The 140,932-nt window shown below is 49.3% G+C and overlaps 5 protein-coding genes, 1 long non-coding RNA gene and 1 pseudogene across 11 annotated transcripts; 5 read left to right on the forward strand and 2 right to left on the reverse strand.

The window, feature by feature from the left end:
- Nucleotides 1-7,671: 7,671 nt before the first annotated feature.
- Nucleotides 7,672-19,534, forward strand: LOC308551531 (long-wave-sensitive opsin 1; the record flags this gene model as incomplete). Its single annotated transcript, XM_081126076.1, has 6 exons — nt 7,672-7,783; nt 11,017-11,313; nt 14,165-14,333; nt 14,961-15,126; nt 16,806-17,045; nt 19,424-19,534. The coding sequence occupies 6 exons, from the start codon at nt 7,672-7,674 to the stop codon at nt 19,532-19,534; spliced, it is 1,095 nt and encodes a 364-aa protein (XP_080982202.1).
- Nucleotides 19,535-19,981: 447 nt separating this feature from the next.
- Nucleotides 19,982-29,925, reverse strand: TEX28 (testis expressed 28; the record flags this gene model as incomplete). Its single annotated transcript, XM_081126490.1, has 3 exons — nt 19,982-20,338; nt 21,048-21,183; nt 29,210-29,925. The coding sequence occupies 3 exons, from the start codon at nt 29,923-29,925 to the stop codon at nt 19,982-19,984; spliced, it is 1,209 nt and encodes a 402-aa protein (XP_080982616.1).
- Nucleotides 29,926-49,026: 19,101 nt separating this feature from the next.
- On the forward strand, nt 49,027-73,800 carry TKTL1 (transketolase like 1; the record flags this gene model as incomplete). Its single annotated transcript, XM_081125917.1, is given in 14 exon segments — nt 49,027-49,125; nt 50,424-50,475; nt 50,478-50,536; nt 54,014-54,111; nt 55,306-55,497; nt 55,578-55,705; nt 56,946-57,139; nt 63,260-63,424; nt 65,851-66,007; nt 67,715-67,845; nt 69,577-69,660; nt 71,979-72,075; nt 72,205-72,324; nt 73,628-73,800. Coding segments are annotated over 14 exon segments (1,734 nt in total). The 5' UTR covers nt 49,027-49,041.
- A 3,332-nt stretch (nt 73,801-77,132) lies between these two features.
- LOC308550843 lies at nt 77,133-81,837 on the forward strand. The gene is made up of 4 exons (XR_013997975.1): nt 77,133-77,307; nt 77,935-78,015; nt 78,610-78,714; nt 81,516-81,837. It is a non-coding gene; the product is annotated as an uncharacterized lncRNA (long non-coding RNA).
- A 10,963-nt stretch (nt 81,838-92,800) lies between these two features.
- Nucleotides 92,801-93,260, forward strand: LOC308551427 (large ribosomal subunit protein eL32 pseudogene; annotated as a pseudogene). The gene has a single exon. The product of its transcript is annotated as a large ribosomal subunit protein eL32 pseudogene (transcript).
- Nucleotides 93,261-93,766: 506 nt separating this feature from the next.
- On the reverse strand, nt 93,767-96,460 carry EMD (emerin). Of its 2 annotated transcripts, XM_081125935.1 has the most exons (6): nt 95,918-96,460; nt 95,649-95,756; nt 95,410-95,487; nt 95,054-95,187; nt 94,550-94,587; nt 93,767-94,467 (listed from the first exon to the last, which is right to left on the reverse strand). In XM_081125935.1, the coding sequence occupies exons 1-6, from the start codon at nt 95,997-95,999 to the stop codon at nt 94,146-94,148; spliced, it is 762 nt and encodes a 253-aa protein (XP_080982061.1). In that variant the 5' UTR covers nt 96,000-96,460; the 3' UTR covers nt 93,767-94,145. The 2 variants fall into 2 exon arrangements, with proteins under 2 accessions (XP_080982061.1, XP_080982062.1); XM_081125936.1 differs by lacking the exon at nt 94,550-94,587 and having other exon boundaries at nt 94,081-94,467; nt 95,918-96,213.
- A 7,473-nt stretch (nt 96,461-103,933) lies between these two features.
- Nucleotides 103,934-127,365, forward strand: FLNA (filamin A). 4 transcript variants are annotated; one of them, XM_081125161.1, is made up of 47 exons: nt 103,934-104,402; nt 107,420-107,668; nt 107,779-107,876; nt 107,998-108,145; nt 108,622-108,740; nt 108,830-108,907; nt 108,999-109,161; nt 109,266-109,466; nt 110,014-110,151; nt 110,237-110,360; nt 110,483-110,619; nt 110,726-110,919; nt 111,100-111,213; nt 111,331-111,474; nt 112,454-112,577; nt 112,660-112,820; nt 112,906-112,996; nt 113,083-113,252; nt 113,517-113,634; nt 113,733-113,995; nt 114,215-114,812; nt 114,898-115,071; nt 115,153-115,315; nt 115,391-115,551; nt 115,644-115,814; nt 116,217-116,340; nt 116,431-116,587; nt 117,251-117,440; nt 117,596-117,619; nt 120,215-120,462; nt 120,568-120,663; nt 120,844-120,946; nt 121,033-121,173; nt 121,279-121,407; nt 121,599-121,772; nt 121,866-122,027; nt 122,118-122,321; nt 122,398-122,550; nt 122,657-122,779; nt 122,881-123,147; nt 123,277-123,414; nt 123,607-123,722; nt 124,248-124,380; nt 125,174-125,350; nt 125,526-125,744; nt 125,830-126,033; nt 126,860-127,365. In XM_081125161.1, the coding sequence occupies exons 1-47, from the start codon at nt 104,030-104,032 to the stop codon at nt 127,045-127,047; spliced, it is 7,944 nt and encodes a 2,647-aa protein (XP_080981287.1). In that variant the 5' UTR covers nt 103,934-104,029; the 3' UTR covers nt 127,048-127,365. The 4 variants fall into 4 exon arrangements, with proteins under 4 accessions (XP_080981287.1, XP_080981289.1, XP_080981288.1 ...); XM_081125163.1 differs by lacking the exon at nt 120,568-120,663; XM_081125162.1 differs by lacking the exon at nt 117,596-117,619.
- Nucleotides 127,366-140,932: the final 13,567 nt, after the last annotated feature.

Raw genomic sequence — 140,932 nt, forward strand, 5'->3', positions numbered from 1 at the left:
AATCACGCTACTTGATATGAAACTTGACTATTAAGGCCATTGTAATCAAATTAGCATGGTACTGGGATAAAGACAGATATATAGATCAATAGAACAGAATAGAGAGCCCAGAAATAAATCCATGCCTACATGCTCACTTAATATTTGACAAAGTATTCAAGAACATACAACGGTAAAGAGAGTCTATTTAATAAATGGTGTTGGGAAACTTGAACAAATCCATGCAAAAAAAAAAGTTAGACCACCTTCTCACACCATATACAAGAATAAACTCAAACTGGATTAAAGACTTAAATGTAAGACTTGAAACCATAAAACTACTAGAAGGAAACATAGGCAATAAAATTTCTGATATTTATCTTAGCAATATTTTTTATGGCATATCTCCTTGGGTAAGGGAAACAAAAGAAAAAATAAACAAATGGGACTACATCAAATTAAAAAATGTTTTCACAGCAAAGGAAACCATCAACAAAATGAAAAACATCCTACTGAATGAGAAGATATTCACCAATGATACATCTGATAACGGGTTAATATCAAAAATTTATAAAGAACTCATGCAACTCAACACCAAAAAAACCAAACAATCCAATTAAAAAATGGACAAAGGACCTGAATAAACACTTCTCCAAAGAGGACATGCAGATGGCCAATAGGCAAATGAAAAGACGTTCAACATCAGTAATCATCAGAGAAATGCAAATTAAAACCACAATGAGATAACACTTCACACCTCTCAGAATGGCTACCATCAATAAATCAGATAACAACTAATGAAATTGAAGCAGTAATTTAAAAACTCCCAGCAAACAAAAGTCCCGGAGCACATGGATTTACAGGTGAGTTTTACCAAACATTCAAAGAAGAATTAACACTTATTCTCCTCAAACTAGTCCAGAAAATTCAAGAGGAGAGAAAACTCCCAAGCTCTTTATATGAGGCCACCATCATCCTAATCCCAAATCCAGATAAAGACACTACAAAGAAAGAAAATCACAGGCCAATATCCCTGATGAACATAGATGCTAAAATTCTCAACAAAATAGTAGCAAACTGGATCCAGCAATATGTTAAAAAGATCATACAACACGACCAAGTCAGATTTATTCCGGGGATGTAAAGCTGGTATAATATTCACAAATCAATAAACACATAAACAAAATGAAGGACAAAAATCATATCATATCAATAGATGCAGAAAAAACATTCGACAAAATCCAGTACCCATTTTTGATAAAAACTCTCAGCAAAGTCGGAATACAGGGAATACACCTCAACATAATAAAGGCCATATATGACAAACCTACAGCCAACATCATCCTCAATGGTCAAAAACTAAAACCATTTCCCTTAAAAACAAGAACAAGACAGGGATGTCCACTTTCATCACTCTTACTCAACACAGTACTGGAAGTCCTTGCCACAGCCATCAGACAGGAAGAAAACATAAAAGGTATCCAAATTGGAAAGAGGAAGTAAAACTGTCATTATTTGCAGGTAATATGATATTGTACGTAGAAAACCCTAAAGACTCCACCGAGTACTACTACATTTGATTAATGAATTCAACAAGGTAGCTGGTTACAAAATTAACACTGACAGCATTTTCATACACTGAAAATGAACTCAGAAAGAGAAATTAAGAAACAATACCTTTTAGTTTGCAAACTGAAAAAGTAAGATACCTTGGAAAAACCTAACCAAGGATGTAAAAAACCTGTACTTAAAAAACTACAAGTCACTGAAAAAAGAAATAAAGGAAGATACAAAAAAATGGAAGAATATACCATGTTTGTGGATTAGAAGAATTAATATTAAAAAGTCCATACTACCCAAAGCAATCTATAGATTCAATGCAATCCCTATTAAAATACCAACAACATATTTCACAGATAGAGAACATTTGTTTTGTTCCAAAAATTTATATAGAACCAAAAAAGCCCTGAATAGCTGTAGCCATCTTGAGAAAGAACAGAGTTGGAGGGATCACTATACCAAATATCAAACTGTATTACAAAACCATTATAATCAAAACAGCCTGGTATTGGTACAACAGACATATAGATCAATGAAACAGAACAGAGACCCCAGAAATAGACCCACGCCATTATGGTCAGTTAATATTTGACAAGGGAGGCTAGAGCATACGATGGAGTAAAGACATTCTCTTTAATAAATGGTGCTGGGAAAATTGGACAGGTACATGCAAAAAATGAAACTAGATCACCAACTTACTCCATACACAAGAATAAATTCAAAATGGATAAAAGACTTAAATGTAAGCCCAGAAAGCATAAAAATCGTGGAAGAAAACATAGACAGTAAAGTCACAGACATCTGAGGTAGTGGGATTTTCACCAATACATCTCCTAGGGCAAGAGAAACAAAAGAAAAAATAAACATATGGGACTACATCAAACTAAAATGCCTCTGCACAGCAAAAGAAAACTGCCTCAAAATACAAAGGAACCCCACGGTATGGGAGAAGATATTTGCCAGCAATGCATCTGATAAGGAGCTAATTTCCAAAGTGTACAAAGAACTCATACAACTCAACAAGAGGAAGACAAACAATCCAATTAAAAAATGGTCAAAGGACCTAAATAGACACTTCTCCAAAGAGGACATACAGATGGCCAAGACATATGAAAAAATGCTCAAGATCACTAATCATCAGAGACATGCAAATTAAAACCACAATGAGCCCGACTGGGCGTGGCTCAGCGGTTGAGCGTCAACCTAGGATTTAGGCGATCGGGGTTCGATTCCTGGTCAGGGCACATGCCCAGGTTGCGTGCTGCAGCCGATCAATGACTCTCTCATAATTGATGTTTCTATATCTCTCTCTCCATCTCCTTTCCTCTCTCTGAAATCAATAAAGATATATTTAAAAAAAAACAAAAAAAAAACCCACAACGAGGTATCACTTCACACCTGTCAACAAATCAACGAATGACACGTGCTGGCGAAGATGTGGAGAAAGGGGAACCCTGGCACACTGCTGGTGGGAATGCAGACTAGTGCAGCCACTATGGAAAACAGTATGGAGGTTCCTCAAAAAATTAAAAACAAAACTGCCATTTGACTCAGTGATCCCAGTTCTAAGAATATATTCTAAGAATCCCAAAACACCAACCAGAAAGAACACATTCACCCCTATGTTCATAGCAGTACTATTTACAGTAGCTAAGACCTGGAAACAGCCCAAGTGCCCATCAGTAGATGAGTGGATAAAAAAGTTGTGGGACATTTACACCATGGAAACCGTGGAATACTATGCAGCTGTAAAGAAGAAGGATCCCTTACCCTTTGGGACAGTATGGATGGACCTGGAGAGTATTATGCTAAGTGAAATAAGCCAGGCAGACAAAGACAAACATTACATGATCTCGCTTATATGTGGAATCTAAAGAACTTAATAAACCGATGAACAAAATAGATTCAGTGACATGGAAGCAAGGATCAGACTGAAGAATCTCAGAGGGACAGTGGGGGTGGGTGGAGGGGGAGAGAGTAACCAAAGAATTTATATGCATATGTGCATAATCCATGGACACAGACAATAGTGTGGTGAAGGCCTGGGGAGGGGAGTGGGTGGGGAGTGGAAGGGGTCAATGGGGAGAAAAGGGGACATCTGTAATATTTTGAACAATAATAAATAAATAAATCAACAAACAACAGGTGTGGGTGAGGGGTGGAGAAAGGGGAACCCTGGTGCACTGCTGGTGGGAATGCAGACTGGTGCAGCAGCCACTATGGAAAACAGTGTGGAGGTTCCTCAAATCAATTCCACTTCCGAAGAAACCCAAAACACTAATTCGAAAGAATATATGCACCGCTATGTTCATGGCAGTGTTATTTACAATAGCAGAGATATGGAAGCAGCCCAAGTGCCATGAATAGTGGATATCTATTTCCAGTGGTTAAAGAAGCTGTGGTACATATGGACAATGCAGTATTACTTGGCCATAAAACAGAATGAAATCTTACTGTTTGTGGCAGCATGTATGGACTCAGAGGGTATTATGTTATGTGAAATAAGTCAGTCAGAGAAAGACAAATACCATGTCATTTCACTTGTATGTGAAACCTGAAAAACAATATAAATGAACAAACAAAACAGAAACAGACTCATAGATACAGAGAACAAAGTGATGGTTCCCAGAGGTGAGGGGGATTGGGGAGTGGGTGAAAAGAGGTGAAGAGATTAAGAAGAACAAATGGCTAGTTAAAAAACAGTCACAGGGATGTAAAGAACAGCATAGGGAATATAGCCAAGAATACCAGGTGGGTACTAGAATTATCAAGGGGAACAATTTGTAAAGTATATGATTGTCTAAAGATTATGCTGTATACCTGAAACAAATATAAAATGATATTGAATGCAAACTTTAATTGAAAAGTAAAATTTAAAAATGGCTCAGATGGTAAATTTGATGTTATGTATATTTTATTACAATAAAAAAAGTCAAAGACAAATTGGCAAGTGTTTCCTTGCTTTGTAGTTGTAGCAGCCGCTGACTGCTGGCCAGAACCAAAGCTGGACCAAGGTGACAGTCAGCTCCCAGGGCTCCTAATCATGGCCCCTCCCAGTCACTTAGGAGTAGTCGGATTAGACAAATTGGCCATCTTATCTTCCAGCCTGGCCAGGCAGCCCCAGCTGGCAACAAAGGAGGGAGATGGGGGCACAGTGGAGGGCCTCTCCTGTTTCTCCTGCTGCTCTTCACCCATGTTTTCCCCATCCTTGTCCTTCATCTCCTTCTAGAGTGCCCTTCCTCTTTCATCCACCCTTTGCCATAGTGCAGGACCTCAATGAGATTTCACTGGGCCTCAGGGAACACACGTGTGCGCCCAGGTGCTGGGTGACTTTCCAGGGCAGTAATCTGCTTTCTGCTAAAATAGGACTTGATCTTTTGTTAGCCCTAATCATCAATTAGCACCCTACTCTGCAGAGACAGTGATGGTCCAGGACTCACTGCCATCCCCACCTCCTCTCGCCTCTGCGATTTCCCCTCCCCTTCCCTAGGGTCTTGGGGCCAGCCCAGGACTGAGCTCAGTAATCAATGTAAGGCTGGACAAGAGCAGGCCTAGCAAGTGGTGGGCCACCTCCAGGGCTCAAGCTAGAAGCTTCCACCAGATGTCCCGATCCTCCTGTGCCAGACCCCCACTGAGATGGCACTTCACATTGTCCTTAAAGGGCTTCCAAAGACATGGCAGCTCTATGTGGGGGGGACTGGGGTCAGGTGGGATTAGTCATCTCCCTTTAGACAGAAGATGAACCTGGCCCAAAATGGCAGGGTCGCCCCATCCAAGCCACCCAGCCAGTCCGTGGTGGTGCTGGGAAGAGGTGGTCCTGTGTTCAGTGCTCAGAAGGGACCAGGTGGGGCAGGCTATCTTAGAGGAGGCCCATTTCCAGCTCTCGCATTCTCAGATGCTCTGATTTTTTGACACTGGTGAAGACAGAGAGACAGAGCTCCCTGGGACCCAGGAAGAGGGAAAAGTGTGGATTTGGAAGTCACAATGACCTGGGGCTGACTTCTAGGGATCTGACATTGTGGCATTAAACTACACTGCGAGCCACTTGAACATGCTAAGTTCCCTCTATGAGCCCCTGCTTTCACTTCTTTTGGGTGTATACCCAGAAGTGAAATTGCTGGATCATGTAGTAATTCTATTTTTAATTTTTTGAGGAATTGCCAAACTGTTTTCCACAGTGGCTGCACTGTCACAATCTAATTTTAGAATATTTCCATCACCTCTGGAGGAATCCCTGTCCCCATTAGCAGTCGTTCCCCATTGCCCCACCTCCCCAGGCCCTGGCAACCACTAATCTCCTTTCTCTCTCTGTGGATTTGCCTATTCTGGACATTTCATATGAATGGAATCATACATTAGATGTCTTTCTGTGACTGGCTCCTTTAGCTCAGCATCATGTCTTTGAGGTTCATCCGTGTTGTACCGTGGGTCAGGGCCATTTCTTGTTGCGGCTGAACTCCACTGCATCGATAATCCACGTTTTGTTTATTCCACCTGTTGATTCACTTTTGGACAGTTTCTACCTTTTGGCCTCTTGCAAATAGTGTTGCTATGAGCATTCTTGTACAAGTGTTTTGTGTAGACATGTTTTCAATCCTTCAGGGTAGATACTCAGGAGTGGAAATGCTGGGTGCACTTTCTCTTGCCATTAGGAAAACACAGACTTCCAGGTGTCCTTGGGCAGTGATCTCAGCTTTCCAAGCTGCCAATGGGCCTTGGCAAGATTGTGGCCAGGACTCTTTCCTTCCATTTCATGCAGAGCCTCTAGCCCAGCGCCTGGCACGTGGCAGGCACTGGCCACTGCTAAGAGCCATTCTTTCTATGGGAGGCTCAGCTGGGGCTGCACACAGCTCTGGCCCTCAGCTTGGTAGTGAATGCTTCCCCTCCACCTGTAGGAGTGGCCATATCACCAAGAACTTTAGCATGGAGCGCTGAAGAGTCATGGCACTGAGAACGGGAAAGTGAGGCCATGAGCCCATGTCTTGGCTTTACTGAACTTAGGGCCAACCCAAAGGAGGTGGCTGAAGGCAGCTGAATTTCAGGACTGAGTAGAGAGGAACTGGCAGAAGCACTTCAGAAAGCCTACAGCAGATGAAGTGAGATTATGGGACCCAACTGAGAATGTAGAGACTTATACTGAGGAGGGAACAGCATAGTTTGAAGGAGGCTGTGGAGGAAGGCAGGGGTCCTCAGTTAGAAACAGATAAGGCTGCAGAATTGGGCAATTAGCAGACAATTGGTGCCCCTGTCAAGTGCAGAGCCAGGAGTAGCCAGACTGCAGTGGCTGAAAAGGGACAGCGGATGTAGCTCATCTGGAACACTCTGTAGAAGGGTTTACTTTTAAAGCAAGTCTAGAGGGAGGCTGTAGTCAGGGGCAGTCCAAGGAAAGGTTGTGAACTCAGGGGAAGGAGGCTTGGCCAGGTGGGGTCTGAGTGTCTGTGGGCACCTTCAGGTGCTGCGGTAGGGTTGCCTAGATGAGGACCCTGGTGACTGAAGGAACTGCAGTTCATGGGGGATAAGGGGACCAGGAAGCAGAAATCAAGATGCACAGTGGAGTCTCTTCACCTCCCAGGTCTGCCCCTCCCCTCTTGGGGGAGGAGCCCCCACCACTGCAACTTGCATCCCTGTGGGCACAGTGAGAAGGCTTGTCTCTCAAAGAGGCTCCATTTCCAGGCTTCAGCCTTGCAGAAGCCTCCTGGAACTCCCCCACCTCCCAGAGCTGGGGGGCAAACCAAATGGGAAATGTAGATTTGGGTTTTGGGCTGCTCCCCAAATCTGAAAATCCTGACCCTTGGGCCCCCTCACCCAAGAGCCGGTGCTGGATAATAGAAGGGAACAGAGGACACATAAACAGGAAAAGGGTCCTTGGGAGTTCCTGCAGCCACCTCAGAAAGCCAGGGGCTCTGAGTTTGGTTCCAAGCAAATCCTTCTGAGCTGCCCTCATGGGCTCACCTAAGGAGCCTGGAGGCAAGGGGCCGGGAGGATGAGGTCTAAGTCCAGGGCCCAATTAAGAGATCAGACTGTGAAGGGTTTGGGAGCTTTTAAGGTGAGGAGGCCCAGGCTGATCCTGCAGGCTTGTATAAAGCACTGTAAACCCCCTGGCGGGCACCAGAGACTGGGCTTTCTGGAACCATGGCCCAGCGATGGGGCCCCCAAAGGCTAGCAGGCAGGCAGCTGCAGGCCGGATTTGAGGACAGCACCCAGGCGAGCATCTTCACCTACACCAACAGCAACGCCACCAGAGGTGAGAGGACAGGTACCATGGAGGCTGGGTTACGATGGCTGAAGCAGCCGCTCTGGGACACCAGGCCCAAGTGGCGACACGGGGGGCCGTCTGCCACCCACCCCACCCAAAAGGCTCTTCTGCACATCGTCACCAGCCAAAAGGATCTTCTCCCTTTACTTTTATGATGACATGAATGGGAGGTTCCTTTCAGAATAGAAAAGGACATCAGAATATCAAATATGCATTTTCAACCCTCGTAGGCTTCCCAGACCCTTTGAGAATCCATGTCCCATGACAGTTCATTACTCTTTCCTTGTGGCCCCATACTGCTAGTGATCAGTCATTACATTCAAGTCTGGGGAAGGACCCGGGTCTGACCCATCTTTACTTGTTCTGAAGCCAAAAGGAAACAAACTCCAGGAACAGGAGACCTGGGGGAGGGGATGAGTGACTCCTAGAACCTTAGGGGCATAGGAGACTGTATTGGTCATCTTGTCCAACTCTGTCCTGGGGCCCGCAGCCTCACTTGGCACATTCTGGGGGAAGGAGCTTGCTCCACTCCCAGGGCTGCCCTTCCTCTTAGAGCTGGCCCACGGCAAGAGAGGGCTTAAGCCCCAAAGAAACTGAAAACTCTGTTGAGGCAGCTGAGTTCTGCCCTGAGAGTGGCCTCATCAAAAAGCTTTGCATGTAAGCCCTTCAAAGAGCTGAGGACACTAGTGATCCCCAGCCCTGGACCCTTCCTAAGTCCCTCCTCTAAACCAAAGACCATTGGTTCCTTCAAGAATGTCTCACATGCCTTGGTTTCTTCATGGTCAGGGCAGTGATCAGCAACAGGATTCCCGGGCCAAACTGGTTGAGACCTTGAAGTTTGCGTTGGCCTGATTGATTGAGCCCCAGAATAGCCTTGATGAGATGGAGCAGCGCTCTCCGTGGGGGCTCCCTAGGGCTTCAACAATGCCCAAGATTCCTTTCTATAATTTCCCCCCCACAAAAATTCAAGTATCTGCCAAAGTAGAGAGAAAAGTGTAGTGAACCCCTGGATAGCGATCATTTGTCTTATTTCATCTGTAACCCTCTCTACTAACTCCTCCTTCTGCTTTCTGGAAGCAGATCCAAGACATCACACCATTTCCTCTATAAATCTTCAGTATGCACCTCTAAGAGGAAAGGACTCTAGAAAACATAACCACCAAAAAAAAAAAAAAGGAAAGAAAGAAAAGAAAACATAACCACAATGCCATTATCAAGCCTGAAAGGTAACACTGCCTTGATATCATCAAATCCCAGTCAACTTTAAACATTTTTTCCGTTTGCTTGAACCAGGGTTCAAATAAGGCCCACATGTTCCTATTGATCAATGTCTTTTCATCCTTTTCGAATTTAGAAGTTCCCCCTTGACCTCTTTGCAATTTATTTGTCAAAGAAAACGAGTCCTGGACTCACCCACTTCAGACTTTGCTGATGGCTTCCCATGTGTGGCTTCCCATGCCCCTCCCACCTCCTTCATCAAGATGTTTCTGTAAACTGGCAGTTGATCTGAAGGTCTGCTGAGAGGCCAGCTGGATTTGTCAGGTGTTTTGGCAAGACCACTCCATTAGGAGGGTGTCCTGTTTTCCAGAGTGTTGGTAGCTGCTGAAGCCCAATGCCCAGACCCATTAAACCACTGGGGATTGCAAAAATTGCATTCTGACTGTCTTCATCTGTTAACTGGACTACTTCGATAAAGAGAAACATGCCCTCATCGACTGTTGTGTTTCCCCCGGGGAGAAAGGCAGGCAAAATGCTTGATTCTTCCCGTTTACCTCTCCCATTTGAAAATAACAACTTGGTTCCCCAGTCGAGCCAATTGAGTTTGACCTCTTTGTTTCCTTTCTCTCCCACCAAAAATCATGTTCTCAAGGGCTTTGGGTAGAATCAGAATTAGAATATCATTTAATCACTTGCTTTAGCCCACACACAGTCACAATGCTCTCAGAATATGACGTCAACACAACTGCCAACAGCATGATTACCAAAAACGTAACATTTGGACAGGTCTTTTCATCTTTGGGGTGTATGTCCCTAGGTTCACGTAGTCAAACTAGTATCTTTTCAAGTCTCTTAGAACAGTCCCTCTCTATTTGATTATACCACTGAGTGGCTAAACATTTAGGTCCATTTGTTTCACTTCTTATTTTCAGGGATTGTTTAAAATTTAATGTTGTTTTATAATTATGTAATAAAATATTTATAAGGTTCCAAATTAAAATCTAGAAAACAAGGTATATTTGAAGACATCTTGCTTCTCTGCCTGCCCCCACACCTGATTCTTTCCCTTCTTGTATTTTTTTTAGAATACTTTCTCATGTTCATTTCTTATGAAATGAGTCCCAGAGCTTTCAGGAGGGAGGAGCAGGCAGGAGCACCTGCACAGTTTGCACTGCTAGAGGCTGCTCCTCTCTGGTCTCCCACATTCAGAGTGCCCCTGTCCCCACCCCCACCACTCACTGTCCTTGTTCCTGTCCTGTCCCTCTTGCCCCTGCCATGCCCAATCTGGACTCCATGGGTTGTTTGGAAAGACACTCAGGCTGCCTCATTTTGAAACTATTCCAGCCCCTTGCATTTGCCTGCAAGCTGGAGTGTTCCAAACACTTCGCAGTTCCAGTTGCTATTATCACACTCAACCTCTGTACTTTCTGGGTAACTCTAATACATACTAGAGCATCATAGTGTTGTATCATGGTAGTCCCAAGGGACTGAGTTGATTCTGAGCTGGGGAACCTGGAAAGGCTCCCGGAAGCCAAGGGCATCTGAACTGGGCTCTATGGTATGGAAGGGAAGCAGACCCAGGTGCAGGGAGAGTGTGAGTGAAGAGCCAACAACAGAAAGACATGAAGTGCCCAAGGAAACAGTGCATGGGGTGCAGGGGGTTCAGGGGAGCAGAAGCCTGCTAATGGCATTACAGGGGGTTGGCCTAGCATACTGGGGCAGAGGAGGGAGAGATACCCAGCAGAGATGATGAGTTCTGCTTTCTTCAGTTCAAAGATGCCCATGTAGCTGTCCAGAAAGCCATGTCCTCTGGTCTGAGAGACAGAATGGAAGGCAGGTTGTTTGTGGATGGACAAAACTAGAGAGAAAGAGCCAGTTGCAAAGGTGGCGGGCAGGAGAGTGGGAGGGTTGAGGGAAGCCTCCAGCAGGGTGGGTAGGGGAGGGATCAGTGTAACTCTGCATGGGGTTGACACTGCTACCTACTCTGTACCTCCTGCCTCCAGGCCCCTTTGAAGGCCCCAATTACCACATTGCTCCCAGATGGGTGTATCACCTCACCAGTGCCTGGATGGTCTTCGTGGTCATTGCATCTGTCTTCACTAATGGGCTCGTGCTGGTGGCCACCCTAAGGTTCAAGAAGCTGCGCCACCCTCTGAACTGGATCCTGGTGAACTTGGCAGTCGCTGACCTGGCAGAGACCGTCATCGCCAGCACCATCAGCATTGTGAACCAGATCTATGGCTACTTTGTGTTGGGCCACCCTCTGTGCATTGTGGAGGGCTACACTGTCTCCCTGTGTGGTAAGCCAGCTGAAGGCCCAGGCTCAGGAAAGACCAAGCCTGCTGTGTGTAAAAAAAACCCACTCACATGGCAAACCCCCAGGTGTGCCTGCAATGCACATGTTTGAAGGGAGACAGACCTGCAGGGGAAATTGCTCCGGGGTCATCATTTAGGTGGAGGGGCTTGTGCAGTCCAGCACACCCTGAGTGCCTACTCTGAGATAAGTTATGCCTTTGGACAGCCAATTTGGGGCTATGCAGCTGGCATGTGAGGAGACAGATAGAGCCAGATGACCCCAGAACAATGTGGGAGGGGAGGGCTCTAGACCCCTAACAGAACTCGCACCCAAATCAGGGACGTGTTCCCTTTCAGCTCACCTGTGTTGGTTTTTTCCAGGGAAAGAAACAATTCCCAGATCTCTTTCCCCATTCCCATCACTAATATCTCTGTGGGCCGTGGCTCCGTTCAGGTCAACATTGGCTGAGAAGTACCCATGTGCTGGGCATTGTGCTGGGCACCGGGCATATAGGATGCTGCACACAGGATCTCAGCCCCGAGATGTTCCCAAGTCCTGAGAAGAGAGGGCCCTATCTTAGATAGTGACCACACAGTGCCATCAATCCTCTCAGAGGACCATGTGCTGGAGGAGCTGAATCTTAAGTCAGCAGAAGGAGAAGGGGGCTGGGGCGAGGTGGCAGAGGAAAAAGCCAGGCTCGGTCAGTAGTCAGGAGGGCAGACAACTGATAAGCAATTGCTGAGCAGACAACAGAGGCAGGCAAGCCTGGGACTACACACAGAGGAGTGGGGACTTTATTTTGGGAGGAGGGAAATGGAGGGGGAGACCCTGGAAGAGGCTAGAAGGAGGAAGGGAGTCTGAGAGAGGGGGCCAAAGCCACATCAACAGGAGTGTTGAGGCTAGAGAAGAAGTTGGGGACCTGGTGAAGTGAGGTGGTTGCTGTGAGGCCAGGTTTCTTTCTCAGAGGCCCTCGAGGGAGAGAATAGGCAGGCTTGATGAGGCCAAGGTCCCCTTCAGCGGCCTGTGTGCCATGCCTTCAAGAGAGAACAGAGGGCTGCAGGTTTATAGTCTTGGTGTCCACTCAAGATGACAGGAGCCCAAAGGCCAGAGCACTCAGCACATGCAGCTTGTCTCCAGGCCCCTCAATGTCAAACCAGCTGAAGCTTGCAGATGCTGTCCCATTTTAAAACTTTTCCAGGGCCACCTGGCCACCAGGCCTAGATCTTTAATTCCCACATCTAACTTGTGTTTATCTCATTGCTGCCTAAACTGATCTCCAACTCAGATTCTGAGGAAGCGAACAACAGCAAGAGAAAGAGACACTAAGATAGGAGGGGCCTGAGGAGGGGGGAGTCTGGCCCCAGATTTGAATTACTAGTGGTGTGAACTTCACTAAATTACTTTACTGCTCTGCTCTTCCTCCATTTTTCCATCTATAAAATGGAGGCAGAACTTGGGGGAAGATTTAAACGAACACGTTGAACCCTCCTACAACCCTATGAGGTAAGTGCTAACATGATACCAGCATCTAGAAACCAGTTTTGGTGTCACGGACGTCCCCTGGCCCTCAGGGAAAACATATGGACCCCTTCTCAGAAGAATGTTTGCAAACGCACACAAGATCCATAGGATTACAAAGGATTACAATGATATTGAAATAGTTATCAAAGTATTAAACAGTAATTAGCAACATAGTTTTTCATTTAAAGTACTAGTATTAAAATTATACTAAATTTAATTATATTTTAATGAAATAAATAGTATTAGAAATATTACTATTTTTTAGAAGTATTAGTGACACTATTCTTTATTAAAGTATCAAATAACTGGATCTGTCCTGACAGCCATTGAAATTTCAACTTGGTAATGAACATAATGATATTGGGAAATGTCTGCCACCTCTGTAAAGTGACCAGGTCACTGGCACTGCTAATGCTGCCACACTTTTATATATATATATATATATATATATATATATATATATATATATATATATATATATGTCTTTATTGATTTCAGAGAGAGGAAGGGAGACGAAGAGAGAGAAACATCAATGATGAGAGTCATTGATCGGCTGCCTCGAGAGAGAGAAACATCAATGATGAGAGTCATTGATCAGCTGCCTCCTGCACAGCCCCAACTGGGGACCGAGCCTGCAACCCGGGCACGTGCCCCGACTGGGAATCAAACTGCGATCTCCTGGATCATAGGTCGATGCTCAACCCCTGAGCCATGGCGGCCGGGCATTGCTGCCACACTCTTAATGGAAGGAAATGCCAGTGTCCATTAGAGGTTGGTGGAAACAAAAATGTCAGTTTTCCCAACCCAGTTCACAGGTCCCTGAATTCTGTGCACGGACCTCTGGGGTCTAAGCAGGACAGAAGACATTGTCTCCACCTGCCAAATGGAGGAAGGTGGTGGGATATTGGAGAGAGGGTTCCAAGCACCTAAAGGAACAAGTGCATACTGGCAGAAGGGGCACAGCTCTTGGCTGTGATCATAGCACATCAGTGTGTCATGCTAGTGTGTACATGGCCATCAGGGTTTACCTCAGTGGCATCAGAGGAAAGGCTGGTGGCCAAGTAAAAGAAAGTGGGGAGGGAAGCAAGGTGGATCAAGAGGCTGAATTAGAGGAGACAATGAAAGGCCCAATGGGAAAAAATGGGAAAACAGGTGTTAGAAAAAGAAATTGACCAAGAGATCCAGTGCTGCCTGGACCTGAAAACATTCTTTAGAGAATGAGGTTTTGCAGGTAGCTGAGGAGTGTCTCTTCAACTGGAAAACTGTCGGCTGGTCTGGATGGAAGAAGTGATGTAGGAGGCTCAAAGCTGTCATCTGTCTGTCCTCTCCTGCAGGGATCACGGGTCTCTGGTCCCTGGCCATCATTTCCTGGGAGAGGTGGATGGTGGTCTGCAAGCCTTTTGGCAACGTGAGATTTGATGCCAAGCTGGCCATCGCAGGCATCACCTTCTCCTGGGTCTGGGCAGCTGTATGGACGGCCCCGCCCATCTTCGGTTGGAGCAGGTAAGGATGCCACGGTGCTTGGAAGGTGGCTTGTTAGGACAGAGAGGAGAAGGTCAGACTCGTGATTCCCTTTGTGACCTTGGGACAAATAGCTTTCTGTCTCTGGGCCTCCATGACCCCACGAATAAAGTGAGGATGGGCCGGATTCTCCCTGAGGAGCCTTCGAGTGTGCAGTGTCTATGAATGTATAAATCTGGCTGGCTGCAACATGGAAATGGGCCCTGTGGTCTTCAAGCCTCTGGGAAGGTCTGTTTCTCCCATACATGAGCTGCTCACAGTAACACATGGAGAAATGCCTACAACTTCAGGCCATGGGCTAATCTAGTTGAACCCAGAAAAATGATTCGGGTATTTACAGGTTCTTAGAAAGCAAGAGGGTGTTTCACCCTTCTTTTGTAAAAAGGGGATGTGATCAAGGTGATGAAAATGTTCTAAAACTGATAGTGGCAATGGATGTGCTAAACGCCACTGAACTGTTCACTTCAAAAACCGTCTATTCATGCAATGTGAATTTCACCTCAATAAAAAACAAAATAATCAACAACCCTACCCAAGTGGCATGCCTGGGCTAGGGGGTCCAAGGTTGTTTTGCTTGCATCAGGACAGGCTACTGGCCCTTCTATCCAGGTACTGGCCCCATGGCCTGAAGACTTCATGCGGCCCGGACGTGTTCAGCGGTAGCTCGTATCCTGGGGTACAGTCATACATGATTGTCCTCATGACCACATGCTGCATCATCCCGCTCAGCGTCATCATGCTCTGCTACCTCCAAGTGTGGATGGCCATCCGAGCTGTAAGCCCCCGTGCCCTCCTAGCTTCATCCCTGGCTAGTAGGACCATGAAGGCCAGGGATGTCTGGGCAGGGACAGAGGGTCACTCAGTCTGCTCTCCTGCCCCCAAACCAGACATGAATCTGGCAATTTCTTTGGGACTGCGGTTACAGCCTTGCCCTTGTCCGTGTCCTTATAGAATGGGAAGGGATTACCCCAGTAATGGAGCAGAGCTGCATTCCTCCTGATCCAGGACAGTTCCAGGGACAGCCAGATCTGCAAGTGAAACTTGCAAATCAAGGGGTGTTTTTATTTGTCTGTTTGTTTGTTTGTTGTTTGTTTTAGTCTTCACTGAGGATATTTTTTCCATTGCTTTTCACAAAGAGAGAAGCGGGGGGGGGGGGGAGATATCAATTGGTTGCCTCCTACACGTGCCCTGACCTGGGAGGGAGATCAAGCCTGCAACCAAGGTACGTGTCCTTGGCTGGCGCTCTAACCACTGAGCAAAACTGGCTAAGGCTCAAGGAGTGTTTTCAAAAGGCTGCCACTGGAGGGCCCTTTTCCCTTTCACTGGCCTGTTGGAGCAGGCTAAAGAGTGAATTCACATGTGCCATGTGCCCCCAGGCCCCTCTCCACCACCCTCCTCCCTGGGAAGCTGATCCTGTCCACAGTCACGTCTCTCCTTCCCTGTACAAGGTTGGCTACCGTTGGGGAGCCTTGCAGAAAATCAGAGCAAGACAGGAGAGTGAGATTGGGTCCTGGGGTGCTAAGAGCTCTGTGCTCCCCTTGTGGTGTCCTAAACACCATAAGTTGTTCTTTTATCAATTAGCTAAGCTACAATTAGCTTGATCTGGATATGCCATCTGTTCCTGTTGTAATTCTGCTTGGCACAGGCTGTAGAAGGCCCTTTGTGGTGGTGCCTTTCCCTATGAAGCTGCTTGTGCCCACAATCTGATCAGCATGTGTTTATAAGCTCTCTCTAGAGTGGAGGCCATGGGTTTGAGATAAGCTCCCCTCATCTCACTACCTTTTGCCAGTAATATCCCCCCTCCTCCTTCCCCCATCCTGTTGGTGGGCAGGGATCAGAACCAACTTAACTGACTCCCACAGGTGTCCAACTATGTCTTGGGCCATGTTAGGTCTGAGTTGTGGAGCCCAGGCTCCAGAATGAGTTGCCTACCCTCACAGTTTCCCCTCATGCCTACTCAGCTGTCTTCCATCTGTCCCTGCCCATAGCAGGCAGTGACCAGCCCCTGTGTCTTCTCCTGCCCAACCCCTCAGACCTAAGCACAGGAGGAGTCATGCTATTAAGGGACCAGGTGACGCTAAGAACAGCCTCCTTAGTTCCTGCTCAAACTCCTAACAGGAGCCAAGCTAAGCCAAGAGCTTGGAAGGCCCCAGCTCAGAGCCATTTCAGCCAGGTTCACCTGCGTGCTACCTCAAAGCCTGCACAGCTCTGGCAAGGCCACCCTGGGCCAGGCGTGCACTCACTCAGATGGGAGCTGACTGCTGGCTGGACAGGGTGCTGTAGTGGGTGGGCCCATCTCCTTCTCCTCACAACTCCCCATCTCTGGGCCGCCCATCACTCACAGCTTCCCCAACTTGCTGCCCAAGCAAGAGGAACACGGAGTCCCTTCAGATTCAGAGCCTTGAGGGACTCTCCCACTCACTGTCCCTTGGCACTACCCTCTGTCTCCCCCAGGTGGCAAAACAGCAGAAAGAATCCGAGTCCACCCAGAAGGCAGAGAAGGAGGTGACACGCATGGTGGTGGTGATGATCCTGGCATACTGCCTCTGTTGGGGGCCCTACACTTTCTTTGCATGCTTTGCTGCTGCCCACCCTGGCTATGCCTTCCACCCCCTGGTGGCCGCCCTGCCAGCCTACTTTGCCAAAAGCGCCACTATCTACAACCCCATTATCTATGTCTTTATGAACCGGCAGGTAAGTCACACCATCCGCAGAGCAAACTAGAAATAGGCCCTGGAAGAACGCCATGATCGCTCCCACTAGTAATCGTGTCTGGCCTCCAGGACAATGACTTCAGAAGGCTCATCATGTGACCCAATCCTAGGCAGCTCTCCTTCTGGATCTTTTTATGGTCTCTGCCTGAGAGTGGGTATTTCCTGCAGTGCCTGTGTACTGCATGCTCTTCCCATCTGTTGGCCTCAGGGCTAGTCTAGAGCTTGAACACCAGAGGACTGCCTGAACATGGCCAAATTACCCTAGGTATGCACTTCTTGCCGTTATTGGCACAACTTTTCTCTCAACCTTCATCTTTCCCTCTTCAAACCCTAACTCTGACCAAGACATAAAAGAGGCCCTTCTTGGCTGCACTGACCTGTGTCTTTCATGGTTTTATAGGCTGTGGCCCTGCCCAAAGTCTTGCCAGATGGCAGCCAGCATGGGCTGGCATATTGGGCCCCCACAGCAAACTACCCATAACCCCCAGACTTCTTGGTAGATTACAGGTGACCATTGAGGATCATCATCTTCCAAGAGCAATTTTCATTATTCTTCCTTGAATCCATCATGTCTACTTCATTAAAGTGCATCTGTGATGTGACTTGGTGACCAGAAAGGTCTGTGGGTCAGAAATACTGCCCCCTCAGGGACCTCCTATTTTACCAGATCCAGCCTACTCCAACTGGCTCTTCTCTGTTCCTCCACTTTATGGTTGTTCCATGGCTCCGCCCCCTCCAACCGGGCCCTGACTCTTGGTTGAGTTCCTTAAGCATGCATTCTTTTGATAATGTTTAAATATTCAGTAGGACCAGTAACAACAATTGACTCTTCAGGGTTCCATTCCTGGCACTTCTATACCCAGAGTATAGTTCTATCCCTGATCCCTGTTTCCTGTTTTTCACAAGGGTCTCTTTTTAGGTGTGGCTTTTGTTTGTGGAATCCTTGGCTAGCTTGCCAAGTACTGTCTTTGCTTGAGTATTTCCATTCTCCCCCTCCTAGACAGGTATCTGCACTTCTTAACCTCTCCAGGCTTTCCAACTTTTCTTTCACCCTTTTCACATTGTTACTCCTTCCTATTGCATTCTGAGAGAACTTTCTAGAATGGAACTCCATGAGGACATCCCTGTTGATGCCCTTAGGACACAGTCTGGCACACAATGGGTGCTCAGTAAGTAGACATTAAGTAAATGTGTCGAATGAATTCTTCACCCTCATCTGCCAGCTCTTCAGCTGAGTTGATTCTGTTGTTCAGCTCATTTCTTATGTTATCAATTTCAACAATTATGTTTTTTATTTTGGGGACTTTTTATGTTGGAGGGAGCTGGATGTTGTCAAGAATAGGCTTGGAATATATAGGAAAAGCATCTGGTCTGTGTTCTCGAAGCATTTTGGTTAGCTCAGTGATGATCCGAGATATAATCTCAGAAACGAATATGGCCCAGATGTCTTTAGGGGTCAATCAGCAAAGAGCAGAGCCCTCCTGGTACCAGAAGACTCTCTTGGCTAGAGAGATAAGGTGGTGGCTAGATAAGGTGTTGTCTACCTAGTCTTCAGCTGGCCTGAAAATTGATGGAATAGAAACAAGATGACAATCATGTTCCCTTTTACTAAAATGCCCCTTACCAAACATTCTAGAGACAGGTCAGCATGAGCCCCTTAGCTGGCATCATCTTTGGTCACTGTATGAGTTCCCTGGAGTGCTATAACAAACAACTACAAACTGGGTAGCTTTAAGCAACAAAAATACATTGTCTCCCAGTTCTGGAGGCCAGAAGTTTGAGATCAAGGTGTGAGCAGCATTAGCTTCTTCTAAAGGCTCTGGAGGAGAATCAGTTCCATATCCCTCTCCTAGCCTCTGGTAGGTACTTGCTGTTCCTTGGTTTGCAGATGAGTCACCCTGATCCCTGCCTTCACCTTCATATGGCCTTCTCTCTGTGCCTGTGTGCTGTGTCCAAATTCCCTTCCACTTACAAGGACACCAGTCATTGGATTAGGGCCCACCCTACTCCAGCATGACCTCATGGTAATGTACATCTTAATCACATCTTCAAAGACTATCTCCAAATAAGGTCACATCACAGAGCTTTTTGGGGAGACACGATGTGACCCACAATTGTCACCATCAGCTGCTAAATTAGATGACTTAGATGACTGGATAGTTAGGAATAGACCATTTCCATGTGCAAGGGACAACCTGAGTCTGCCTCCATTCACTTTGTAGGATTCTGAATTGTAGGAGAGAAGGTGTTAAGTCATCCAGGTGACAATGAATACCTTCCTCCATGCCATAAGTATTCCCTTTAGCATAGCACACTGACCCTTTCTGCTCTGCTGAATAACACTTTCTGTCCTGCCAGTTTCGAAACTGCATCTTGCAGCTTTTGGGGAAGAAAGTGGATGATAGCTCTGAACACTCCAGCACGTCCAAAACAGAGGCCTCATCTGTCTCTTCGGTGTCACCTGCATGAGTCTCTCCCAGCCCCAACAATGAAAAGATCTGCCTCCTACCAGAAAACGTAACCCCTGTCCCACTCACCGGGGCTTTGGTCACCATCCCTTCTTTTCCATCCCTGTGAAGTAAATGTAGTTTCTCTTTGTCAAAAACAACAAAGTCACAGAGGGGGGCACCTGAGCCTCTGAGTGTTCAGTCACTAGGTTGAGAGAGGGTGTGAGGGGTTTACAGAGGAGCACAACGCTGTACTTCAGAGATTTTAATCTTTTCCAAACCTCACGTCTGCAGATGGTATGGAAGGGTTGTGAGAAAGGGAACTGTGAGCTGGGTGGGCACTCACATACCTCTCATGGGGCTGGTGCTGATAAAATCTGAAAGGGAGAGCTGAGAAGTGGCTGTCTGGGGAGGGCTGGCTGGATGCCCTGACACCTGGAAGGGGGAGGAACTAGCAAACCCAGGCCCTTCAAGGCCCATCTGATAGAGGCTTTGAGTCCTTGGAATACAGCCTCCATCTGGAGGGGACCCAGACCTGCCAGTCCATGGCAGGAATGGCATGCCACTTTTGCCAGGCCAGGGCCCCAACCCCAATCAGCATGAGCACAGTGCATGTGCGCAGGTGTGAATTCAACAGCGGAAAGGAGCAGGCGCACACAGTAGAGATGAAGACCAAGAAGATGGTGGCCAGTGTGAGGAGCAGGTTCAGAAATTGGAACATGAACTTCTGGGAACAGTTCCTGAGGTTCTCTGTCGTCTTCACTTGAGCCACTTGCTGTAGAGTTTCAAGCTTGGATATTCGACTCTTGAAAGTCTCCATGACCTCCTGCAGGTGATAAAAACACATGCCCTCGCCAGAGGTCAGAAGGGAAGTGTGGTCCTTTACCTGAGTTCTTAAGGGTCACACAGCAAGTGTTGGTGAGCTGAAGATTTAGGAGGGAAATCAAGAACCTAGAGCACCAACATGCTGAGGACCCTGTCTTGGGAGAGTCCATATTTCCTAGTAACAGTGAAGGTCTCATCTGACTTCGCCCTCATCCAATGTGGTCTGAGACTGAAAGCCTGGCCTTGAAAGAGCTGACCAAGGACAGGTGTACAGTCTGAGGGTGTAGAAGAGAGTGAGGCTATCTGTTAAAGGAGAGGGAAATCCTTTACCCATGCTTGCCACTCCAGGGTCAAAAGCAGGGTTTCCCAGCTGGTTTTCCCTGCAGCAGCAGCAGCTCCTGAGTACTCATCAGCACCCCCACAGGTGGTTCTGTGCAGGTTCAAATATGAAAACTGCAGTGCCCAAGTTCCCAGATCAGCTAAGGTGGGGGGAGGGTGGAAGTGTGGCATGAACATAAAGACTGGACACTGCTAGCTCGAAAAGAAATGTGTGAGTTACCATTGAATCCTCAACAGGGGTACAGCTTGAATATCTGTCTCTTTCCTTGGTTTGGAGGTTATCAGAACAGATTTGCTCATCCCTTGCTTCTCTCATCCCTACATCCTTCTCACCGGCCCTTTCTCATAAAGCTCCCCCATGAGGAACTCACCCATATTTCCTTGGCTTTCTCATAGGAAAGATAGGCCATTTTCTCTTCAGCATAGGCCAGATTCTGTTTGAGACAGTAAATTTCATCCAGGTGCTGCTGCAGGTGGTCATTCACCAGTTCTTCCATCAACACATGTCTTGGGAGCAAAAGAGAAAGTAATACTCTCTGAGTACCCCACCCAGAGCTTGTGCTGGCAGTGAGTGATCCTGCATCAAGACTAGACTTGGGTTCAGGATCTGCCTTCCTCCTCTTGCCCTCAGCTCCAGTCAAACTCAGCCTACTCTTCCAGGTCTGCACCTCAGCCACACCCACACTGACAGTCGTGTATCTCCTATCTATCATTCCCCTTTTGCAACAGCTTTAACAAAATAGAGATATACTAGAAGTTGTGGAAATCAAAATCTAAATTACCTCCGTATGCTATTAAATTCCATATGTATTCCCAGCACCAATGTTTGGCATTCAATAGTTATTCCATAAAAATCTGTGGATTATAAAGATGGAGCAGTCACAAGAGACCACGTAGTGTATGATTCCATTTATATGAAATGTCCAGAATAGACCAATCCAGAAAGACAGAAACAGAATAGTGGTTGCTGAGGGCTGGGGGAGGGGAAGGTGGGGAGTGAGTGCTAATGGGGATGGGGTTTCTCTTTGGAATGATGGCAATGTTATGGTCTGCAATGAGATAGTGGTAATGATTGCACAACTTTATGAATATACTAAAAACTACTGAATTGTACACTTTAAATGGATGAGTTTTATGGTATGTGAATTATATCTCAATAAAGCTATTATTAAAACAAATAACAAATATAAGATTGTGGTAATGATTGCACAATTCAGTAAATTTACTGAACATCATTAAAATGTACAGTTAAAACAGTGCATTTTATGGCATGTAAACTATATCTCAGTAGATCTGTTAAAAATATAAACAAAACATCACTAGCTGTGGTTTATGCCTACATATGTAAGTAGTAAAAGAATAAAAACATGCATGGAAAAGATAAGTGCCCAATGAGGATAGCCAAGTGGAAAGAAAGGAAATGCTGCTGGCTAAAGGGGTAATGAAAGAGCTTCAAGTGAATTTTTTAAAGTTTTATTTCTTAAAAAAATAAGATTTGAAGCAAAAATGGTAAATTTGAGGATCTGAGAAAGCTCAGGGGTAGGCACACAGTGTTGATCGTGCTATTCTCTACATTTCGCCTGGGTTTGGGATGTTTTATAATTTAAAAAATCTTTGAGGTGCCTCATTTGGGCAACAGGAAGGATAGGCCAGAAGGACAGATGTCAGATGGCTTTGAGCACTTTCATTTCGGGAAGAGCTGAGGAAGGCTTGACCCAAGCCAGGGGCAGTGAAACCAGAGAAGAGGAAAGGTACCAGAGAATGCTGGAGACCAGGGCAGTGAGGGGCCCGGCTGATGGCCGTGACTGACGGCCATAACCGATGGTGCTGTAGCACAGACAGGCAATGTGAGGCAAGGAGGTAATTTGGTCCTGCTTCAAGAACTTGACTGAGGAGGAAACAAGATGGTGCGTAGGTAACAGCCGCACCCGCCGCCTCCTGCAACCACGTCAAAATTACAACTAAAACACAGAACCACCATCACTCAGAGCCTCCTGAGATCCGGCTGCACAGAAGCCCCACAACCAGGGAACTGAAGGAGCATCGAGACCGGCAGGAGGGGCGGAGACGCGGGTGGATCGGGGCTGAATCACAGAGACGCGGCCGCGGCCCACACCCGGTGCCACGGTTGAAACCCAGGAGGGAATCTTGGCGGTGGGGGTTTCCCAGAAGAGTGAGGGGTCCCAGCTCCATAGCAGGCCCCCAGCCCAGGGCTCCAGGGCCGGGATGAGACGTCCCCACAACTCCGGGCTGTGAAACCAGCAGGGACTGTGACTGAGGGTCACGGAATCTGCGGGAGCCCCAGCAGCTCCTCTAAAGGGCCCGCGCACGGACTCACTTGGACGCTCCCTCTGAGCCCAGCGCCGGGAGCAGCCTGAAAGGACCCGGGACACTCGGGGAGGAACTAACCTGCCTGAAGTTGGGGTAAGAGCTATAGGGGCAGCTTTCTCCCAGGCAGAAGAGCTGGCAGAGGCCATTGCTCCTTTGGCGAGTCCTCCCCACACACAGCCAGCAGGCAGGCGCCATATTTGAATCATCAGCACCTGACTCACACCTTTGGCCCCACCCCGTGATTCCCGGAGGCCCCGCCCCTCCCCACTTGCAGGCTCATCCAGGCCATTTCCAGGGGCTTTTCTATGCAAGTGGCCTCTCGAGCCTTATGCTTAGGATTTTCCTCAAATCTCTCAAACAAGCAGCAGCGTGCCCCATACAGCTTAATAAGTGGCCCCAGGCCTGGCACTAGCAGCAGCCTGCATTGGCTCATAGCTTGGCTTCTCCTGGACACCTCCAAGCCCAGCACAAGTAGCAGCCATCTACAGATTGCTGAGTAGCTCATGCTGGATGGCCCTGGGCAAGGCACTGGCACAGGCTGGCTTTGCACCTCCAGGGAGGCCTCAGAGACAGTGCACCTGGTGGTCAGACTCGACCACGCTGGATTACAACCCTACCACATCCACAAGTGACACACTCAAGGGGCGCACTTGGTGAACACCAAAGCTCCACTGAAGTAAATCCTGTTCCATAAGAGTGCCTCCAGCACAGCAGCTCTTTGGCTGTAGTTGCAACAGGTCCTCACAGCTGATTGGTCTGGGGATCAGTTCCTCCCAGTGATGCCAACAGCAACCAAGGCTCATCTACAACAGGACAGTGCACACAGCCCACACAGAGGAGCACCTAAAAGGCCCAGCTCAGGTGACTGGTGAGGCTGAGCCACTGGACACTACAGGACACCTACTACACAAAGCCAGTCTACAAATTCCAGGAGACATAGCAACTCTACCTAATACACAGAAACAAACACCTGGAAGCAGCCAAAATGTAGAGGCAAAGAAACATGTCACAAAGGAAAGAACAGAAGAAATCTCTAGAACAGGAACTAAATGAAATAGATCCAAGAAAGCTAACAGATACAGAGTTCAGAATAATGGTTATAAGGATGCTCAAGGATATTACTAAGAGTATGACAAAAATAATTGAGAAAATCGATACTACACGAACTGAAATGAAGAATAATTTACAGGGAATCAACAGTAGAGTAGAGGACACTGAGAATCAAATCAGCAATTTGGAACATGAGGAAACAAAAAACACCAACTAGAAGAGCAAAAAGAAAAAAGAATCCAGAAATACGAAGATAGTATAAGAAGCCTCTGGGACAACTTCAAGAGGCCCAACATTGGTGTACCAGAAGGAGAGGAAAGAGAGCAAGAAATTGAAAACCTATTTGAAAAAATAATTACAGAAAACTTCCCCTGCCTGGGGAAAGAAATAGACTTACAAGTCCAGGAAGCACAGAGGGTCCCAAACAAGAGGAACCCAAAGGGGCTCACAGCAAGGCACATAATTAGAATGCCAAAAGTTAAAGACAAAGGGAGAATCTTAAAAGCAGCAAGAGAAAAGCAGTTCATTACCTACAAGGGAGCACCCATACCACTATCAGCTGATTTCTCAAAAGAAACCTTGCAGTCCCAGAAGGGAGTGGCAAGAAATATTCAAAGTGATGAAAAACATGGAACTACAACCAAGATTACTCTACCTAGCAAAGCTATCATTTAGGATTGAAGGTCAGATAAAGAGCTTCTCAGACAAGGAAAAGCTAAAGGAGTTCATCACCACCAGACCAGCACTACAGGAAATGTTGAAGGGTCTTCTTTAAGAAGAAACTAATGAACAAAAGAATCTGACAAACTAAGTAGATCCAGAGACATTGGCCCATGTAACAGACGATCATATTTCAGAGGGAAGAGGGAAGGGGGCTGGAGGGTGGGAAGAGATTAACCAAAGAAGTTATATGCATATATGCATAACCCATGGACACAGACAATGATGGGGTGAAGGCCTGGGGAGAGGGTGGGAGTGAGGTGGAGGGGGTCAATTGGGAGGGGAAAATTGTTGTAATACTTTCAACAATAAAGATAAACTTTTTAAAAATAAAAATGAATAAAAATTAAAAAAAAAAAAAAGAACTTGACTGACACCCACAAGTATATGTCCTCCAGGGAGCTAATAAGCTGAACACTCATCTGTTGAAAGCCAGTTCATCAAGAGCCAATTCATAACAGTGTTTCAAGGAACATTCCATTAGTCTCTGCACTGTACCCTGTTGAGAAGAGAGTGGGCTGACAACATGGCCAAGGCTACTCTCCACAGAAAGGGGGAGAGGCAGGGTGTGTACCCTGAACGTAGATTCCCCATGATTATCTTTCCATTACCATTCAAGATCCAGCCACAAGAACATTCAAGATATTAGCTATGTATGTTTTCATGAGTATATTCTTCATGAATATGAAGTGAATTAATAGAATCTTCATTAATATATTTATAAGAATGTATGAATATATTTGTAAATATATTCTTGAATAAATTAATGAATTAAGACGATATTAATTCATAAAGATATTCTCTCAGTCCCCCCTTCCCTTTCCCCCAGCCTCTTTACCCTCTGGCAGCAGTGTCCTGGCTGTGACACAGCTGACTCTTCTCATTGTCCCTCTTTTAGTCAAGTACCCCCTCTCTGTCCAGCTTCTCCAGTCACAAAGGCAAATGGACCACTCTGAAAAATGCTCTTACAAAGACAAAATGATGACCAGTCAATCAAAATGCCTCCTAAATCTTCTAAAGTTGATAAGGCTGCCTTCTCCAATACAAATTGTCCTAAACTATATTGTTGTTGCAAAAGATTATACTCTTAACTATATCTGAGGGTTGGTTTTTTGGCAAATTAAGCTGGAACCCATGGCCTGCCACTTGGATTAGAAATCTGAGATGGAGAAACAGATGTGGGGGTGCTCAAGCAGCAGGGGTATGGCTAGGGAATGCGGCAGGGACAGTGGAGCTCCTCCTGAGCATGTGAGGACCCTAATTGCCATCACACACATCCTTGTAAGAGAGAGACAGAGGGAACTTTTACACACAATGAAGAAGGCCATGTGAAGACAGAACAGAGAAAGATGGGAAGGATGCTCGCCTTGAAGACTGAAGTGATGTGGCTGCAAGCAAAGAAGCCTGGCAGCCACCAAAAGCTGGAAGAGGCCAGGAATGGATCTCACCTAGCGCCTCCAGAAGCAGCATGGCCCTGCTAACACCTTGACTTCAGCCAAGTAAAGCTGATTTCAGACTTCTGACCTCCATAACTGTGACAGAATAAATTTCTGTTGTTTGAGGCCACCAAGTTTGGGGTAATTTGTTATGACAGCTGTAGGAAACTCCTCCAAGGTGTTCCTGGCATCTAGTGGGGACACTGCTCAACATCCTCCAGTGTACAGGACAGCACCCCCAAAACAGAATCATCTGGTCCAAAATGTCAATAGTATTGAGGTTGCAAAAACCTGGGTTAGGATGACACAATTTGGAATTTAGGGGCCACCAAGTTGTGGCTGAACTTAAGAAGCTGAAATTTCAAAGACTGACAATACCAAGTGTTGGCCAGAGTGTGAAGCAACTGGAACACTCGTACACTCCTGGTAGAAACATAAAAGGGTACAACCATATTGGAAAACAGTTTGGCAGTTTCTTTAAAAGTTCAATGTACATTTACCCTATTATTCCACATATGAAAGTGTACAGGGTGGGGCAAAGGTAGGTTTATAGCTGTGAGTATATGAAACACAGAGTTTATTCTTGTATTATTATTTATTAATTATTGTATTATTTTCCATACAAACAACTGTAAACCTACTTTTGCCCAACCCTGTACATTCACAAAAAGACTTGTACCAGAATGTTCATAGCAGCTTTATTCATAACAGCCCCAACTGGCAACAGATGATGGGTAAACAAACTGGTGCAGCCATGCAATAGAATCCTGCTGAGCAAGAAGGAATGAACTGTTCTTACACACAACTTGGATTAATCTCAAAATTATACTGGGTGAAAGAAGCCAGACACAAAAACAACATACTCTATGATTCTATTTATCTGAAATGTCAGAATAGACGAATCAGTAGAAACAGAGCATGGGCTGGAGGAGGGGAATAGTGATGGGGTCTCTTTCTGGAATGATGTTCTAGAACTACATAGAGGTGATTGTTTCACAATATTGTGAATATATTAAGTGCCATTGAATTATACACTTTAAAACAGATAATTTTACATTTTGTGAATTTCATCTCAATTTAAAAATTAAAAAAAGAAAGCCCTCTTGAATGCAAACAGTTTTACCAGTGAGAAATGTTATAGGACTTTTCAGTTTGAAAGTTCAGTTTGTGATGCACCAGAGAAGACATGACAATCACAGGCACCTGGGTGGTGAATACACAGGCATGGAGACAGGGTGACACTTCATTGAGTTGAACACATATGTCTCGTACCCTTTCCTATGTCTGCATCTAGCTTACATAAAGGTTTTTAAAAAGATTTGAAGGAGATATATATATATATTTAAATGCAATGAATTCTTGTGTCACCCTCACTTAGCTTAGGAAGCCACACAGCTGGCTAGGACATGCTGACATGCACTCGGGTCTGCACTTCCTAGCTGTGTAGCTTGCATGTGCCTCTCTGAAATTCTTTCTCCCCACCTGTAAAGTGGGCACCTGAACGCTGTAGGTAAACAATGCTATGTGCTCCCTGTAGTCACTGTTATTGCATCAAGTCATCTTCAGCCAGTCCTCCATTTCTCTTGGTAAATCTGAGTCCTACAGACCTGCTTTTTTGCTTCTAAAGTATGTTAATCAGGGTAGGCTAACTGCTGTAGCCAACAATCAGAAAATATCAGTAGCTGAACACAGTTTATTTCACACTCCTGTCACATTCCAATGGTGGTGGTGGGGGCTGTCTCAGCAGTGCAAGCTTGTGGAATTCACACAGAGTCTGGGGGGGCAGGTAGGTCATCCTACTCCCCTGCACAGCTGGCAGATTCTGATTTGCTTAAGAGGTTAAGAGTTCACCTGAGCACAACAGTCCCATTGGTCTGGGCAATACGGAAACGTATGGGGGTATGTATAACTGCCACCAAGCTCTGGTCTTGCTTTATATAAATCCAACCTTGGAAATGTTATTTTGACAAAGGGGCCTTTAAGAGTGTCAAGATTTTAGATTGTGTTGCCATGTCTTATGAAAATCACCTCTAAAAGAAACTTGTAATTCTGATTAGTTATCTTACTTGACAGTGGGTTGCCCCATTGTATTCTTTGACTGCCCTTTATGGAATTGCCAATTAGTGTAAATGCAAGTAAGATTTCCCCATGAAAACAGACTAAATGGATTAAATGGACTTGCTTTCATGAAAATGTTGAGAATCTTGCCTCATCTAAGGGAATCCCTCACTCCCTTTATCCTACTTATTTAACAAATATTTACTGAGTACCTGCTAAATGGCTAGCACAGTTTTAGGCATGAGGAATATAGAAGTGGACAAGATAAAGCCCCGTTGTCAGTGTAGTGGAGAGAAAGGATTAGCATTAATGAAGACTGCAGGGATCAGGGGAGGGAGTGTGGCACCTTTGAGGGCAAGTGGGACCCTGAGAAGTGACCAGATAGGAATGGAGGGGTCCTTTGAGTTTGCCTTTTGGAGGGTGTGGGCCAGGTCTTTTCTTAGATGAAAATAAAATCAACCCATGACGCAGTGGGGAGAAAACATTCCCCAGAAGGCAGTCATTTTCAGAATGAATGTCCCATATGTGACATTGTGCCCCAGTTCAGCCATGAGCACAAGTGAAGGGATCAGAGCTGTCAAGGCAACTCCAGCTCTGCCTATACACCATTCCAGCAGATGGGATGGCAAAATGCCTCCTAACTGATGATAGGTGTCTGCTGGGCTCACCATCACGTCAGCTGTCTCCTGCCATTCCAGTTAGAGCTGCAGGTGCAGGACTGCCTGGTAGGGCCTGGGGCTGGAGCTTCATTTGCCAGCAGAGGGTCAGGCTGGTGTGCAACCATGGACAATGGATGAGCACTCTTCACTGCGGGGGCCCAGTCGCTAAGAGGAACGCTGAGCTTCTCCTTCCCCTCTCCCCAGCTCCCCTTCAGCCTCCTACAGACAGTCCTGGGGGCTGTCCCCAGAGCCAAGGTGTCAGAAGGGGTTCCACCTCACCTGCATTTTTCCTCCTGAAGGGACTCCAGCGACACATGCAGGTCTGTCAGATACCTCCCCTTTAGGCACTGATAGGACACCTGGAGACATAGGTGGAACTTCTCGATGTCTTTGAGCTCTTCCCTCACCTTCTGCAATAGCAAGTTTCCCTTTATCTCTGAGGACGCCCCCTGCTGTAAGGTCAGAAAATGACTCTCTGATGGGAAGTGTCTGTCAAACAGGTTGGTGGATAAGCAATCTTTCCCACCTGGCTTGGGAGGCTCTAAAAATGGGGCCTTCTCACTGAGCTGCTGGCAATTGTTCAAGCTGCTTTCTTCCTTCAGTACTAAGCCCTTGGGCTGGCAGCCTTCTTCCAGCTCCTGCAGCTGCTGGTGACATTGGCGGAGCCTTCGCTCAATCTGGGCAATGGTGGCAGAGGCACGCTGGTTCACCTTCTCAAAGGCCTGCCGGATGTGAAAGGCCTGGTGTCGTTCGGCTTTGGACACCAGCCTGAGGTAGCCCACAGTGTTCTCGTCCCGACTGGCCTTCTCCACTCTCAGCTGCTCTGAGAGGTAGAGGATACGGTGCTTGATGCTCTCCTGTAAGTTCTGGGCCATCTCCCCATCCAAGAGGCTGGAGTGGCCACTGGCACACCCCTCACTGGAGGACAAGGACCTGCACGAGGGAATGTTGGAGGGGAGGGTTGCACTTGGGCTCTTGGTGTATTCCGCCTGCATTGGGAAACAAAACAAAAAACAAGTACTTTTCTGTAAGCTACAAATAGTAGGAGAATTGAACACATTATTGCATCACTCTATAAAAATACTTATATGTATGTACAGATACTTATATATGCAAGATTCATGTATTTGAGGTGGGCCCAACACAGATCAGAGAAGTCAGTTTCATCTTCTGGACCCCTCCTTTTCAGCACTCGACTTCTTGCTTTATGGGTGTATCTCACTATAACCCCAGATGGCTAGAAAGCCCCTCCACACCTACCCTTTCTGTTCTTGGGCTTCCTCCCTTCCAAAAATTACAAGCTGTGCATCTCATTTTATTAAAAACTGTTCTTGTAAAGTATGGAATAAACTCATTCCCATTAAGCCATATACCTTGCTGTATTGCTACTGCTGGGCAGACAGAAGAGATAAGCAGAGAGTTTTGCACTTAGCAGGTTTGTTCCTTTATTCAGTCATTCATTCAACACATATTTCCTGATTGCCTACCATATGTTACAGAAGCCAGACACATTTTTTGCTCTCATAGAGCTCATAGTATAGGATGAAAAATTCTATTGTGACACAAATGAATGGGTCTCTCACATGGTGAAAGATAACAGGAAAAGCACTGCCTTTGAGACAGAGCTCAGTTCAAATCTTAACTCTACCAGTCTGGGGCCTTGGGAAAGCTAATAAACCACTCAGAGAGTCAATTTTCTCATGTCTAAAATAAAGATGGCCATAGCAGCGTAGCTGGAACAGAGTGGACCAGGGCAGAGTGAATGATGTTGAACTAGGAGAGGTCAATGGCGTCTGAACAGGAAGAGCCACTGTTCTGTTCTACTTTTTAACCATAAGTGCCTTCATGACTGAAATGCTCTCCCAGTACAAAGTCAGGAGTGATTATATTGTGATAGATAGCTAGGTTCTGTGTATTTTATTATATGCAAATTATACCTCAATTAAGAAACACACAATGTGCTACCACAATGGACCTAGCAGGTTGGCAGAACTTAGACTAACAATAATAAATGTTGGCCAAGATATGGAGCAATGGGAACTCTCAATCCTGGTGGGAGAGTAATTGGTATGAGCACTTTGGAAAAGCATTTGGTAATATTGTAAAGTTGAAGGCATGTATACCAAATGGCCCAGCAATTACATTCCTAGGTATGTCCTTGAGAGACAAGGACATTAATGTTCCCAATAACCAAATGCTAGAAACAATCTACCTGCTCATTAATAGTAGCATGTGTAAGCAAACTGTAATATATTCAATAATATACTACTATACAACAATGGAAATGAACAACCCTGAAAACATGAATGAATAAGCATAATGTTGAATAAAAGAAGCGAAACAAAAGATAATTTATACTATATATGATTCCATTCGTATAAAGTTCAAGAGCTGACAAAACAAAATGATGTTTTTAAGGATGCATACAAAAGCAATACAGCTACAAAGAAAAGCATATGTGTTGGTAGCATAAACATCAGGACATGGTTCCCACTAGGGTAAAAGAAGGGGATGGGGATTGGGAGAGACACATGGAGGCCAGGGTGCTTGACTTGGGTTGTAGTTAAATGTGTGTTCACCTTGTTATTTCCTAAACTGTATGTTGATGTTTTCTGTACCTTTATGTACATACGCCAGATTTCACAATTTTTAAAAGTTTTAAAATGTTCAATAGATGGATTTAATAGCAGATTAGAAATGGCTGGAGACAAATATAAGTAAATTGTAGAATAGATAAAGAAAGCATTAGAATGCAGCACAAAGGCACAAAGAAATAGAACATTTGAAAAAATTTGAAAAACAGAAGACATGGAAAATAGAAAGTCTTTTAAAAAAATCTAACTGCCATGCCACAGGGAGAAGATAGAATGAGGCAGTGGCAAGATTTTAAGAGACAGTCACTAAGAACTTTCCAGAACTGATGAAAGACATAAATCCACAAATTCAAGAAGCCCAATAAACCCCAAGCAGGAAGAACAGAAATAGATCTACACCTGGATATAAGACCTTAAAAGCAGCCAAATTAAAAAGCTGATTACCACTTCGGATGGTGAACACACAATACAATATAAAGATGATGTATTATAGAATTGTACACCTGAAACCTATATAATTTTATTAACCATCACCCCAATAAATTGAATAAATTGAATAAAAGGGGGAGCTCATTACCTTTAAAACCATGACTTTTAGACTGAAAGCTGACTTCTCAATGGCACCAATGAAATCCAGAAGAGAGTTGAATAATATCTTCGATATCCTGAAAGAATAACCGTTGGAGAGGAAAAAAACAGATCACATTCAAATAATCAGAAGTCAGAATGTCTTCAAACTTTTTAGCAAAGCACCAGGAACTACTAAACAATGAACTAATGTCTTCCAAATTTGAGGAGGAAATGATTTTCCAACCTAGAATTCTACACCCAAACTGTCAATTATGAGCTTAGACTAAAGACATTTTCCAACATGGAGGTACTCATATAGTTTACTTCTTCTGAATTCTTTCTCTGGAAGCTACCAGAGAAGGTGCTCCACCAAAACCAGAGAAGAACCTCAGAAAAAAGTAGAGATGGAATCTATGAAATAGGGGCCCCAAGCCAAAAGATAGGCAAATGTAATCTCCAGGATGATGGTGCAGGAGCCTAGGCTGGTGGCTGGACAGCAGTCCTGGAGGGCAACTCAAAAGGCTCTAGCAGCAAGCACTCCAAGGGAATGAAATGAATGAAATGCCTGACATATTTGAACAGCTGGAGAGGAGATATAGACAGTTGGGAGAAGTGCTGACCTATATAGCAGAGAACAAGCAACACAGGGATTGGGGGAGACAAGTGTTAACTCTAAGGAAAACAAAACACTGGAAGAGAAAGGAAAAGTCATCAGAGTAACGACTCAGTTGTGACCAGTGTTTTCATGAACTTGACAATGTGAACATCAAGGAATGATCTAACCCAAACCATTGAATACCATACTAGAAGGATGGTGAGGGGTGGGGAGTGAACAAGCTAATCATTGTCCTTTATAGTGAGAAGTCATTCAATAATTTCTAAAATATAAAAAATAAAGAAATAGCACTATAAGCTGTTTATTTAGAGAACTAAATAAACAGCATTTAGAGGTAAATGCCAAAAGAAACAGCTAAAAGGGTAGAAAGTGGTTGATTCTGGAGAGTGGACAATTGAGTGGGTGTAACCCAGGGATTGCTATTTTTTTAAAAAATATGTCTTTATTGATTTCAGAGAGAGGAAAGGAAAGGGAGAGAGAGAGAGAGAGAGAGAAACATCAATGATGAGAGAGTCATTGATCGGCTGCCTCCTGCACACCCCCTACTGGGGATCGAGGCCACAACCCAGGCATGTGTCCTGACCAGGAATTGAACCATGATCTCCTGGATCATAGGTCGATGCCCAACTCCTGAGCTACACCAGCCAGGAGGGATTGCTATTTTTTGTCATAAATCTCGTAGAACAATTTAACTATTTGAACCAGGGTTTGGCAAATTGTGGCCTGGTTTTGTATAGGTGTGAGCTAAGAATGATTTTTACATTTTTAAATGGTTGAAAAATCAGAAAAAGAATATTTTTGGCATGTGAAAATTATACGAGATTCAAATTTCAATGTCCATAAGCAAAGTGTAATTGGCACATAGCAATTCTTGTTCATTTACATATTGTCCATAGTTGTGTTTGTGTCAGCACAATGGCAGAGTTGAGTACCTGCAACAGAGATCCTGGGGCCTCAAATATTTACTATCTGGCTCTGAATAGAAAAAGTTTGCTGGGGGGGAAGTGAGGGACATCTTTAATACTGTCAACAATAAAAATATATATATTTTAAAAGTTTGCTGGCCCCTGCTTTAAACTATCTTCATATATACCATTGATAAATAAAAGAACTAAATAACTGTTTAAAAGGAAATATGAAATAAGGAAAATTAAAATTTGCTAATGACTTGTTCTATTGGGAAATTTTATGGATATCACATAAAACTCAAAATTGAGAGAAAAATGTTGGTGAAAACAATTAAAGGGAACCACTAGGAAAAATCCAGGTACATAATATCCAAATAACCAAGGTGAGACATAAAATGGAATTTGATTAATCCACAAAATGTAGGAAAGGAAGAAGAAAAAGAAAAAGATCTCTGGTTAAATATAAAATAGGATGTCAATAAGATGTGATTATTAATGACTATATACCATGTACTTGAGGAGAAGACTCAATACTGTAAATATGTTAGCCCCCTACATATTAACCTATAAATTCAATGAAATCCTAATTAAAAATCCAATGGGAGTGGGAGGGAAGATGGCAGCACTGTGAGAAGCAGCAGAGAGCCCTTGCTCCCAGCCACGGACTTGATTTACCACTAAAATACTGCATAACCAGCTTGGAAAAATAAGAGAAATATACCTGAGTGGACATATTGTGAGTAGGGAGCACTGAAGAAACATCATAGAGTCTGGTAAGGGGGGGGCGTAGAAAGAGGGAGTCCCCCCTGAAGCATGTGCTGGACCCTGAGCCCCGAGGCTTAGAGGCTGCACAACTTGTTTCCTTGGGAGTGTGGACCCACATCCAAAAGTGGGGATCTCAAACCCCGAGAGGAGGAGAAGGGAAAGAGAGCCCGTGCTGGGCAGGCAGAGGGACCCAGGGGCACAGTGTGCCTGCGAGGAGGGGGCTGCGCTTTCCTAGTGAAACAATGCTTCTAATGGTGGCTGGGACTGGAGTCTTTCACACCAGGCTCTGACCATAAGAAAGGCTGTCCCACAGTGTGTGGCTTCCCAATATAAAGGGGCCAGAAGGCTGCACTGGGCATCCACCTACAGGGACCTTCTACTTTCCTGTAAGGCAATGTGTTGAACCCCAGAAAGTATTTGAACTGTGTGGCATGGGGGAGGGGAAAAAAGCCCTCTGCCAGAGAGGGACTGGAGCTGGGGGGGAGGGGGTTGGGACTCCAGGCACCAGAGAGAGACTGGAGCCACCAGTGGGGCGGACTGAGTCTCCAGACTCCGGAGCTGCCGGAGCTGCCGGTGCAGTGAATCAGGGATTTTTGACCTGCCCTGAGGGGAGCCAGGATAGTACACAAGGAGCTGCCCCAGCTTTACTGAAATCAACTATGCAGGGGACCTGTGTGCGGCTGACTTCATGACCCCTCCTGCTTGGTACCAAGGAGTGGGGGCAACGGGACCTTGAAGGATCAGTTATCTGCCTGTGTGCTGCTTTGTGCATTTTTGAATTTTTGATAGCAGAATGGTCGTCCACCTTCCTGGCTTGCACTGGGGAGACAGACCAGCGAAAGCTGGGATTTGTTTCTGCATAGTGGAGAGTTTGAAATACGAGCCCTGTGAGTTTAGCCAAACAGATCCAGGAAAGGAGGGGCAGAGCACAACTACCTCTCCTGCAAGCTAGGAGCACCACCCCCAACAGGAAAGGGGCTGGTTCAGCTCACATAAACCCCAGATATCCCCGGCAAGGCACAGTCCTGAGGGGGAAAGGAGAACAGCTCACAGGAGGACATTACAAGAATAAGACTCTCAGAGACTATTGTTTGGGAACTGGAGGAAAAGCTTAAAACCCCTGTTAGGGGCTGGGCAGGCAAAGTGCTCACCAGAATTTCTTTTTAATAGAACCCACTGAGCCCAGGCTGCTGAAGCTGCCCATACAGAAAAGGCAACAGGCTGAAATCAATCTGAAACTGCAGCAGGCCAGAGCATGGGGAACTAGAATCAGAGGACAGGGTGGAGACTGAGGAGCTGGCTGTGGAGCAGAGACTAACTCCCTCACAGTGAGTGCCTGACAGCAAAACCTCTAAGTAAGGGGAGCAATATCCTGAGCTACACTAGTCATCCTGCACCCTAAAGACTCTTCAGAAGACTCTGGAGTAAAACCAGGCAACTACAAGGGGGAAGCAAAATAGCTGACAAGTGGAGGTGGTCGACAGAGAGCCTCAGACCAGCCAACTACCTAAGGACACCAGAGCCAAACCTAGACAGCTCCTGACATTGGCTGACACAAGTACCTCCCAGGAGAACCGAAATCAACATACAAAACAGTGAGCCTCAGATAATATAAGCAGCCCAGATGAAACTCACCTGACTGATTTCTTTTTTTTTTTTTTTAAAGAGAGAAAAGAAAAAATTTTCTTTTTAAATTTTTAAATTTTTAAATTTTTAAATTAAATTTTTAAAATTTGTTTTGCTTTGCGTTTTTTATTTGCTTTGTTTTGCTTTGTTGTTGGTTTTTTTGTCCTATTATCAAGATTTTCTTGATATTCTCTGCTTAATTGCTGGGATATTATCATTATAACAAAAAGTTATTGCTTTTCTCTATTGTTTCCCCCATATCTCTTATTGGACTCCCTCCCTACCCTTGCTTTATCTCTCTCTCTCTTCTTGTTCCATTGGCATAACCTATTTTTTCTCTTTCTTTTTTCCCCTCTCCTTTTATTCTGTCTTCCTGTCTTTTTGTTTGCTTCTTTGTTTCTGTTTGTCTCTTTATTTTATTTTTTTAATTTTTCAACTATTTTCCTATTCCTACAATTTACCCTTAATTTTTTGCTCACACTTTTTTCCAAATCTTTTCTCTGCCCCTTTTGTCTCCCAGTAGCTTCTCTATTTTTTACTTTATTTTATTATTATTTTTAAATTTTTCTTTACTATTAGCAATAATATCCTTTTCCCTCTTTCCTCTACTTTTTTTTTTTTTTAGAGGGTTTTTTGTTTGTTTGTTTTGCTTTAGTATTTGTGTTATCACTTCACTCTCCCAATTCTACTTTCTCTTGGGATGTTTTCATGGTGATTGTCAGGATATTTTATAAGATACTGCTTGTTTCCTGGCAGTTTGGTTGTGTTTTGATTTGTCTTGCCAGCATGTGTACAACAGTTCACATGACGTGGTTGGGGCTGAGCCACACAGCTAGCCAACCTGAGAGAAGAGTCCTCCAAAGAACAGGTCAACAACAATCTAGACTCAGTCACAACAGGAGAGCCCAAAGAACAGACAAAAGGGACACCCACAAAAGGGACATGCCTAGAGCAAATAGCTCAGAAGTATAAGGAAAACACACCTGTGGGATCCACTGTACATACACTACAAAATCTCCCCCCACAAGACTGGGAAACAGCAAATATATCTAATATACAGATACAAACACTAAGAGCCACTAAAATGGGGAGACAAACAAACAACCCCCAAACTAAAAAAGAAAAAACTCGCCAGAAAAAGACTTTGATGAGATGGCGTTAAGCAAGTTATCAGAAAAAGAGTTCAGGGTAATGGTTTTAAAGATGCTCAAGGAAATTAAGAACAACAATACAGTTAATGGAAAGGTTCAGGAACTTAGTGAAAACATGATAAAAGAGCTAGATATCATAGATAAGAACCTGGCAGAAATGAAGAATACTATATCTGATATCAAGAATATTCTGGAAGGAATTGGAAGCAGGCTCAATGAAGCAGAGGATAGAATAAGTGACTTAGAAGATAAGGTAGAAAAAAACACTCATTCAGAGCAACAACAACAAAAAAAACACTTAAAAAGCATGAGGACAGTCTAAGGGAGCTGTGAGACAACATGAAGCAAAACAACATTCGCATAATAGGAGTGCCAGAGGGGGAGGAAAGTGAGCAAGAGATAGAGAATTGGTGGAGGAAATAATGACAGAAAACTTTCCTAGGCTGATGAGAAAAACAGCCACACAAGTTCGGGAAGCATAGAGGGTCGCAAACAAGAGGAACCCAAAGAGACCCAGTCCAAGACACATCATAATTAAAATGGTAAATGTTAAGGACTAAGAGAGAATATTAAGGGCTGCAAGAGAGAGACAAGCAGTGACCTACAATGGAACCCCCATAAGGCTGACAGCAGAATTCTCATCAGAAACACTTCAAGCAAGAAGCGAGTGGCATGAAGTTCTCAAAGTAATGAAAAGCAAGAACCTGCAACCAAGGCTGCTTTTCCAGCAAAGTTATCATTTAAAATTGAAAATGAAATAATGAGCTTCCCAGACAAAAGAGGGCTAAAAGAGCTCCATACCACCAAACCAGCATTGCAAGAAATGCTAAAAGGACTGCTTTAAGAGGAAGAAGAAATACTGAGAGAAAGGTACATCAGCATAAAGGGGGGAAATGGCATTAAATAAGTATATATCAATAGTAACCTTAAATGTAAACAGAAAAAACGCTCCAATCAAAAGACATAGGGTAGCTGAATGGATAAGAAAACAGGACCCAAAGATATGTTGTCTACAAGAGACCCATCTGAGAGCAAAAGATTCACACAGGCTGAAAGTGAAGGGATGAGAAAAAATATTCCATGCAAATGGAAATGAAAAAAAAAAGCTGGAGTAGCAATAATTATTTCTGACAAAATAGAGTTTAAAAAAAAAAGACCATAACAAGAGACAAAGAAAGTCACTACATAATACTAAAGGGATCAACACAACAGGAGGAAATAACCCTTATTAATATATATGCACCCAATATAGGAGCACCTAAATATATTAAAAATTTCTTGGTGGACTTTAAGATGGAAATCAACAGCACACAATCATATTGGGGGACTTTAACTCCATACTGTCATCATTGTACAGATCATCAAGACAAAAGATCAACAGGGAAACAGAGACCTTAAATGACACACTAGATCTAATGGATTTCATTGACATTTCCAGAACATTTCATCCCAAAGCAGCAGAATACACATTCTTCTCAAGTGCACATGAAACATTCTCAAAAGTAGACCACATGTTAGGACACAAAGCAAGTCTGCAAATTCAAAAAGACTGAAATCATGTCAAGCATCTTCTAGGATCACAATGCCATGAAACTAGAAATTGACCACTATAAAAAAACTCAAAAAAATTCAAACACATGGATGCTAAATAGCATATTATTAAACAATGAATGGGTTACCAATGAGATCAAGGAAGAAATCAAACACTTCCTAGAAAAAAATGAAAATAAACAGACAACAACCCAAAATCTATGGGACACAGCGAAAGCAGTCCTGAGAGGAAAGTTCATAGCAGTACAGGCATACCTCAAGAAACAAGAGCGAGCTTTACTAAGTCATCTAGCACAACAACTAAAAGAACTAGAATGAGAGCAGCAAGAAAAGTCCTGAGGAAGTAGAAGGAAGGAAATAATAAAGATCAGAGCAGAAATTAATGACAAAGAGAATAAAAAACAATACAAAATATCAATGAAACCAAGAGCTTATTCTTTGAAAAGATAAATAAGATGGATGAACCTTTAGCGAGACTCACCAAGAAACAAAGAGAGAGGACCCAAATAAATAAAATCAGAAATGAAAGAGGTAATATAACAACTAACCCAACAGAAACATAAAGGATCATAAGAAAATATTACAAGCAACTATATGCTAACAAACTAGACAACATGGGAAAATGGACAAATTCCTAGAAGCATACAATCTTCTAAAGCTGAATCAAGAAGAGGCAGAAAACCTGAATAGGCTGATAAGAACTAATGAAATTAAAGCAGTAATCAAAAATCTTCCAGCAAACAAAAGCCTGGGACCAGATGGACTTACAGGAGTGTTTTATGAAACTTTCAAAGAAGAATTAACACCTATTCTCCTCAAACTATTCCAGAAAATTCAAGAGGAGGGAAAATCCCCAAGCTCTTTTTATGAGGCCAGCATCATCTTAATCCCAGATAAAGACACTACAAAGAAAGAAAATCACAGGCCAATATCCCTGATGAACATAGATGCTAAAATCCTCAACAAAATACTAGCAAACTGGATCCAGCAATACATTAAAAAGATCATACACCACGACCAATTGGGATTTATTCCGGGGATGCAAAGCTGGTATAATATTCCCAAATCAATAAATATGATACAACAAAATGAAAGACAAAAATCATATGATCGTATCAACAGATGCAGAAAAAGAATTCGACAAAATCCAGCACCCATTTTTGATAAAAACCCTCAGCAAAGTGGGAATACAGGGAACACATCTCAACATAATAAAGGCCATATATGACAAACCTACAGCCAACATCATACTCAATGGGCAAAAACTAAAACCATTTCCTTTAAAAACAGGAACAAGACAGGGATGCCCACTTTCATCACTCTTATTCAACATAGTACTGGAAGTCCTTGCCACAGCCATCAGACAGGAAGAAAACATCAAAGGTATCCAAATTGGAAAGAGGAAGTAAAACTGTCTTTATTTGCAGATGGCATGATCTTGTACGTAGAAAACCCTAAAGAATCCACCGAAGAACTACTAGATGTGATAAATGAATTCGGCAAGGTAGCTGGATACAAAATCAAGATCTGAAAATCGACGTCATTTTTATACACCAAAAATGAACTCAGAAAGAGAAACTAAAAAAACAATACCATTTACCGCTACAACTAAAAAAATAAGATACCTAGGAATAAACTTAACCAAGGATGTAAAAGACCTGTACTTGGAAAACTATAGGACACTGGAAAAAGAAATAGAGGAAGATACAAAGAAATGGAAGGATATATCATGTTCACGGATTGGAAGAATTAACATCATTAAAATGTCCATAATACCCAAAGTAATCTATAGATTCAATGCAATTCTTATTAAAAAACCAAGAGCATATTTCACAGAGCTAGAACAAATATTCCCAAAATTTATATGGAACCAAAAAAGACTCTGAATAGCTGCAGCCATCTTGAGAAAGAAGAACAGAGTTGGAGGGATCACTTTACTGGATATCAAACTGTATTACAAAGCCATTGTAATCAAAACAGCCAGGTAATGGTACAACAACAGGCATATAGATCAATGGAACAGAACAGAGACCCTAGAAATAGGCCCACGCCATTATGGTCAGTTAATATTTGACAAAGGAGGCAAGAGCATACAATGAAGTAAAGACAGTTTCTTCAATAAATGGTGCTTGGAAAATTGGACAGATACATGCAAAAAAATGAAACTAGATCACCAACTTACTCCATACACAAGAATAAATTCAAAATGGATAAAAGACTTAAATGTAAGTCCAGAAAGCATAAAAATCCTGGAAGAAACCATAGGCAGTAAAATCACAGACCTCTCGTGTAGTGGAATTTTCACTGATACATCTCCTAAGGCAAGAGAAAGAAAGGAGAAAATAAACAAATGGGACTATGTCAAACTAAAAAGCTTCTGCACAGCAAAAGAAATAAGCCTCAAGCCCGGCTGGGCGTGGCTCAGCGGTTGAGCGTCGACCTAGGATCCAGGTGATCGGGGTTCGATTCCCGGTCAGGGCACATGCCCGGGTTGTGGGCTCGATCAATGACTCTCTCATCATTGATGTTTCTATCTCTCTCTCTCCCTCTCCTTTCCTCTCTCTGAAATCAATAAAGATATATTTTTTAAAAAAGAAAAGAAATAAGCCTCAAAATACAAAGGAAACCCACGGTATGGGAGAAGATATTTGCCAACAATGCATCCGATAAGGGGCTAATTTCCAAAGTGTACAAAGAACTCATACAACTCAACAAGAGGAAGACAAATAATCCAATTAAAAAATGGGCAAAGGAGTTGAACAGACAGTTCTCAAAAAGAGAACATACAGATGTCCAAGAGACATATGAGAAAATGCTCAACGTCGCTAATCATCAGAGAGGTGCAAATTAAAACCACAATGAGATATCACTTCACACCTGTTAGAATGGCTACCATCAACAAATCAACAAACTACAAGTGCTGGCCAGGGTGTGGAGAAAAGAGCACCCTAGTACACTGGTGGTGGGAACGCAGACTGGTGCAGCCACTATGGAAAACAGTATGGAGGTTCCTCAAAAAATTTAAAATGGAACTGCCTTTTGACCCATTGATTCCACTTCCAGGAATATATCCTTAGAATCCTGAAACACTAATCAGAAAGAATATATGCACCCCTACGTTCATAGCAGTGCAATTTACAATAGCTAAGATCTGGAAACAGTCCAAGTGCCAATCAGTAGATGAGCAGATAAAAAGACTGTGGGACATTTACATCATGGAATACTACGCAGCTGTAAAGAAGAAGGATCTCGTACCCTTTGGGACAGTATGGAGGGACCTGGAAAATATTATGCTAAGCGAAATAAGCCAGGCAGAGAAAGACAAACATCACATGATGTCACTTATATGTGGAATCTAAAGAACTTACTAAACTGATGAACAAAATAGATTCAGTGACATGGAAGCATGGATCAGACTGACAAATCTCAGAGGGAAGGTGGAAGAGGGGAGAGATTAACCAAAGAATTTATATGCATGTATGCGTAATCCAAGGACACAGACAATGGTATGTTGAGGGACTGGGAAAGGGGGTGGGTGCATGGTGGAAGGGGTCAATGGGGAGAAAAGGGGACATCTGTAATATTTTGAACAATAAAAAAAAAAAAGGGAATGTCTTATGAATCTTAAAAATAGCTCATCTCAGCTCTAGTCTGTTTGGCTCAGTAGTTAGAGCCTCGGCCTGCAGACTAAAGGGTGTCAGGTTCCATTCCAGTCAAGTGCACAAAGCTTGGTTGCAAGCTTGATCCCCAGCCGGTTGGGGTGTGTGCAGGAGGCAATTGGGGAGTGCAAGAGGCAACCAATTGGAGACACATTGATGTTTCTCTCTCTCTCTCCCTTCCACTCTCTCTGAAAAGCAATGAAAAAATATCCTTGGGTGAGGATTAAAAAAAAAAAAAAGTTGATTTCAAAATTTATTTGGAAGAAAACATGCAAAAAGGGCTAAGAAGTTTTTGAAAAAGAATAGTAAATATGGTCTTGAGACAACTGGCTTTTTGAAATTAAGTTAGAGTGTTTCCTAACATATGCAATAATAAATTTGAGACAGGATAAAGAACTAGACATAAAAATGAAACTGTAAAAGTATTAGGAGGACATAATAGGAATATTATTATAATCTTTGGAGATCTTTTTAAACCACTCAACCCAAAATGCCATGAAGCAAAAGATTTACATATTTTACTGCATAAAGGTGTTTTAAAACATTCTTATGGAGCAAAAGCTTATAGTTAGGTTTTGGTTCAAACACTTGATTCTTAAAGTATCTCTGCTAACATTTTTTTTAAAAAGGCAACAGAATGATCGCTTCTCGGCCTGTTGGCTAAGATCAAGTGTAAAAAGCAACAGATTGAGATGAAGAGATTTGCTATATCTCTAATAGACAAGAGGCTAATCAACACAAAGAAATCCTACAAATTAGGAAGCTAAAGAGAAATAATCCAATATAAAAACAGTAAAGGGTGCAATAGACAATTCAGAAAGGACGGACTTCAAATGGCAATAAACATATGATAAATGTGCCACTGCAAGGAATTTGGGCAAATGTAAATGAAAGCAATTATTAAATATAATTTTCTCACCCATCAGAACGCCACACATTAAAAAGGCTAACAATATCCAGTGTGGATGGCGTGAGGAAATGAGCACTCACGTATTCTGCGAGTAGGAGCGCATAGGGGCAGAGTTTTTCTTGCGCCGTCAGGAGTATCGATGAAAAATTTCAATGCACTACCCTTTAACCAAGCAAGAACGTGAACGTCTAGCCGTCTAGCCACATTCAGGGACATTTGGGGCTCTCCGGAGGTCGGCAGTTTTCAAGATGCTTCCCAGTGGTTAAACTTAGGTATAATGTGGAGATGGTGTCGCTGGGAGCAAGGCTGGTTCTTGGTAGACCGTCTCAAAATCAGAGAGAGACGAGCTCTCCGAGACACAGTGTGACCTTCGTATACATATGGGGACCTTCATACATAAAATCAACGGGAACCCCCTCAAGTCAGGCTTCCTTGGAAAGCTGCTGGCCAGCGCTGGGGTAATGCCAGCTAAACACTCACACAGGTCTTGCCAGACGGAAGATTCTGTCAAAAATGGTCAGGGCAGAGACGCCGTGCTGTTTCAGAGCTCTCAGCCCGCCTCATGTGCTGAGAAGCTGACCTAGGAACTGGGCTGCTATAAGGGGGTACCCGAAAATTGTAAAATTACAGTGTAGCTCTCTTAAAAGTGGGAGAAAATGTGCAAAACAAACTTCCCCAATGAAACTATTTTAAAGTGTGCGAAACGAAGACCACTTTACTATTTTCGCCATCTTGTCAACCACCACAGTATCTAGTTCCAGAACTTTTTAATAACCCAAAAGTAGATCCTGGACTCACGTACAATCCCAAAAGTAGACCCTGAACTCACGAACAAAGGCAATCCTCTTTGAACTAATAACACGAGGGAAGATATAAAGAAATTAGATGATTTTGAAAATTGTCATATATGCAAATGAGAAATGTTCAAAATCCATTTAATTGGGTGCGCGGAGGGAGCCATGTGCGGAAGGAGCTGCGCGGAGGGAGCCAACGCAGGGGCCCTATAAAAGCCGGAAGAGCCCCCTCAACGCCATTTTCTCCTCAGGCTCTGAAGGAGTAGCAGCCATGGCGGATGCTGAGGTGAGCGTTGCCATGGCCGAAGAAGACAAACCTGATGCGGATACTGTGCAGGTGCTACGGGACCTGGCCAATCGCCTGCGCATCCACTCCATCAGGGCCACATGTGCCTCGAGCACCGGGTAAGGCGCCTTCATCGAGGCCAAAGTGGGTCCCGCTCCGAGCCGCAGGCCAAGCGGTCATGAGGGGAGTAAGGTGAAGTGAGCCGTTGGAGCTGGGTGGGCTTGGTCGTATAGGCCCGATTTTGGACCACCGGGGTTTGGCTTCCACCCCAGGCGCCAGCCAAGTGTGGCTGCCACTGGTTCATTTAGTGGCCGCCACATGCTCAGGTACTAGCCCCTCACCCCTCGGTCCCCGGGAACCGACTGGGGCCAGTGGGGGCAAGGGGCCATCCTGGGGATTGGAGCGGGCTAGCATTGGAGCGGGAAGGCCCGGGGTTTTCTGTGTAAGTGGTTGCCCTCATCGCCAGGGTCCCAAAACCCAGGGTGTGGGAGTTTAAAGAAATAAAGCCTAAAAGGGGGCTGTGGGGTCTGCTAGTATTTTGTTCAGTATCTTTTGTATCAATATTCCTAAGAGATGTTAGCAGTTTTCTTGTAAGGTGTTTGGTTTTAGTGTAAGGGCAATGTTCGCTTCAGAATGAGTTTCAGTGTTTCCCTCCAGTTTTTTTTTTTAAAGAAGAGTTTGAGGATTGATGTTAATTCTTTAAAAATCAGGTCCGGCCCTGGCTGGTGTGGCCCAGTTGGTTGGAGCGTGGTCCCATACACCAGGAGGGTGGTGGGTTTGATTCCCGATCAGGGTTCCATCCTGGTTGGGGCGCTTGCCGGAGGCAACCACTTGATGTCTGTCTGTCTCTCCCTCCTCCCTTCCCCCCTCCCTCCTTCCTTCCTTCCCTCACTCCTCCTCCTCCCCTCTCAAACCAATAAAAAAAAAAATCAGGTCCAGAGTTTTTGTTTGGGAAGTTTTTGACTACTGATTCAATCTCCTTGTTTGTTGTGGGTTTATTCCGATTTTCTATTTCTCTGTTACTCAGTCTTGGGTTTTCTGTTTCTAGAAATTTCTTCTAGGTTATTTTCATTTCTTGAATGAAATTAGTAATTTCAAATCCGATTTAATAAATTTAGTAATTTTTTTTTTACTTAGTCAATCTAGCTAAAGGTTTGTTAATTTTGTTAATCTTTTCAGTGAACCAGATTGTTTTTGCTTATTTTCTCTGTTTTCCTGGTGTCATTTATTTATGCTCTAATCTTTATTTTCTTTCTGGTAGCTTTGGATTTAGTTTTCTGTTTCAAAACTTGTAAAATTAGGTTTTTTATTTGAGATTTTTTTTTTTTTTTTATCCTCACTGGAGGATATTTTTTCCATTGCTTTTCAGAGAGAGTGGGAGGGAGAGAGAGAAAGATAGAGAAACATCAATGTGAGAGAGACACATTGATTGGTTGCCTCACGAATGTGTACCAACCGGAGTTGGGGATGGAGCCTGCAACCAAGGTACACACCCCTGGCCAGAATCAACCCCGACGCTTCATTCCTGGAGCTGACGCTCTAACCACTGAGCCAAACCAGCTAGGATGAGATCTCTCTCTTTTTAAAAAAATATATTTTTATTGATTTCAGAGAGAGAGAGATAGAAACATCAATGATGAGAGAGTCATTGATCAGCTGCCTCCACGCCCCACACTGGGGATCAAGCCCGCAACCTGGGCATGTGCCCTGACCAGGAATCTAACCTCAATCTCCTGGATCATAGGTTGATGCTCAGCCACTGAGCCATGCCTGGCCAGGCGAGATCTTTCTTTTTTAATGTAAGTGTTTGCAGTTATAATTTCCCTCCTTGCACTGCTTTTGCTGCAACCCATAAATTTTGGTATGTTGTGTTTTCATTTTCATTTGTGTTAAGTATTTTCTAATTTTTCTTGTGATTTCTTCTTTGACCCATTGGTTACATTTAAGACCTGCCTATTTTTGGATTTTTTTAAACTTTCATTTTGCTCCCTTCACCTTCAAACTTAATTCAGGTTTGCATTTTCTCAAGGGATCTCTAACAGCCTTTTTAAAAAAATATATATATATACATATATATATATATATATATATATATATATATATATATGGCTTTATTGATTTCAGAGAGAGGAAGGGAAAGGAGGAGAGACAGAGATAGAAACATCAATGATAGAGTCAGTGATTGGCCGTCTCCTTCGTGCCCCCTACTGGGGATTGAGCCCTGACTGGGAATCAAACCATGATCTCCTGGATCATAGGTCAGTGCTCAACTGCTGAGCCACCCTGGCCAGGCTCTAACAGCTTTTAAATCCAAATCATCCCCTTAGGGGATACTTGCATGGCAAGAAGTCTTACGTCTTCATTTTCTGTGTTGTGAAACTTGAAACGGAGATATTAATGTGCATGACTTGGGCCTAAAATCTTTTTTTTTAAATCCTCACCAGAGATATTTTTTTCATTGCTTTTCAGAGTGTGTGGAAGAGATTGGGGGAGGGAGGGAGAGAAACATGGTTGTGAGACACATTGATTGGTTGCTTTCCACAGGGCCCCAGCTGGGGCAGGGGATGGAGCCTGCAACCCTTGACCAGAATCGAATCTGAGACCCTTGAGTCCGAGGGCCAATGCTCTAACCACTGAGCCAAATTGGCTAGGGCTTGGGCCTAAAATCTTTAGTCTTCCTACAGTTGAGGCAGGGCTCTAGGTAGTTGGTTTTGTCCCCTTCCCTGTTCACTCCCCTCTTCTTAATTATTAAGAGATTAGCTAGATTCCCATGCAGGCTGCTTTCTAAGAGCAGCGGTTATTGGCATTCAGTAAGAGCCTTAAGTTACTCCACCGTGAGAAACTTCTCAGTCTCATCATTCACTACCTAAAAGAAATTAGCTTTAGGTAGTTGAATGGGTTCTTCTTTGTGGTGTTTCTTTAAAAAACTAAAAAACACTTTCCCCCAATTTTATTGAGATGTAACTGACATATACTGCACTGTATAAGTAAGCTGTACAGCATAATGATTCGACTTACATATATTGTGAGATGACTACCACAATAAACTTAGTTAACATCATATAATACAGGTACAAAAAAAAAGAAAAATTGGTTTTTTTCTTGTGGTGAGAACTGTTAGGATCTTAATTTTCAAATATACTATACAGCAGTATTAAGTATAGTCATCTTGTTGTTGTACAGTACATCCCTGGTACAACTGGACATTTGTGCCTTTTGACCACCTACCTTCAATTCCCCCTCCCCCAACCCTCATGTCTAGTAACCACAAATCTGATCTATCTTTATGAGTTAGTTTTTCTGTTTTTATTTTTAGATTCCACATATAAGTGAGATCACATAGTATTTGCCTTTCTACATCTGACTTATTTCACTTAGCATAATGCCCTCAAGGTCCATCCATGTTGTCAAAAATGGCAGAATTTCCTTCTTTATTATGGCTGAATAATAGTTCATTGTATACATGTACCATATCATCTTTATCCATTCTGTGGACACTTGGGTTATTTTCATGTCTTGACTATTGTAAATAATGCTGCTACGAACATAGGAGTGTAGATATCCCTTCGACATACTGTTTTCATTTAAATTGTTTGAGGGTCCTCCGTACTGTATTCCATAGTGGTTGCACCAGTTTTCATTCCCACTAACAGTAAACAAGGGTTCTCTTTTCTGCATATCTTCACCAGCACCTATCTCTTGTTTTTTTATAACCATTCTAACATAATGGGAGATGATATCTCATTGTGGTTTTGATTTGCATTTCCCTGATGATTAGTAATATTGAGCGCCTTTTCATGCATCTGTTGGCTGTTTGAATATCTTTGAGGAAATGTCTATTCAGGTCCTTTGACCATTTTAATTGGATTATTTGGAGGGTTTTGCTATTGAGTTGTATGAGTTCTTTATATATTTTGGATATTAACCCCTTATCAGATACATGGTTTACAAATTTTTTCCCCATATAACAGGTTGTCTTTTTCATTTTGTCGATGGTTTCCTTTGCTATGCAGAAGCTTTTTTAGTTTGATCTAGTCCCATTTGTTTATTTTTTATTCTGTTGCTTGAGCTGTAGGTGTCATATCCAAAAAATTACTACCAAGACCCATGTCAAGGAGACTTTTTTTTGTGGTTCCTTCTAGGAGTTTAATGGTTTCTGGTCCTACATTTTCCTCTTAATCCATTTCAAGTTAATTTCTGTGAATGTTATAATATAGGGGTCTAGTTTCATTTTTTCACATGTTATTATCCAATTTTCCCAGCACCATTTATTGAAGAGACTGTCCTTTCTCCATTGAGTTTTCTTGGTTCCCTTGTCAAATATTAGTTGACCATATATGCATGGGTTTATTTCTGCTGCATGGCATTTCTGACTAATGATATCACAGATAAATTCAAACAAGTGAAAAACTGTTCAAGTGCTTGTGGAATCACCAAGTTGTGAGGCTACTGGTCCTTAAAGCATCCTTAAAAACTGAGCTTGGGAGGCAGTGGCCCTGCATCCCTTTCCCTTGGCTGAATTCTTCCAGGGCTGGGAGTAATAACTACTGCTTCTGGTCTGAGGAGACTGTGCTGAAAAACCTCCCCATGCACTTGTCCCTAGTGAGTCACCTGTGAGAAATGACTTGTGCCATATCTGTCTTTCAGCCACCCCACATCATGTAGCAGTGCTGCTGAGATCATGTCTGTGCTGTTCTTCCACGTCATGAAATACAAACAGGAAGACCCAGAGAACCCGAACAACGATCGATTCATCCTTTGCAAGGTTAGCAGGCATGAGAGCCCAGGGCCTACTCAGATGCTAACTTAAACTCACTTTTAAAGCCACCATGTGGCCCTGGCTGGGTTGTTCAGTGGTTGGAACATCAGCCTACACACTGGAGCACCTGGCCTACACACAGGTTCTATTCCCAGTCAAGGGTATGTGCCTGGGTTGGGTGCTTGATCCCCGCCCTGGTCTGGGCACATTCGGGAGCCAACCAATTGGTGTGTCTCGCTCACATTGTTATCTCTCTCTTTCTCTCTCCCCTCCCATCTCCCCTTCACTCCTTCCCTAAAAGTCAATGGAAAAAATATCCTCAGATGAGGATAAACAAAAAATAAAGCCACCATGTGGCAAACAAGGCCTGAAATGGGCTCTTTTTATCTTTTTTTTTTTTTTAAAGAGGTTTTTGGTTTTTTTAAAATATATCTTTATTGATTTCAGAGAGAGGAAAGGAGAGGGGGAGAGAGAGATAGAAACATCAATGATGAGAGAGTCATTGATCGAGCCCGCAACCCGGGCATGTGCCCTGACCGGAAATCGAACCTCGATCTCCTGGATCCTAGGTGGACGCTCAACTGCTGAGCCACTCCCGGCCAGGCTTTATCTTTTTGGTTCTTCTTTCTTTGCCTTACCTCTTAATCCATTTGGGCTACTATAACGAAATACCACAGACTGAGTGGTTTATAAAAAATAAGAATTCATTTTTCACAGCATGGTCACGTTCTGGTGAGAGCCCTCTACCTAGTCACAGACTTCTCAAATGGAAGAAGTGGTCTCTCTGAGACCTCTTTTATAAGGACACTAATCCCATTTTTTTTCTTTTTTTTTTCTTTTTTTTTTTTTTCTCTTTTTTAAAATATAGCTTTATTGATTTCAGAGGGAGGAAAGGAGAGGGAGAGAGAGATAGAAACATCAATGATGAGAGAGTCATTGATCGAGCCTGCAACCCCGGGCATGTGCCCTCACCGGGAATCGAACCCCGATTGCCTGGATCCTAGGTCAACGCTCAACCGCTGAGCCACGCCCGGCTGGGCCTAATCCCATTCTTGAAGGTTCTGCTCTTGTGACCTAATCACCACCCAGAGACCCCCACCTCCTAATACTATCTCCTAATTAGGTTTTCAACATAGGGATTTGGGGCAGACACAAACATTTAGACCATAGTACCTCATACAGATCTAAAAAGTGTTCTAGGGAGGACTGTATGGTAGGAAGGATGACTTGTGGCAACTGGCCACCCTTCCTTTCCTTTGGTGGTGCCCCTCCTCACACCACATATCACTAAAGCCCCTTGGCAGGGTCATGCTGTTCCCATCCTCTGTCACACCTGGGTAGAGGTGGGCAACATAGCAGATCCAACTTGCTGAGCTTTAGGAAAATTGAATTGGATTTGGAGAAGCATCCTATCCCTTTCATTCAACTTTCTCTTCCATTTCTCTGCACGTTTGACTTGATACCAATGGGAGACTTTCTCATTAGATTAGGTATAGTGCCAGGTACCTCATTACAATGGGGGATGGGAAAGAAAAAGACTGTTAAAAGCAAGGTTGATTTAGAAAAACGTACAGCTCTGTATAGCTTTTTTTTTTCTTTTCTTTTTTTTAAATCTTCACCCAAGGATTATTTTTTCCATTGCTTTTCATAGAGAGTGAAAGGAGAAAGAGAGAAACAGAAACATTGATGTGAGAAAGACACATTGATTGGTTGCCTCCTGCATGCACCCCAGACTGGGGATCTAGCCTGCAACCGAGTGGGATATGTGCCCTTGGCCGGAATTGAACCCAGGACCCTTCAGTCCACAGGCCGACACTCTAACCACTGAGCCAACCCTGCTAGGGCTCTATGCAGCTCTTTGATGCTATCTGAAAGTTTGTTGCATCCTGAGCAAATCGTTTGTTTGTTTGTTTGTTTGTTTGTTTGAATCCTCACCCAAGGATATGTTGTGGGTTTGCTTTTTTTCATTGATTCTAGAAAAAGAGAAACATTGATCCATTGCCTCCCGTATGTGCCCCAACTGACTGTGGATTGAACCCACAACCTGGTTATGTGCCATGACTGAGTCAGGAATCAAACCCAAAACCCTTTGGTGCATGGGACTATGCTCTAATCAACTGATCCACACTGGCCAGGGCCTGAACAAATCATTTAAAACTTGCCCAACCTGTGTGGGTCAGTGGTTGAGTGTCGACCCAGGAACCAAGAGGACACCAGTTTGATTCCTGGTCAGGGCACATGCCCAGGTTGTGGGCTTGATCCCCTGTGAGAAGCATGTAGGAGGCAGCCAGTCAATGATGTTTCTCCCACATCAATGTTTTTCTCTCTATCCTTCTCCCTTCCTCTCTCTATAAAAATCAATAAAAACATATTTAAAACTCAACTAGTAGAGTACCATGTACAAACAGAAACCCCAGATCTAGGCAGCAGGAAGTAGTTTAAAAACAGTGGGAATACGGGCTTGGCCGAAGTACCTGGGGTTATGACTCTGTCTTTGTGTCTGAAACATAATCTCAAATGAGGTTTGGCAAAATGTAAATGTGTGTGTGTGTGTGTGTGTGTGAAGATAGAGATGAAGCAAAAATTGTCCATTAGTAATAGTTGGTGAATCTAGGTGAAGAGAACATGGGACATGTTTATACTCTCCTTAAAACTTTCCTATAAGTTTGAACTTCCTTTTCAATAAAAATCAAATATGAGTGTACAAACACAGTATGAATGTTTAGATCTCTGGTTTAGAAAAAGGAAAGGTGCCTAGACTATCCCATATTCACTGCTATCCTATCAAATAATCAGAGACATTGATCTTAGAGGGATAAAGAGGCTTTCTGGCACAAAGTAGCAGACTGGGCATGATTTAGTTGCCAGAATTTGTGTTCATCAGATTTAATCAGCAGGTAAAATTGGAGAAAGGAAAAAATACACAGAAGCATGGTCCATCTTGGCTTTCACTGGGAGTGGAGTAAATGGACTCCAATACAAACCGAGGAACCAGAGTCTTCATGATCAGTGCTTTTGGTATACGAATGTCTAATGCAGACAAGTACATTGGAAGGCTGACTGCTAAAGCCTGGCAGTGTAGCTGACAGGTGCTTGAATTGCCTTAGAGCCTTCAGGGTGCTGAAGGCCTGTGGCAGGGGGGAGCTTACAATGCCCCCAACCCCCTACCCAGGCCTTTGTTTTTGTTTTATCAGCTCTTATGTTTCCTTCAGCCAAGTAGGCCTGGAAAGTAACCAGAAGGCCTTTCTGTAAACTTGTTCTTGATGTGCACTTTATGCTGGAACAAAGATGAGAACATGGAAGAGAAGTCTTTCTTTTCTGGGTGTCCATAGCACCTTGTACACATCTTTATTCTAGCTCTTGGCCCCCCTCAATTATGAGTGTCTCCCTCCAGAGCATAAGGGTTCTTGGAGAAGAGAAGGGAACCCATGTGGGGATACTTCAGCCATGCCAGCATTGTGCTGGTGCCCCGTTAATCTTCTCAGTCAATCCTGAAGCCTCCTGCCGCCTAAGGAGGGCTCTCGTCTCCATCATACCCACAAAGTACAGCCTTGAGGAGGTAGTTTCACTTGTCCCTCTTTAAAACACAGGAAGAAGCAGAGTTTATCTGAGTGCAGAGCACAGGCTGGGTCCAAGGGCATGCAAGGTGACTGGGAGCTAGAGCTCGTTACAGGAGTAAGGAAGGAGTCATGGGGGAAAGGATGGAGCTAGAGGTGACATCAGGAGAGACTTCGGTGAAACAGTTCTGTGGGGATAGAGATGTAAAATGGAGAGGGAGTCTCTGCGGTCACAGAGCATGTGAAGAAAGCTAGGGAAGGTCAGGAGCCCTGGGAGGAGCAGAGGAATATGGTGAAGTGGAAGGGAGAGGGATCTGAGACTAACACCATGGTAGTGACCACACACACCAACTTCTGCTTGATTGGAGCTGACATTTGAATGGAGGGAGGGAGCAGAGACGAAACAAATCTGTAGATAGATAGCATGTCAGATGGGGCTGAGCATCCTGGATCCAAGGGAAGTGGAGGGGTAGGAGTTACTAGTTGAAAGAGATGGTCCAGGACAGCCATGGTGCTGACATTCAAGCAGAATTTTGGAAGAGGTGAGAGAGTGAGCTTTGCACCTATTTAGGCACAAGCACTGGGCACTTGGGGAGGAGGGAGCTGCAAGTGCTAAGACCCTGAAGCAGGCATATGCCCAGTGTGTTCAAGGGGCAGCAAGGAAGCCAGGGCACTGGAGTGGTGGGAGGGAGAGTGGGGGAGCACAGAGGAGTGAACAGGCCAGTGAAAGAACTTGGGCTCTACTTGGTTCAAGATGCCAAGACCTTGGTTGGTTTTTGGCAGAGAGTAATAAGCAGGGTTAGGTTTTAACAGGCTCTCCGTGGCAGCTATGTTGAGAATGGGTATGGAGGAGCAGGGAGGCCACTGCAGTGATGGAGGGAAGAGATGTTTGTGGCCAGCCTGAGATGGTGGCAGTGGGAGGATGAATAAGTTCAGTGTGTCTTAAGAACCCATGTTCTCCAAAAGGATTGAATATTTGGTTTGTGCATGGCTGTGGATGAAAGGCCTTGTGAAATGGCAAGGTTCATGCTTATGTTTTCTGCTTTGCTCTTGGGCTCTGTTTAGCCTGCCATATGGAGGAAAAGCCTCCCTCTATGTTCCGAAAGCTCCAGTTGCCCTTGCCACATTGCATTGATTACCTATGGTTCCCCTGTCTTTGTGATCTGAGACTTAGGGTGCATGTGGGTGTAGTGAAGAGGAAGTCACCCCACAGGGTGGGAGGGGCCGTTCTGAGGAGCAGCCTGTGCTCAATGCCAGAAGTTTGCCTGATCCTCAACTTCCTGATTCATGTGTGTCCTGCATGTGTACCTAGGTTCATTTGGTACCTTCTCTTACAGCGACTGGCATTTGTTGATGTGGCAATCGGATGGTTTGGACCAGGACTGGGGGCTGCGTGTGGGATGGCATATACTGGCAAGTACTTTGACAATGCCAGGTAAGGTGCTTACCCAGAAACCACTTAACTGTCTCATACCACCCCAGGCACTTTGGCTTTATGGCTTATTAGTTTGGAAAGACAATGATTATTGTGAAAGTTCAGGTTACCAAGTGTTCAAGAAGTATAGAAATCACGTTTCTGGAAACTGTTCTAGTATCTCTGATTGGGCTAAGTGCCGCCTGCCATATAGAAACTAGTCTATTGGGACTCTAATCTTTCCTAAGAAAGACGTCTTCCTGTTCTCCATGTCTCGGTGAGCTTTACTAGAGAGTGAACAGATGGCACATTTGCCTTTGCATTGGGGACCCCTAAATATTAATATAATCAAAGATTTCTTTTTCTGGAGTGGTTCCACCTTTCTGAAGACAGGCAGATCAGTGCCTTTCTTACAGGGGCATGTGCCCAGCTGCTGCTGAAATGGGAACAAGGCAGAGGCTGGGTGGCTGGGTGTGGGGGACCCAGGGGCTGTGGTAGTGTGCATGTTCAGAGCCCCTCAGTCCCCAGTTCCAGCCCAGGCGGCCCCTCTGGAGGCAATTCATGCTTCCTCCACTGCTCAGGCAGCTGCCCTGCTCCATTTCCCATAAGTGTTGACATTTTTATCTCGTCATTATTGGTTCTATTAGTCCCTATCCTGCAGTTAATCACTTTTTAAAACTTATAGCATTTTTGTGGGGTCTGGGTTGTGTTTTATTGATATAAATGTTTCATGTTTCTGCTATGAAGGAGTTTACCATTTACAACAGAACATGTGTTCCTGAGGTGTAGAGTGTTTTGATTATTGTGATTATTGTAAATAAATTTGTAAGGTCAGAAGTAGAATGTGGCAGTGCTTAAAATGGAGCTCACAAAAAAACTGTGTATGTAAATGTTTGGGTGTTTAAGGGAGCTGCTTTCTTCCCATCCCCTCTTGTTTGTTGAGCCCAGAGAAGTGGCAGAACCTCAAAGTAGCCTTTACAGCTAGAATGAGAAAACTAGCCAAAGGTGAAGCCCAACTAATGAGGCCCAAGCTTTTAAAGCTGTGTTTCCTCAGATGTTGAGTTTGAACTGGGTGGACAAGAAAAATAATCTTAGGAAATTGATGATCTGAAGCAGTTGCCTCTGGGCTGTTCCTTTGTCTCCATGAAATGTATTTGCTTGAGTGACCCTGGAGAGACCCGAGCAGAGTCCTAAACTTCTTTTGGCTTGCCCCAGCTACCGAGTGTTCTGCCTCTTGGGAGATGGCGAATCTTGGGAAGGCTCCGTCTGGGAGGCGTTGGCCTTCGGTTCTCACTACAATCTGGATAATCTCATGGCCATCTTTGACGTGAACCGCCTAGGACACAGTGGCGTCTTGCCCATTGAGAACTGCATAGACATCTATCAGAAGCGCTGCGAAGCCTTTGGGTAACTGACCTGTTTTATGCCACCTCTTTCTACCCCATCCACCCTTCACCTTGTAACCTGGCTGCCTCCTTGTTTGACAGGTGGAACACTTACGTGGTGGATGGTCGTGACGTTGAGGCACTGTGCGAGGTGTTCTGGCAAGCAACTCAAGTGAAGAACAAGCCTACTGCTGTAATTGCCAAGACCTTCAAGGGCCGGGGCACTCCAAGTAAACAAGTGTTTTCTGCTTGGGGTTATTAGAAACATGTATCTGCACAGAAGACAAGGCAGGAGACTCAGGCTGGCCAGGCAGACAACTGACTTAGTGCACAATGACTATGCCTGAAATATGTTCTGGAATCTCTTGTTCTCCTTGGCTTTTATAGATAGCGTGTCTTGTTAGGGTAAGAGGGGAAGCACAGATGTCCAACAAGTGAGCAGTGATTTTCTGCCTACAGGAGAGAGTAGCTAGGAGGATAGTCCAGTTAGAGGACTAGCAGGGAACGATCTCCACAGGACTGCAGAGTGAGAAGGTGCTACTACATGCATGAGCAGATATGTAAATAAGGGTGTACACACTCACGTTTGCCTGTGCCCACACCATCAGGGGAAACATAGGCAACTAGTAAAGTGGTGCCTCTAGGAAAGGTAGCTGTGTGACGGAGGGCCTGGGGAAGGAAGGGGTTTTGAAAGTCGTCTTGTAGATTTCAAAGCTAGCACCTAAAGTTGTTCATCTCAAATATAGATAGTTGGAAAGGGTGTAATTTCTGTTGTGTTTTAATAAAGAAATTTTAGAATAAAAGTGTTCTTTCTGGCTCCTTCCCAGAATAGTCTTACTATGGTATCCCCAGTTCAGGAAATGACCGCCTGACCGATCTGCTTCTGGCAGAAACCTGGGTATCATCCTTGCCTCTGCCTCTCCCTTTCCCTTACATGCCCCTCCTACATACATACCCAGTCCACTATCAGTTCTGACTTCTACCCCTAAAGTATATCTCAAATCTTTTCACTCCTTTTCATCTCTCCTGCCCAGGCCCCTGCCATCTCTTCCTAACTGCTATCTCCAAAAGCTAGTCCCCACAGGGCTACTGTGGTCTTTCTACACCACAGGTCTGATCAGTCACCTCCCCCACTCCAACCCTTCAGTGGTTTTCCATCTCGTTTTGGACAAAACTCAAAGCTCCTTATACATATGGGATCCTCCATGGTCTGCCCTGCCTGTCTCTCCAGCCTCATCTCCCTCACTCTCCCCTCCATTCACCAGCACATGGACCAGTGGCCCATTCAAAAGCCTCTGAGCCTTTGTCCAGGCTGTTCTTTGGGAGTGCAATACCATCTCCAGCTGTGCGAGATTTTTACTCCTGTGAGCCCTTGGCTGACATCTTTTCCATCAGGATATCTTTCAGATGACCTAACAGGTGCTTATTAAATATTCATAGAATGAACTTCTTTTATTACTTTGGTTGCAGGTATTGAGGATGCAGAAAATTGGCATGGAAAGCCAATGCCAACAGAAAGAGCAGATGCAATTATCAAACTAATTGAGAGCCAGATAGAGACCAACAGGCAGCTCGAACCAAAACCCCCTGTTGAAGACTCGCCTCAAATCAACATCACGGACATAGAGATGACCTCTCCACCTGCTTACGAAGTTGGTGACAAGGTAAGCAAACTGCTTTGTTCTCTACTTTCTAAATCCACAGGACTCTATTTACTCATATCCATAGATGAACCAATTATTAGATGGTGTGACATTTAAAAGGTATAAGCAAGTCCGGCCAGCGTGGCTCAGCGGCTGAGCATCACATCAACCTATGATCCAGGAGATCACAGCTTGATTACCGGTCAGGGCACATGCCTGAGTTGTAGGCTCAATCCCCAGTGTGGGGCATGCAGGAGGCAGCGATCAATGACTCATCATTGATGTTTCTATCTCTCCCCCCTCCCTTCTTCTCTCTGAAATCAATAAAAACATTAAAAAAATAAAGTTATAAGCAGTAAAGATGGGTTCTCTTTTACTATGTCTGATATTCTTTGATTTCAAACTTACATCTGAATTTTCTTATCAATCATTTGCTACTTATTAGTGCCTAGCATTGTGTAGCTTTTGCTTGCTTCCTAAAATCAGTTTGTGATTTGGCAATCTACTGTGCATGAAAAAATTCTGTCTGCTCTAAGGTTGAGGGCCTGGCTGGGCTGATCTTTTGACCTTCCTGGATTACACAAGTAAGAATTAAAAAGACCAATTCTTCAAAAAGGAAACAAATTAGGCATGAAACCATGGATATAAAGTCTTTTCATTTTTATCATTTTTTTTAAAAATTTAAGTTTTACTTTTTATTATTTTTTTAAATTTATTTTTGTTGAAAGTATTAGATATCCGCCCCCTTTTTCCCCCCATAGATCCCCTCCACCTCAGGCCTTTACCACACTATTGTCTGTGTCCCTGGGTTATGCATATATGCATATAAGTTCTTTGATCTCTCCCCCCCACTCCCCCACCCCCGCCTTCCCACTGAGATTCATCACTCTCTTCCTTGCTTCTATGTCTCTGCATCTATTTTGTTCCTCAGTCTATTTTGTTTATTAGATTCCACATAGGAGTGAGATCATGTAAAACTGAATCAGGAAAAATCAGAAAACCTGAATAGGCTAATAACAACTGATGAAATCAAAGCAGTAATAAAAAAAACTCCCAGCAAACAAAAGCCCTAGTCCGGATGGCTTCACAGGGGAGCTTTCTAATTCTTTAAGTTGTAGAGTTAGATAGTTTACTAAAACTTTTTCTTGCTTTTTGAGGTAGGCCTGCAGTGCTGTGAACTTTCCTCTTAGGACTACTTTCACTGTGTCCCATAGGTTTTGTGTTGTGTTCATTTTCATGTTTCCAGGAAGTTTTTTATTTATTTCTTGATCTTATTGGTAACCCATTCATTGTTTAATAACATACTATTTAGCCTCCATGTGTTTGAATGTTTTTGAGTGTAGTTTTACTATAGTTGATTTCTAATTTCATGCCATTGTGATCTGAGATGTTTGATATGATTTCAATCTTCTTGAATTTGTAGAGACTTGTTATCTCTGATTGGGTGATTTTTTCCTATCCTGATTCTAATTCACTGATCTGATCCTCGGCTTCCTCTAATCTGCTGTTTGTTCCTTCCAGTGTATTCTTTGTTTCTGCTATGTCATTCTTTTTCTTTTTTTTTTGCTATGTCATTCTTAATTTCCTTCATGGCTTCCATATCTTTTTTTATGCTGTTGAGCATCCTTACAATCAGTATTCTGAAATCTATATCTGATAGGTGCTTATCTCCATTTCATTGAGCTCTTTTTCTGGAAACTTCTTTTGTTCTTCCATTTGGGGCTTGTATTTTTGTCTCCCCATTTTGGCTGCCTGTTTGGGTTTGTTTCTATGCATTAGGTAGATCTGCTAGGACTCTCATTCTTTTTGAAGGGACTCTGGTGCAGGCCAATGTCAGACGCAGTTTGTGATTGGCTATCAACCACCCTCGGCTTGAGGTCTCCTCTGCTGGGGCTGGGTGCAGTTGGACAGGACCATGGTGGACACCAAAGTTTGCTTTTCCAAGGCCTGGGTCCAGAAGCAGATCAAGCAAAGACTCAAAACACTCTAAGGTCTGCCTCTGTCTGCAGGCTGATTAATCTGATTCTCTTAATGAGCCTCAGGCTGTAGAAACTCCTTAGGGTATAGGAGAGGTTTTCTAGCAAGGTGGGGCAATTACTTCCCCAATCCAGGCAAAAGCGGCAAAATGTCTGCCTGAGAAAGATGTCCTCTGCAGTATGGGGGAATGACTTAACACAGGTATCCAGAGGTGTGCCCTCTGAGCTCTATCTCCAGAGCCCACAACTCTAGATTCTCCTCACACAGCTCCAGTCCACTCTGCCTTCCCTCTGCTGGAGCCCAAGGTGAGTGGCTGCACACGGAACTTTGTGTGTTGGCTCTTTAAGAGGGTGCCTGCATTTCTAGCCATCTCTCCCTGGCCGATAGCAACCCTGCTGCTTTTCACAGCCAGATGTTATGTGGGCACCTTTCTCAGTTCTGGTGCTTTTGGCTGGGAAACCCAGCCTGGTGTTTAGGCCCCAGAGTCCTCAGTGGGGGGGGGGGGGAGAGAGAGAGAGAGAGAGAGAGACACACACACACACACACACACACACACACACACACACACACACACACACACACACACACACACACCCCCCCCCCCCCCCCCCGCCAGCTGAGATATCCCTCTGGGCTTTCAGCTGCTGCCTGTGGGAGCCCAGTCAGCCCTCTCACGCCTCCGCACTTCCCACCATTCTCTATGTGGTCTCCACTTTTCGTCCTTGGTTATGAGGGTGCTCTCCAGCTCAACTTCAGTTGCAGTTGATGGGGATTATTCAGGGTGGTTTTTCTATATTCTAGTTGTAATTCCAGTTTGGTCCCAGGAGAGTGTCAGCATAGCTTCCACTCAGTCCGTCGCCATCTTTAATCTCTTTATAATCATTTTTATATCCTGCCTTCTGGGTATATTATAGCAGACCCAAAGTAGGCGGGTTCTTCAGGACCTAGGAAACAAGGTGGTGAGCCTGGGAGGAAGAAAATATTTCTGACCTTTCTTTATTTTCCTTATTTATTTGTGGAATTTCTGAGGGGTGATTATGTTTTCTTGGCCTAGTAATATGGGTTAAAATTGTAATGTGAGTTTTAACTGTTGAGACCCTTCAAACTAGCTGTGCAACTCACAGGAATTTGTCCTACAGAAATACCTGTAAGTGTGATGATATATCTATCAGAATGAATGTTGATTGCACCATTGATTACGATGGTAAAATTGGAAACAACATAGCAGAAGTTAAGAGCTTACCCAAATTATTATTAAAGTTTTTTAAAGTTGCAAAAGAGCATGGAGTAAGCCATGACCAAATTGAACTGTTTTTCTCTGAAAGGTGGAATTACGGGAACTTTTCATTTTTTAAAAGAAGTATGTATATTTTATGGGGGAAAAAAATTAAGGAAGCAAACCAGTTCATAAAAATTAATGAATTAAAAAAACAAATTGCATTAATACACAAATGTAAGAGTTAACTATCTGAATTACTAATATAGTACGCAAGTCATTAGAGGAGATAACCATAGATGCAGAAAACAATGAAAAAATTATGATAAAGTGTACAACTCTATGGTAATTGATATGAAAAACCTGTAAAAAAAAAATGGACCATTTTTTTAGGAATACATAAAATACCATAATTGACTTTAAAAGATGGAAAACTCTTAAGTAGATCAACAGCAATAGGGAAAATTGAGAAAACTGTTCAAGAGTTACACCTCCAAATCGCCAGTCAGCTCACCAAGTTATAAGTGGCTTATTTTTAACCCTTAAGGACTGAGTAACTCCTAGGCTATTTCAAACCTTCTCAAATACAGGGAAAGTCAAACACATCATTCCAATTCATTTATGAAACCAAAACATGACAAAGCTAGCTCTGGCCGGTGTTGCTCAGTTGGTTGAGTGTCATCCCCTACAATGAAAGATTGTCCGATTCCCAGTCAGGACCCATGCCTGGGTTGCAGGCTCAATTCCCCATATGGGGCATGCAGGAAGCAGCTGATCGACGTTTCTCTCTCTCCCTGTCCCTACTCTTAAATCTTAAAATTTAAGATCAATTTTAAAAAACTCTTAGTGAAACAAAGTAGGACTAGTAAAATGCTTCAGTTTGATTCTCAATCTAGATATCTTAAACCTGGAGCTCTTTTCATACCTAATGGCAAAAACATCTCATTAACCTGACAGAGAGTCAGCTCCACTCTGAAAGTGCTAGCCAATGCAGTTAACACAATAAAAGACTCAGTCCTGACAAGAAGGCAAGCCTGTCATCATTTACAGGTGATAGAGTTGTATGTCTGGAACACTGAAGAGAATCAACCAGAAATGGTTAGAACTAAAGTGTAGTAAGAGAGCCTGTAGCAAAACTAATATACAAGGATTAAGTCCTATTTTATATTAACAAAATGGAGAAGTGGCAATAAAAACTTTAAAAAACACAAAAAAATAAACAAATATACAATATATTAAGGTGCTATAAAGCTGTAGCCCTAAAGGAAGCCCATATGCCTTGTACATAATGATCTGCTCACCAAGTATTTCTGCATAGACCATTCCTGAAAGGATGCTGCAGGCCTTGAATCAGTAGCTCAGTTGGTTAGAGCATTGTCTCAATACACCAAGGCTGTGGGTTCAATCACCAGTCAGGGCACATACAAGAAACAACCAGTGAATGCATAAATAAGTGGAACAACAAAATCGATGTGTCTGTCTGTCTGTCTCTCTCCCTCTCCCCCCCCCCTTCAAAATACCAATTTTTTTAAAAAGATGCTATAAAAATCTATCATTTCCCCTTACCTCTGGGAAGGGCAACTGGGTGGCTTGGGGATAGGAGAGTAGGAAGAAGATGGCATCTTCACTTGATATCCTTTCATAATTTGAATTTTGTACCATCTACATGAATTGCCTATTTTTAAAAAATATTTTTGTGTTTGGATGAATGACAAAGACGAAGAGGCAAACCTTTTTTTTTTTTTTTATAACAGCTTCATTGAGATATAACTCACTATATAATCCACCCATTTGCTTTTAGCATATTGACAGAATTGCATAGCCATCACCACACTCAATATTATTATAACATTTCCATTACCCAAAAAAAGTAACCCTTTACCCATTCGCAATAACTGTCCATTCCCACCCAGCCCTTTATTACCACTAATCTACTTCCTCTCTCTGGATTTGCCTATTTCAGACATTTCATAGAAATGGGATCATATAATATGTGAATTTTTGTGTCTGGCTTATTTCACTTAGCACAATGTTCTTGAGATTTGTCCATGTTATGGCATGTACAGTTCTCTATTTTATAGATATACTATACATTTTTATTTATCCATTAATCTATTGATGGACATTTGAGTTGTTTCTACCTTTTGACTATTGTGAATCATGCTGCTTTGAACATGGTATACAAGTTTTATATAGATACAGTATTCTCTTGGGTATACACCTAGGAGTAGAATTGCTGGGTCACATTATAATTCTATGTTTAACATTTTGAGGAAATGCCAAACCTCGTTTTTTAATAGAAAAATATTGTAAAGATGTCAGTTCTCCTCTACATTCATAAATTCAGTCAAATCTCAAACATATTCTAATGGAATTCCTTATTATTGGTATCAGGATTCTAAAGTTCTACATTTTAATTTTTGCAGTATTATCAGTTTTATAGCTGAAAGGTCACAGAGACATTTATATTTTGGGAAATTAAAAAAAATTTCATCCTCACCCCAGGATATGTTTTTATTGATTTTTAGAGAGAGTAGGAGGGGGAGAGAGAGGGACATCGACCAAATTGCCTCCCATACGTGCCCCGACCAGGGATTGAAACCATAACCTAGGTATGTGCCCTGACCAAGAATCAAACCCACAACCTTTTTGGCGCACGGGATGATGCTCCAGCCAATTGAGCCACCTGGCCAGGGCAAGGGAAATTAAAAATTTTGAATTAACTATACAAATGGTACAGAAGAATAAACTTATTTTTGAGAAATTGATAACCATTGAGCCAAATGTGGATTTAGGATTTGTTAGCAATCCATTTTTGTGACCCTAAAGGAGATTACTTGTGAATCACAAATTTGCTTTCTTTATTAGATAGATGACAATTTGTAATTCTACAAAATTATCACCTTCCTAAATTCATTCTAAGAAACTCTACTGTTTGACTCTTTCAGGTAGCTACTCGCAAAGCATGTGGTTTGGCTCTGGCTAAGCTGGGCCATGCAAATGATAGAGTCATTGTGCTGGACGGTGACACCAAGAACTCCACCTTCTCCGAGATATTCAAGAAGGAGCACCCTGAGCGCTTCATCGAGTGTTTTATTGCTGAGCAAAACATGGTGCGTATGCTGTGGGTGTCCTTCTTGGGTCTTCTCATTGATTAACAGTGGCCCACTGGACACAGGAGGCCCAACCCACCTTAAAGTTTTTCTTTCCATTTATAAAAGTAAAGGCACTGGAGGGAAAAAAAATGTCTTCAGGGAAACGGGTAGAGAGTAGCCAGGCAGAGTCTAAGGGATAACTTCCAGGACTGCTAGGAGGAGCATGGTAGACTGCCCAGCACCCTGTCCTGGTAGACCACAGCCATCTGACCCAGGGCTCTAAGCCCAAAACATCCTGAGATCCCTTGTAGCTCTGGGTGGCTCTGCTCTTTCTGTCCTCACAATTAAGCAATCCTACCATCACCTAGAGGCCAGTAGGTTGAGAGAGCTACAAGGGACTGTGATTTCTCTCTCTGCACTGTAGTGCAGGACCTAATTAATATATCCTAGATACTCAAATGTTGTGCTAATTGCAGCCTCAAGAATGCCAATAGAGCTATGGTCTTGGGTAAAACTGTTTGCTTATCTGTGTTTCATCTCTCCCTGGAGTGATATTAACATAGGGAGTATCTTTTAGGTGTGCACCCCCACACACAAACACTCTCTTCTTAAAGAGAGAAAGAAGTTAATGCTAGTAAACACCTTGACTTCTAAAACTCTGTGTCAGTACAGAGGACAATGCACATCTGTCTTCACATTGTAGAGGCCAAAAACAGCACTGGCCAGAAAACTATGGGCCAGGAGGTCTCACATGACCACCAGAGATATTTTAATTAGTTGCCAGCTTTTAAAAATCAGGTTTTATATAGAATCTGAATTTCTGGATTCTCTTGAAGAATGGGAAAATCTGGCAACACTGAGATGGCATTCCCTCCTGCTACCAGTCAGCTGGAGCTGTGTCCCTGCCTCCCACTAGCCTGCTCATTCATTCACGGTGCTTCCATGGCCCTGTTCGTGTTGGAATTTAAGGCCCCCTGTTCAGTAAAAGTAGGTCATCACAATTGTAAGGAATATATACATTTTTTCTGTGAGTCTTATTGAGCTATTTCCATTTTGAGTGGAAAAAAATACAATCCATAATTTTCTGAACTGAGCCTCTTATCAAAAAGCTTGCTACCCAACTCATTGATGATCCCTTCAGTCACCAATCATATACTCTGTGCCTACTGATGTGTTCCTAGAGTTGGAAGAAAACTAATAAAGAAGCAGCCAGCAGGTAGTATCCAGTGCCATGGTGAAATAGGTTAGTGAGAGTGTGACTAAGTCCAATCAGGGACAGCCTCAGAAGAGGTGGCATTTAAGCTGAGACTTAAGTGACAAGGAGTCAGTCATGCACAGATCTGAGAGGGGGCATGGCTATCTCTGTGGTAGGCTCAAATTTGAGATGTTTGGGGAGCAGAAAAAGGGACACAGTGGCAGAAGCATTGTGAATATAGAACGAAATTGGTTCAGAAAGGTCACCAAGGGCCAAATCATACGGGGCTTTTGCAGGTGACAACCTCATGCGAGTTCCCAGTGGAGAGGGCAAATGAGAAAGGGTGTGACCGAGCCCCAGGACTCAGTCCAGTGTCCTTGGGGAACAGGTGTGCAGCATCCAGTGGGGGAGAGGAGTTGTACTGTGGAATTCTGCTGAGAGGTCAAATACAGTGCAAATGGAGGTCAGGCAAACTCTTGCACTTGACACCTTCAAGGTCCCTCATAGGGATGGTAGCCAAGAAGAAGGAGACCAAGCAGAGAGTGGGAACAGTGAGAGAAGTTGTGAAGGAGAACAAAGATGAAAGGCAGTCTCTGGAGAGGGAGGACAAGGTGGACATGGGAAAGTGAAGATGGAAAATAGCAGCACATACTCAAATGGAGAGTGAACCCAAGAGAAAGGGAGAAACTGATTGAATATAGGAGGGGCAGGGATAATTGCATAGTTGGAGATGCCCTTGAGAAAGGAAGAAGACGAGATTCAGCATGGCGAGTGGGCCTTAGGTAGGTGCAGGGCCACCATGTCTCCTAGCAGCACAGTGGAGAGGCCAGCCGGGGTGCAGATGGCAGAGCCTCCATTGTTTACCTCTTACTCCCCAGGAGGTTTGAGGTTAGGGCACATGTGAGGGGGTAGGGAGAAAGATGTGCAGAAGGTTTGGGAAGAGGAGAATGGGAAGGAGACCCACGAGGACTGAGAGGGTGGCCGTGAGTGTCCTGATCTTTTCCTTCTTTGTATTTGAGGAGCCAGGTCAGCACCACAACTCCTCTGTTTTTGGGCATTGTTCAGAGAACACTGTGGATTTGCCAGTTTTGGGGTTTGCCTGGGGTATGGTGAGGTGGGTGGGGGTTCAGAGCAGTGGTGTTATCCTGGGAACAGTGTATTCTACACTGGATCAGGGGAAAAGGGGGCAGTTAGGGGTGATGAGGGCTGTGTCCAGGGGTGTTCTGATTCACTTTCTTGGTGTTAACAGGTGAGCGTTGCGCTGGGATGCACCATCCATGATCGGACCATTGCTTTTGTTAGCACCTTCGCTGCCTTTTTGACCCGAGCATTTGATCAGATCCGGATTGGAACCATCTCTGAAACTAACATCAACCTTATTGGGTCCCACTGCGGTGTATCCATTGGTATGAGTTCTCAATGCCATCATCTTGATAGCCTTTCTACTTTACAGAGAAAGATTAGTATCTGAACTGTTGAATTGCCAGTGTACGTAGGGTTTCATAACATTTGGTTATTTGTAACTACTTTTTTTACAAAAACATACTGTGCTTTAACAGCTCCAGATACTCCAGGTAACTTTTGAGCGGATCTCTTGATAGTACTGTAAAATGCCCGCTCTTATAGTCATTGAGAAATAATCATCTGTCCTGAGTGCCTCTTACATGTCGAGCCATACACTGAATAGGGCCACCCCAGCCTTACAGAATCCCTTTCTGCTCTTGGTGTGGTCATGACACAGGGAAGTGAGGAGCACAGACTGCCACGGCTTTGCCTGGGCAGAGAAGCCTGGCGGGATGGAATGAGAAGCCATGAGAATCCTGATGCTGGGGAGTGAGGTTAAGGAAGATGTCACTCTCAGGGCATTAATCTGACAAGACAAACTAGATGGAAACAACGGGTAATGGGGAAGCCAGGAAGAGGGTTGAAATACGGTGTGCATTAGCAGTGGGTAGAAAATACGGGTGAATCTGAAAAAGTCTGAAGAAAGAAGTTAGATTGCTGATAGATAAAGGAGTCCAAAATTGCCTGGGAAATGTCAGGGAATCATGGTCATGAGTGACAGAAATGAGGACTTAGGAAAGATGGAGGTGCCTGATGTACCTGTGGCAGGGCAGGACCCCTAGGTAGATGTGACAGCTTATATTTACTGCTAGAATGCTGGAAGGGAGGGCTAGAAGGGTACATTTTGGAGTTTTCTCTGGGACTCCCTGGGAGAATTAGACTGACTAAAAAGCCTCTGGATGGGCCAGATGGAGGGGGAGAGAGGAAAGCCAACAGCATTTCAGGGCTGGCCTGGGCAGAGGGCCTGGGTACGGATTTGGGGATCTTTACCTAGGAATTGGTACAGTGAAAGTTTCAAAATAAGTCAGGTAGGTGGAGAAGTGGCTCTAGGTCCAACCCAGAAGAGCTTAGGATTCTGAGGTTAGACAGTTATCCCAGGCAAGGCAGTGTGCACAGTGACAGCCCCCTTCCTAGCTAGAAGAGGTAGGCCACCCTGGTACACATTGGGTATACAGAAACTCTGTTCCCAAACAAACCCTAAGGCCCCCTTAGTTACAATAGCACCCCAGGGTATGTTATGCTCAGGTACCTTGAAGGCCCTAAGAAATGACTAAGACCACTTCGATCTCAAACCTGCCAGTCTCGATGGGGAGGATAGAAGAGCAGAGCAGGAAGGACAGAGCCTGAGAGGACCCTCATAAGGAGAAGGCAACAGGGACAGAGACTTGATGGGGCCAACTCAGCCACCTGTGCTCAGGGAGAAGCATATCAAGTCACCTTGGACAGCAGTAGAAGTGCCCAGTGACCAAGTTCCAGAGGTTGGCAAGGGTCAGGGCCAAGAACAGATCATTGGTTTGTTGATCCAGAAGGTCAGTTAGCCAAACCTGGAGTGTCACAGTACTGTCTCGAGGCAGATAGACGTGTGATGGCTCATAATTATAAGGCATTATATCGACCTAAGAATTGGACAGTTTTGTAGCACTCTGCTAACAGTTGTACTACACACCCACCCCCGTGTCAATAAGAGCTGTTGCTTATCCATATGAGGACGGGGTCCTAGCTTCTTGTTCTCGCTCATGTTTTTGTTGGGCTGTGACTTTGTTTTTAAGGTGAAGATGGACCCTCCCAGATGGCCCTGGAGGATTTGGCCATGTTCCGAGCAGTTCCCAACTGCACCATTTTCTATCCAAGTGATGCAGTCTCAACAGAGCATGCTGTGTTCCTGGCGGCCAATACCAAGGTATTTTTAGGGGATACTGGTTCAGACAGAAAATGTTACTGAGCTCTGCTACTAGTTCGGTACTGATGTTTGGATTTTTCCCGTTTTTTCTGTGTAAAGGTAATAGATATTTATTATAGAAAATTGGGTTGTAGAATCATTACCCAAAAAGGTGATTAAGCATATAAAACATGACCACATTTAAAGACAAACAGTACAGAGGGACACTAAACACCATCTGACCACCTGATGGCCCAGATCAGGCAGGGCTTGGTGAGAAGAGGGAGCCTGGGGCTCTGAGGCAGGGAGCTTTTGGCAGGGCCAAAGGAGTGGGCTCCAGCAGTGAGCTATCAGGTGCTGGCCTTAGACACACCCCATGCCACCACCTTGTGACATCCAGAAAGCTGGAGAGTGGCCTGTGGGACTTCACTGCAGACAAACCCCAGGGTCCCCAGCCTGGCTCTGACCTGAGAAACAGTGCAGAAGGGCAGGAGTATGGCTTCTGTCCCACTTGCCCCTCCTGAAGTCTCACGCAAGGACATCAGATAAACACATAACCTAATCCTTGCCTGGAATACAGCTGCAGGAGCATCTAGGGGATGTAGCTTTCACCTTTCCAATCACTCCAACTATTACCAGACTCTCCTCACCATCCAGCCCTGCACTAGCCCATGCCCCTGTACAGGTGACTCTGGGCGCAGTTGGGGTAGATTGTGGAAGTTCTGTTCTAGGCATTTGCAACATGTTAGAGACATGTTTCTTTGACTTTTTTTTTTTTTTTTAACCTAAGTGAGCTCACACTGTATGTATTGTTCTATACTTGCTTTTTTGCTTACTATATCCTGGAAATTGTTTTATGCCTGTGCATATACAGAGTGATCTCATATGTGTTGGAGGATTCCATTTCTAGGAAGTCCAAAAGAGGCAAAACAAAGCTGTGGTGACAGAAATCAGAACAGATTGTTGCTTGGATGGGAGAGTGACAGGAGCGAGGCACAGGGAACTTTCTGGGCAGATGAATGCAATCTGGACTCAGGTGATGGTTATGTGGTGTATACCTTAGTCAGAATTTGTGGAGCACTCCACTGAGGTAAATTTTACTTCAATAAAAACACTGAAAGAATTGATTTATAACATTGGAATCAATGAACAGAAGCTATGTTTTTAAATTAATATATTAGTTTATAATGTATGAAATATGTATATTAAATACTTTAAACATTTGAGTATTTATACTTCTGTTTATGTGTTCAAGTTGATAAAAATGTGTATCTTCTCACTGGGGAAACATTGCATCATTTTATATTCCAATGTTTAAGGTATCTTTAAGGTTGAAGTATTAAAAGCTATTGTGGGGAAAATTACCTGTTTAACATTGTGTTCTGACCTTTCTATTTAACACGAGCCAGTGCTCCTGCCCTGAATTTATGTTCTGTGGGGACAGAACAGGTTGTTATGTATTTGAGAAAGCTTTTTTAAATCAGTGAACATGACAACATGGAAAGCTTGTCACTCAGGGCATCCACCAGGGTCCTGCATAAAGCTTTTCCCTGGCTCAGTAGTAACCTGACCAGGTGATACCTCATCTGTTTGCCAGTGGTTGTAGGTGCTTATCCCTTGCTCCAAAATATGTGCTTTATTTTAGTAAAAGGAACTATTCAGTCCTCCTCCCTCCCCACCTTTTTTTAAAGGTTTATTAGTTGGAAATTCAGCTAGACTTTCTAGTAGTACTGTTTTTCATTTATACCCTAGGGGATATGCTACATTCGGACCAGTCGACCGGAAACTGACGTTATTTACACCGCTCAAGAAACTTTTGAGATTGGACAGGCCAAGGTAAGGCCTTAAGTTCTCCAGTGTCTGGTGTCATTTCACATGCAGGGAACTATTCTAAAGTTAGCACTAGGTATCCCCACAGTCAAGGCTTTAGCCTTTCTTTTTTCTAGTTTTTAAAAAATCAGTTGTGACCTTTGCCTGCTTTTCCTCCAGAAGGAACATTCTACCAATATCAGCTAGAACGGAACTTTTCTCCTTCCCAAATGGAATCTCTTTTTGTTGAATTTTTAAAAATAAAGCAATACAACTTGAAGGTACTTGAGTTGCTTAGCTATAACTTATCACAACCTCAAGCTAAACAAAATAATAGAACCCATTATTTCAAAGGAATAACAGATCTGTGAGGTTCTGGTTTTCCATATCCGAGGTCAGGAAGAAATGGGAACAGGAACCATCTTGCTGCTGGCCATTGTGTGGCCCTGAGATGGTTTTTGCACATTGGGTATGGCCTCATCTGCAGACCTGCTATTAAAGGCTAGCATTCTGGGCACTTTATATCTCCTGCATTCTCATAAAAGCTCTAGAAGCATGGATTGTTAGCAGCCCTTTTTTTGTTAATATATATTTATTGACTTCAGGGAGAGGGAGAGAGAAAGAAAGATCAGTGATGAGAAAGTTATTGATCAGCTGCCTCCCGCACGCCCCCAACTGGGGATAGAGCCCATAATCCGGGAATGTGCTCTCACCGAGAATCGAACTGCAATCTCCTGGATCTGGATCTTAGGTCAATGCTCAACCGCTGAGCTACTCTCGGCCAGGTAGCAGCCCTGTTTTGTAGATGAGGACCAGGGAAAGTGAGCAGCTTGCTCAGGGACCATAGTGAACAGCAAGAGATCATACTGCATAGGAAAGTGTTATGCCCTACTCTTATAAGCATTTTAGAAAGTCATTAATACTCTTCTTGAATATGTGAAAGACCAGTAGCCACTCTTGAAGGAGCAACAGGTGACATCCTACTTGATTGCAAAGGGCTAGCTAGGCTGCTCCAGAATTTACAGTTGCTAGTGCTCAGAATGTCTGAGCGCTGAGTGGCTTTAGTGCTATAATAAAGCTGGTATATCCAGAACAGTCCATGGCCTGCCACTAGGTAGCTGGCCAACACTGAATGGAAAAGCTGCAGTATTCACCTTCAGTGTTCTGTTGTTCTCTGTATACTCCCACATTTAAACTCAAGGCCATGCCTGGCCAGCATGGCTCAGTAGTTGAGCATCAACTCATGAACCAGGAGGTCACGGTTGAATTCCCTATCAGGGCAGGTTTCTGGCTCAATCTCTCCTGTCTTTTGCCCCCCTAATATTTGCCCTGTCCTGACAAAATAAATTTCCTAATGGTAAAGGATGTTAGTTAAAATGTGTATGATGATATGCGTGGCATGGATAACTCAAGGGCTGAGTTTTGCAAAAGGGACATATGGAGGGTAGTGTGTATGTGTATGTGTGTGTATGAATGAAAAGGCTAGGACATTCTCAGAGAATGGGATGGCTTAGAAACCCTGAATATCTGTACTGTCAGCAATGGTTCTAAAGCTATAGGGAAACTTACACAGATGGTTGAAATGAAGATTAATTCCAGATGCCTTTGGTTGGGGAGCTTTGAAGGAAACCAAACTCTGTGAGAAAAGCCAAGAGCCCCTGTCTTTGCTTGCAGAGTAGCAAGTGGTTGAGAGCATGGGTTTGATGTCACATAGGCCTGGTTGCTAGCCTCAGCCCTGGGCAAGTTCCCCCTGCTCTGAGATTCACTTTCTTTGGCTGCAGAATGGGCCCACTAATGCACAGATGTTACAGAGCACTTGGTACATGCAAGGTGCTTGGCACAGAGAATGTAGCAAAAGCCCCAGAATGGTCCGTGTTAACATGTTCATCAGTGGAGTTCAATCTGTGTGCTCACCCCAGCAAGTTGTCCAAACAGTCCAGAGATGGTGCCTTTCCAGACCCCCCAGTGGGTATGAGTCTGTGCTCTTGCTGTACATAGGCTGTACAACTCACTTCTGGCCCTCTGCCTTTCAGCTCCCAGTTTGATATCCACTTTCTTTGTTAAAGGGACATTTTGTATATGTATTGTATAAGAACTTAGTAATTTGGTACTAAAAATCTTGAGGAAAGGTAGACAAATTTGTAAAACAAATATGAAGAGGGGATTATCAAAAAGTGTGTCATTTTTCAGTGCATTGACTCAGCCTTTTTTTATAGTGAATTAAGGAGTGAAATTGGGGAAGAGCAAAAGATCAGGGAAGAACAGCATAGCAGAGTGTTTTCCACTTTGAGATGTGCTCTGAGCGTAGTAATCACAGCATTTTTGTTTTGTGGGTGCAATACCAGGTCATTCGCCAGAGTGTCAATGACAAGGTCACAGTTATTGGAGCTGGAGTTACTCTGCATGAAGTCTTAACAGCTGCTGATGATCTTTCCAAACAAGGTCAGTTTGTTGCTAAATGTTGAAGTTCCAGCCGGAGAGAGGTAGAACTTGGGCTGCCTCATGTGCCCCAATTGGTCTTTTTATTCTAAGTCTGCTTCATATACCAAGCTGGTTATTGCTCTTCTCCAGATATTTCTATCCGCGTCATTGACTTGTTTACCATTAAACCCCTGGATGCTAGCACCATCATCTCCAATGCAAAATGCACAGGTGGCCGAATTATCACAGTGGAGGATCACCACCCAGAAGGTATGTCTTTTCAGAGTCTGCTTTGGCAGAATGTGTCTGTGTTTTCCTGGATTGGAGGTGCCCTGTGCTCCTGGGCATCACCTCCAGGCAACTACTTACCCAACAACCTTTATTACTGCTCTTAGCAAGTATACCAGCTTAGAAGTTTCTTGCCAACCTATACTGGCTCCCTAAGGGTGGGGCCGTACCAGTACTCATTTGTGTGGTCCCAGCACAATGCAGAGTGCCTGGTCCCTGGGTGGCTCAATGGCAGCACAAAGGAGTGTCTAACTCAGCATTGTGGGCCAGGAGGGTTCATGAAGAGCTTCACAGTTGCTCTTGAGTTTTGAATGATTAATAGTTTGCCCCCTCCCCCAAAACAACAACAACAGCGGGAATAATGCCTTGCAAGCAGAGAACACAGCAAATGCAGAAAAAGTATGCGTCAGAGAAAGGGGGCTAGGCAGTATTTGGCCTGGGAAGGTTAAGTGGGGCAGATAAGGGAATGAGGAGCTTCATGTCAGCGGTCCCGAAAGCACACCTGTAATCTGCAGATAGTCTCTGAAAGCACTCCCAGTACCCTCATGGCTGAGATTTATTACTGGGAAAGGGCAAGGATCTGGGTGGAGAACCCCATGTCTTAGGCTCGCTCCCTCCCTCCCATGAGGGGCCTTCCAAGTACTCTCCGCTCTTCGGCAGCAAAAAATGCATCACTGCAGACCAAAGGAACCTACTTGATACCCAGCATTCTGGGTTTTATTGAGGGTCATGTGAGCCCCGTGCCAGACACACACCAAATTTCCCAGCTCCCAGAAGAAAGCAGGAGCTTTGAATAAATCACCCTATCGTACAAACAGTCCAGGCACAGGGAGCACTGTTATCATTAGGGAAAGCGTCATGTTGTCCTAGGGGACTTGCACCAGCCCTCTGCCCAGGTGCCACCTGAAGGCTAACCTTGCAAGTGGCCCCTCCAAAGCTGGTTGCCTCAGGCATGCCAGTTGCTCTTTCCTTTACAGTTCATCTGTTGGTTTTAATCATTTTGGGGTTCCTGACAGCGCTGAGTATCTGAGCTCCACAGTCCCCTGTATCCATGAAGCCCTGGTTGAGAGCTCCTACTATAGTTGGGGCTGGGAGCAATTTGGAAATCTGCGGTGTTAGAATGAGAACTCTTCCGGCCAATCAGGGAATGACTGCTTCCATGAATCAGTACTAGTGAAAAATCTTTCTCCCTGGGAACCAGGAAATACAAAGGCCTGTGTATCATGGGGTGTTAAGGCTGACTAGCCACTTCCAGAACAGAGTCTAACATCCCTTGTTTCCCCAGGTGGCATCTGGGAGGCTGTCTGTGCAGCTGTTTCCATGGAGCCTGGCATCCTGGTCCATGGGCTGGCAGTGCAAGGAGTTCCTCGGAGTGGAAAGTCAAGTGAACTCCTGGATATGTTTGGAATTAGTGCCAGACACATTATAGTGGCTGTGAAATGTATGTTAACAAACTAAAATAGCTGCTGGCATCTCTACATTTATTCTTGTTGACAAACCATCATTTAAATCTATACTGTTTGTTCATTGTTCTTAAAAGCAAAGCAGATTAACTACCTTCCAATTAAGCCATACAAGTGTAACTCTCATCTTTAAGTAATTAAAGTGGGTTATAAGTTTTTAAGTGACAGAATGGCTAACAAAACAGCCCCCTAACATGAAGTTTTATGATGAGACTACAGATATCTGGGCTGGGGATCAACATAGGGTAACAATTTCTTAAATGTGTATATTTTCCTCCTAAGTAAAGAAAATGTGAACTATGGACTGTGATCGCCTGGGTTTTGCAGCACAATAGCACCATGCTGCATACTGCTGTCCCAGGTTGAGAATTTATATGCTGCCATCCTACCTGCAGTTTCCTGGGTACTGTGTGACTGCAGATGCCCTGGAATTTCATCTCCCCTCTTACGGTGCATGGAGCAGCAGCGAAAGCTTTTAGATTGTCCTCTGCTGCTTGAGGTGACTAGTCTGTGAAAAAAGGATACAACTAGTTCTAGTTTCCACATTGCACTCTTTTGTGAGGTCTCAAATGTCTCATTTGCTCAGTGACCAGAGCAAACTGTTAGCTCAATTATATTCATCTACTAGTTAAAGTTAATAAAGCATTCAAAAGGCAGCCGCTTTATTTCATTTGTGCCTTGTATATGTGGTTTGGTTTCTCCTGGATAAAATCCTCAGTAAGGAAAGAGTTTCTATCTAAACCAGAAAGAGAAAGATCCATGTCCCCCAACAACAAACCCAGGAAAGGGCACTGAGCAGGAGATGCACCACTAAAGGACAGTGTATGGCCTGAAAAGCCATCCCTGAGCCCACTCCTTATTTCAGCCGTAAGCACATAAATCATGTGGCTAGAATACAAAAAGAAAGTACCAGCCAGATAAAGGAGGGTTCAAACTTCAAAACTAAATTTAAAATTGACTGGATGTGTCTGGTATGTCGTGGTCCTTATTTTAATTGCCTTCATTAACTGGTCATCAGGGGTCTTTGTCCTGGAATGTGAGGTAAAGACTGAAGAACTGGCCTGACACTCCAGAGTCTTCCCTTGTGGACCTACTCATTCTGCTCCTGCCCTTTTAAAACACTGAGCTGGTTTCCTGGCCTGTAAAATTAGCATATTCATTGTGCTTATTTTATAAGATTTCAAAACATTTTATTTTTTTGTAAAACAGTTGATATAATTAATATAAATATATCAAATACAAAAATTAAAAATATCAAACCGTTGATTTTTTAGCAAAAATCACGGTTGATAAAGGGTCCTTGTAGAAAATTTAGAAGATGCACATAAGCAAAAAAGATTTTTACCTCACTTAACTACCTCATGCTCCATACAATTTCACCCATTAAAAGTATGCAATATGCAATTCAGTGGTTTTAGTAATTTCAGAGTTGTGAGAACATCGCCATGGTCAGTTTTACATTTGCATTACCCCAAAAAGAAACCCTGCACCACTTAGTAGTCACTCCCCATTCACCTTCTGAGCCCCTGGCAATCACTCATCTATTTTCTTTTTCTGTGGATTTAGACATTTATATGAATGGAATCATAGTATGTGGCCTTTTTCACTCAGCATAATGCATTTGAGGTTCAACCACATAATATTTGACAACTTTTTTTTTTTTAATCTTCATCTGAGGATATTTTTTCCATTGATTTTCAGAGAGTAGAAGGGAAAGAGAGAGAGGGAGGGGGGGAGAGGGAGAGAGGGAGAGAGAGAAACACTCCAGAACATGCCTCGATGCCAGGGATGGAGCCTGCAACTGAGGTACATGCCCTTGGCCTGAATCAAACCCAGGACCCTTCAGTCTGCGGGCTGACGCTCTAACCACTGAGCCAAACCAGCAAGGGTGAACTTGATTTCTTTTTAAGACCATGGAATAGTCCATCCTCTGTATAGACCACATTTTATCTGTTCATCACATGATGGACATTTGAGTTGTTTTCACTTTTTGTTTATCATGAGTAATGCTAAGAACATTTGCATTAAGTCTGTCTGTGGATATATGATATATAGGGTGTCCCCAAAAATGTATACACACACTTTGAATAATTATAAAGGCAGTGTTTATTAAAATACATTTCATTTTCAAAATTGAGCTATCATCTGTTATATATAGTATGTATACATTTTTGGGGGGGCACCCCATATATTTTCACTTCTCAGGTGTGTACAAACCTCACAGTGGAATTGCTGGGTCATATAGTAAATGTTTACCCTTTTGAGTATCTCTGTGTGTGTGCATTTAAACAGATTTGTGAGGAGTGAATGAGACAATGCTGTGACAAGAACACAGACAAACCAGAATGTGTGGCCATGCACTAGCAGCACATTTGCTTGAATTCAGGTATAAAATAGCCCCATCTGGTAATATCTACAACAGAAATAGTGTAGATAAGGTCCATGATTAAAGTGCCATTCTGAAAGCCTGAATTCAGGCCCCCATAGATGCTGGGAGAGGGCAGTAGGACCTATCTGACCTATCTACCATGGCTCCTCTCAGTAATAGGCACTGAGAGGAGCCATGACCACTCAGAAAAGGAGTGCCCTTATCTCCAGCTTGGCCCAGATGTAGCCCCTGAGTAAAGTAGCTGGGGGAGGGGGCAGGCACACACTAAACTGGTATAGGCACTGAATGTTCCTTAATTGTTCTGGAGCCATGGACCCTCGCACCCTTGCCTCTGAATCCAGAATGCTTACTTTCCGCTATAATTTCCTTCCATGGAAGAGCAGTATGCAGGGAGGGTGGCCCGGTGCTTGGCTTTCATCCCCAGTTCGGCTACTTGTTTGGGTGCTGGGGCAGTGACTAAGTAACCCACTTTGTTTATCTGTAAAAGAGGATGCTGGTGCTCATGATGGCAATAGTATCTATCTCATAGGGCTGTGGTCAGGATTTTGGAAATATCCCCATTAAGAGCCGCCCTGCCTTCCTGGCCAGTTTCTCTTCTCCAGCTGCTGTCTCGGCCCTCAGCCCGCCCCAGCCCCTTCCTGGTCTCACTGGGATTGTCCAAGGGCCCAGCGGAGAATCAGGCTCATCTTTCTCCTCCGTGGCCAGCCCAGCCCTCCCCTGCAGCCCTAACTGCTCGCACTCCCCTCCGAGCTGCCTGTGCTTTAGTGGTGCGCCCTCTACCCACCATTTGACACTGCTTCGCGGGGACGGCGCCCCGCCCGCGCTTGCCTCCGAGCACGCCAATCAGCTTGTGGGCTGCGGTCCAGGCCGCGTCATTGGGTTTTGTTCCGTCACTCATTGGGCCTCAGCCAATCAACGCTGCCGGCGATAAGCTGGGTGTGGAGGGCAACACCAAACGAGCAAACTACCCACCAGCCTGAGGGTGGAGGGGGACTGGTTGTGCGAGTCCGGGCATTCCTGAGAAGAGGGCTAGGCAGCCACCCTGGTCCCCAGGAAAGAGATGGACAAGGGCGCTGCTTCTAACAGCAGGCTGACCGGCGGTGGAGGACAGAGGTATGGCCAGAGGAAAGAGGACGCTAGGGTGAAATGGGGTTGGAGGTGTGATGGCGGTGCGTAGGGGTAAGCGTACAAGGGAGGGGAAGGTAGTAGTGGATGGAGGTCCAGGTAAGGGTGGTGGCGGATGTGTGATGGTGTGGAGGAGAACATAGTGGGCAGTGGTGAAGGTAAGAGTGGTGGAGGGGTGTGCATCCCAGGCCCTCCTAGACTCCTAAAGGGAAAGGAAAATGATGCAGAGATTCAGAGATCCAGAGCAGATGGAGTCTGGCAGCTGAGTTCTCCGGGTACAGCATGTGAGTACACCAGGGGGTGCAGCGGCAGAGATGAAAAAGATCCTGCCCTTACTCTATGCCTGTTCCACTGGAGCATGCTGTAATTGGACCCTAGTTTTGGGTCTCATGGCAACAGGCTGTGGTTGCAGAGGATTTCAAGGACAATGAGTGTCCTATTGCAAGGCACCTGCTCAAGTGAAGTAATGACACAGTCCTCCAGCAATGAAACACCAGTCCCAAGACACAGGAAAGCAGCCTACTTTCACCAGAAGGGGAGGCTCAGAGGGACTGGGGGCTTCGTGATGGCCAGCTTCAATTGAGGCCAACCAGATGTCCCAATTCCACGTTTTAGGATCCCTCTCCTCCAACCGCTGCTCTACCTTTCACATGAGAAATATGGAGACGCTGCGAATTCAAGTGACATTGGGATTCTGTAAGCCACACAGCTAAACACTGTATTTGATTTTCAGCACTGTCAGCCCTGCAGATACAGAAGTATGGGAATATTTAAGGCTGTCATTGAGGTTCTCTGCTTGTCATAGTGTGACTTGAGCAGAGAGAAAAGGAACCGAAGCTTGAATAAAAGGGTTGGTTACTCAGGGGTCGGACAACTGAAGGTGCAAAAAGGGATACCAAAGTAACAGATAATACAGGAAGAATCTGCCACCCCTAGAGAAAGGGGGAGAAGGGAGGAGGTGTCATCAGAAGCCTAGAAGCCAGGATGAGGGACGTTGAAGACCCAGAGCCCAGATCTCTGAGGAGGGGCTGCTGTAATTTTTCAGGGGAAGCAGCATCATCAGCTAAGAGAGGGAACAAGGCAAGAGGTAATTCCCAAGGCACCATCTTCAGGTCACTAGTTCTTTGGTGGCATCTCTTTGTGGCTTAATCCATTTGTTGAGATTTTTATTTCAGTGATTATGTGTTTGTACTTCTAAGGTTTTTGTGTGTTTTTTCAAGTCGGCCTATGTTTTGAAAAGTATTATCTTTTTGATTCCTTCTTTTGTATCTTTATTTCATCGTGTGTCAGAAGCCATTGAAGATTCTGGGAGTTGGAGTAGCCTTATATGACAATACTGAAAACAATTTCTAAATATCCATGAGAACTGCTTTCTGGTCTCATGAGAATTCGAAGGTAATATCAATCTGTGTTTCTTAAGTGCCCCCTTCTTAAAAGGTGATTCTCTTTCTCACGCTCACTTCCTAAAGTGCTGGCCCAAGGCCTGGGGGATACTCACCTGGGCATCACCCCTGACACCTTTGGGACATACTGATGTGCCACACGCATGAGCCGGGAATCTGTGAGGAAGGGAGCAAGCCAGGCTGCAGAGCATAGCCCGCAAAAGGGGGTCAGGCTTGGAGCCCAGTGTCCTTGATCCACACCCTGCCTTGGCCACTTGCTAGCTAGTGATTCAGGACAAACCACTCAACCCTTATTTGTCCTGTTTTCCTCATTTCCACCTCTGGAGACTAGGAATAACACTGCTACCCACCTCCCAAGGCTGCCAAGGGGATGGGATGCATGAGTCCAGGCACATAGCAAACACTCCCAGCCATTACTGAAAAGTACGTTATCTGGCCTCTGACAGTTATGCTCTGGGAACGCTGACAGGGCTACTCCTCTTTTTTATTTTTTAAAACTTATTTAAAAATTTTTATTTATTGATTGATTTTAGAGAGAGAGAGGGAGGGGGAGAGAAACATCAATTTGTTGCTCCACCCTTTCCATGCATTCACTGGTTGACTCCCACACATGCCCTAACCAGGGATCGAACCTGCGCCCCTGGTGCACTGGGGCAATGCTCCAACTAGCTGAAGTACCCGGCCAGGCCAGGGTCAGTCCTGTCCTTGACGAACCTGCTAATTTTCCATGAAGGTGGGCAGTGTCTTCAATTTTAGATTGCCGACCCATCTTCAGCGGGGCCTCTGGGAGTCCTGGGTGGGAATCCTGTGTGAAGTGTCCACTTCAGAGAGGGCGGGTTTGCTCTGCCAGAAGCCCAGCAGTACTACCAGGACAGGGGTAGTTCCTCTCAACCAGGGGCTCACCGAAGCCCCTCTGTAGCCAGTAAAGGCAGGCCGTGCTCATTGATGTTGTGGGTGGTCAAATTCTTGGCCCTGCTCACTCAGAGCCAGGCTGAGATGGACTTGCTTCTTTTCTTTTTTCTTTTTTTTTTTTTTTCTTTTTTAATACATCTTTATTGACTTCAGAGAGGGGAAGGGACAGGAAGAGAGAGAGAGAGATAGAAACGTCAATGATGAGAGAGTCATTGATTGGCTGTCTTCTGCACCTCCTGACTGGGGATCAGGCCCGCAACCCGAGCTTGTGCCCTGACCGGGAATCGAACCATGATCTCCTGGATCCTAGGTTGATGCTCAACCACTGAGCCACGGTGGCCAGGCTGGACTTGCTTCTTTTCATAACTCTGTCTTTCCTTTTCACCCTGGAGGTATTCCTTTAAGAGCACTGGTTTTAGGTGAGATCTCAGTTCTGCTCTCTCACCTTCAGAAGTCCATTAACTCCGAGTGACTTGGAAACCCAGCCTGGCAGCACCTGGCTGGGCCCCAGCCCCCCACTCACTCCTCTGTTTTTAATTTGATATGTCCCCAGGGACTTCCCTCCCTTACATCCGGGCCCCCTGTGAATTTAGACATGTAACTAAACACTTATTGCATATTTCCTTGTCTTTCTCCCAAACTGGACTGCCATCACTGGAGGGCAGTGGCTGGGTGTCTGAGAGACACTGCCCCCAATCCAGACAGCACTGGGTCATGTGACCAACATCCCAGGCCACAGTGATGAGCCAGTAGGCCCACCTGGCAGCCTGGGTCAATGAGCGATTGGCAAGCAGGACTCAGAAAATTCCGCTGCATGTCTCCTCACTCGTCACACATGGGAAGAGGCCTCTGTCTAAGATAAACAACCTAGAAATCAACAAATGAGGGTTTAATACATTTGATCATATAAAAATGTTTAACTTCTTTTTGCCTGGCCAGCGTGGCCCAGTGGTTGAGCATCAACCTAAGAACCAGAAAGTCACGGTTAGATTCCCCAGGCAGGGCACATGCCCGGGTTTCGGGCTCCATCCCCAATAGGGGGCATGCAGGAGGCAGCCAATCAATGACACTCTCATCATTGATGTTTCTCTCTCCCTCTCCCCTCCTCTCTCTGAAATCAATAAAAACATATATTTTAAAAATGTTTAACTTCTGTCCGGCCGGGCGTGGCTCAGCGGTTGAGCATCGACCTAGGATCCAGGAGATTGAGGTTCGATTCTCGGTCAGGGAACATGCCAGGGCTTCGGGCTCCATCCCCAATGACTCTCATCATTGATGTTTCTGTCTCTCTCTCCCCCTCTCCCTTCCTCTCTCTAAAGTCAGTAAAGACATATTTAAAAATAAAATAAAATGTTTAACTTCTTCTTAAAAAATAGAATTTGTATTTTTAAATAAAAATTCATAACAAATCTTTACAAAATTGTCACGCAGAAACACACCGTAGAATAACGTTACATGCTTCATTTACTTAGAAAAAGTTACAGATAAAGTAAAAACAAATAGGTGTCATTTATAAATTCAAGTTTTTTTCTTTGAGCAAAAGAAAGCTCATGTGAAATATCAGACTGAAAACCAGTGAGACACAATGATGTGATGAGGGCTCATCACCTCCCTGAGTGAGGAAGCTCGGAGCCTGGCCTCCCAGGCTGGGGGCTGCAGTGCTGCTTCTCTCTAGCCCTCAGCTTCCATGGGCACCAGGGGAAGACTGGATGATTTCTAAAGCCCTGTGCACCGTGGTCCTTTCATTTCAGAGAACAGTATATCATTATAACCATCAGTTTCCTTTGATTGTAAACGTTGACAGAAAATAACAATGTGCTCAAAAATTTTACTACAAAGGGGACGATGGCTTTTATCGTGACTCTCACCATCTTTGGAAAGTTTCCATTTCAGAAGCTGCTGATTTGGTTCACCTTCCTGGAGATTCCTGCCTTGGGACATTCTCCGCGCACACCAGCACATATGAAGAAACTAGCAGTGCTTCTCCCGAGCCTGAGTCTATGGTTCTGCCCTCATCACGTGGGCTGCGCTGTCTCTGCTCCAGCCCAAACCATCTTTCCCTTTTTTTTTTTATCAGACAGTTTTCATCTCTTTATTTCTCAATCTTGGTACCAGATTTTCTCTGGGACATTGAACAACTGTTGTATGCTTTTACTGTTGGTAGCACACAGTTTTTCCAAATTAAAAAGAAAAAGACAGGAACTAAAAGGTTATGCTTTTCATCTATGTCTGTGTAAACAAACCCAGTAATTACCATAACTCCAACTGTGCTGAAACTCTCCATATTTTAATGCGCACACTGTAGCTCTTGCTACTAAATCTCTGCGTATATCCTGGGGAAGTTAGTCCTGAATTAGGACATAGAAAACCTGGTTAGAATAAAATTGGGCCAAGTTCATGATTTTCATATTCATAAAATTCAAAATCTGTGGGAAAATATGCAATGCTAATTGAATTATCTTCCAGAGTAATGACACAAAACAAAACAAAGAAAGCAAAGCAGTGGTAAAGTATCCATGCAGAGAGCTGTGTGAATTAGGCTGGCTGTGGTTTCAGTGGATTGCGATTCACTGTTCTGCCCCTGTGTCAAACACCCTTTACTCACCAGGCTGTGCAAACTCAATGCTTTCCAGTCTACAGTCGATATTCTCTATTTTTCATGGAGCGACATTTCTTCAAATTTTACACTGTTAACAAAAGAGGTTCCAAACCATCTTCTAATTATGGAGTGACCACCTATTTCTTCCTTACATTTCACTGTTTATCATATAAATTATGTTTTAGTATGTTCTTATAGAATTTCTTCAATTCATGATGTTATCAGTTTGATCAACAGTTTGAGGTATTTACCTAACAAGCAGCTCTTCAGATATTTTGCTGGTTGCATGGGGACAAAAAACAGGATATATTTGCCGGTGGACAAGCTGCCTTATAGTTCTAACTTTGTCTTTCTCTATTAATGTTGCATTTTGCCTTAAAAGACTCGACTTAGACCTAGCTGGTTTGGCTCAGTGGCCCTCAGAGCATAGGCCCTCAGACTAGAGGGTCACGGGTTGGATTCTGGCCAAGGGCACGTGCCTCCGTTGCAGGCTCCATCCCCTGCCCGCGTCAGGGCACCTCTGGGAGGCAACCCATCAATGTGTCTCTTTCACATCAATGTTTCTCCCCCACCCCCCACTCTCTGAAAAGCAATGGAAAAAATATCCTCGGGTGAGGTTTAAAAAAATAGAGTTCCTCCCAAAAGCCATTGAGAAAGAGAGAGGGGGGAGGGAGGGAGGGAGGGAGGGAGGGAGGGAGGGAGGGAGGGAGGGAAGGAAGGAAGGAAGGAAGGAAGGAAGGAAGGAAGGAAGGAAGGAAGGAAGGAAGGAAGGAAGGAAGGAAGGGAGGAGAGAGAAAATGCTTCAGGACATCAATTGGGGATTCATTATGTAAATTAAAATACATGTATTTTATCAAATACCAAGCTGCCAGAAAATAAGTGAGCTAGACATTTGTGTACTGACATGGAAGGATCTCAAAGATATATTACTAACTAAAAGAAAATCACAATTAAAACGTATAAGGTGTATGTTTTTTAAAACTGAGCAACTGTTGGTGATTGCACAGAAAAATGTAGTTAGATGAGAAACAAAATTGTTAACAGTCTTACTGAAAATAATGTTTTGTAACACCTTTTATAATTATGTGCTTTAAAAGTATGCAGGGTGGTGATGTAAATGGTACAAGCGCTGTGGATTGCAACTCAGCTGTTTCTTTTCTCTATTATTTTTTAAAAATATATCTTTATTGATTTCATAGAGAGGAAAGGAGAGGGTAGGGAGATAGAAACATCAGTGATGAGAGGGTCATTGATCGGCTGCCTCCTGCACGCCCCCGACTAGGGATCCAGCCTGCCACCCGGGCATGTGCCCTGACGGGGAATGGAACCCCGATCGCCTGGATCCTGGGTCGACCCTCAACAGCTGAGCCACACCCGGTCTGGCTCATCTGTTTCTTTTAAAGTTAAACATTCATCTCCAAAGGACCCAGCCATTGCATCCTTGGGCACTTATCCCCAAGAAATGGAAACTTGTAATCACAGCAAAACCTGTGCTCCAATGTTCATAGCAGGTTATTTGAAGAAGCCTGAGACTGGGAACAAGCAGCGCGTTCCTCAGTGAGTAAACGCTTGAACGAACACTGGTTGATCCACACCAAGGACTATAGCCAGCAATACAAAGGAAAAACTATCAATACATGCAACAGCTTGGATGGAACTCAAGGGCATTAGTGAGTGGAAAAAAGCTCACCCCTGGATAAATACTGCATATTTCCATTTATGTTACAGTTTTCAAATGACAAAATTGTAGGGATAAGAAAAGAATACTGGTTGCCATGGGTTGGCAGGAGGCGGGCAGAGGCTGTGGCTATGAATGGTCAACCGGAGGGATGCTTGTGAGGGAACAGGCTGGAAGTTGACGGCAGTGGCGGTCACTTGAATCTACACGCGCGGTGAAAGTGCACAGAGCTATGCGTGTGAGCACGTGCGTACACACACACGGATGGAACTCGGAGCAGCTCTCGGTTGGCATCAGTGTGGTTTCCTGGTGTGCGATCGTACTAAGTGTGCAAGATGCTGACCCTGGGCAACTGCGGGAGGGGCACAGGCGTCTTGGACGTTTCTATGGAACTTCCTGTAAAGTTAATTACCTCAGAATACAAGCTCGCACCAAAAGCACGCAAGCAGGGCTTTTGTACAGTGTACAAACAAGACGATTCTCGCGGCTCCGCTTGGGAAGTCCCTGCTTTCCCCACGTTGACACCTACTTGGCCCCCAACCCACAGACAGCTCAGCCCCACCCACCACCGAGAAAGGAGCTCTCAAACCCTAAGCCAAGAGAGGCGGGAAGGCGGCCGGCTAGCTCTGATTGGGCAGAAGAACTGTCCATCAGGACCCAGGCGCTGCGCTTCCTCTGGCGGTCTGTGGGCGGGTCTCGTCACTAGCCAAGCTGACTTATTGGTGGGGTTCGCCTGAACCTGTGGGAAGAAAGGCGGTGCTTCCGGTTGGCGGGAGGAGGTCCGCGTCGTGGGGGCGGGGGGGGGCGTTCAGTGCGGGGGCGGACGCTTTGTGACAATGCCCTGCCGCTGGGTCTCGGCCATCCGCCCCCTGCGCGGTCCCTCACCCGGCCATAGTTCCCGTTCCCTAGACTCGGGACCTACGACCTCCCCCCAGGGAGAAGCCACCACCGAGACTGGTGCCCGGGAGATTCTGGGGTCTCCATCGTGCGGCCCTACCCCGGCTCCCGGCAGGACTTCCCCCACTGTCCTGACGGTACCTGACCCTCCAGATGGCCAGGGACAGTGTGTTGGGGTCCCCAGGGGCCTGGTGAGGGGAAAGGAGGGCGGCGACCCCAGTGAGACGGCAAAAGGCAGGGTCATTCCGGTTCCGGCGACACCCAGCCTGGCCTGTGAGAGTGGCCTTGCTTCGAGCCCGTGGGAGCTGCCATCTTCCCAGGGCCCCGAACGTAGCCCCCCACATGCAATCACACACACTCCTTTCCGGTCCCACTGTGTTCCGGGGCCTCCTGAGTGTACCTGGACAGTTTTCTGTAAAGCATGGACTACAAACAAAAACATACGCACCAGGAGCCTAGTGTCCAGGGAGAGGTGGACAGAATTGAGGCCAGTCACCCGGGAATGTGCTGTCCGCCAGAGGGGACTGACTGTCCAGGGTTCGGGAGGTGAGGACGATAGGAAGTAACAGTCTTGCCCGTGGCACTTGGCAGGGGTGGTTCTCCAGGGAGAGAATCCTGCTCAAGCGTGCATGTTCCCCAGGACAACCTGCGGTTGTGACCATCAGCTGTGCCTGCCTGCCTCTCACCTGGAAAGGTCAAGGTGAGCCCTGCAGAGACTCACCCCGAGCAGCCCCGAGCTGGTGGCTTCTCTAGAAGGAGGTGTGATCAGGAAACACCCATCCTCGTAGTTCTCACGCTGGAGGGCTTGTTCAAACCCAGGTCACTGGGACCGCCCCAGAGTCTCTGATCTTGCATATCTGAGGTGGGGCCTAAGAATTGGTGACTCTCACCAATCTCCCCGTGATGCTGATGCTGCTGGTGCAGGGACCCCACTGTGAGAAGCACTTCTTTGAGGGCCTGAAGCTCCTAGGTGTGTGCCCCCTGCCCTACTTGGGGCTGGCTCCTTTGCAGGGTGCCGGCAAGTCTGGAAATGCTAGGAGGGTGCTAGCCCTCAAGAGATCAGGGGTGCACTACTCGGGTGCACTGGATGGCGCCGTCCACAGCCCAGGCTGGGAAAGGTGTCGGGCTTGTGCAGGTGCTCAACAATTCCCAGATTGTATCTGATAACGTCTGGACGTGTAGGAGAAAGAGACAGAGATCAGATTTGCGCCTGGGAGTTGGGATGGAAAGAACTCTGATGAGGCAGAGGAAAGACCCAAACCCCAAGCTCGGGGATGGGAAAGGAACCTGGGCCCCGACAGCAAGAACATGGATTTGGGGGCACATACAGACCAGAAAGTGGTTTTCTGCCTGGGAACTACCTTGACAGTTCTCAGGTCTGTGTGTGTGGCCAGCCCTCTAGTTGGTGGGAAGCCTGCACCTTTCCTGCCCGATATTCCTCACCAAGAGGGTCTCCCAGTTGGAGTGGCAGATGAAGTGCATTGCCAGTCACCGCCCCTCTTCATTCCTGGGGGCCCAGCACCCAAGCATACTCTGGCTGCGGGAACTGACGGTGGAGTGACCTTTGCCTTTTGTTTTCCACGTTTCCCCTCCTTGGCCCCCTTTTCTTTTTGGGCTGTCGGCTGTGCTCCATGCACTGGTTCAAGCTCTCTAGACGTTAATGATAGGAGCCCTGAGTCACATCTTGTCACTATTTTCCCCCCACTTTGTCACTTGTCTCTTGACTTTGTGGTTTGGGGTTTGTGTTTGGTCAGGCAGACGACTTTAGTTTCCATGTCATCAGACTTTCCAGGCTTTTCATAATGGCTCCTGGGGTCTCTTGTCAGTTTGTTTGCTTCAGACTTACTTTGAGCCCCCTTCTCTATTTAAAATTGTGTATTAGTTCCCTGCTGCTGCATAACAAATTGCCCCAAACATAGTGTGGTGCCCTGATGTGACTAACGCTTACTTGTGATCTCCCAAGTGTCTGAGGGACAGGACGCTAAAGGGATTGGCTGGGGAGTTGGGGTTGAGGGTCTGTCACAGGCTGTAGTCAAGGCATCAGCTGGTCTACCTGGTGGGGGTGGGGCTCTGCCTCCAAGATTACTCACATGGTGACTGTGGCGAGGGTCTGTGCCTGCCCACAGGGCCTGTCCATAGGGCTGCTCAGGGCAGGGCTTCCCCAGAGCCAAGGGAGAGGGGTGAGCAGCCCCGAGCTGGAAAATAGTCTTTTATCACTTTATCTCTCAGTGACATTCCCTCTCCTCTGCCGTATTTTTATGGGTCACACAGGCCAACCCTGGAACAGTGCTGGAGGGGACAACGGCGCCCACTAGGCTGAAGGGTGTTCCTTTCACAGCAAAGGAGAAGGCTCCGGGGAAAGTTCTTGCTCCTGAACCTGGGTGTCCAGTAGCAAGGATTCCTGGTCCCGCACAGAACAGGCCCTTCAAGAACACACGTGTCCTTTGTCTAAGGGGGTTGCCGAGTTCTAGCCCCAGGACCAAGACAGACAAGGCCTGTGTGTTTGTCAGGGCAGAGTGGCTCTATGTCTTTGAAGGATTGTAAACAAAACACACAAAAAGCCAGAGAAAGAGAGGAGAATGTGCCTCAGAGCCCCGGTGTGCCCACTGTGTGTGCTCCCTGCCCTTTGCAGGGGAGTTTGCAGCCCTGGTGGCAGTCCCAGCCAGTTGAGCAGCTCCGGGCACAGTGCAGGAAGCTCTGTCTCATCACAGCAGCCCTTGCCAGCACCCTGTCCATTCCCACCCAGGCTGGGCTGCAGGATGTCCCTGACCTCCAATGTCCCCACCCAGGGGCTCAGTCTTGCCTCCACTCCTTCTCCATCCCCAGGGGCAGGGGCAGGGGCAGGGGCAGGGGCAGGGGCAGGGATAGGGGCAGAGGCAGTGGCAGCTCCCCTGCTTAAGGCCGGGGTGACCTCTCTGCACACAGGCAAGGTCCTTCCTCTCCCCTCTGCCTTCTCCTCCAGCCTTCCACCATGTAGCCTTGAAGTGGGTGGGGGCAGGGAGTGGAGAGGCACAGACCACATTGTGGAGGTGCAGGCCGACAAGCCCCTTTTCTTCAATGAAGGTATCGGGTAGCCCTGGGCTGGGTTCTGGTGGCTGGGTGTGGTGGTGGCAGGTGCCATTCTGGAGGGGGGGCAGCCGAGTGTCCAGTTGTTCAGGAATAAGCTCCCACTGTGGCTGAAGGAGGCCCTTTGCATCTAGTTTCCCGAGAGACATGCCCGCCCCATCATTCCTGGCTGGGGCTCAGAGGTGACTTCCCCATGATGCGCTTGGTGGCTCTGAATTTGTCACACAGGTTCTGTGGGCGGTGAGTGCTTTTGTTGTTCGCTCTCGCTGCTAGGCAACACTGAAGCCTTTGGAGACAGCTCCTGGCACCACCCAAGCCTGCTGTGTGATTCTTGAACCCAAGGACAGCGAGTTTCAGGGGAGCCGCGCTCTCTGTTTCCCCAGAGCGGAAGCAGTGACCAAGGTGACACTTGCTGGCCTTGCCTTGGGGGTCCTGGTCATGACTCCTGGGGACAATCAGCCAGGGTGTAGCAGCAACCCAGGGTCCCAGGGCTCCCCCGGAGATGCTCAGGCCTGGTGCAGCCCCTCGCTCTTGGGCCATCTGACTGCTGAGCTCACTGTTCCCCGGCCTGTGCCCGAGCTGAGCCACCTTCCCATCCCTCCGCCCTGGGCAGGAGGAACAGTGAGGAGGGCCCGCTTGCCCTACAGCCTTCCCTCAGGGGCTGCCTGTCCACGAAGGCTGTGGAGGGCTGGACAGGCACTGGGTCCTCCCTCACCCAGCTGCACGGCACCCTTTCCTGGGGAGCTCCTCCTAGTGGCCTGCTCTGAGGATGGGCACAGTCAGAGCATCAGCCAGACCCTGTCCCCATCTACCTTCAGTGACCATCTGTGGCCACCACCCTCTCTGCCTGAGGACCTGGGTCCTTTCCCAATGAACATGGGATGTCTGTGCCCAGCCTGTCTTCAGCAGTTGTGCGGACCCAAGGGCAGCCTCTACCCCGCCTGCTGCTCAGTGATTTCCTCAGCCCTGCTCCCCTGGCTGTGGCCTCGCTGGGCTCATGGGGACCTGCCCTGACACCCGTGGTGGGTCACGGAGGTGGCCGAAACCAGCCTGACCTCCAGGCAGCACAGTGTCCTCCTGCCAGAGAACGCCCTCCCTGGAGAGACCTTGGGCCTGAGGAGGAGTGTGGTGTACATGACTGTCCCTGCCCTCTTGGCGACCTGTCTGCAGCTGGGATGGGCCCAGGGTCCTGGAGTAGGATGAGACCGTCCTGAGCCGTAGATCACCGAGTGCACACGAGCGTCCCAAGGCCGGCACCCAGTACCCCGCATGCTCGCTGACCCTGACTTGGTGGCTGTCCCTCCTCGGCCCACTGGGTCCATCTGGGTTCCCAGGGCGCTGCCCTGGAGCACCGTGGCCCCATACCCTGCAGTGGGGTGACGCCGCCCATGCTGGTGGGCCCTGCGGGAACCCCAAGGGTCCCCAGACCAATTTTTCCCTTGTTGACATGCTGGGACTCCCTCACTGTCTAAGGAAGCAGTGGTGGCAGCTCTACCCTGAGGGTCCGGTGCTCCTCTTTCTCCACCTGGGTCCCTCCCAGCCTCCTTCGGGGCTTGGCAGCAGGGAGGGTCAAGTACAGAAGTGTGGCTGGGGCAGGGGTGGAGGCTGACTGTGGGGTGGGGGTCAGCTTGGCCTCCCCCTTCCCTGCCCTGCCTGGACTCAGGGAAGACAGGACCTGCGGGGGCACGGGTCAGGTGCTCCCAATAGGGTGACCAACCATCTCCTTCCCCGACTTAGTAGGTGAGATGGGTGAGCCTGGGGAAGGCATGTGGCCAGGATCTCTCTTCTGCTCCTGGCACCTGTTGGTGAGCAGGGCTTGGGCGTGGGGCCTGGTGGGCTGAGGTGACCACTCTGCTGGCTCTGGGCAGGTGGCCAGGCCTCAACACCCAGTGTGTGACCCTGGCTGAAGGCCTGGGCCTTGCACCTCCGTGTGTCCTCCTAGCAGCCAGGGTGTCCTCTGGGATTTGCTCAGTCGATCAGCTGGGTCCCATGCCATTTGCCCCAGCAGCATGGGGTCCTTGTGGGTGCTCTTTTTCCTGGTGCCAGCTGCTGGTCCTCCTCACGGTACCGTGCCCCAGTCTCACTCCCTCCTGCCCCGTGACAGGCTCAGGCCTGGTCTGATCTGTAGACTCTGTCCAGGATGGTCCCCAGGGGCCTGTTCCCCCAGGTTGGCATTTTCCATCGTTGCTGCCCCACACCCCACGTGTCCCAGCTGTCTGGGCATGACATGGCCTCTGGGCAGGGGATGGGACTCCTGGTTAGCTTGGCTCAGCTCTGGAGCCCTCTCCATGGGGGTCCCGCCAGGCAGGCATTTGGGAGAGTATGGGAGGCAGGACTGTCTCCTCTTGGAGAGGCCAGCCTAGGAAGGAGGCAGGAGGCTCTGGGTGTCTCAGGGAAGGGAGGTGTGTCCTGTGTGTGCAGAGGGCCTAGGGGAGAAGGGGTGCCTCGGGGGGATTTTTATTCCCTTACTGGTGCTGGACCTCTCTGGGGCTGGCTCTGCCTCCTGTTCCCTCTCTAGTTGGGTAGCTTCTAGAAGCCTCCAGAATACACTTGCCTCCCTCTACTCCCAGCCTTCAATGACAGTGGGAGAGAGAAGTTTGGGGCCAGGGGGTAGGGCCTGACTTTTTTCTGTCCTGTCCAGTGTCCCCTGGGACAGAGGTTACTCCTGAAATTGGCCACCCAGATCCTAGGGTAGCAGTCTAGTCCCTGTTGCAGTAATAGGGAAAATCCATTGTCACTTTCCAGTCCTTTAAGGCTTTCAGAGTCCTCGGTGGTCCATCCTCAGGGAACCACAGGATGTCCATCCCTTGGGCTGTCCTCTTAGAGGCTGCCTGCTTGGTGCTGGCACCCAACTGGCTCAGTAGATACTTTCTCCAGCTCAACAGCTGGCTGTTGTGCAACAAGGGAGTCAATGCAAAGACACTTCTGGGCCTGCCCAGTGCTGTCTGCCACCTCCACTGGACCTGTCAGTGGGGCCAAGTTCATGGGGGAGGTCTGGAGTGGTTCTTCTGGGATCTACCCTTTGCCTCACCAACAGGGTACTCTTCTCTGTTCCTCCTACCCCCAGGGTTCAGCTCAGCTCCTCCCACAGCCACCTACACTGCCCACACTGTTCTTTTTAAGGCCCCAGCAGGGCCTAGCTCAGGTGGTACCCCCAGTGGAAGTGGAGACATGGTGTGCTAAGCCACAGACAACTTCGGCCCTCTGCTGTGTCCTCAGCACTTGTGAGGGAAGACAGGAGTGGGCAAGGCACCTGAGTCCTGCAGAGAGCCCTGGAAAACACTAGGTGAAATCCTTTAAGGCTAGGATTCTCTTGGGGGCCCAGGGAGCCCTCACAAGCCTTTGGGTTGGGGTGCCCAGAGCACTAGGGAGCACTCAGGTACCCTTATGGGGCTCCAGAGCTCTGGGGGTTGGTTGTGTAGAGCCCTTCGGACCACGGGAGGGGTGGAAGAGCAGTCAGGGTCCCATGAAGCCCTGGGGAGTGAGACCAAGCCTGAGAGGGAATCCTAGAATGGGGATCCAGACTCCTCAGGAGCTATCAGGACTCCTTGGGATGGGGTATTCTCAGAGTCCTGGGGCAGGAGGCTAGAAGCCCCTTGTCTGGGAGCCCTCAGCAATCCTCCTCCATCTGGTGATGAATGGATATGGTTGCCCTTGGGAAATAAATGAATGAAAAGGGAGAGACTATGTCACGAGGGTATTGCCTCTTTTCTCATGCCAGACACCACAGTGGTTGCCAAGCACACCTACCTAGCCTCCCCCTCTCTCCTGAAACAGATGGAAGAACAGAAACCTAGAGAGAGCCATTCTACCCAGAAGCCATGCCATCTCTCTTCCCTTCACTTGGGTGCCTCAAGCTCAGCTCCCTTTTCCTTTCATGCTGTCCGTTTTCTCCACCCATCTACTCCAGAGCTTTGGCATGTTAACCTTGCCACGTCCCCAGGCCTCATATGGGGTTTGCCAGGCTCCACCTACCTCTCCAGTGCAACAGTCCTATGTAGTGCTTGGGGTGGGGGGCCTCCTAACATCCTTGATTTGGGATCGGTTGCTGAAACAAGCTATATCACTGCCCCTCTGGTGTGCTGGTATACTAGTGACCTGACTACTTGTTCTGCCCCTCCCTCTCATACAGGCTCATTGATCTGACATCAGGCCTTATTGTCAGTGATGAGGCAGCATTTCCTGCCCCTGCCTACAGTCCCCCATGGAGCATCCAGGTCTCAGCCCTTGTACTGGGATGGTGAGGGGCAGAGTCTGGATGTCTGGGGGGTCCATGCCACAGGTGTCCGTGCACTTGGGGATGAGCCAGGTGGCTTGCAGCAAACTAAGGGAGGCTGCAGCTATTGGAGTGGTGAGGAAAACAGAAGCAATTCGTTTCTTTCATCCTTTTGTATATTTTAAATGCACAAAAACCATGTGTTACTTTTAGGAAAACACAAAAAAACAATGTGGGAAGAGACTAGGATACAGCAAAAAGAAATGGCCAGGAGCTGGGGGTAGGTGGGTCCCAGTCCCAGCCCTGAGCTTGCTGTGTGGCCATAGACAGCTGAGAACCCCAAAGGGTAAGGAGCCCATGGGTGCTCCTGCTGGTGCTGCATGGGCACTGTGCCAGGTGAGAGGCTGGGGCCTGCTGAGTTCTACCACCTGTAGCAAGGAGTGGGCCAGAGGTGAGACAGAGTGATGTCAGGGCCCCACCTCTCCTGGAAGCCCTAGCCTCACTTCTGGTTCCCACCTGCAGGCATGGAGCACATGCCAGCCCCTACGTGCTTTCCCAACCTTTGCTGGCATACCAACAGGGTACACAGCCTCACATGGCATTCTACCCTGGGTTTCCTTAGCAGCTACTTTTAAAAATGTGTAAAATTTGGAGATTATGAAATACCCACAACAGAAAACATGGAGGTAAACAATATAGTCAGGCTCTCTTCCTCAGCGCTGCCTATGGAAGTGGCAGCCATCTTCCATTTGGCACCATGGCTGCCCTCAGGCCCCTCGTGAAACCCAAGCTTGTCAAAAAGAGGACCAAGAAGTTCATCCGGCACCAGTCAGACTGATATGTCAAAATTAAGTGGAACTGGTGGAAACCCAGAGGCACTGACAATAGGGTGTGCAGAAGATTCAAGGGCCAGATCTTGATGCCCAACATTGGTTATGGGAGCAACAAGAAAACAAAGCACATGCTGCCCAGTGGCTTTCGGAAGTTTCTGGTCCACAACGTCGAGCTTGAAGTGCTGCCGATGTGCAACAAATCTTATTGTGCTGAGATTGCTCACAACGTCTCCTCAAAGAACTGCAAAGCCACTGTGCAAAGAGTAGCCCAGCCGGCCATCAGAGTCACCAATCCCAATGCCAGGCTGTGCAGCGAAGAAAATGAATAGACAGATTGTGTACACGTTGTATTTGTGTTAATAAAACTATAAAATTCTGCCAAAAATAAACCCCAAAACAAAACAATATAGTCAATTGAAGAATCAGATTACCCAGAGATGATGGGGCATTTCAGAGTACTGGGAGCCTTCCCCATGTGATTAAACATGCAGCTTTCCAGAAGGCCCACCAAGCACATGCTGCCTTTAGACACTGAGGTTGGTGTCAGCTCTTCCTGGTTAAAAGATCTACAACCAGCATTGTGTGTGCAGCCTCAGCTGCATTTCCAACCAGGATTTCCACACCCTATGGTGCCAGGGTTATTTTCTTAAGTAGTTACAAGAGGTCTGGGTATAGACCCCAAAAGCAAAGCACAAATGTGTCTATGGGTAGAATGTGATCCCTACCCTGATCCCAAAGCAAAAAGGGAGAACCAACAAAGCAAGGTGGTGATCTTGGAGACCCAGGGTGGAGGCCCCAGGCAAAGGAGCCCAACCCCTCCCCTAGTAAGAAGAGCCCACACGATTAAAAATAAACTGTCTTTTTATTGTGTGTCCACGAAAACAAAAGTCAAGGTGGCCTTTGGTTAATCCCCCCAACAAGGTGACAAGAACAGGAGGCATGCAATGACAACTATGTTCTCCTCTTCAGAAGGGTCTTACCCTCCTGGGCCCTAAGGGTCAGAGGCAAAGAGGGTCAGGAGGAAGGCCCACCCAGGCCCACCATGCTGCAGAGGGCCTGGGTCTGCTGCCTCCATGGCAGGACAAGGCAGGACAAGGCACCCCCAAGCTAGAACACACAAAAAAGCCCCCACCCCCCTCCCCCAACAAACACTGCTAAGGCAGTTGGCCAGCACTTCCAAGAGCAGCTGACCACAAAGCCAGCCAGGCCCTCAGGTGTTTCCTTAGAAGGGGTTGCCATCCTCAGCCTGCATGGAGTAGTAAACCAAGAGCAGGAAGGCAGCAAAGACCAGGAAAAGAATCAGCTGGCCCCAGAGTGGGACCTGGCGGTCCTGGCCCAGGCCCGCCCCAGGGGCCTGCTTTTCTGGCCTGATGGCTCGGCGGGTGAGCCACGAGGGGGGGGAAGAGGAAGATGAGGACATGGAAGAGGTGGAGGAGGATGTGGGATAATAGGACAGGCCCAGGGAGCTTCTGGTGATGTTGGAAACAGGGCGGTAGTGTGCGATGCTCTGGTAGGCACTGTCCCGGCCATACATGGGGCGTTCCCTGAGGTAAAGAGGGGAGCAGATGGGCCAGGAGGGCCTGGGCCCAGAATCAGTCCTGGTCCCTGGCCCTCCCCACTACTCACCTATCCTCTTCTGAAGAGAAAAAATTGTCATCACGCACCTAAAGAAGAGAATCAGGGTGAAGAGACTGACATTCAGGGTGAGCGTGGTCCTGTCATATCTCAGTCCAAACTTCCCTGGCTGGCCTATTCTGACCTTTGCTTAAAGACCAGGGCCCTGCCCCCCCTCCAGAACCCTCCTGAATTCCTGGCCTTACGTCTGTGGGGCTTTGCCACTTGCTCAGTAACTCCTGGCTGCCTGCACCCTACTTTATGCCCCAGGATTCTAGAAAGAGCTCAAACCTAGAACCCAGACCAGGGTGCAGAGCATGTCCCATGTGCTCTAGTCAAACAGTTCTGACAGCCCCCCAAAGGAAAGCCCTGACCAGGCAGGTGTCTGCTGACCCCATTTCTCCCTGGAGGCTTGAAAGCTACCATTTGTAACCAGGGGCCCCCTTGATTTATCCAAACCCAGCTATGACCCCCTGAGGTTGTACCCAAGTACAGGGTGCCCAACAGCTAGCTCACCTGGTGGTGAAAGGTGTCAGCATCTGAGAGTGAAGCTGAGGGCTGGCGGAAGCCCTTGGATGTGCCCACAAAATCAGGCTCCCCATAAGTCCTGGTGCTCAAGTAACTCTCCTCATAGTAGTCATCATTATAGCCTTGGGAAGGGGGTGGGAGACAGCGGTAGTAAAGGGGGCAGTGGTATCCCCGGCTTAGGCGATGGCCCTAGTTTGAATCCCATTTGGGGCCTGTGACACAGTTTCTTGCCCCCAGGACTGGTGAGGAACAGTGGGGATTGAGGTCTCAGGTTCTCCCTGACACTGGGTTCCCTGAGGGAGTGGAATGAAAATATGTCAGGGCCCACCCCACCACTGCCTTACCCTTGCTCTGGTAAAGTAAGGCGTCTTCTTTTTTGGGCAGATCATACATATCCGAGTCCACAGACGCTGAATCTGAGTCTGAATGGGGGAGGGGAGCACGACCATTTGCCCCCAAGCTCCTTTCCCCATGCCCCTCCTGGCCAGCGTCCCTGCCACACCCGCACAACGCAATCCTCCCTTTAGCCCAAACCGGGTCCCCACAGGTGGCCAGGTGGGGCTCTGGGGTAGGGGTGCCTCACCCGAGAGCCGATAGGAGAATGAGGACGCAGATGAGTTCGGGGGTGAAAGCCTTCGTCTCTGGGTCTCGTACTCGAAGATTTTCTTTTCGTAGAGCTTACGAGTGGAGCCTGGCCAGACACGGGGAGCGGGGTGGTCAGGGACGTGGGCCCGGAGCCTGGGGAGGAAGTCCCAGGAGGGGGCTCGGAGAGCAGGCTGGGGCCCGGGAAGGGGGGGACCCGCCCGGGGGGACCAGCCCGCCGCCCGCCGCCCGCCTCCCGCCGCCGCGTACCCACGACAGGCCCATGCGGGATGTTGTACTGGCGCAGCACTGCAGCCAGCTCAGCGTCCGACAGGACCGCGTAGTCGTCCATGGCGGGCGGCAGAGGCCTACTAGCAGCCCAGGCCTGGGTACACAGGCCTAGCTACGGTTGCCTTGGAGCGCGGCGGCGGCAGCGCGAGTGCCTCGGGAGGGGCAGCACTCGCGTCACGCCTGCGTCACGCTCGCGTCACAGTCGCGGGCTGCGCGCGCCACGCAGGGCGAAGCCTGTCCGCCGGGAAGCAGCTCGCGCCGACCCGTTCGGCCTCGGGAGTGGGCGGGGCGGGGCGGGGCGGGGCGGGGCGGGGCGGGGCGGGGCGGGGCTGGTGAGCCCAGACCTCAGAAGTGGGTGGGATTGGCTAGAGGCGAAAGAGGGGCGGAGGGCGACGGAGAGCCAAAGAAACGCAGACCTGTTGGACCCTGGGAGTAGGCCTGGCTGAGCGCCCAGGGAAAGGGACGGGGTTGGCGAGCCAGGCGACACCCACTGGTGTGTGCGGACGAGAAGTGAGGAAGAGTGGGGTCCCTGCGAGTGGAACCGGCAGAAACCGGCTAGGGCCTGGGAGCGGGGCGGGGCCAGCGCGCGTGTCTAGGCTTGCCCTCTCTGAGTCACGTGGGCACGCCCTATTCCCCCCCCCCCCAGCCCCCGCTACCCGCAGGCTCCAGAGTCTGGGGTTCCCCGGCCGCACCCCGGCAGGCCGCCCGGGCAGAAGTAGGAAGGGGCCTGATCCTAAGAGTGAGCCCTTGGAGAGCGCGGGTCCCGGGCCAGGCGCTGCTATGAGCGTTTGAGCGCGTGCGCCACACCAAGGAAGCGGCCCCAGGCAGAGCCTGCGCCCTAGGCTGCCCCCAGACCCCCTGTTCCCCTCCGACTTCCCTCGCTGCACAGCTCTGGCCTGTGCACCTGCGCCCGGCGATCCCCACCGCTTCCCTCCCTCCCTGCTCCACCCGGGAGGAAATAGGGCACTGGGCCAGGAGGCTGCCAGCACTCCAGGAGCAAGCTGCCTTGGAAGGGGCCGGGCGTACCAATGGGCACTGGCAGAGGGCACCGTGTGCTGTGTGCACAGACAGCGAGTGTCTGCCTGGGGTTGCCATCCACCTGGGGCACTAGGGGTTTTCCCTCCTGAATGGCCCCTGAGCCCTGCGTGACCCAGGAGGTGGCCAGATAAGGAGCCAAGGGGGCCCTTCCAGACCCAGAGTGGCCTGCTCAGGGCTTCCAATAGGCTTGGCAGGCTCTGAGCACCTGGGTCTGGGTGGGCTTCAGTGGCATGACAGTGCAGCCCCGCCCCCCCTCCGCCCAGGACAGGGGGCCCAGGGCTGAGAGGGGCAAACCACAGAAAGCACCAAGGCCTAGAGGAGCCTAGAATGTCACTAGGAGTTGGTAAGGGCCTTTGTCAGTAAAGAGCTGTTCCATGGAGATTCTAAACAAAGACAGCCAGTGAAGTGTGGGACCAATTGAGGTGCCTCTCCCTGGACAGGCCTAGAACTGAGAACATGGGGAGATGAGGTGCTGTCCCTGGTCTCATAGATGATAGCTGGTGATGGGGAACAGAAGAGAGGAGGACTCTAGTTCAGACTCAGGCTGGCTGGCCCAGCTGGTGAGGGTCACAGATCAATCAGTTCTCAATGGATGGGAGAAGAGTTGGCCATACAGGGAGTGGTAAAGAGATGGGGCCATGGATTGACCACACACAAAGACCCTCAGAAGAGTTGCTGTTGACTTGGTATTAGAGTAAAGGAAGAGCCTGCTCTGTCTCCTGAAAAATGTGGAGGAGGTGTGTGGGTCCCCAGACACGTGCATGGCTTCAGAGCAGGGAGAGATATGGTGTTTGGGCTCTGGGCCACTCAAAGGCTGCCTCTTGGAATTTTGAGTTTTGGCAAGATCAGATTCCCCAGCACCTCTCTCCAAGCCTTCTTCTGCAATCTTGGCCCATGTCCCAGAGGCTCAGTCCTCCCCCATGCCACCCCTCCCTGTATGTATCCAAGCTGTTTCCTTATGAGGTCAAGGAATTCTAGGTCTGCTTTTTCCCCAAGGAACACCCCCTCCCCCGGCACCTGCCTCGGCACTCTGCCTTTTATGTCCCCCTCTGTTTTCTCACCATGAGGTCCCACCACAGGTGCCACCAGGAGGCTAATCTGTGATGGTCCCCTGTGCCCATCTTGTGGGCTCCTGGAGTCCAAGTACAGCCCCACTGCAGTACAGATCCATCCCAGACCACCAGAAACCAGGGAGAGCTCTTTACCATCAGAGCTCAGAGGCCCTCTGCATCACCCCCATCACATAGAGGAGAAATTAGGAGACCAGAGAGGGAGGAGACTTGCCCAAGGGCCTCATGTGCAGCAATTCATTCAATGGACTGTTTTCCCAGCCAATACCTATTCCTCGTGGCAGTGACCTGGACAGTGTGACCCAGCAGGGGTTCCGAGTCCTCAGAGGGGCTGTTGGAGGAAATCTGGGGCCTCCATGTTAGTCTTCCTGGGAAGAGTGAGCAAAGTTAAATAAGAGGACTTTTTATGGAACTATAACCAGGGTGAAAGGGCTATAGTTTCTCCTTTAAGGATGGGGAATGGCTTCTAAGCAGTATATTGTATAACTTGCAATCCCAGCCATATTGAAAGTTGTAAGGAAAAATAATATCAACACAAATTTCTCAGCATCCATGTCCAAGGACATGATTGTTCCCTGAGCTATTAATGCTTTCTGTAAGATCAGAATCTTCTTAATATTCTAGTACTGGACAAAACTTAAACTTTTCAAGGATGTTAGAGATCGTTTGGGTTTTACCCAGTATCTGAATGCTTTGAAACAGCTCAGATAGTAACAAAAGTCATAAGATGGTGATTATTGTGAAAATGTATGTGTAGAAGATTGTCACAAGCAATATAAAACAGTGACTGGTTAGCTGACCAAAAGCCTCTCAAAGAATGCCTTGTGTTCCAACCCTAGAACCATCGGTTCATCTGGGAGCCATTGGAATGGCCAGTTGGAGAGTCAGCCTACCTTGGCAGCAGGAATGGAACTGATTCTAGTGGTTTTCCAAAACCTTCAACACAAGGAGGAAAGGTCTTTTATGACATTTTTTAAAACCAGGAAACAGCTGGTGCTGTACAAACCTTCGTTTCCCCCAGACCTGGAAAAGTAGAGACCAAGAACCGCATGTGTGGAGGGGGTGTATGTGGAGGGGGAGGGAAGCAGAAGTGTAAAAAGAGGATTCAAATGGAGGTGGGGATCTCAAGATCCAGCCACATGGCCACTGCCTCCTTCATGCCCCCTCACCTATTGTATCCCTGGCAATGCCTGTGATAGATAAGTTTCCCTCTTTGAAGGATAGCGGTGGCCATGAGCTCCAGCTAATGGGCCTGAACTCAAGCCACTCATCTATCAAGTGATGATAATCTACTGCCCTCCCCAGTGGTAGTGCAAGCAGTGAGAGATGGAAACCCTGGCACTGCCAGGAGATCCCACCATGGGCCTGGGTAGAAAGGTCATTGGCAGCAGTGGATGCAAGGGAAGCTTGGAGGGTAATCAGAGCCTTCCCATTCATGTTAAACTGTAGATCACCAATTCATTTAGCAGGTGTGACCAAGCTTCTTCCTCTGTTATCCCTTACTCCCTTCCTCTTTTTTAAAAAAAATAGGTTTTCTTTAAAAATGTATGTTTTTATCGATTTTAGAGAGAGGGACAGAGAGAAACATCGATGAGAGAGTCATTGATAGGCCGCCTCCTGCACACCCCCTACTGGGGATTGAGCCTGCAACCTGGACATGTGCCCTGACCAGGAATCGAACCAGAGACCTCTTGGTTCATGGGTTGACGCTCGACCACTGAGCCATGCCAGCTGGGCCCTTCCTCTCTTTTAATGAAGTAAAATAGAATAGAAAATACCAAAGTGCTTTGCAGGTACTAAGGGAGAGTAGTTTTATGAAATGTTTATTTCAGTTATTTGTGTCAGTCTGTGTGTGCGCACACACATACTGGCTCAGGATATAAAATGTAGTTCTTATTGTGGGCAGAATGTTAAAACGACACTGCTTTATGTGGCCTTCCTCAGAAGTGACATTTAAGCTGAATCTGAAGCTACCAGGAAATGGGCACATAGAAGAGGAAGAGGAAGCCTGGCAGAGCCAGGGTGTGGCTGTGCCCACCCAGCTCACAAACACTTGGCTCTTTGCCTGCACCTCACTGTACAGTCCCAGGCTTCCGTACTGCACCTGATTGCACTTCTAAGAATTCAGTAAGGTTCTGCTGCAGTGGGCAGGCCTGGCACCCAGCTGGGCTGCTTGCTCATCACCAGGCTTGGGTCCCTGCCCCACTGGGGCCTTGCCGGTGGTAAGCATTCAGTGGACACCTGCAAAGGCCTGTTGTTCCCCTCCACCCCAGAGGGCAGAATCCAACTTGCTGGCCAGTCTAGGCTTGGGGCAAAGGCAGGGGCCATCACTGTGGGTGACTCCCTGGAGGAGGTGGCCTTTCGGCTGTGTTGAGATGTGGGCCCTGCAGACCCCGTGGGCTCTTTAGACGAATCTAGCCCCCCTCCCATTACCCCCGCTCCCTCGACGGGCGGTGAGCTCATCGAGGGGGGGGCACATAGCCAGGCGGTCCGGGCGCTTGAGCTCACCGCGCGCCCCCGCCAGCCCCCCTCCCCCGCTCCTGGACGATTTTACCAATTAAGGCTTTTTCGCCAGGCCGGGACGAGCCGGGTGCAGGGCGGGCGCGGGGCGGGGGAGCGGCCAACAAGAAGGCAAGCAGCGGAGGCCCATTCGCTTAGAGGCTCCCGGGGCGCAGCAGACGCCAGTGGAGTCCCGAGGCGCCGGGCGCCGGCGGGAAAGCAAGCCGGGCGCCACCCTGCGGTTGCCGGCCGCCCTCAGGGACAGCAGGTGAGGCTCCGCGCGGGACGGTCACCGTGCTGCTCGGACTAGGGGCGGGGGTGGCGAAGGCGAGCGGTAAAGCCCGGAGAACACAGGCGCCGGCATACACCCAAGACTAAGCCAAGTGCAGCTGGGGTGCGTGAGCGCTGTGGAGGCGACCCGTGCTCCTGGGAGTGCAGTACCCAGAGGCTGCCTTTCCTAGTGTACCCGAGAAGCTGTGTCTTTACCCAGGAGTGTGGGAGCCCAAGGCCACGAGGTCCCTGAGAGAGAGGGTGTCTGAGCATCTGGTAGGATATGGGCTACTGTGGGTGCCCACGAGCTGGCTACTGCATGAGTGGGGAAGACGGCCCCAAGAGCAGGAAATAGTGTAGGCTGAAGGTGAGTGGCCACCTGAAGGACACTTTGAAGCCAGCATGGCCCCTGGAAGGGCAACAGTGGGCTCTTGGCTGGCACTAGTCCTCAGGGCACCAGCTGTCTTGGTCACAAGGAAGCTGGTCCGGGGCTGCTGCACTCCATAGGGGCAAGGGCAGGGCTTCAGCCAGGTACAAAAAGCAGGATCTCCTCAGGCCAGGTTGTTGGGCTGGGCCCTGGGGCCTGTCCCAGGTTGGCTCTGAGCTGGATGTTCACTACCAGCCAGGACGTGAGCAGCAATATACCCAGATTCCCAGGTCCAGGAAAAATAGGTGAAGTCTGCTAGCAGGCCCACCTACACAGGCTCCAGGCTGCATGGTCAAGATGGGAGCTCAGGAAACTTGTGCCCTCAGCTGCAGTACCTGGCCTTGCCTTGACAACCAAGGTCTCTCACTGTGCCATTCTGAGGCTTTCTTCACCAGCTGAAGCACCCCTTTGGGAAAGCCTGGCCTGGGGTCTCAGGGCCGGGGGTGGGGGTAGGGTGGGGGTGGGGGATGGGGGCGGGGCGTGTCTAACATCCAAGAATCTACTCCAAATAAGGGAAAATATGAAAGAGCTGGATTTAGTCTTCCAAAGACTGCCTGATCTGGGGGCTTTGTGATGGGGCGCCATCTGGTGGTGATACTATGTCCCCTAGGGACAAGAACCCTCTACACTCCCATCCCTATCTCCCCCAAACAGGGAAAGCCTAGGGCTGGGAGCCAGGACACCTAGCTTCTGTCCACCTTTCTGTTAGAGTTGACTACTGGCCAGTTATTCTGACTCAGTTTCCCTGCTCTCTGAAGATTAAGGAATGAACACAGACAATCCAGTTGGATGCACTTAGTGAAAAGGAAATCAATTCTTGATGTAATGCTGTCCTTGGGAACTTGCTTTCCATTGGGGCAGGGGGAGCAGAAGGACAACTTAGCCTGTCTTGAATGGGCCCTGGTAGGGAGGGGTCCGTCTGGGTTCCCCCTTCACAGCTCTCCCTCCCACCTCCATTCCAGTTCCCAAGACACTGTGGTATGGAGTTTTATGCAGGTGTAGTTGAAAGTGCTCAGGAGAGGGGAGAGTACACAGGAGTTGGGCCTCAGATTGGAAAATGGCCTTTGGAGTCCCTACCACCACCATTGGTGGGGAAAACCAGTTGGGTGACAGGTAGCCCCTAAGTGAGTGTGCTGGAGGGCAGGGAAGATGTTGGCTGGGACCATAGCCCCACCGTGGGTAATGCAGACACTTAGTCATGCAAGAGTCAACCATATTTGGACATGACATGCTGGCCGAACCAGAGCCTGCAGTCCCACAGGTCTTTAGCAGATAACTTAATTACAACTAGTCTGCAGCTCTAAGAATTGAGCAGGAGGGACAAAGATCTAAAGAAGGGAACATACTGGAGAAGGGAGGTACATGAGACTGGGAGGAATAAGCCCACTCTGGGGATGAAGCCATGGGTAGGCTGGCTTCTACTGACTGAAGAGGGTGGCAGTGAGTGTCTCCAACAGGCTTCTTGCTGGTGTCCATCTCCCCACAGCAGCCTCTTCACTGTCTCCAGAGTTATCTGCTAGAAAATTAATTTTGCGTGAATAGTTACACAGCCCAGGCTCCTCAGCAGGCCTTGGCAACCTGTGGCTTGTCCCCCTCAGTTCCCTGGCTCCCCTGTTCTCAGAGGGGGCCCTCTGCACTGCCACAGCACTGAAGCCCACCCAGGTGGTCAGAGCCTACCAAGCCTTATTGGAAGCCCTGAGCAAGCCCTCTGGATCTGGAAGGGCCCCTGGGCCCCTGCCTAGCTGCCTCCTGGGTCACACTGGGCTCAGGGGCCATTCAGACAGGAGAGGAAACCCCTAATGCCCCAGGTGGACAGCAACCCCAGGCAGACACTTGCTGTTTGTGCACACACCACATGGTGCCCTCTGCCAATGCCCATTGGCACGCCCAGCCCCTTCCAAGACTGCTTGCTCCTGGAGTGCTGGCAGCCTCCTGGCCCAGTGCCCCATTTCGTCCCGGGTGGAGGAGGGAGGGAGGGAAGCAGTGAGGACCTGTAGGCAGGTGCACAGGCCAGAGCCCTGCAGAGTGGAATGCCTGGCCTGGGGCAGAGGGTCTGGGGGGGAAGCCTAGGGTCTGGGCTCTGACTGGAGCCGCTTCCCTGGTGTGGCGCAAGCACTCAAAGCGCTCGCAGCAGCGCCTGGCCAGGAACCCACGCTCTCCAAGGGCTCACCCTTAGGATCCCGCCGCTTCCCGCTGCTGCCGGGGCACCAGACAGGGTGCGACTGGGTAACCCCAGATACTGGAGCCCCGGGGGTGGGATCAGGGTTGGGCTGCGGGGGATGGGGCGGAGCCCACGTGACTCAGAGAGGGCAAGTCATCACTACCCCCGCAGGGGCCATGGGGAAGGAAAGTCCCTTGTATGGCGTGCTCGCTAGAGACCAAGTGGTCCAGGGCCAGACGCTACTCAGCCTTTCCTCACTGCAGGGTCTTCTGCAACGCTGGCGTGAGGCCGTGGGGCTTGAGTACATATTTGCCCCATTTAGGGTCCAACGAAACCTCCTCGGAGCCCCGGGGGTCGGCTCACAATGGCCCGGGCTGGGGGCTTTGGGGGGCACTCCTAAGGGCGAGGCGGGGCGGGCCAGCCCCAAGCCCCACCCGAGACCACGCCCCGCGGTGGCCACGCCTCCAACCACGCCCCCAGCCTGCATTTAAAGGGCTCGCTCTCTCCACAGCCCAACCTCCGCTGCCTGCATCGCCCCTTGCACGCCGGAGTGCCTGCGACTTTAATTAAAGGGCCGTCCCCTCGCCTAGGCTGCAGCACCGCCCCTCGGCTCCTCGCGCCTCAAAATGAGTAGCTCCCACTCCCGAGCGGGCCAGAGCGCGGCGGGCGCGGCTCCGGGTGGCGGTACCGATACGCGAGACGCCGAGATGCCGGCCACCGAGAAGGACCTGGCGGAGGACGCGCCGTGGAAGAAGATCCAGCAGAACACGTTCACGCGCTGGTGCAACGAGCACCTCAAATGCGTGAGCAAGCGCATCGCCAACCTGCAGACGGACCTGAGTGATGGGCTGCGGCTTATCGCGCTGCTCGAAGTGCTCAGCCAGAAAAAGATGCACCGCAAGCACAACCAGAGGCCCACCTTCCGCCAGATGCAGCTCGAGAACGTGTCGGTGGCGCTCGAGTTCCTGGACCGCGAGAGCATCAAGCTCGTGTCCATCGGTGAGGGCGCGTGCCGCCCCGTGGCGCCGGGAGGGCAAGGGCGGGGGCTCCGCGTGTCTTCCCATCTGCCCCGGGTAGATCCCTCCCAGCCACCCTCCCTGAGTCGTGGTACTTTCCCTGGGACCCCGGCCGCCCGGCTCCTCGAGGGCCTCGAGAACAAAGGCGCGCTGGCAGGCTGGCCGGGCTGCTGTGCGGACCGCTACGCGCCCCCGCCCGCCGCGCCCCGGCTGGCCCGCGCCCAGGCTGAGCTCACATCCTCCGCAGGCCGTGCTCCCGCCCCTTCGCTTGCTGTGGGAGAGGGCCTGGAGGGGTGGGCACTAGCCAGGCTCTGGCCCTGCGCCCAGTGCCCCATCCCTGTGCAGGGGGAGGCCCGGTTTCTCCACCCGCTACAGCAGTTTGGAGAGGGCCTTCTGGCTTTCTAGCGCCCCTGTGGTTCCTAAACAAGGGATTTGGAGCTTGTGGGTTCCATTGTTTAGGGCTCTCGGCTTTTTCTGGCCCTGGAAGATGGCCCCAGGGAACTTATGCCAGAGAAGAGCATGGCTAGCAAAACAGTACCTGAGATGAGTCTGGGTGTCAGCCAGTGAAGGGAGCTGGTTTGTAGTCTACTGAGACACTGAGTTACTGTTGATCTTGGGCCAAACTCTTGTTTCCATGTAGGACTTGGCTTTTCTGTATCTAGAATGCAGGAGTTGGTTGGAAGGTACTCCAGCTTGTGCTGGGCTCACCGCCAACCCAGTGTGCCCGTGTCACTGGGCTGGTGATGCTGGCATTGACTGGGCCTACTGCAGCATCCTTGGCTCTTAAGATGGAACCCACTCAGGGACAGGCACCAGAACTGGTGACTTGGGGGCAATGTACAACAGAGAGAGAAGGGACATGAGCTTTTTTAAGAATTGAAAGGGGTCTTTCAGTTGGCACCTGGCCGGGGCATGGTCCATGGTGAACCTGATAAAGTGAGAGACCAAGATTCAGGTGCCTCCAACCACTCTGAGGGCAGGTCTCACGGGCCTCACCTCTTTCTTTGGAATGCCTTTGGAGGCTCAGGCCCACCCCCCAGTCCCAGCCTCTGTCTAGCCAAGCTGAGTCATCTCTGAGCCTTGGGTGGGGGGGCAACCGGATGTGGGGAGGCAGGCCACACCCCAGATGTCTGGGGGGGGTCTCCTCCTCCCTTCTCTTTTGAGCTGGCTAGAGCAGGCCTAGTTCCCAGAGCTTTGCCATATAAGGCAAAAAAATGTTGGAAAGCAGCAGTGATTAGGGGAGGGAGGGGGCAGGCTCACCCGTGGCTGGGGAAAGGGGGTGGGATGGGGCGGGGCCATCCAACCAGGCAGTCTCCCAGTGAAGCCTGGCCCTTCCCTCTCTTTTGAGGGGGATGGGGAGGGCCTAGGCTTTCCTCCTTTGGACCGGGGGTCTGGCCCAGCCAGACCCACCAAGGCTGATGAGCTTGGCTGGCCTTATGTGTCCTCTCCTGGGTCACAGCAGGCCTCGGGCCTCCTCAGGGCCCTTGTGCTGGACCCAGGACTCTGGTGATGGGGACCTGGTGGGAAGCCTTGGTTGATCTTGTGCATTTGGTCTTCTCTGAACCTTCCAGTCACCCCCTAGCCTGAAACCCCCTCTCCACTTTCCCACCATTTGGGGACAGTGCAAGCCAGTGGTGCCAGACTCTGACCAATCCCAGTCTGGGGCGAGGCCACTCTGCTTTGAGTGGCTCAGCTGGTCCTCAAGATGCTGCCTACTGGGTTTAGAGGCCACCTGCCATTGATTGCCCTTTTGGTGGTGTCCATTTCCTTTTCCCCACCCCCAAGTTGACTCACTAGACAAGTATTTTCTCTTGATTGGGGGTTCGAGATAGGTTAGAGACAGCAGGGATTTCAAAGATGAGCTCTTAGGAAGCTTGACCTTTCTCTGAGCCCCACTCCCAGCCCCTCACCCCTTGAGGCTAAGACCCAGAAGGGCCTTGGGTGGGTCCCACAGCCCAGAGGGGTTCCCATGGTGACAGGGTACAGGGTGCCCGCCCTAACCACTTCCCTTGTGGTTAGCTTGGTGGCCACCCGCCCACAGCCCAGCGGCCCATTAGGTGGCAAGGAGGGCAGGCAGCAGCTGGTTGGGCTCTGCTGAAGCAGCGGGACTCAAGGACCCCACCCATAGCCTCTGTCATCCCAGTTCTCAAGCTGGGCCCTGGGTGTCCAACCCAGCCTCAGTAGCTCTGCACTCCTCCTCAGGCTGTGAGAGGGGGGACCCCTAGAATGTGTTCGGCCCAACTGGTGGTTCCATTGGGCTCCCAGCTCCTCCCCTGTGCTAGGTCTGCTGCCCGACTCCCAGCTTAGTTCTTTGGGCGGGGAACACTAAGGAAATGGGGGTGGGGTTTGCACCCTCCACCCAAAGGGTCCTTGCCCAACACCTCCACTTCCCTTGCCTCATGCCACCCACCCTGGGGCAGCAGTTGTATTTCCCAACTCCCCCACCCACCAGCCTTCCTCTTCCTCTACCCCAGCTCCCCCTGCCCTGCCAGCACCAGGTCAGGGGCCCTGGCATCCAGGCCCACTAGAGTTGGCCTGTTCCTACTGCCTGTCTCCTGGAAACCCCTGGAGATGGGCGATGGGCCCCTGCTTGGGTCGCTGCAAAGCACTTATCCTGCTCACTCCAGAGCCCTCCCCTGGCCCTGCCTGCAACCTGCGGCTATTGTCAGTCCTTCCTCTTGTCTCCCAGGGCTTCTGGCAATACCCACTCATTGCGCTGTATTGCCTCATGTCTATAGGTGTCTCATCTCCTCCCAGAAGTCTCCACCTCTGAAACCACCTACACCCCCTCAGGGGTCCTGGGCAGAAAGGGCTCACCTTGCCCCACAGGGGACCTCTCGCTCCCTGGGGTTCCCTGTACTGCCACACTCCCCACTGCCTAGGAGCCACCTGACAACCTGTGTGTGCACCCCGCCCCCCCAATCCCATCTGTGCATGTATGTGCGCAGGGACACTTTGGCCAGCCCGCTGCTGCCCAACATTGCCACTCTGTCCTCACAGACAGCAAGGCCATCGTGGATGGGAACCTGAAGCTGATCTTGGGCCTCATCTGGACCCTGATCCTGCACTACTCCATCTCCATGCCCATGTGGGATGAGGAGGAGGATGAAGAAGCCAAGAAGCAAACGCCCAAGCAGAGGCTCCTAGGCTGGATTCAGAACAAGCTGCCACAGCTACCCATCACCAACTTTAGTCGGGACTGGCAGAGTGGCAGAGCCCTAGGCGCCCTTGTTGACAGCTGTGCCCCAGGTGAGGAGTGTAGGAGTAGGGGGCGAGGGGCTGGGGCTATGAGTAAGACAGTGGATACAGCCTGCAAGAGAGTCCAGTGGACCCCAAACTCAGCCTTCATTGTACCGCAGGCCTGTGTCCTGACTGGGACTCCTGGGACGCCAGCAAACCTGTGAACAATGCGCGGGAAGCCATGCAGCAGGCTGATGACTGGCTGGGCATCCCTCAGGTACAACTCTGCCTGGACATTCAGGGCTGACCAGGGGCTACAGTCCCAGTGGGGAGAGTTGTCATATTCCAGGAACCTAAGGCCTGGAGGCCAAATGGCTCTTGTCTTTTGACCGTGACAGGTGATCACCCCTGAGGAGATCGTGGACCCCAATGTGGACGAACACTCCGTCATGACCTACCTGTCCCAGTTCCCCAAGGCCAAGCTGAAGCCAGGGGCTCCCCTGAGACCCAAACTGAACCCAAAGAAAGCCCGAGCCTACGGGCCAGGTGAGGGAGATGGGTCTGTTCACTGACCTCCCTGTGGGACAGTGTCCCTTCTGAACTTTGAGGTCCCTGGGAGTCTCAGCACATGACAGCTAGGTTATCAAATGCCCCCTGAGACTCAGATAGAAATGGGTCAGAGCTGGTCAAAACTGGCCACTTACGACTGGCCATCAGCACAAGATGGAGCTTGTTCAGGGAGGGAAGACCCAGCCACTTTACTGTAAATGGAGCAAGGGCTCAGGCAAACCCAAGTGAGCGTTCCAGAAAACAGGCCCAGGCCTGTCTCACAGCAAAAGTACAGCTGGGGCCCAAGGCCAGGCTCCATGCACCAGAGTTCACGCTGAACTTATCCAGTTCTGAGTGTTTCACAGGTATGGCAGGGCGGGTTGCTAAACCTGCAGAAGGAGATGCTACAGGATGGAGGGGTAAGGCAATGGCTCTAACAGCCGGTGCATGCCTCTCTAACTCTCCCTTGGCAGGCATCGAGCCCACGGGCAATATGGTGAAGAAACGGGCAGAGTTTACTGTGGAGACCAGAAGTGCCGGCCAGGGAGAGGTGCTGGTGTATGTGGAGGACCCAGCTGGACACCAGGAGGAGGTAGGGCTACCTGCAGGGCAGGGTACTTCAGTGCCTCCATGTGAAGGAGCTGCTCTTAGCAAAGGCTCATGGGCTCCTTCTTACCACAGGCAAAAGTGACTGCCAATAACGACAAGAACCGTACCTTCTCTGTCTGGTATGTCCCCGAGGTGACGGGGACTCACAAGGTGAGCCCTCAGCCTGTGGGGAGGCTGGTGGCAGGGACACTGGCTGCAGGGCCCCAACCCAACACTCACAGCCTGCCCCTCCTGGAAACAGGTCACTGTGCTCTTTGCTGGCCAACATATTGCCAAGAGCCCCTTTGAGGTGTATGTGGACAAGTCCCAAGGTGACGCCAGCAAAGTGACTGCCCAGGGCCCTGGCCTGGAGCCCAGTGGCAACATTGCCAACAAGACCACCTACTTTGAGATCTTTACAGCAGGTGAGGAGGCTGCTGAGGCAGGCAGGTCTGGGTTGGGGGGTGGAGTCACTGGGGCCCGGGAGCAGCCTGGAGGCTCCAGGAACTAAGCTGGTACTTCATGGCAGGAGCTGGCTCAGGTGAGGTAGAGGTCATGATCCAGGACCCTGCAGGACAGAAGGGCACTGTGGAGCCTCAGCTGGAGGCCAGGGGCGACAGCACATATCGCTGCAGCTATCAGCCTACCATGGAAGGTGTCCACACAGTGCACGTCACCTTTGCTGGCGTGCCCATCCCTCGAAGCCCCTACACTGTTACTGTTGGCCAAGGTAGGCTAATCCTGGTCACCCTAATTCCCCCCTTGCTGGGGTGTTCCATGGGAGGGTCAGTTGGAGGGTCCCACTCCAGCCCTCCCCGCCCTGGCACCCTGGGTCTCTGTGCTTGCACTGTCTGGGTGAGCTCTCTTTCCTGCCCTACTGGGGCCCTTCTTCCTGCTCCTCTTGCTCTCCCCATCTCTCTCTCTCTCTTCACGCTTTCACCTTCGGAAGAACTTGCTCCAGCTGTCTAGAAACCTGCTGCTCTCTACTCTGCTCACAGGGTCAACGGTACTTGGATCTGTCTTCCTTTGGCAGGGGAGGGTTGGGCAGGGGTGGGGGCTGGTGTGGAGCAGGAGGGAGGAGGCCCACCACATCCCGGTCTGGGTCAAAGGTCCTGGGATCAAGGCCCCTTTCATTTCTTTTTTGCATGTCCTTCACTATCTCCTGGGGGCAATTCTGAGGGCCCCCACCCCCATCCGGATGGCTGAGCCCTCTGGGAAGCAAGGGAGGGGTCACTCAGTGCCAGCTCCCAGTGACTTAGTGGGCCCTCTGCCCATAGCATGTAACCCGGGTGCCTGCCGTGCTGTCGGCCGCGGCCTCCAGCCCAAGGGCGTGCGGGTGAAGGAGACTGCTGACTTCAAGGTGTACACAAAGGGAGCCGGCAGCGGGGAGCTGAAGGTCATTGTGAAGGGTCCAAGTAAGTTGGGCTGCAGCTGGGGTGGGCAATGGCAGCCCCAGGGCTGCTCCTGGGCAGGCCTGAAGCCCTCCTTTATCTCTGGCAGAGGGTGAGGAGCGTGTGAAACAGAAGGACCTGGGGGATGGTGTTTACGGCTTCGAGTATTACCCCATGGTCCCCGGAACATACACTGTCACAATCACGTGGGGCGGCCAGAACATCGGGCGCAGGTGAGGCCCCAATGGAGTTCTTAGAACCAATGTGGCGTACACCCCCCCCCCACTCCACTCAGGGTGGTACCCCTCCAGGGCACTGTCCCTCAGCACTCCCTTGTGTGGCCCTTTCTCTGCAGTCCCTTCGAGGTGAAGGTGGGCACCGAATGTGGCAATCAGAAGGTGCGGGCCTGGGGGCCTGGGCTGGAAGGTGGTGTCGTTGGCAAGTCAGCGGACTTTGTGGTGGAGGCCATTGGGGATGACGTAGGCACTCTCGGTAAGCTGGAGGTTACAGCATGGGCACCTGGGGGCAGAGGGTAGCCAGTGCCCCCCCCCCCCCCGCCAGGTTCCAGGGCACTGATAAAGTTGGTGGCTGTTGTCAGGCTTCTCCGTGGAGGGCCCATCACAAGCCAAGATTGAATGTGATGACAAGGGCGACGGTTCCTGTGATGTGCGCTACTGGCCCCAGGAGGCTGGCGAGTACGCTGTGCACGTGTTGTGCAACAGCGAGGATATCCGCCTCAGCCCCTTCATGGCTGACATCCGCGAGGCACCGCAGGACTTCCACCCAGACAGGGTAATGGGCACGTGCTGCTAGCCTGGGTCTTGGCTTTGGTCCCATCTTGCTTCTGCTTGGGGGGCTGGGCTGAGTGGTGTTCCAGGCCTTGGGCTATTATCCCCAGCAGTGTTTTCCTGCCACCCTGTATCCTTGGTGGCCTGCATTTGGTTCCCTGAGATCTGGGTGGTCTCCCATCAGGTGAAGGCACGTGGCCCTGGATTGGAGAAGACAGGCGTGGCCATCAACAAGCCAGCAGAGTTCACGGTGGATGCTAAGCACGGCGGGAAGGCCCCTCTCCGGGTTCAAGTGCAGGTGGGGTGCCCACCCATGGCGCAGAGTTGGGGGTGGGCAGGTGCCCAGATCGGGGCACTGACCAGTTGGCCAGGGCACTGGTAAAGTTGGTGGCTGATAAACAGGCCTACTTTCCAGGACAACGAGGGCTTCCCCGTGGAGGCATCGGTCAAGGACAACGGCAATGGCACTTACAGCTGCTCCTACGTGCCTAGGAAGCCCGTGAAGCACACAGCCATGGTGTCCTGGGGAGGCGTCAGCATCCCTAACAGCCCCTTCCGGGTGAGCAAGTCCTCCACAGGCCTTGAACAGTCCTTTAGCACATCTTCCTAGGGCGCCTGTTGTGTTTTTATCTAGCTCTATTAGGCAAAACGTGAATCCCATACAGCTCACTCATTCAAACATGCAGCTCGGTAGTTTTGAGGCCATTCAGAGTTGTGCAGTTGTCACTACAATTGAAGGTTAGGTCGTTTTCATCACCCCAACAGAAACTCCTCTACCCCTGGAATCCCCCTCCCCCAGCTCTAAGCAACCACTAATCTGCTTTCTGGCTATGGGCTTGCCTGTTCTAGACATTTGCTAGAGATGGAGCCATGCAATGTCTGGCCTTTGGTGTCTGGTGGTTTTCACTCAACATAATGTTTTCTTTTTTTTTTTCTTTTTTTTTTTTTTAATATATCTTTTATTGATTTCAAAGAGAGGAAAGGAGGGGGAGAGAGAGAGATAGAAACATCAATGGTGAGAGAGTCATTGATCGGCTGCCTAGCCCGCAACCCGAGCATGTGCCCTGACTGGGAATTGAACCCCGATCGCCTGGATCCTAGGTCGATGCTCAACCGCTGAGCCACGCCCGGCCAGGCAACATAATGTTTTCATTATGGTTATTCCACATGGTAGCATAAATTGGTACTTCCTGCCTTTTCATGGCTGAGTGATATTCTACTGTATGGATTAGACCACATTTTACTTATCCAGTTATTTTTTGATGGACCTTTGGTATTTTTTACCTTTTGGCTGTTGTGAATAGTGCCACTATGAACATTTTGGTACGCGTGTGCAGACGAGTAATCTCATTTCTTTGGGTAGATAGATACCTAAGGGTGGCAGCGTCATACAGTCATTTTATGGTTAATCATTTGAGGAACCACCAGACCACTTCCCAAGGTGGTTGTACAATTTTGTGTAATGGCCAGCAGTGGATGAAGGATCCCCTGCCTCTCCAGGCTGGTCATGCCCTTGCACTTACCCCTGTACTGTGCAGGTGAACGTGGGAGCCGGCAGCCACCCAAACAAGGTCAAGGTGTATGGCCCAGGAGTGGCCAAGACAGGGCTCAAGGCTCATGAGCCCACCTACTTCACTGTGGACTGCACGGAGGCTGGCCAGGGTAAGGCTCTGCCTCGGGTGGGTGGACGAGTGGGTGAGGCATCCACATGAGGTCCCAGCCTCCACTCCCTCCCCTGCTGCAGGCGATGTCAGCATCGGCATTAAGTGTGCCCCTGGTGTGGTGGGTCCCGCTGAGGCCGACATCGACTTTGATATCATTCGCAATGACAATGACACCTTCACGGTCAAGTACACACCCCGTGGGGCTGGCAGCTACACCATCATGGTCCTCTTTGCTGACCAGGTGGGTGTTGCTGCTTCCTGCCCCTAATACTGCTGGGCATTGAGGTGCTGCTCTCCTCTTAGTCCTCTTCTCCCGCCCACTGCAGGCCACGCCTACCAGCCCCATCCGGGTCAAGGTGGAGCCCTCCCATGATGCCAGCAAGGTGAAGGCCGAGGGCCCTGGCCTCAGCCGCACAGGTGAGAATGACCACCCTCTGGAGAGGTCGGGGACCTCAAGGGTGATTGAGGAAAAGTGCCCCTACATGGTCACCATGTCTCCTCAGGTGTCGAGCTTGGCAAACCCACCCACTTCACGGTCAATGCCAAAGCCGCTGGCAAAGGCAAATTGGATGTCCAGTTCTCAGGCCTGGCCAAGGGGGATGCAGTGCGTGACGTGGACATCATCGACCACCATGATAATACCTACACGGTCAAGTACACTCCTGTACAACAGGTAGCTATCTTACTCCCCTGCAGCTGTACCCCTTCACTATACCCACCAAGCCAGTGGTCCTCCTTGAGCGGTGGGCTTCGTGGGCTGCTCCAGGCTTCCAGCCCACTCTCATTTCCCACCTGGGAGACAGTGGGCATGGAAAGCCAGGGGTGGAAGAGGAGAGTCAGTGCCTTTCTGACCAGCCCCCATATCTAAGCAGGGAAGCCACAGGCCAGGGAGACCAAGGTCATAACCTATAACTCTGCCCTTCTGCACCCCTCCCAGGGCCCAGTAGGCGTCAGTGTCACTTATGGAGGGGATCCTATCCCTAAGAGCCCCTTCTCGGTGGGAGTGTCTCCAAGCTTGGACCTCAGCAAGATCAAGGTGTCCGGCCTGGGAGAGAGTAAGTAGTTGGGGCCCTTGTCCTTGTCACTGAGGATACTCCAGGGGCTGCCTGGACTAAGTGTCATAGTTCTTTTTCTTCTTTTGTCATCTCAACAGAGGTGGATGTTGGCAAAGACCAGGAGTTCACAGTCAAGTCAAAGGGTGCTGGTGGCCAAGGCAAAGTGGCATCCAAGATCGTGGGCCCCTCGGGCACATCAGTGCCCTGCAAAGTGGAGCCAGGCCTAGGGGCTGACAACAGTGTTGTGCGCTTTGTGCCCCGTGAGGAGGGGTCTTACGAGGTTGAGGTGACCTACGATGGTGTGCCTGTGCCTGGCAGTCCCTTTCCTCTGGAAGCAGTGCCCCCCACAAAGCCTAGTAAGGTAATTGAGGTATGGGGGCCACCCTGTCTTTTCCAGACATGCCCTCGTCCTTTATCATTTTTGTCCTTATGACCGATGGCCCTGCCCAGGCCTGCTTATGCCCCTGTCTTGTGGGAGAGGGAAGCCAAGACAAGAGGAAGTAAATGGAAATGGGGGTCTGGGGTCAAGGGTCAGGGAGGTGGTGTGGTTTCAGCTTCTGACCTGTCCTTCTTTCCTCAGGTGAAGGCATTTGGGCCGGGGCTGCAGGGGGGCAGTGTAGGCTCCCCTGCCCGCTTCACCATCGACACCAAGGGTGCCGGCACAGGTGGCTTGGGCCTGACAGTGGAGGGCCCCTGTGAGGCCCAGCTCGAGTGCCTGGACAATGGGGATGGCACATGCTCTGTGTCCTATGTGCCCACTGAGCCTGGGGACTACAACATTAACATCCTCTTCGCTGACACCCACATCCCTGGCTCGCCATTCAAGGCCCACGTGGTTCCCTGTTTTGACCCATCCAAGGTCAAGTGCTCAGGCCCTGGGCTGGAGCGGGCCACCGCTGGTGAAGCAGGCCAATTCCATGTGGACTGCTCGAGCGCCGGCAGTGCAGAGCTGACCATCGAAATCCGCTCTGAGGCGGGGCTGCCAGCCGAGGTGCATATACAGGACCACGGTGACGGCACGCATACCATCACCTACATCCCCCTTTGCCCCGGGGCCTACACCGTCACCATCAAATATGGTGGCCAGCCTGTGCCCAACTTCCCCAGCAAGCTGCAGGTGGAGCCCGCAGTAGACACCTCAGGTGTCCAGTGCTATGGGCCTGGGATCGAGGGCCAAGGTGAGAGGCCCCACTGTGAGACAAGGGGGCTGGGGGCAACCAGACCTCCTGGAGCCCCATGCCTCTCCTCATTGCCCCCCTGCAGGTGTCTTCCGAGAGGCCACCACTGAATTCAGCGTGGATGCCCGGGCCCTGACGAAAACTGGAGGGCCACATGTCAAGGCTCGTGTAGCCAATCCCTCAGGCAACCTGACTGAGACCTATGTGCAGGACTGTGGTGATGGCACGTACAAAGTGGAGTACACGCCTTATGAGGAGGGTATGTGCTGGGTCTCCTGAGAAATATGGGACATGGGCAGGGTAGCCTGGGCTCCTTCTTACCTGGCCTGCCATCATCCAGGACTCCACTCTGTGGACGTGACCTACGATGGCAGCCCTGTGCCCAGCAGCCCCTTCCAGGTGCCCGTGACTGAGGGCTGCGACCCCTCCCGGGTGCGCGTCCATGGGCCGGGCATTCAAAGTGGCACCACCAACAAGCCCAACAAGTTCACTGTGGAGACAAGGTGAGGAAGCGCCTAAGAGGTGGGGTGCAATGGGCCTTGAAACCCCAGGACTAACTGGCTATCTGTTTGGACCAGGGGGGCTGGCACAGGGGGCCTAGGCCTGGCTGTAGAGGGCCCCTCTGAGGCCAAGATGTCCTGCATGGATAACAAGGATGGCAGCTGCTCAGTCGAGTACATCCCCTATGAAGCTGGCACCTACAGCCTTAATGTCACCTATGGCGGCCACCAAGTGCCAGGTGAGGAGGCAGGTCAGCTAGGGCCAGGCTGGAAACACCCACTTGCCTCCACTCTGTCTCACACAGAATCCATCCCTCTGTCCCCCACCCAGGCAGTCCTTTCAAGGTCCCTGTGCATGATGTGACAGACGCGTCCAAGGTCAAGTGCTCTGGGCCTGGCCTGAGCCCAGGCATGGTCCGCGCCAACCTCCCTCAGTCCTTCCAGGTGGACACAAGCAAGGCTGGTGTGGCCCCACTACAGGTCAAAGTACAAGGACCCAAAGGTGAGTGTCCACATGTTTAAGTGCAGGGGGTTGGGAGGGAATGGTTCTCTTTGAGAGGCAAGGAAAGGAGAGCAGAGGCCCAGCTCACAGAGGTTGGAGCAGGTGTGCAGGCAGTTAATAGAGGAGCCTCAGGTGACAGGACCAGAAGGAGATAGAATAGACAGGACTTGGACACTGAGCAGATGTGGCAGGAGGGAGAGAGGGCCAGGATCAAAGATGACACCTAGATTAGTTTATGGTGTCACAAGGGCTCAGGCCCATTCCTGGGATGGGCAAATGAGGGCAAAGTGATGTGTAGGCCTGGAGCAGGGGACTGGGTGCACAGCTGAGCCCCTGCCATTCAGTGTGGTGGGACTGAGGGCTCAGGAGACTGGCTGAGTCTGTCTTTGGGACTGGGGACAGGCTTGGTGGAGCCAGTGGATGTGGTGGACAACGCTGATGGCACCCAGACAGTCAACTATGTGCCCAGCCGTGAGGGTCCCTACAGCATCTCTGTGCAATACGGGGAAGAGGAGGTGCCCCGCAGGTAAGAGGCAGCTCACTGCCAGAGTAGGGGTGGCAGGCTGGGCATCGAGAGCCTTCTTAATCACTCACAATACCCTGTCCCCACAAACAGCCCGTTCAAGGTCAAGGTGCTGCCTACGCATGATGCCAGCAAGGTGAAGGCCAGTGGCCCTGGACTCAACACCAGTGGCGTGCCTGCCAGCCTGCCTGTGGAGTTCACTATTGATGCAAAGGACGCAGGGGAAGGCCTGCTGGCTGTCCAGATTACGGTGAGCTGGCTGCCTGGGCAGCCTGGCCCTGCTGGACTGCCACTCCAGGCACAGGGAAGGGAAGGGAAGGCAAGGCAAGGGAGGAGCCCAGGCTGAGGCTGTGTGCGATATAGGGCATGCAGCTGGGGCAATTCAGCTCTCCCTTGAGAGTGATGCTAGCCAGGGCAGGTCTCCTACCTCTAGGATGCTGGTGACAGGCACAGGCTTCCCCACCCACACACTAGCTCACTCCTGACTTTGAGCACATTACCAAAGCCCTTAGTTCCTCAGCTTGCCTGCTTGTAACATTCTCATGGGCCAGGTATAAGTACTAGGACCTTGAGATCTTCCAGGGTAGTCCTAGTGCTAGGGCGGAGGATGGAAACCAAGAGGTACTCATGGGGATAAAGCAGAATGGGTGCCAAGCTCCCTGGCCTTGCCTGATGTCCTGTGGGGGAAGGGAGCATTGGGCATTTTGGGACTTCTCTTCTGGACCTTGCCAATGGGGAAGTAAAGACAATGCTGGATGCAGGCAGCTATTTTGGGCCATGGCGGGTGAGTGACTTGGAGGCTGTCCCTGCAGCAACAACACTTGATACTTGCTCCTTTGAGAGAACCTGAGGTAATTCTGGGCCTGGGTAGGCTTAAACCAACCACTTCCCTCCCCTGTGTTCTGCCACACAGGACCCTGAGGGCAAGCCCAAGAAGACGCATATCCAAGACAACCACGACGGCACGTACACGGTGGCTTATGTGCCAGATGTGACGGGCCGCTACACCATCCTTATCAAGTATGGCGGTGATGAGATCCCCTTCTCCCCGTACCGTGTTCGTGCCGTGCCCACCGGGGACGCCAGCAAGTGCACGGTCACAGGTGAGCCATCCCACCATCGGCCACGGCGCTCAGCACGGGGCTTGGGTGTGCCTGTGTGCAAGGGCTCGCTGCTTGGGGCAGCGTGTGGGAGTGGGGGCCGCCCCCTTGAGTGACTCACCTGACCTTTCTCCTTGCTCTCTGCCCTCTCACCTCAGTGTCAATCGGAGGTCACGGGCTAGGTAAGCTGCTTGCCGGGGCCACTCCCAATGCCCCTCCTGCCCAGAGGGCAGCTTCCTTTCCTGTTCTGTGCTGATTCCCAGGACAGTTCCAGCTGCAGCTCTTGGCAGGGACAGAGGGGGGGGCTGGAGGGTTAGGGCCCAGGGAGGCCTCTGGAGCTGAGCATGAGCGCTCCGGCCCTTCCCCTCTCTGGGCCTCTGTTTCCCCATCTGAGAAGTTGGGTTGCAGCTGAGAGCTTTGGGGTGAGGTGCATCCTGAGAGGCACCCCGCTGGGGCTCTGGGGTCTGGGGATCTTGGCACCCCAGGAAAGTCCTGGAGGTGGGCAGCACGCCCTTCCTTCTTGCTTCCTCCTTTCGTGTCAAGGGCTCCTGCGTGGGCTAAGGGGACAAGGGGTCTCCCCTGACAAGCGAGAGTCCCCAGCCCTGGCCAGATCCACAGACCCTCATCCCTACCTCCCAGGGCCCTCTTCGACCCAGGCCGGGGGAGGTGGAGCCTGCATGAGCGGGTGGGGCTAGCTGGTAGTGCAGTAGCACCAGCATCAACTGCTTGAGCGGCCAGCATGGCGGGGCCCAGCCCAGCCTCAGAGCCCCAAAGTGCACTCTGGCCTATCCGCCCTCCCTGCCTTCTTCCCTACCCCTATTCCCCCAGCCGTGAAGTTATTCAGAGGGTCTCCAACTGGGCATGGGAGGTCTCCTACTCTGGTGTGGCAGGGGAGAGCCAGCCCCAGCCAGGGACACCAATAAGAGGCGACCAACAACTACTTGGGAGGCTCTGAAGGCTGCAGGCCTGGAGCTTGAGTGAGGCAGCCAGCATGACAGTTGAGTGGCTAGGGTTTTGCAGCAGGGGCTCATCTGCTCTATAGAGCAGGCCCTGGGATCTGACATGATAGGCATGTGTGCCTAGGGCAGGGGGACAAGGCCTTGGAGACCAGAGGTGGGGTCAAGCCTTGGTTGAGGGAGTAGCCTGTTTACCTGGCCACTGTGTGCAGAACAGAGGCAAAGAGCCCAATTGGGGAGCTGGTCTTTTTTTTTTTTTTTTTTAATCCTCACCCGAGGATATTTTTTCCATTGCTTTTCAGAGAGAGTGGAGGGGAGGGAGAGAAACATCGATGTGAGAGAGACACATCGATTGGTTGCCTCCCGCACTCACCCCAACTGGGGCCAGGAATCAAGCCTGCAGCCGAGGTACATGCCCTTGGCCGGAATCAAACCCGGGATCCTTCAGTTCATTGGGCTGACACTCTAACCCCTGAGCCAAACCAGCTAGGGCTGAAGTCACTTTTAGACTAGCCAGAAGGGCAGCTTGGGCCAGGCTTGTGGCAATGGGACTTGAGGGGGGCACCAGGTTGGGAGGTGTACTTTGAGGATGGAGCAGCCAAGACCTGCTGATGGGCTGGGTGGGAAAAGTGGGGATTCAAGGGTAACCGTGAGGTTGGGGCCCAAATCACTAGCTAGGTGGTGGGTTCAGGTTCCCAGCTAGGGAGAGCAGGTGTTGGATGGGTGTGAGGTGAGGCCTCCCAGGGCAGAATGGGCAGCAGGTGGCCAGGTCTAGACTGCAGGAGAGCTGCGGAAGGCCAGCATGAAGCCTAGGGTAGCAAGAGCCCTTGGCCATAGGGAAACTCAGTGGCAGGCTGGCTGGGGAACCTCTTGAATGTAGCCCTGGATCAGGTTCCATGCTTCTGGTGGCTTCCCTGGCAGGGGCCAGCCTACCTATTACTTTGAGGTCTCACAGCCCACAACCCCCTGAGCCTCCACGGCTGAGCCCAAGTCATAACGTCACTGTCCCTTCCCTTTCCTCAGACACTCTGGGGCCCTGGAGGCTGCTCAGCTGCTCTGCCCTTGCAACCTAGAGGTGGTGGCTGTGGCTTGGACTTCCTGTCCCCCTTCCCTCTGGGTGCTGCCACTGCCTGTGCGCTGTGCTGCTAGGGTGCTAACCCCGCTGCCTCCCTGCTTCCCTGCTCCCAGCTCCCTGCCTGCTCCAGGCTGTGCCCAGCCGCCCCTCACCACAAGCCTTCGGTTGAGCAAGCATTCTCAGTTGTCAGGAAACTCCAGTTTCCCCTTCAGGCCTGGGGGCAGGGGGAGGTTGGAAGGCGAGTATCACATTCCCCCACACTGCAGCAGGACTCCGCCTCACTGCATCCGCACACAGCACTGGGGGCCAGGGCCAGGCCACAAGGGCAAAGGCAGCTGTGGGCCCAACCATAGCACTGGCATCGATCGGTCAGCATGGTCCACCACACCAGCTGAGGCTGAGTTGGCAGGGGAGGTGGCAGCAAATGCTTGTGCCCCGATGGCAGCAGCGGCCTCATGGGCCTCCAGGCCCGCCCTTCCTCCCAAACACCTGGGTGCCACCCATCAGGCCTTTCCCACGTGGGGCTACCCCCAAGACAGGACTTCCTGGCTAGAGGTGACTCAAGGGAACCTTTCCTGCCTTCTGAGAAACTACTCACCGTCCCAGCTTGGGGGTCAAGGGCGGGAGGCCTGGCTGTGCTTGGTGGTGGCAGTAAAAGGCCTGGGTGGGCAGCAGGCAGATAGGAGCAACCTGAGCACCAAGCTCATGCACTGGCCCCCCTTTGGGGACCCGCCCTGCCCCACTAGGTGCTGGCATCGGCCCCACCATCCAGATTGGGGAGGAAACAGTGATCACTGTGGACACCAAGGCTGCGGGCAAAGGCAAGGTCACCTGCACTGTGTGCACACCTGATGGCTCCGAGGTGGACGTGGACGTAGTAGAGAATGAGGATGGCACCTTTGACATCTTCTACACAGCCCCCCAGCCGGGCAAATATGTCATCTGTGTGCGCTTTGGCGGCGAGCATGTGCCCAACAGCCCCTTCCAAGTGACGGTCAGAAGGGGCCAGGGGTGAAGGGGTCTGGGTGGGACCTGTCCTGTCCCCCCTGGGGTTTCATTGTGATTTCAGAGTCTCCAGCTCTTGTATATTGCTCTGCAGGCTCTAGCTGGGGACCAGCCCACGGCACAGCCTCCATTGCGGCCTCAGCAGCTGGCCCCACCATACACCTACTCTCAGGGTGGCCAGCAGACCTGGGTATGGCCTGGCCCGCCTCCTCCTGGCTCACCTAGCTCTAGGGGACATTTGGGGGCTGGCAAGCTGGGTGTCCCATTGAGACCCCATTCTGGCACATGTGGGGAGGGACCCCAAATCTTCCTGCTTGGGATTCCCTTAGCGCTTATAGCCCCTCACTCCAGCCCTCTGTCTCCACTGCAGGCCCCAGAGAGATCCATGATAGGTGTCAATGGACTGGATGTGACCAGCCTGAGGCCCTTTGACCTTGTCATCCCCTTCACCATCAAGAAGGGCGAGATCACTGGTGAGTGGGAGCGGGAAGGAGCTTGGGAGCTGCAGACGCCAGGGTGTGCCAATGGGCTGCCCTGACCCCTACACATTGCCCTGCAGGGGAGGTGCGGATGCCCTCCGGCAAAGTGGCACAGCCAGCGATCACCGACAACAAGGATGGCACTGTGACTGTGCGCTACGCACCCAGCGAAGCTGGCCTGCATGAGATGGACATCCGCTATGACAACATGCACATCCCAGGTGTGCCCTTACAGTATGCCACCACCTCCTAGAGGCCTGGGACTAGGGGAGGACTTGGGGACGACACAAGGTCCCCATTCCACATGGCCCCTCTTCCTGCCTCAGGAAGCCCCCTGCAATTCTATGTGGATTACGTCAACTGTGGCCACGTCACTGCCTACGGGCCTGGCCTCACCCACGGAGTAGTGAATAAGCCTGCTGTCTTCACAGTCAACACCAAGGATGCAGGAGAGGGTGAGTGGCAGCTGTAGTTTTGACCTTCTGTGTGCTGTGGTATGCCCTCATCCTATGGAGAGCTGGACACAGGAGACACTCCTGAATGGGGCTCCCTGCCCTGCCCCCCTGGTCTCTGCTTGCCTGTTGGGGCTCTTCCTCACCTGTGTAGTGTCCCTGCAGTTCCCACCCTCACCCACGATTCTCTCCAGGGGGCTTATCCCTAGCCATCGAGGGCCCATCTAAAGCAGAAATCAGCTGCACCGACAATCAGGATGGGACATGTAGCGTCTCCTACCTGCCTGTGCTGCCTGGTGACTACAGCATCCTAGTCAAATACAATGAGCAGCACATCCCAGGCAGCCCCTTCACTGCCAGGGTCACAGGTGGGTGCCACTGGGAATAGTGACAGAAGGCAGGTGGCAGTGTGGGTGCAGTCTCTCTCTGCTTCTGGACACTCAGTGACTATCCCCTGCCAGGTGATGACTCTATGCGCATGTCCCACCTGAAGGTGGGCTCTGCTGCTGACATCCCCATCAATATCTCGGAGACGGACCTCAGCCTGCTGACGGCCACTGTGGTGCCGCCCTCAGGCCGGGAAGAGCCCTGTCTGCTGAAGCGACTGCGCAATGGCCATGTGGGTAAGAGGCTGAGGGGCAGCGCCTTCTGAAAGGAGAGGGGTGGGGGGGGGGCACACCTTTCCCTGGCTGACAGCCCTGCTCTGTGCCCAGGAATCTCCTTCGTACCCAAGGAGACAGGAGAGCACCTAGTGCATGTGAAGAAGAGTGGCCAGCACGTGGCCAGCAGCCCCATCCCAGTGATGATCAGCCAGTCAGAGATTGGGGATGCCAGCCGTGTGCGGGTCTCAGGCCAGGGCCTCCATGAAGGCCACACCTTTGAGCCCGCAGAGTTTATCATTGACACCCATGATGCTGGTAAGCAATGGTGGCCTGCCAGCCAGGGTGAGACCACTGTGCTTGGCTCCCTGGCTCAGGGGTGTCCCTTCTGCAGGCTACGGTGGGCTCAGCCTGTCCATCGAGGGCCCCAGCAAGGTGGACATCAACACAGAGGACCTGGAGGATGGCACATGCAGGGTCACCTACTGCCCCACAGAGCCTGGAAACTACATCATCAACATTAAGTTCGCTGACCAGCACGTGCCTGGTGAGTATAGCGCACATGCACCTCTCCCATGGCTAGGTGACCTTTATCATACCCCAGAGTCAGAATGTAACCTGTGTGGGGCGTGGGCTGTGCTTTCCTCCTGCAGGCAGCCCCTTCTCTGTGAAGGTGACAGGCGAAGGCCGGGTGAAAGAGAGCATCACACGCAGGCGACGGGCCCCTTCAGTGGCCAACGTTGGCAGTCATTGTGACCTCAGCCTAAAGATCCCTGGTAGCTATAGAGCCAGGGAGGAGTCCTGGGGGGTTCTGGTAGCCCAAACCAGAAGGGTGGGGCCTGGAGCTCCTGCTCACCAGGCTGTCCCCCACTTACAGAAATTAGCATCCAGGACATGACAGCCCAGGTGACCAGCCCATCGGGCAAGACCCATGAAGCTGAGATTGTGGAAGGGGAAAACCATACGTACTGTATCCGCTTTGTGCCTGCCGAGATGGGCATGCACACGGTCAGCGTCAAGTACAAGGGCCAACATGTGCCTGGGAGCCCCTTCCAGTTCACCGTGGGGCCCTTAGGAGAAGGGGGAGCCCACAAAGTCCGCGCCGGGGGTCCTGGCCTGGAGAGGGCTGAAGCTGGAGTGCCAGGTAGGCCTGCTTCCTGCCAGGTTCTTGCTCTCCTGGGCAGGGTTGGGGGTAGAGGAAGATCAGCCATGCTTGGAGGAGGCTGAGGCCAGGGCTTACAGCCCTCCATGAAAACACACTGCTTTCCCACAGCTGAATTCAGTATTTGGACCAGGGAAGCTGGCGCTGGGGGTCTGGCCATTGCTGTCGAGGGCCCCAGCAAGGCTGAGATCTCCTTCGAGGACCGTAAGGATGGCTCCTGTGGCGTGGCCTATGTGGTCCAGGAACCAGGTACTACGGGACTCGCTGGGGTCAGGGGAGGCGATGCCATGGTGTGGGTGTTAGTCTGGGTCTATGCAGACAGCCTGGCTTGGCTCCCACCCTCCACCTTGACCCAGGGCCATGAGGCCATTTGTGGGAGGCCAGAACACTGACAAATGGGGGCCTCCCAGCATGCCAAGACCTGCCTCTCTCCCTGCCCAGGTGACTACGAGGTCTCAGTGAAGTTCAATGAGGAGCACATCCCTGACAGTCCCTTCGTGGTGCCTGTGGCCTCTCCCTCTGGCGATGCCCGCCGCCTTACTGTTTCTAGTCTTCAGGTGAGGCACTGAGAGAAACCGCCTGCCTGGGGCTACTGGGCCCGGCCAGACCAGAGCTGCTGCACAGAACAGGCCTTGGCCCTGTGTCAAGTGACCCACCCAGCCCTGCTCAGGGCGCCGGGCCTCTGCTCTGGCCGGGTGCAGCCCACGCTTCAGGTCGGCAGGAAGCACCCCTGCCCACTGCGTGGAGTTTTTCTCGTGTCTCAGGTCTAAAGGCTTTGAACAGAAGCCTGTGCCCCTTGAGCACCAGGGCTGAGGTTTAAAGAGGGATAGCCTGCAAGGGCTGAGTGCTGCCACTGGGTGGGGCCTCCCTCCCTTCATACTGCCCAGGTGTGATTGCAGAGCGCGTGGGTCTGGGGGTGGGGCGTGTGCCTGTAGCTTGCTGCCCCTCGAGATTCAATGGCTCTCCCTCTTTAAACCAAGTTGGACGCCAGATGGGTAAGTGCAACCCTGTGGGCCTCCTGCTTCTGGGGCCCTGCCCTCCTTCGCCCCAGCCACCCTATCTAACCACGTCTGTGCTTCTAGGAGTCAGGGCTAAAGGTCAACCAGCCAGCCTCTTTTGCAGTCAGCCTGAATGGGGCAAAGGGGGCGATCGATGCCAAGGTGCACAGCCCCTCAGGAGCCCTGGAGGAGTGCTATGTCACAGAGATCGACCAAGGTGAGGCTCTGTCCCTACCCGGCCACCCGGCCATCTGCCCTGGCCCCACTAGGAGAAGTGGGCCTGCCCAGCTGGCTGGAATCAGGCTGAGAGTACCAAAGGAAGGTACAGATTCTGTAAGCAGCCGAGACAAGGCCCACACACCTGGGCTCCCTCAGCCAGGCAACCCTGGCACTACTCGTGACCCACACCCTTGTGAATCTGGCTCAGCAGCCACAACTGCTATAAAGAAGACAGCCTTCTGCAGACAGCCTTCAGGATGCAGTCTCCTGAAGGAGAGCCCTCAGGTGCAGCCAAGGGGCTGCCTGGCCCTTTAGCCAGGGCATGGCACTTACTGACAGGCCTGGGGCAACCCAAGGATGGGAGAGTGTGAGAGTGTGAGCATTGCTGCTAGGCTCAGTTTCACTAGTTTCACACCCTAATCCTGCCCCTTGCCAGCTATGGGACCCCGAGCAAATTCCTGCCTGCCTCTGAGCCCCAGTTAACATGTGAGGAGTATGGCATTCATGGTGACCTTTCTAAAGAGGCAGTGAGGTGTGAGTTTTGCTTGTAAAAGATTTCAGTCCAAAAGAGCCCTGAGAGACTGCTTGGGCATCTAAAGCTTCACCCCTCAGGTTTTAGGAGGTCTGTGCTGTGGGGTGTGGGTGCCCAGCATGGTCCATGGGAGAAACCGAGTGAGCTACGTGGACCTGCTGGATTCATGCTGGCGGCCAAGGGAAGCTCTTCACAGATGCCACTTGCTCAGTTTTGAAGAAGGGACCCCAGGTCCACAGCATGCCCCTCTGCTCCTCAGATAAGTACGCCGTGCGTTTTATCCCACGGGAGAATGGCGTCTACCTGATTGATGTCAAATTCAATGGCACCCACATCCCTGGAAGCCCCTTCAAGATCCGAGTTGGGGAACCTGGGCATGGAGGGGACCCAGGCCTAGTGTCTGCCTACGGAGCTGGCCTGGAAGGTGGCGTCACAGGTAGGTCAGTGGGTGCAGCTTCCGGTATGTGGACACAGCTACTAGGGCTCCTCTAAGATGTCAGTGACAACAGGAGGCACACAGAAATGACAAAGCTATGCTGTTGGGTGGGGAGTGGGGGACTAGGGTAGGGAAATGGGCCAGACCAGCTCTGCCTGACTTCCTGTGCCCCCAGGGAGCCCAGCCGAGTTTATCGTGAACACAAGTAACGCGGGAGCTGGTGCCCTGTCAGTAACCATTGACGGGCCCTCCAAGGTGAAGATGGATTGCCAGGAGTGCCCCGAGGGCTACCGCGTCACCTACACCCCCATGGTACCTGGCAGCTACCTCATCTCCATCAAATATGGTGGCCCCTATCACATTGGGGGCAGCCCCTTCAAGGCCAAAGTTACAGGTAAGCCTTTGCACCAGACTGGTGGTGCCCAACTCAGTGCCTGGCACTCCGGCTACCTCTTAGCTCCACCTGCTGTGCCCTGCAGGTCCCCGTCTTGTCAGCAACCACAGCCTCCATGAGACATCATCAGTATTTGTGGACTCACTGACCAAGGCTACCAGTGTCCCCCAGCATGGCACTCCAGGCCCAGGTCCCACTGATGCCAGCAAGGTGCTGGCCAAGGGCCTGGGGCTGAGCAAGGCCTACGTGGGCCAGAAGAGCAGCTTCACAGTGGACTGCAGCAAAGCAGGTGGGTGCCTGGAACACAGGAAGGGGGGTTGAGGGCTTGGGAATGCCTTTGAGGGTGTAACTGTCAGTTCTAAAGCCACTTCCCATTTGGGCCTGCCTCCCTGCCCCTCCCCCCTACCCTTTGGGAAAGTACCTTGAAGGAGCTGGAGTTTCTTATTCTGACCTGGTGGGGGGAGGGGGGGCAGGGGTGCTGGCAGCTCTTTAGAAAGGGCTGCCATGCCCTGGCTGGTGTTCTCAGTGGTTAGAGCGTTGGCCCTCACACTGAAGGTTCGATTCCCAGTTAAGAGCACATACCTGGGTTATAGATTCCATCCCTGGCACCAGTCAGGGCGCATCCAGGAGACAACCAATCCATGTGTGTCTCTCTTATCCATGTGTCTCTTTTTCTCTCCCCCTCCTCCCTCCCCTCCACTCTCTAAAAATCAATTGAAAAAAATATCCTCAGGTGAGAATTAACAAAAGAAAAACTTTTTTAAATGAAAAAAAGAGAGGGCTGTCACCCTGCCCTGGCCAGGTAGCTCAGTTGGTTAGAGCATTGTCCCGATATACCATGGTTGCGGGTTCGATCCCTGGTCAGGGCACATACAAGGAGCAACCAATGAGTGCATATATACATGGAACAACACATCGATGTTTCTCCTCTCCCTTTCCCTTTCTCACTCTAAAATCAAAACTGTTTTCAAAGAAAGAAAGGGTTGTCACCCTGGAACAGGTGAGGGAGGTAGGGGAGGATACAAGGACAGGAGGATGGAGGTCAGAGTAGTTACAGCCGAAAATAGGGGACTTGGAGCTTGGGACTGAGGCCCTTTCCCCTCTTCCCCTGCCAGGCAACAACATGCTGCTAGTGGGGGTACATGGCCCCCGGACACCCTGTGAGGAGATCCTGGTGAAGCACGTGGGCAGCCGGCTCTACAGTGTCTCCTACCTGCTCAAGGACAAGGGGGAGTACACGCTGGTTGTCAAGTGGGGCGATGAGCACATCCCGGGCAGCCCCTACCGTGTCCTGGTGCCTTGAGCTCTGTGCCTGTGCCATGGCAACTCCCAGGACCAGAAGTTCCCCTGCGTCCCCCCGATCCCCCCCCAAGCAGCCCCCCTCCGCTCCTCAACCCTGGAGTCCTGGCCAGTCCTGGCCGCCCTGTCACTGCAGCTACCCCTGCCCTGCACTCACCTGCCTCCACTTGGGCAAAGGAGAGAGACGAGCAGAGGGAGCCATTGGTGGCTCCGCCTGTCTTCTTTGGTTCTGGGAGGGGTGATGGGAGGGGGCCTGTGCACGACCACCTGCTAGTTCTCTTCCCTAGCCAAGAAGAATAAAGCTCAGCTTTCATTCTCCTGAGAGTGACTCTAGCTTTCTTGCAACGGCGCCGACAGGGTAGATCAAAGCATGGGCCCAGGCCACAGGCTGCTGGATCTCCAGAGCTGGCCCCCTCCCGCTGCCCTAGCACCTAGGGGCTCCCACTAAGCCCCACCCCGTGACCCCAGGAGGCCTCATCTGCACTAGCCTCCTGTGCCTCCCTGGGTTCAGATCAATGCTAGGTGAGGGGTGTGTAGCACCCCACGAACAGGGCCTGGTAAACTCGTCCCAGCCTAAACCAGGAATAGATAATGTCCTAGGGAAAGGCCAGGCCATGGCCAGGCTGCAGGATGCAAAGTTCTGGGTGGGAGGACCAGATAGTCAGGCTTGATATCACAGTAGACCCTGGCCATCTCCTAGACATCTTAAATGTGCCACCACCCCTGGGATAAGGGACCATCTCAAGGCTCCTCAGCAGGCAGGTGGAAGTATTTGAGAAACTGCCTGTTAGCTGCAGTTTGCCCCACTCCCACCCAACCCTAGGTGTCCTTGTCTGCCCTGCCCTCCCTCCCTGAGCATGCTTTGCCATGGTTCCCTCTTGCCATACGTGCACTGGGGCAATATCAGCCCCTCACTTAACTGTCCCCTTCTCTGCATCCCTATCCATTGCCTCCCACATCTTGCCCAAGTAACTCCCACTCTAAAAACTAATCCACATCTCCCAATGCCCCACCCCAAGTCCTCTGCCATGGGTAGCGGCAGCCTCCTCTCCCACTTGAGGGAAAGGGCCCTAAAATCAGCCAAGAATCAGCTTTGAGGCCTCTTCCCCAAATCATCAGCTACAAGCATGCTTCTGGATGCACTTTGAGAGCCAGGATGAGCCCAGAGCCTGGGGCAGAGTTGCTTATCCCAGGAGAAATAGTATGAACTCAAGAGAGAACTAAACAGCCAGCTCCCCAAGCCCCTGATGGAGTTCTACCCCCAATTCAACCCCCCATAGCATGTGCTGGACGAATAGGCACAGAAGAGGAAAGTGACACTGGATACTCAGTTACTGCACGAGGGGCTAGATTGCTACCCTATGCTCTGGGTGGTCAATCTCAGGAGTAACCTCTGTCCCAGGGGACACTGGACAGGACAGAAAAAAGTCAGGCCCTACCCCCTGGCCCCAAACTTCTCTCTCCCACTGTCATTGAAGGCTGAGAGTAGAGGGAGGCAAGTGTATTCTGGAGGCTTCTAGAAGCTACTCAGCTGGAGAGGTAACAGGAGGCAGAGCCAGCACCAGAGAGATCCAGAACCAGTACAGTAATAGAGATCCCCCCAAGGCACCCCTTCTCCCCTAGGCCCTCTGCACACACAGGACACACCTCCCTTCCCTGAGACACCCAGAGCCTCCTGCCTCCTTCCTAGGCTGGCCTCTCCAAGAGGAGACAGTCCTGCCTCCCATACTCTCCCAAATGCCTGCCTGGCGGGACCCCCATGGAGAGGGCTCCAGAGCTGAGCCAAGCTAACCAGAAGTCCCGTCTCCCGCCCAGAGGCCATGTCATGCCCAGACAGCTGTGACATGTGGGGTGTGGGGCAGCAACGATGGAAAATGCCAACCTGGGGGAACAGGCCCCTGGGGACCATCCTGGACAGAGGCTACAGGTCAGACCAAGCCTGAGCCTGTCACGGGGCAGGAGGGAGTGAGACTGGGGCATGGTACCGTGAGGGGCTCCAGTGGAGGACCAGCAGCTGGCACCAGGAAAAAGAGCACCCACAAGGACCCCATGCTGCTGGGGCAAATGGCATGGGACCCAGCTGATCGACTGAGCAAATCCCAGAGGACACCCTGGCTGCTAGGAGGACACACGGAGGTGCAAGGCCCAGGCCTTCAGCCAGGGTCACAAACTGGGTGTTGAGGCCTGGCCACCTGCCCAGAGCCAGCAGAGTGGTCACCTCAGCCCACCAGGCCCCACGCCCGAGCCCTGCTCACCAACAGGTGCCAGGAGCAGAAGAGAGATCCTGGCCACATGCCTTCCCCAGGCTCACCCATCTCACCTACTAAGTCGGGGAAGGAGATGGTTGGTCACCCTATTGGGAGCACCTGACCCGTGCCCCCGCAGGTCCTGTCTTCCCTGAGTCCAGGCAGGGCAGGGAAGGGGGAGGCCAAGCTGACCCCCACCCCACAGTCAGCCTCCACCCCTGCCCCAGCCACACTTCTGTACTTGACCCTCCCTGCTGCCAAGCCCCGAAGGAGGCTGGGAGGGACCCAGGTGGAGAAAGAGGAGCACCGGACCCTCAGGGTAGAGCTGCCACCACTGCTTCCTTAGACAGTGAGGGAGTCCCAGCATGTCAACAAGGGAAAAATTGGTCTGGGGACCCTTGGGGTTCCCGCAGGGCCCACCAGCATGGGCGGCGTCACCCCACTGCAGGGTATGGGGCCACGGTGCTCCAGGGCAGCGCCCTGGGAACCCAGATGGACCCAGTGGGCCGAGGAGGGACAGCCACCAAGTCAGGGTCAGCGAGCATGCGGGGTACTGGGTGCCGGCCTTGGGACGCTCGTGTGCACTCGGTGATCTACGGCTCAGGACGGTCTCATCCTACTCCAGGACCCTGGGCCCATCCCAGCTGCAGACAGGTCGCCAAGAGGGCAGGGACAGTCATGTACACCACACTCCTCCTCAGGCCCAAGGTCTCTCCAGGGAGGGCGTTCTCTGGCAGGAGGACACTGTGCTGCCTGGAGGTCAGGCTGGTTTCGGCCACCTCCGTGACCCACCACGGGTGTCAGGGCAGGTCCCCATGAGCCCAGCGAGGCCACAGCCAGGGGAGCAGGGCTGAGGAAATCACTGAGCAGCAGGCGGGGTAGAGGCTGCCCTTGGGTCCGCACAACTGCTGAAGACAGGCTGGGCACAGACATCCCATGTTCATTGGGAAAGGACCCAGGTCCTCAGGCAGAGAGGGTGGTGGCCACAGATGGTCACTGAAGGTAGATGGGGACAGGGTCTGGCTGATGCTCTGACTGTGCCCATCCTCAGAGCAGGCCACTAGGAGGAGCTCCCCAGGAAAGGGTGCCGTGCAGCTGGGTGAGGGAGGACCCAGTGCCTGTCCAGCCCTCCACAGCCTTCGTGGACAGGCAGCCCCTGAGGGAAGGCTGTAGGGCAAGCGGGCCCTCCTCACTGTTCCTCCTGCCCAGGGCGGAGGGATGGGAAGGTGGCTCAGCTCGGGCACAGGCCGGGGAACAGTGAGCTCAGCAGTCAGATGGCCCAAGAGCGAGGGGCTGCACCAGGCCTGAGCATCTCCGGGGGAGCCCTGGGACCCTGGGTTGCTGCTACACCCTGGCTGATTGTCCCCAGGAGTCATGACCAGGACCCCCAAGGCAAGGCCAGCAAGTGTCACCTTGGTCACTGCTTCCGCTCTGGGGAAACAGAGAGCGCGGCTCCCCTGAAACTCGCTGTCCTTGGGTTCAAGAATCACACAGCAGGCTTGGGTGGTGCCAGGAGCTGTCTCCAAAGGCTTCAGTGTTGCCTAGCAGCGAGAGCGAACAACAAAAGCACTCACCGCCCACAGAACCTGTGTGACAAATTCAGAGCCACCAAGCGCATCATGGGGAAGTCACCTCTGAGCCCCAGCCAGGAATGATGGGGCGGGCATGTCTCTCGGGAAACTAGATGCAAAGGGCCTCCTTCAGCCACAGTGGGAGCTTATTCCTGAACAACTGGACACTCGGCTGCCCCCCCTCCAGAATGGCACCTGCCACCACCACACCCAGCCACCAGAACCCAGCCCAGGGCTACCCGATACCTTCATTGAAGAAAAGGGGCTTGTCGGCCTGCACCTCCACAATGTGGTCTGTGCCTCTCCACTCCCTGCCCCCACCCACTTCAAGGCTACATGGTGGAAGGCTGGAGGAGAAGGCAGAGGGGAGAGGAAGGACCTTGCCTGTGTGCAGAGAGGTCACCCCGGCCTTAAGCAGGGGAGCTGCCACTGCCTCTGCCCCTATCCCTGCCCCTGCCCCTGCCCCTGCCCCTGCCCCTGCCCCTGGGGATGGAGAAGGAGTGGAGGCAAGACTGAGCCCCTGGGTGGGGACATTGGAGGTCAGGGACATCCTGCAGCCCAGCCTGGGTGGGAATGGACAGGGTGCTGGCAAGGGCTGCTGTGATGAGACAGAGCTTCCTGCACTGTGCCCGGAGCTGCTCAACTGGCTGGGACTGCCACCAGGGCTGCAAACTCCCCTGCAAAGGGCAGGGAGCACACACAGTGGGCACACCGGGGCTCTGAGGCACATTCTCCTCTCTTTCTCTGGCTTTTTGTGTGTTTTGTTTACAATCCTTCAAAGACATAGAGCCACTCTGCCCTGACAAACACACAGGCCTTGTCTGTCTTGGTCCTGGGGCTAGAACTCGGCAACCCCCTTAGACAAAGGACACGTGTGTTCTTGAAGGGCCTGTTCTGTGCGGGACCAGGAATCCTTGCTACTGGACACCCAGGTTCAGGAGCAAGAACTTTCCCCGGAGCCTTCTCCTTTGCTGTGAAAGGAACACCCTTCAGCCTAGTGGGCGCCGTTGTCCCCTCCAGCACTGTTCCAGGGTTGGCCTGTGTGACCCATAAAAATACGGCAGAGGAGAGGGAATGTCACTGAGAGATGAAGTGATAAAAGACTATTTTCCAGCTCGGGGCTGCTCACCCCTCTCCCTTGGCTCTGGGGAAGCCCTGCCCTGAGCAGCCCTATGGACAGGCCCTGTGGGCAGGCACAGACCCTCGCCACAGTCACCATGTGAGTAATCTTGGAGGCAGAGCCCCACCCCCACCAGGTAGACCAGCTGATGCCTTGACTACAGCCTGTGACAGACCCTCAACCCCAACTCCCCAGCCAATCCCTTTAGCGTCCTGTCCCTCAGACACTTGGGAGATCACAAGTAAGCGTTAGTCACATCAGGGCACCACACTATGTTTGGGGCAATTTGTTATGCAGCAGCAGGGAACTAATACACAATTTTAAATAGAGAAGGGGGCTCAAAGTAAGTCTGAAGCAAACAAACTGACAAGAGACCCCAGGAGCCATTATGAAAAGCCTGGAAAGTCTGATGACATGGAAACTAAAGTCGTCTGCCTGACCAAACACAAACCCCAAACCACAAAGTCAAGAGACAAGTGACAAAGTGGGGGGAAAATAGTGACAAGATGTGACTCAGGGCTCCTATCATTAACGTCTAGAGAGCTTGAACCAGTGCATGGAGCACAGCCGACAGCCCAAAAAGAAAAGGGGGCCAAGGAGGGGAAACGTGGAAAACAAAAGGCAAAGGTCACTCCACCGTCAGTTCCCGCAGCCAGAGTATGCTTGGGTGCTGGGCCCCCAGGAATGAAGAGGGGCGGTGACTGGCAATGCACTTCATCTGCCACTCCAACTGGGAGACCCTCTTGGTGAGGAATATCGGGCAGGAAAGGTGCAGGCTTCCCACCAACTAGAGGGCTGGCCACACACACAGACCTGAGAACTGTCAAGGTAGTTCCCAGGCAGAAAACCACTTTCTGGTCTGTATGTGCCCCCAAATCCATGTTCTTGCTGTCGGGGCCCAGGTTCCTTTCCCATCCCCGAGCTTGGGGTTTGGGTCTTTCCTCTGCCTCATCAGAGTTCTTTCCATCCCAACTCCCAGGCGCAAATCTGATCTCTGTCTCTTTCTCCTACACGTCCAGACGTTATCAGATACAATCTGGGAATTGTTGAGCACCTGCACAAGCCCGACACCTTTCCCAGCCTGGGCTGTGGACGGCGCCATCCAGTGCACCCGAGTAGTGCACCCCTGATCTCTTGAGGGCTAGCACCCTCCTAGCATTTCCAGACTTGCCGGCACCCTGCAAAGGAGCCAGCCCCAAGTAGGGCAGGGGGCACACACCTAGGAGCTTCAGGCCCTCAAAGAAGTGCTTCTCACAGTGGGGTCCCTGCACCAGCAGCATCAGCATCACGGGGAGATTGGTGAGAGTCACCAATTCTTAGGCCCCACCTCAGATATGCAAGATCAGAGACTCTGGGGCGGTCCCAGTGACCTGGGTTTGAACAAGCCCTCCAGCGTGAGAACTACGAGGATGGGTGTTTCCTGATCACACCTCCTTCTAGAGAAGCCACCAGCTCGGGGCTGCTCGGGGTGAGTCTCTGCAGGGCTCACCTTGACCTTTCCAGGTGAGAGGCAGGCAGGCACAGCTGATGGTCACAACCGCAGGTTGTCCTGGGGAACATGCACGCTTGAGCAGGATTCTCTCCCTGGAGAACCACCCCTGCCAAGTGCCACGGGCAAGACTGTTACTTCCTATCGTCCTCACCTCCCGAACCCTGGACAGTCAGTCCCCTCTGGCGGACAGCACATTCCCGGGTGACTGGCCTCAATTCTGTCCACCTCTCCCTGGACACTAGGCTCCTGGTGCGTATGTTTTTGTTTGTAGTCCATGCTTTACAGAAAACTGTCCAGGTACACTCAGGAGGCCCCGGAACACAGTGGGACCGGAAAGGAGTGTGTGTGATTGCATGTGGGGGGCTACGTTCGGGGCCCTGGGAAGATGGCAGCTCCCACGGGCTCGAAGCAAGGCCACTCTCACAGGCCAGGCTGGGTGTCGCCGGAGCCGGAATGACCCTGCCTTTTGCCGTCTCACTGGGGTCGCCGCCCTCCTTTCCCCTCACCAGGCCCCTGGGGACCCCAACACACTGTCCCTGGCCATCTGGAGGGTCAGGTACCGTCAGGACAGTGGGGGAAGTCCTGCCGGGAGCCGGGGTAGGGCCGCACGATGGAGACCCCAGAATCTCCCGGGCACCAGTCTCGGTGGTGGCTTCTCCCTGGGGGGAGGTCGTAGGTCCCGAGTCTAGGGAACGGGAACTATGGCCGGGTGAGGGACCGCGCAGGGGGCGGATGGCCGAGACCCAGCGGCAGGGCATTGTCACAAAGCGTCCGCCCCCGCACTGAACGCCCCCCCCCGCCCCCACGACGCGGACCTCCTCCCGCCAACCGGAAGCACCGCCTTTCTTCCCACAGGTTCAGGCGAACCCCACCAATAAGTCAGCTTGGCTAGTGACGAGACCCGCCCACAGACCGCCAGAGGAAGCGCAGCGCCTGGGTCCTGATGGACAGTTCTTCTGCCCAATCAGAGCTAGCCGGCCGCCTTCCCGCCTCTCTTGGCTTAGGGTTTGAGAGCTCCTTTCTCGGTGGTGGGTGGGGCTGAGCTGTCTGTGGGTTGGGGGCCAAGTAGGTGTCAACGTGGGGAAAGCAGGGACTTCCCAAGCGGAGCCGCGAGAATCGTCTTGTTTGTACACTGTACAAAAGCCCTGCTTGCGTGCTTTTGGTGCGAGCTTGTATTCTGAGGTAATTAACTTTACAGGAAGTTCCATAGAAACGTCCAAGACGCCTGTGCCCCTCCCGCAGTTGCCCAGGGTCAGCATCTTGCACACTTAGTACGATCGCACACCAGGAAACCACACTGATGCCAACCGAGAGCTGCTCCGAGTTCCATCCGTGTGTGTGTACGCACGTGCTCACACGCATAGCTCTGTGCACTTTCACCGCGCGTGTAGATTCAAGTGACCGCCACTGCCGTCAACTTCCAGCCTGTTCCCTCACAAGCATCCCTCCGGTTGACCATTCATAGCCACAGCCTCTGCCCGCCTCCTGCCAACCCATGGCAACCAGTATTCTTTTCTTATCCCTACAATTTTGTCATTTGAAAACTGTAACATAAATGGAAATATGCAGTATTTATCCAGGGGTGAGCTTTTTTCCACTCACTAATGCCCTTGAGTTCCATCCAAGCTGTTGCATGTATTGATAGTTTTTCCTTTGTATTGCTGGCTATAGTCCTTGGTGTGGATCAACCAGTGTTCGTTCAAGCGTTTACTCACTGAGGAACGCGCTGCTTGTTCCCAGTCTCAGGCTTCTTCAAATAACCTGCTATGAACATTGGAGCACAGGTTTTGCTGTGATTACAAGTTTCCATTTCTTGGGGATAAGTGCCCAAGGATGCAATGGCTGGGTCCTTTGGAGATGAATGTTTAACTTTAAAAGAAACAGATGAGCCAGACCGGGTGTGGCTCAGCTGTTGAGGGTCGACCCAGGATCCAGGCGATCGGGGTTCCATTCCCCGTCAGGGCACATGCCCGGGTGGCAGGCTGGATCCCTAGTCGGGGGCGTGCAGGAGGCAGCCGATCAATGACCCTCTCATCACTGATGTTTCTATCTCCCTACCCTCTCCTTTCCTCTCTATGAAATCAATAAAGATATATTTTTAAAAAATAATAGAGAAAAGAAACAGCTGAGTTGCAATCCACAGCGCTTGTACCATTTACATCACCACCCTGCATACTTTTAAAGCACATAATTATAAAAGGTGTTACAAAACATTATTTTCAGTAAGACTGTTAACAATTTTGTTTCTCATCTAACTACATTTTTCTGTGCAATCACCAACAGTTGCTCAGTTTTAAAAAACATACACCTTATACGTTTTAATTGTGATTTTCTTTTAGTTAGTAATATATCTTTGAGATCCTTCCATGTCAGTACACAAATGTCTAGCTCACTTATTTTCTGGCAGCTTGGTATTTGATAAAATACATGTATTTTAATTTACATAATGAATCCCCAATTGATGTCCTGAAGCATTTTCTCTCTCCTCCCTTCCTTCCTTCCTTCCTTCCTTCCTTCCTTCCTTCCTTCCTTCCTTCCTTCCTTCCTTCCTTCCTTCCTTCCTTCCCTCCCTCCCTCCCTCCCTCCCTCCCTCCCTCCCTCCCTCCCTCCCTCCCCCCTCTCTCTTTCTCAATGGCTTTTGGGAGGAACTCTATTTTTTTAAACCTCACCCGAGGATATTTTTTCCATTGCTTTTCAGAGAGTGGGGGGTGGGGGAGAAACATTGATGTGAAAGAGACACATTGATGGGTTGCCTCCCAGAGGTGCCCTGACGCGGGCAGGGGATGGAGCCTGCAACGGAGGCACGTGCCCTTGGCCAGAATCCAACCCGTGACCCTCTAGTCTGAGGGCCTATGCTCTGAGGGCCACTGAGCCAAACCAGCTAGGTCTAAGTCGAGTCTTTTAAGGCAAAATGCAACATTAATAGAGAAAGACAAAGTTAGAACTATAAGGCAGCTTGTCCACCGGCAAATATATCCTGTTTTTTGTCCCCATGCAACCAGCAAAATATCTGAAGAGCTGCTTGTTAGGTAAATACCTCAAACTGTTGATCAAACTGATAACATCATGAATTGAAGAAATTCTATAAGAACATACTAAAACATAATTTATATGATAAACAGTGAAATGTAAGGAAGAAATAGGTGGTCACTCCATAATTAGAAGATGGTTTGGAACCTCTTTTGTTAACAGTGTAAAATTTGAAGAAATGTCGCTCCATGAAAAATAGAGAATATCGACTGTAGACTGGAAAGCATTGAGTTTGCACAGCCTGGTGAGTAAAGGGTGTTTGACACAGGGGCAGAACAGTGAATCGCAATCCACTGAAACCACAGCCAGCCTAATTCACACAGCTCTCTGCATGGATACTTTACCACTGCTTTGCTTTCTTTGTTTTGTTTTGTGTCATTACTCTGGAAGATAATTCAATTAGCATTGCATATTTTCCCACAGATTTTGAATTTTATGAATATGAAAATCATGAACTTGGCCCAATTTTATTCTAACCAGGTTTTCTATGTCCTAATTCAGGACTAACTTCCCCAGGATATACGCAGAGATTTAGTAGCAAGAGCTACAGTGTGCGCATTAAAATATGGAGAGTTTCAGCACAGTTGGAGTTATGGTAATTACTGGGTTTGTTTACACAGACATAGATGAAAAGCATAACCTTTTAGTTCCTGTCTTTTTCTTTTTAATTTGGAAAAACTGTGTGCTACCAACAGTAAAAGCATACAACAGTTGTTCAATGTCCCAGAGAAAATCTGGTACCAAGATTGAGAAATAAAGAGATGAAAACTGTCTGATAAAAAAAAAAAGGGAAAGATGGTTTGGGCTGGAGCAGAGACAGCGCAGCCCACGTGATGAGGGCAGAACCATAGACTCAGGCTCGGGAGAAGCACTGCTAGTTTCTTCATATGTGCTGGTGTGCGCGGAGAATGTCCCAAGGCAGGAATCTCCAGGAAGGTGAACCAAATCAGCAGCTTCTGAAATGGAAACTTTCCAAAGATGGTGAGAGTCACGATAAAAGCCATCGTCCCCTTTGTAGTAAAATTTTTGAGCACATTGTTATTTTCTGTCAACGTTTACAATCAAAGGAAACTGATGGTTATAATGATATACTGTTCTCTGAAATGAAAGGACCACGGTGCACAGGGCTTTAGAAATCATCCAGTCTTCCCCTGGTGCCCATGGAAGCTGAGGGCTAGAGAGAAGCAGCACTGCAGCCCCCAGCCTGGGAGGCCAGGCTCCGAGCTTCCTCACTCAGGGAGGTGATGAGCCCTCATCACATCATTGTGTCTCACTGGTTTTCAGTCTGATATTTCACATGAGCTTTCTTTTGCTCAAAGAAAAAAACTTGAATTTATAAATGACACCTATTTGTTTTTACTTTATCTGTAACTTTTTCTAAGTAAATGAAGCATGTAACGTTATTCTACGGTGTGTTTCTGCGTGACAATTTTGTAAAGATTTGTTATGAATTTTTATTTAAAAATACAAATTCTATTTTTTAAGAAGAAGTTAAACATTTTATTTTATTTTTAAATATGTCTTTACTGACTTTAGAGAGAGGAAGGGAGAGGGGGAGAGAGAGACAGAAACATCAATGATGAGAGTCATTGGGGATGGAGCCCGAAGCCTGGGCATGTGCCCTGACAGGGAATTGATCCTAGGTCGACGCTCAACTGCTGAGTCACGCCCGGCCCGGCAGAAGTTAAACATTTTTTTAAAATATGTTTTTATTGATTTCAGACGCCCCCTATTGGGGATGGAGCCTGAAACCTGGGCATGTGCCCTGCCTGGGGAATCTAACCATGACTTTCTGGTTCTTAGGTTGATGCTCAACCACTGGGCCACGCTGGCCAGGCAAAAAGAAGTTAAAACATTTTTATATGATCAAATGTATTAAACCCTCATTTGTTGATTTCTAGGTTGTGTATCTTAGACAAAGAGGCCTCTTCCCATGTGTGACGAGTGAGGAGACATGCAGCGTAATTTTCTGAGTCCTGCTTGCCAATCGCTCATTGACCCAGGCTGCCAGGTGGGCCTACTGGCTCATCACTGTGGCCTGGGATGTTGGTCACATGACCCAGTGCTGTCTGGATTGGGGGCAGTGTCTCTCAGACACCCAGCCACTGCCCTCCAGTGATGGCAGTCCAGTTTGGGAGAAAGACAAGGAAATATGCAATAAGTGTTTACTTACATTGTCTAAATTCATAGGGGGCCCGGATGTAAGGGAGGGAAGTCCCTGGGGACATATCAAATTAAAAACAGAGGAGTGAGTGGGGGGCTGGGGCCCAGCCAGGTGCTGCCAGGCTGGGTTTCCAAGGCACTCGGAGTTAATGGACTTCTGAAGGTGGGAGAGCAGAACTGAGATCCCACCTAAAACCAGTGCTCTTAAAGGAATACCTCCAGGGTGAAAAGGAAAGACAGAGTTATGAAAAGAAGCAAGTCAGCCCGGCCGCCTTGGCTCACCGGCTGAGCATCAACCTAGGATCCAGGAGATCATGGTTCGATTCCCGGTCAGGGCACATGCCCGGGTTGCGGGCTCGATCCCCAGTCAGGAGGTGCAGAAGACAGCCAATCAATGACTCTCTCATCATTGACGTTTCTATCTCTCTCTCTTCCTGTCCCTTCCCCTCTCTGAAGTCAATAAAGATATATTGAAAAGAAAAGAAAAGAAAAGAAAAGAAAAGAAAAGAAAAGAAAAGAAAAGAAAAGAAAAGAAAAGAAAAGAAAAGAAAAGAAAAGAAAAAAGAAGCAAGTTCATCCCAGCCTGGCTCTGAGTGAGCAGGGCCAAGAATTCGACCACCCACAACATCAATGAGCACGGCCTGCCTTTACTGGCTACAGAGGGGCTTCGGTGAGCCCCTGGTTGAGAGGAACTACCCCTGTCCTGGTAGTACTGCTGGGCTTCTGGCAGAGCAAACCCGCCCTCTCTGAAGTGGACACTTCACACAGGATTCCCACCCAGGACTCCCAGAGGCCCCGCTGAAGGTGGGTCGGCAATCTAAAATTGAAGACACTGCCCACCTTCATGGAAAATTAGCAGGTTCGTCAAGGACAGGACTGACCCTGGCCTGGCCGGGTACTTCAGCTAGTTGGAGCATTGCCCCAGTGCACCAGGGGCGCAGGTTCGATCCCTGGTTAGGGCATGTGTGGGAGTCAACCAGTGAATGCATGGAAAGGGTGGAGCAACAAATTGATGTTTCTCTCCCCCTCCCTCTCTCTCTCTAAAATCAATCAATAAATAAAAATTTTTAAATAAGTTTTAAAAAATAAAAAAGAGGAGTAGCCCTGTCAACATTCTCAGAGCATAACTGTCAGAGGCCAGATAACGTACTTTTCAGTAATGGCTGGGAGTGTTTGCTATGTGCCTGGACTCATGCATCCCATCCCCTTGGCAGCCTTGGGAGGTGGGTAGCAGTGTTATTCCTAGTCTCCAGAGGTGGAAATGAGGAAAACAGGACAAATAAGGGTTGAGTGGTTTGTCCTGAATCACTAGCTAGCAAGTGGCCAAGGCAGGGTGTGGATCAAGGACACTGGGCTCCAAGCCTGACCCCCTTTTGCGGGCTATGCTCTGCAGCCTGGCTTGCTCCCTTCCTCACAGATTCCCGGCTCATGCGTGTGGCACATCAGTATGTCCCAAAGGTGTCAGGGGTGATGCCCAGGTGAGTATCCCCCAGGCCTTGGGCCAGCACTTTAGGAAGTGAGCGTGAGAAAGAGAATCACCTTTTAAGAAGGGGGCACTTAAGAAACACAGATTGATATTACCTTCGAATTCTCATGAGACCAGAAAGCAGTTCTCATGGATATTTAGAAATTGTTTTCAGTATTGTCATATAAGGCTACTCCAACTCCCAGAATCTTCAATGGCTTCTGACACACGATGAAATAAAGATACAAAAGAAGGAATCAAAAAGATAATACTTTTCAAAACATAGGCCGACTTGAAAAAACACACAAAAACCTTAGAAGTACAAACACATAATCATTGAAATAAAAATCTCAACAAATGGATTAAGCCACAAAGAGATGCCACCAAAGAACTAGTGACCTGAAGATGGTGCCTTGGGAATTACCTCTTGCCTTGTTCCCTCTCTTAGCTGATGATGTTGCTTCCCCTGAAAAATTACAGCAGCCCCTCCTCAGAGATCTGGGCTCTGGGTCTTCAACGTCCCTCATCCTGGCTTCTAGGCTTCTGATGACACCTCCTCCCTTCTCCCCCTTTCTCTAGGGGTGGCAGATTCTTCCTGTATTATCTGTTACTTTGGTATCCGTTTTTGCACTTCAGTTGTCCGACCCCTGAGTAACCAACCCCTTTTATTCAAGCTCCGGTTCCTTTTCTCTTTGCTCAAGTCACACTATGACAAGCAGAGAACCTCAATGACAGCCCTAAAAATTCCCATACTTCTGTATCTGCAGGGCTGACAGTGCTAAAAATCAAACACAGTGTTTAG

The sequence above is a fragment of the Miniopterus schreibersii genome (assembly GCF_964146895.1).
Source record: "Miniopterus schreibersii genome assembly, chromosome: X".
NCBI classification, from domain to species: Eukaryota; Metazoa; Chordata; class Mammalia; order Chiroptera; family Miniopteridae; genus Miniopterus; species Miniopterus schreibersii.

What these genes read in the sequence shown, in the direction of transcription:
- EMD (XM_081125935.1), bottom strand. Translation starts at nt 95,999, where the DNA reads ATGGACGACTACGCGGTCCTGTCGGACGCTGAGCTGGCTGCAGTGCTG. An exon ending in CTTACTTTACCAGAGCAAGG is followed by an intron (nt 95,188 to 95,409) that starts GTAAGGCAGTGG and finishes CCCCTTCCCAAG; the next exon opens with GCTATAATGATGACTACTAT. An exon ending in TTCTCTTCAGAAGAGGATAG is followed by an intron (nt 94,468 to 94,549) that starts GTGAGTAGTGGG and finishes TCTTTACCTCAG; the next exon opens with GGAACGCCCCATGTATGGCC.
- FLNA (XM_081125161.1), top strand. Translation starts at nt 104,030, where the DNA reads ATGAGTAGCTCCCACTCCCGAGCGGGCCAGAGCGCGGCGGGCGCGGCT. An exon ending in CACTGTTACTGTTGGCCAAG is followed by an intron (nt 109,467 to 110,013) that starts GTAGGCTAATCC and finishes CTCTGCCCATAG; the next exon opens with CATGTAACCCGGGTGCCTGC. An exon ending in TTACTGTTTCTAGTCTTCAG is followed by an intron (nt 123,723 to 124,247) that starts GTGAGGCACTGA and finishes CTGTGCTTCTAG; the next exon opens with GAGTCAGGGCTAAAGGTCAA.